The 141911-nt window shown below is 49.2% G+C and overlaps 3 protein-coding genes and 2 non-coding genes across 8 annotated transcripts; 3 read left to right on the top strand and 2 right to left on the bottom strand.

The window, feature by feature from the left end:
• Positions 1 to 37809: 37809 nt before the first annotated feature.
• Rps3 (ribosomal protein S3) lies at positions 37810 to 42455 on the top strand. Its single transcript, XM_034517658.2, has 7 exons — positions 37810 to 37910; positions 38768 to 38898; positions 39084 to 39177; positions 39669 to 39763; positions 41206 to 41393; positions 41845 to 42041; positions 42381 to 42455. The coding sequence occupies exons 1-6, from the start codon at positions 37881 to 37883 to the stop codon at positions 42036 to 42038; spliced, it is 732 nt and encodes a 243-aa protein (XP_034373549.1). The 5' UTR covers positions 37810 to 37880; the 3' UTR covers positions 42039 to 42041; positions 42381 to 42455.
• Positions 38553 to 38699, top strand: LOC117699628 (small nucleolar RNA SNORD15). Its single transcript, XR_004605257.1, has one exon. It is a non-coding gene; the product is annotated as a small nucleolar RNA SNORD15 (small nucleolar RNA).
• Positions 41601 to 41745, top strand: LOC117699626 (small nucleolar RNA SNORD15). Its single transcript, XR_004605256.1, has one exon. It is a non-coding gene; the product is annotated as a small nucleolar RNA SNORD15 (small nucleolar RNA).
• Positions 42456 to 47013: 4558 nt separating the features above from the next.
• Positions 47014 to 52857, bottom strand: Klhl35 (kelch like family member 35). The gene is made up of 6 exons (XM_034510364.2): positions 51752 to 52857; positions 50537 to 50721; positions 49830 to 49948; positions 49049 to 49237; positions 48104 to 48292; positions 47014 to 47338 (listed from the first exon to the last, which is right to left on the bottom strand). The coding sequence occupies exons 1-6, from the start codon at positions 52606 to 52608 to the stop codon at positions 47150 to 47152; spliced, it is 1728 nt and encodes a 575-aa protein (XP_034366255.1). The 5' UTR covers positions 52609 to 52857; the 3' UTR covers positions 47014 to 47149.
• Positions 52858 to 60085: 7228 nt separating this feature from the next.
• Gdpd5 (glycerophosphodiester phosphodiesterase domain containing 5) lies at positions 60086 to 139933 on the bottom strand. Of its 4 annotated transcripts, XM_076938663.1 has the most exons (19): positions 139188 to 139931; positions 108924 to 109002; positions 96197 to 96373; positions 82536 to 82639; positions 81364 to 81469; positions 79177 to 79270; positions 78461 to 78520; positions 72648 to 72746; positions 72290 to 72383; positions 71785 to 71930; positions 69032 to 69114; positions 67728 to 67878; positions 66942 to 67160; positions 66300 to 66457; positions 65865 to 66012; positions 64473 to 64555; positions 63992 to 64006; positions 62065 to 62177; positions 60086 to 61091 (listed from the first exon to the last, which is right to left on the bottom strand). In XM_076938663.1, the coding sequence occupies exons 3-19, from the start codon at positions 96244 to 96246 to the stop codon at positions 60943 to 60945; spliced, it is 1872 nt and encodes a 623-aa protein (XP_076794778.1). In that variant the 5' UTR covers positions 96247 to 96373; positions 108924 to 109002; positions 139188 to 139931; the 3' UTR covers positions 60086 to 60942. The 4 variants fall into 4 exon arrangements, with proteins under 4 accessions (XP_076794778.1, XP_034370729.1, XP_076794786.1 ...); XM_034514838.2 differs by lacking the exon at positions 81364 to 81469 and having other exon boundaries at positions 139188 to 139933; XM_076938671.1 differs by lacking the exon at positions 63992 to 64006 and having other exon boundaries at positions 139188 to 139930.
• Positions 139934 to 141911: the final 1978 nt, after the last annotated feature.

Below are 141911 nucleotides of genomic sequence, written 5' to 3'. Positions count from 1 at the left end.
ACAAGCAAAACAAAACAAAACAAAACAAAAACTCTGAAAGCCCCCAGAAGGCAAGTAGTAAATAGATTCAGAGAAATGATCCAGTGGGGTTTGACTTCTCCTCAGAAGCCACAGAGGCCAGGATAATGGAAAACCACCATTACAGTACTCAGAAACCAAAATAAACCCTGTGGACCCGCTAGAGTAAAGGTATCTGCAGAACAAGGAAAGCAGAGGCCATTCCTCACCCTCAGACCTGCAGTGGGTAGAGAGAGTGCTCAATGAAGCTCTTCAGGATGAAGGACAATGACATTAGATAGAAGACTAGAGCTTTGGGGCTGGAGAGATGGCTCAGCAGTTAAGAGCATGTGTTGTTCTTGCCAAGGACCAGAGAGCCCAGTTCTCAGCATCCACATTGGTAGCTCACAAGCATCTGTAATTCCAATTCCAGGAGATCTGATGGCCTCTGAAGTCACCAGGCATACACATCATGCACCTCCAACTATCCAAACAAAACGCTCGCTCATACACAAAAAATATAATAAATAAATCTAAACGATCTTTAAAAAAAACAAAAAAAAAACAATAGAAAGATGGGATAGTGGCTCATGCCTCTGATCTCAGCACCCAGGAAGCAGAGGCAGGTGGATCTCTATGAGTTCAAGGCCAGCCTGATCTACAAAGCAAGTCCAGGACAGCCAGGGCTCTGTTAAACAGAGAAAAAAAAAAGCAAAACCAAAACAAAACAAAAAGGATAGAAGTTTAAAGGTGACCAAAGATCTCTGGAAATGATAAATATATAAACAACCACATGACTTGAAGTTCTGTTTAATTTTTTTGCAACTTTTTAAAATTTGGGATGTGTATGTACATATGCCAGAAAACAAAGCCGAAGGCTAACTTATAGGATCTGGTTTGTAGAACCCTGAGTCCCTAAGATCATTAGTCTTGTCTTCTGTGTATTTTGTTTTGCAGGATGGAGGTTGAACCCAGATTGTCACATGCCAGGCAAGTAGTTGGGGGTTGGTCTGGTGCTGCTATGTATTCAAATGCTAAGTTCTGTACCCCAAGATCTGGTTGTCCCAACCATGCAATGAGGAGATCCTTACATACATCATGTAAACCCTGCTTTCCAATTTCAAGTTAATTAGTTACTAAAAGGCTAGATCCTGTGACTGCGCAGTAGGGAGAGAAAGGCCTGACTTGAGGACCCAGGGAGGAGTCCGAGGGGAGATGAGAGAGAAGAAAAAAAGAGATGAAGGGAGGAGGAGGCTGCCAGGAGAGGAGATGGACCCATAGCAAGGGACATATGGCTGGCATGCTAATTAGAATAGCTCCAAAACCTGCCCAATCTAGGCTTACAGCTTGGAAATAAAACACCAGGATTTTGTGTCTTTTATGTGGGCTAGCTAGAATGTATCTCCTTTTTTACAGTAAGTGTTCAGCCTCTGTCCACCTCTCCAACCCTAGCACACGAGGCTTGTGAGGTAAGCACCTTTACTAGCTAAACTTTACCCACACAACCATCTTGTCAATCCTATAAACTTTAAACTGTTACATGCCAAAATAACATTTTTGTGGGATTAACAGTTTGTTTCTATTTTGGTTGGAGTGGGTCTCTTCTGTAGGAGTTGTTTGTTTTTTAGTTAAGTTTTGTTTTTTGTAACAAGGCCTTTTTTAGCCAAGGCTGGCCTTGAATCCCTGACCCTCTTGAACCATCTCCCAAATCCTGGGATTATAGGCATGGGCACCATGCCTGACTATGAGGTTTTAAAATATACAAGAGTGGCCTGGAGCAGGCCATAGGCAGGTTACTATGTTGCCATTCACATAGCCTGTTCTGAATGTAATACCAAAACCCCAGATACAAAACAATGGGGCTGGGATGTAGTTCAGGGTTAAGTGCCTACCTAACATGTATGAAGTCATGTGTTGAATCCCTGGATGACAAACAAAGCAACAACAACAACACAAGAAGCTGGGGTCCAGGCAAGAAGACTTGTAAGGTAAGGGTACTTGCCAAGTCCAGTGACCTGAGTTTCATCCCCAGAGCCCACAAGGTAGAAGAGGAGAACTGAGTCCCAAAAGTTGTACTCTGACTGCCACATGTGCTGTGGCATGCACAGACACCCCATCCTCCACACACAAACTGAATAAATAAATGCTTATTTAAGAGGCTGCCTCAGCCTCCTAAACAGCTGAGGTCATATCTACAACTTACTACAGCTGGCACTATTAGATTTAAATGATCAGATTTTTTTTAAGATAAAGCCTGGAAAACTTACTTGTAAACACACATGAAAATATAGCTCCTGGCATTTTAAAAGTAAAGCTATGGGGTTGTGACACATACTTTTGACCCTAGTATTCAAAAGGCAGAGGCAAACAATTTTCTGCAAATTTGAGGCTAGCCTGGTCTACATAGCAAGTTCCAGGCTAGCCAAGGCTAAATAGTGAAAACCTGTCTCAAAAACAAAAATAAAAATATTGAACTATTTGCACATTGATGACATTTATGTGTCATTACCATGGCTAAAAGCTGACAAAATTAAAGCTGTGTTTGTGTTGTTGTTGTTTTAAATAGGATTTGAAACAAGACTCAGGCTGGCCTTGAACACAGTACTCCAATTATTATCTTAGAAACTTTGAGATGATATTATCCTAGATCCACAAAACAAAACAAAACAAAAAAATGTGAGTTTAAAAGTTTAGAAGCAATCGCCAGCAAACAGAGACTTAGGATGAGGCATGTCAGCAGAATTCAGGAGCCACACGGAACAAATTCTCAACAGCCAACAGTGGAACAATTTAAGCAATAAAATGAATAATGTCTTGGGCTAGAACCCAAAGTCTAAAGTAAATAAACAGGAACCCGTAGAGAGCTAAAGGAATAAATAAATACAGAGGGGAAGTCAGCACGGAATCCCAGCATTTAGGAGACTAGAGGCCGGAAGATCAGTTCAAGCTCTTCCTCAGCCACAGTTCAGGTTCAATACCACCTGGGCTAATGATACACTGTTTCCAAACCTAGAAAGAATGAAAGAGAGAGAGGGAGGGAGGGAGGCACAGAGGGTGGAAGGGAGGGAGGGAGGGAGAAAGAGAAATATATAATAAATCAAGGTGATGATATCTGACCATGACTTTTGTAATCAAGTGACTCCTGTCACCAGATTAATATCACATAATGAGCTAGACCCTTCACCTAACCAAGGGGAAATCACAAGAAAAATTGAGGGACATTCTACAAAATGCCTGATGGGGGTGGAGAGAGAAGGCTCAGCAGTTAAGAGTACTGTCTGCTCTTCCAAAGGTCTGGAGTTCAGTTCCCAACATCAGTGCTGGACAACTCACAAGCACCTCCACCTCCATCTCCTAAGGATCCAGATCCCTCTTTTGACCTCCTGTGCTCAGTCACAGACATATATGCATTAGAAAGAATTGTTTTAAAAAAGAAGAAAGAGCCGGGCGGTGGTGGCGCACGCCTTTAATCCCAGCACTTGGGAGGCAGAGGCAGGTGGATCTCTGGATCTCTGAGTTCGAGGCCAGCCTGGTCTACAGAGTGAGTTCCAGGACAGCCAGGGCTACACAGAGAAACCCTGTCTCGAAAAACCAAAAAAAAAAAAAAAAAAAAAAAAGAAGGAAGAATTAAAAAAGAAAAAACTAGCTTGATTAGTACTTTGCAAAACTGTTGGGTATTTCATTTACTTAACTCTTAACTTTATTTATTTATTTATTTGTTTGTTTGTTTATTTATTTGAGTTGGAGTCTCAATATGTAAGCCTGGAACTCACTAAATCAGGCTAGCCTCACACTCAGAGCAATCTTCCAAATACTGAGATTGAAGGTGCTTAGTTACACTCTTCCCTTAGGCACTGGATGCAAAAGTTAACTAGAGTTTGTAGTCTAGGAAAACAAAGGGAAAGGGCCAGAGAGATGGCTCTTCAGGTAAAGGTGTTTGTCCCTAAGCCTGATGATCACAGACACCACAGGCGTGACTGTGCATGTGCAAATCACAGACCAAGTAAGTAAACAAACAAGAAAATAATAATTAAAAAACAAACAAAGTGAAGGAATCAGTAGACCCTATTGTTCTCAAAGGATAGTTCTGGGAGCATGTGGGAACATGTTGGAAGTGTGCATTCTCAGGTCCTACCCGCTGAGTCAGAAACCATGAAAGTGTGCCCAGCCACCTGCATTTGAGAAAGCATTCTAAGTGAAGTGTGAGTCAGGTCTGAGCTCTGTGGGTGGGTATGGATGGTGCTGGAGTTGGCACTGGTGGATCATTCAGATCCCCTTTGAGCCTCATTCCCCAAGGCTGCTACTGTTGCTGACCTGCCTCCAGGTGGGACAAACCCTAGAATTTCTCTGGACCATGCTACATTTTCTCCAGGAGAAAAATATTAGCTTTTTCCTCTGCCTCATCTGCCTTCTCTGTGGCCATGTCCTCAACGACCCTCACTGGTGTCCCTTCCTAGTGCTTGCATGTGGTTTGAGGGTGTTCCCCAATGGTTCAAGACAGTCAAGCTGGTTGCCTTGTGTGGCTATGTTGGGAGATGATCGGGCCTAGTGGGAGTATTTAGATTATCACCCTCAGAAAAGATGAAGAATTTCTTATAGGACTTTAAATTACTTAGATTTCCAAAGAGTGAGTTGTTATATGTAAAGCCAGCCCAAGCCCTGAGTTTCACCTTGGCTTTCTGTTTGTGACGCTATATGCTGCAAAGTCCTCAGCAGAACTAAGTCTGCAAACAGTAACATGCCCTTGAAGCTCCTGAATTGTGAACTAAATAAACTTCTTTATAAAGTATCCAGTTTCAGGCATTTTGTTACAGAAACAGAAAACAAACTGATAGGTTGTGGCAGGCACTGCCCCTGTAGATTCTGATCTAAGATACACAATTACCAAAGAACAATGTAACTAATGCAGACACAAGGTGAAAGAAACACTGTAGTAGGAGCTGTATTTGATTTAAATAAGAATAAGGAAACAGAACGCTCCCATAATTACCTCTTTAAGACAAAAAGTGTATTTCAGCTAGAAAATAGTGTAAGAAGCCAGAAGCTCTTCCTCTTAGGGTAAAGAAACACCCACTCCTTCTCTCAAAAAGGAGTGGAAAAGGTGCCAAGAAACTCCAGGAAAAACATAAAAGTTAATGGGGAATGATGGTACATACCTGTAATCCCAGCATTCAGGATGCAAAGGCAGGAAGATCCTGCGTTTGAAGCCAGAGTGAGCTATAGAGTTAAGTCTGAGGCTGTCCAGGGCCACACAAGAACCTTCCTAAAACAAAACAATGAAAAACTAGACTGCAGGCTTGCAATTAAAATATGATCATATAGCTTCTTTGAAAAATTGATGGCATGTGAGGAAATTTGAAGCATTTGATACAAATATTTGAAATTTTTTTCTCTCTTTGACATTATTTTACTTTCATATAGAAAATGTAACTATATGCAGAAGTTAAAAAAGAAGGGGCCAGGGAGCCAAACCAAGCTGACATGTGCCTATCACTCAGCTTCAATAGTTATTATAAATGTCACTGGGTGTGTGTACATGTGAGAATGTTCGTGGTGTGCATTATGTGTGTTCATATGTTTCTTTTCTTTATGGCAACAATTCAGATCTAATGAGATCTTTGGACTGGCCTGAGATCCTGGCTGCATGGACTTCATGTGGACATCTCCAGGTTTGGAACCGAGAGCTACATTTCCTTTTCTACCACTCTAGTTGCCACCAAACTGCAGACGTGGTAGGTTTGCTCCTATTGAAGGCTAGACCCCTGTCTGAGCTGCTGCTGCTTCCTGAATAGCTGGACAGACTTCAAGTTGAGGATGCCATTTGGTTGTTCTCAAATCCTCAGTTTGTTCAGAGTCAACAGCCTCTCTAGTTTACTTAGTTCCTAAAGGCCCATTCCTTGGTGGTCCAGTCGATGCAGTTCAGGATCTCCTACTCAAGCATAAACATGGGGGCAGGTGTCCAATATCCAGAAACCTCCTCGCTACATTGTTTACCTAAGTTTACTCAGAGGCCCCCTGGTTACACACACTATGGATACAAGAAAGCTGGGCCAGATTAAAGGCACTTAAACTGTGCTATAATTTATATCTGGGCCTCTCTAAAGTCCAGGAAGTTTATATTAGGATTGAAAAGCTATTTGGAGCTTTAGCCACAAAAGACCCTCAGAAATAACCTGTAGCCATGGATTCCAGGCTCTGCCATAGAACCTCTTGGCCGTGGAAATGTAGGAGGTAGCTGGCCTTGAGCCCATAGAGGCTTCTGGAGAATCTCTGGCCACTTTGTCAAACCTGAGTCATGGGTTCTGGACTTTATTCTTTTCTCTTTTTTATTAGTGGAGCTGGTTGAAGAGAGGGCAGGCAGGAGCAGAAGATAAAGGAAGTTTTGGTGTGAGTTGCCAAAGACTTCACTGCAACTCAGTTGTTGGGTCAGAATTTGAACCCAGGTCTGCCTAGCTCTCTGTGTTAACCTCCTCTCCTTCCTCCCAACTGCCAAGGAATGTAGAAAGTCAAGGGAAGCCTTAGTGCTGACTGGAGTGTTCCTGGGGAACCAGACAGAAATGCCTGGTATCAGGAGGGTCAGGTTTCCAGCAGTTACACAGATGACTCAGACTAATGTCAACAGCCACACCCAGAAACCTGAAACCAAAAGTTAACCAACCAAGGACAGTATCTTTGATGTGTGAAAAATCAGAGAATTATTTAGGTCACCTCTTGATTGACCTCAATGCCTAGAAGCCTTAAATTCCATCTATTCCACTGGGCAGTGATGGCACACGCCTTTAATCCCAGCATTTGGGAGGCAGAGGCAGGCAGATTTCTGAGTTCAAGGCCAGCCTGGTCTACAGAGTGAGTTCCAGTACAGCCAGGGGTACACAGGGAAACCCTGTCTTGAAAAACAAAAAACAAAAACAAAAAATTCCATCTATTCCCAAATTTTAGGATCACAGGCCTGGACCACTACCAAGTGTGGCTAATCTCCTCAAATATTTATTTTTATTATTATTATTATTATTTCATTTTTCTTTTTCTAAAAAACAATTTATGTGCCTCACATTTTGCTTGTATATATGTATGTCTGTGTGAGGGTGTCAGATCCCCTGGAACTGGAGTTACAGAGAGTTGTGAGCTAACATGTGGGTGCTGGGAATTGAACCCATGTCCTCTGGAAGAGCTACCAATGCTCTTAACCTCTGAGTTATCTCTCTAGCCCTTGTTTTGTTTTTTCAAGACAGGATTTCACTATGTAGCTTAGCTGTCCTGAAATTCACTTTGTAGACAAGGCTGGCCTCGAACTCACAGAGATCCACTTACTTCTGCTTCTCAAGTACTGGGATTAAAGGTGTGAGCTGTTGCACCTGGCTTATTTCAATTTTAAAAGATTTTTTTTAATTTTAAACTGGACATAGTAGCACACATCTTTAATCCCAGCACTTGAGAGGCAGAGGCAGGTGGATCTCTGTGAGTTCCAGGACAACCTGTTTTACAGTGAGTTCTAAGACAGCCAGAGCTACATAGAGAAACCCTGTCTTGAAACCACTGTGTTCCCTGGCCCCCAAAAAAGTTTATTTATTTAATTTTTTGTGTATAAGTGTTCTGCCTGCCTGTATGTATGTATGCATGTACGTATATATGTATATGTGTGTGTATGTGCACTGCATGCATGCCTGGTTCCCTGGGAGGTCAGTAGAGGGCTTTTGAATCCCCTGGAACTGGAGTTACAAATGGTTATGAACCATCATTATAAGATGCTCTTAGCCTCTGAGCCATCTTCCAGCCTTACCTTAAATCTTAACTAACTCATTTTTGAAGATAAGAGTGGGGAGAACAAGTGGATTCTTAAATATGGTTGGTTAAAAACCAAACCCAGGACTCTAAGCTGAGTAGACTGACCCCTCCCCTGACCCTCACCTCCAGTGTCCTTAACAGTCACTTAATACCTTCTGAATATTCACTTCCTGAGAGGTTGGCCTAGCAAGCCTCTACCGAACTGTCCACATGAGGCCTGGCGCGGAGTTACTGGCTGCTCCTTCAGTGTTTCTTGGGGTTTTGTTTTGTTTTCTTGAGACAGGTTCTCACTGTGTAGCCTTGGCTCTTCATGTATACTAAGCTGGCCCTGAACTCAGACACATGCTCACCTCTGCCTCAAAAGAGCTGGGGTTAAAGATATGTGTTACCTATTATGTATTACCAGTGTGGTTGTGTGTATGTGGTGTGGTGTGTGTTGCTGGGGAATAAACCTAGGTCCTCAGGCATCCTCTTGCTGCAGTGTTCTTTGAAGTGACAGCACCTATTTCTCACGTGGCCTTAGCATAGAAAACTGGCATCCCTGAAACTCCTCACTCTGAGCCCATTGCACATGGGTTTATTTTCTCATCATCTTGAAGACGGTCCAGGAAGGACAGGAGAGTGAGATAGAGCCGAGTTTTAATGACAGTGGGAAGCAGCTCCCTACAACTTGCAAGGAGTCTTGCTAGCCAGACTGTGTCTTTCTATGCCTGGCACAGAAGTCTGGTTGCCTGTGGCCTGTATGTAAATTAGGGATTGAGTTGAGAGGCTGCTGATTGGCTGAACTGAACGGGTATGAGGGACTTTGGTTGGGTGGGAGATCAGGTAGGAGAGGCAAGTTCAGGAAAAGATAAACAAGGCAAGAAAATTTTCAGGGGTTAGGGTTGGGCCTAGGAGGTGAGGAAAGGAAAGGTTGCCGGTCAACAGCCTGCAGAGCAAAGCTGGTAATCATCTTGGTGAGTCACAGCCGTTTAAAAATTCACAGTCTCTGGGACTGGAGATAGGGCTCGGAGGCTAACAGCTCATATTATTCTTGCAGAGCACCCAAGTTTGGCGCCCAGAACCCTTGTTGGTTGACTCACAGCTGCTTGTAACTCCAGCTCCAGTGTCAGGGCTGGAGAGGTGGCTCAGTGGTTAGGTTAAGATCACAGATAGACATTCAGGCAAAACACCCACAAGTAAAATTTTTAAAAAATGAGTAAATCTAATTTTTTTGAAAACTTTAATAATAATAAAAATGAAAGATCTTAAATGCACAGTTCTGTGTTATGTGTCCAACTTTGTTTGGGTCCCGCCTCTGTAGTCACTGTCTGTGTAGGGTTCACAGAAGCCTCGTCTGCCACACTGCAGATGTTCCCTTTTTCTAATAGAAGAGAAGCTGCTGACTTCTGCCTGAAGAGAGCTCACTTGGAAGCTGCCTTGCTCCTCAGGTCCAGCACTAGGCAGGTGCTCTGTTACACCCCCAGCCTGACAGACAGACAGACAGACTGACTGACTGACTGACTGACTGACTGACTGAGACACAACGTCACATAGCCCAGGCTGGCCTCCAGCTTGCTATGCAGTTGAGGAGGATCTTGAACTTCTTCCTCCAGCTTCTGAGAACTGAGATTATGGATCTGTGCCACCATGCTTAATTTTGTTGTCTGTGTTTCTGACAGTCAGACCTCCAGCCTTCTGCATGCTGCATATCTTACCAGCTAAGCTATAGACCCCAGCTTTTTTCAGTTTTTTTTTTCCCTTCCCTTCTCCTTCTCGCTCCGGCCCTAATTTTTTATTTTGAAACAGTAAGTCTTCCAGACTGACCTTGAGCTTGCTTGGTAGACTCTGCAGGCCTTGAACTTCTGATCTTCTCCACTGAGCCTCTTGGGTGTCTGGAATGACAGACCTGTGCCTCCAGGTACTGTTAAAATAATTTTTAAAATCCATTTCTTTTTTTTCTTTTCTTTTCTTTTTTTTTTTTTTTTTTTTTTTTGCTCCAGCTCCCAGAATGACGACTCTGAGACTAATTATTTATTATTAAGTGCCTAGGCCATATGCTTCGGCTCATTCCCTGACTAGCTTTTATCTTATTTAACCATTTAAACTATTGTGTGTCTACCACTTGGTTACCTCTCTTCAGATCTGGCCTGCTTCCTTCTTGTGTCTTCTCATCATTTCCCTGAGTTCATCCACCTGCTGCTTTACATCTGTCTTCTTGGTCCATCTCTCTACAACCCTCCCTCCCTCCCTCCCTCCTTCCCTCCCTCCCTCCCTCCCCATCTCTGCATCTCCCTTTATTCTATCCTGAGTTCAACTACTTGGTAGTTTACATTTATCTGTATGTCTCTCTCTTGAGTTCTTTCTCTTGAGCTCTCACCTAGCGTTTCCTTTTAGTTTCTCACTATTACCCAGAATCCTCTCTTCCTGCCAGTGTCCCACCTCCTATTTCCTGCCACAGCTCATTGGCCATTGGCTTTTTTTATTGACAGGTGATGCTTATAAGAGATTCTCTCTACAAGGTACAGGATGAGTTCTTTTCTGAAAATTATCTCACTTTCTCTGTATTTGGTGGTTGTGCAGATTTTTTGAGAGAAAACCGAGGGCTGGAGAGATGGCTCAATAGTTCAAAGCATATACTGCTCTTGCAGAGGGCCTCAAGCTCAGCGCCCAGCATCTGTGCACCCGAAAGTGGCTCACAACCACCTGTAGCTCCAGTTCCTGGAGATCTGATGCCTCTAGCCTCTGCAGGAACCTGTACTCATGTGCACACACCCACACACATATACATAATTAAAAATAATGAAAACCTAAAGAGGAGACTGCAGTCAGGGAAGGGAACAGAGGTGGAATGCGTCAGGTACTTAGTAGACATTTTGTTGAATGTCTTCCGGGGAAATCGAGGGAAGTGGGGAGAGAGGATGAATGGTCAGAAGGACTTCAGAGTAACTCTCCTGATTTTTCTGAAGGTGAGGATGGGACCCAACAGGAACATCTCTCTGTGAATCTGAGCCTTTTAGAAAGGAGACCAAGCTCATGGCACTGTGAGAAGCCCATTTCCAGAATTCACTCATTCCTTATCTATTTTTGAGCACCTACTGTGTCCAAGGCTTAATTGAACACAGCAAGAACAAAAGTTTAAAAGCCCTTTGTCTCGTGGCTAGCGAGATGGCTCACACTTGCCACACTTTCAGAGGACTCAAGTTTAGTTCCCAGTACTCACAAGGGGGCAGCTCTTAACTCCAGATCCAGTGGATCCTGCTAGGTCTCAAATCCAAGACACATGGTTACTGAGGTGTCAAAGCAGATGTTGTCTACAGCCTCTCTCATGCCCCACCCCCAGCCCAGGGGTTAGGCTGCCCTTCCCCCAACTGCTTTTCCTATATAACCTCAGTCTTCTTAGTTATGGGTTCTTTTTGCCTCTTGTTCTCCTAGTCTCCTCTTAGCCCTTGGATCTCCCGCCTCCCCTCTCTTCACATAGCCTGGTTCAAACTGCTGAGTATGTTCAGTCTGCCTCTGTTCTCTCATATCTATAATAAAAACCTCAACCCCTTAGGAGCAGTCATGTCCTCCTTTCATCTGATGCTGAAACCCAGGAATGAACCAGGTACCCAATGTGCTCTTCTGGCCTCCAGGAACACCTGAACACACAGCGACATAGACAAGCCTTTCTCACTAGGTCTGGAAATGTAATATGAGGGCTAAAGTTGTGTTTTACATTTAAATTACTGTGCTTAAGAGATCTATAAAACAAAACCAAAAATGCCTCTAACCTGTAAGCCCCACTTGACTAAGGACAGATAACTTCCTGGAATGCCAGGGGCTATAGTTCATGTATGATAACAAATCACTTGTTTTTGCTTCAGTAAATAAGGTTGGTTGCCCCAACTGCACAGGATGTGCTGGATTACACGTAGGTAAGAGGTACATGGGTAGGAAATGCGTCAGAATGTATGCTTGCCCAAGTGGGCAAAGACAGGAAGTGCATAGCCTTGTGGATTTTGCCTTTGTAAGTATCTGACTAACCTAATTCAGCGACATATTCTGGGAATCCTGGGTATGGACCTGGCCAGTGTCCCTTGTCCTGGCCAGTATTAAATAAAGCTTGCTTTAATTAGTCATGCATTTGGTCTTTCTCATAGAAATTTTCAGGTATAAAAGTATCTCAGTTGTTAGTATATTTGCCTAGCATGCACAAAGCCCCAGACAGTCTGCCCCATAGACATAAACCAGGCAAAGCAGTTCATGCCTATAACCCCAGCATTTGGAAGACAGGAGGATTAGAAGTTCAAAGTCATCCTCAGATGTTTATCCAGTTCTAAGCCAGCACTGGTTATATGAGACCCTACCTTTTAAAAATCATATTCATTTATTTCATGTGTATGATGTCCTGCTGTATATAAGTCTGTGCACCATGAGTGTACCTGTCATCTGCAGAGGCCAGAAAAGGATGTCAGACCCCTAGGGACCGGAGTCACAAATGGTTGTGAGCCACCATGTAAGTGTTGAGATTTGAACCTAGGTCCTCTGGAAGAGCAGCCAGTACTTGTTTGTTTGTTTGTTTGTTTTTGTTTTTCGAGACAGGGTTTCTCTGTATAGCCCTGGCTGTCCTGGAACTCACTTTGTAGACCAGGCTGGCCTCGAACTCAGAAATCCGCCTGCCTCTGCCTCCCAAGTGCTGGGATTAAAGGCGTGCACCACCACCGCCCGGCACAGCCAATACTCTTAACTGCTGAGCCATCTCTTCCATCCAGTGACCCTGCCCTAAAACAAACAAACAACAAACAAATCCCTTTCTCTTTCATGGAATTGATCAGGAAACAGGTATAAAATTAATAAGATAAAATTGAGCATTCTTACTTTTAGATCTACTTATCCCATTTTGTGATACTTCAGCCCAGAGCTTCATCTAGGGGCAATATAATTCTGAGCAAAGTGTCCCCATGGTCAAGGGCTGAGACATTGCCCTGGAGCATAGCTAGAGCCACAGAATCCCCATGACCACCCACCTTCAAACCTTCCCCTCCCTGCCACCCCCACATCATCAGAGGCTGTCAGAAAACTCCTTGTGCATCAGTCAAGGGATGACAATGTCACATTAGGACATTATTGTTTTGTTTGAGACAGGGTCTCATGTAGTCCAGATTATCCTCGATATGTAGCTGAGGCTGACCTTGAACTCCAGACCCTCTATCATTACCTTCTTAACACTGGGATTATGGGACTTGGCCACTACTCCTGGCACAAGTTAGGAAATTAATGGGAAAGAAACATAGGGAGTTTTGTGTACTTTCTCAACAACACCTTGAATCAAAGTGTCTAAATAGAATCTGTCCCTGACAGGGAACCTTCTAGAAGGCTAGATTAGGACTCCAGTGATTGTGGAGAGGTTGAAATGTTGCTGGTGTAGAGAATAATTACACTTTTAAAAATTTTTATTTATTTATTTTGTATATGTGAGTACACCACCATTGTTCTCTTCAGACTCACCAGAAGAGGCACCAGACCCCATTACAGATGGCTGTGAGCCACCATGTGGTTGCTGGGAACTGAACTCAGAATCTTTGGAAGAACAGTCAGTGTTCTTAACCACTGAGCCATCTCTCCAGCCCAATTACACTTTACCTAGGCCTGTCATTAGCCCCTTTAACAGCTGTTCCCCTTGCTCACCTCCATGTATGGCCTAGCACCCTTGTGATTATCCAAGAAACCTTTTGAAATGTATTAAGTCAGCTGGCCATTGGCTTTCTCCAGCCAACCAGCTCAGAAAGTTATTAGAAGGCTGGTGACTCACATCTTTGTTCCAGCATTTGGGAGTCAGAGACAGGCAAATCCCTGTGAGTTCAAGGCCAGCCTGGTCTGTAAAACAGCCAGTCCAATTACACAGAGAAACTCTGTCTCAAAAAAAAACAAACAAAAGAGTATCAACAGATACCATCCTAGGCCTAAGGCAGAGGTCATCCAGTTTTACTGTAACCACTTATCTGATGGCTCCACAGTATATTTGAATCAATGTCTCAATTTAGGACTTTCTTTGTCTGCTACTGTAAAATTTCATGAAACAGTTTCTGTGTTGGAACACCAAATCTGAGGAAACCTGAATCTGTGTTCTCAGGCCATGGTCACTCAGATTCAGCTCCAAAATAAATTGTGTTTTTTCTCTTTGGAGGCGAGAGTTGTGGTTTTGACTCAACACTGCATAGGGGTGCTATATATTTGAACATTATTGAGGCTGGTGAGGAGGGTCAGTAGGTCAAGGCCCTGTTACTAAGTCTACATGACCCACATTGTGTAATGAGAGAACTGACCCCAGAAGATTGTCCTCTGACTTCTACCTGTGTGCATGTACACACACACACACTACAAAAATCAAAGTAATATATTATTGTCAGGCATGGTAATATGTACCTTCAGTCTTAGCATGTGGGAAGCAGAGACAGGTAGATAGTTATGAGTTTGAGGCCAGTGTGGTCTATATAGCATGTTCCAGGGCAACAGAGGCTATATGGTAAGAGTCTATCTTAAAATGAGTGTTTGTGTTGAGCGTGTTTGTGTGTGCATTGTGGGATGGGTGTGTTGTGTGTATAGTGTGTGGTATATATGTGTTATGTTGTGTGTGTGTTGTGGTATATGTTTGTATGGTATGGTGTGTGTATGTTTGTGTATGGGTGTGCTTGTGTGTGGTGTGTAGGTATACTGTTGAGTGGGAGGTGTGTGTGGTGTATAGGTATGTTGTTGAGTGGTGTGTGTGTTCATGTGTGTGTGTGGTGTGTAGGTATAGTTGAGTGGTGTGTGTGTATGTGTGGTGTATAGGTATGTTGTTGAGTGGTGTGTGTGTGTGTATGCATGTGTGTGGTGTATAGGTATGTTGTTGAGTGGTGTGTGTGTGTGTATGCATGTGTGTGGTGTATAGGTATGTTGTTGTTGTTGGTGTGTGTGTGTGTGTGTGTGTGTGTGCACATTACTGGAGATATAGCTTAGTATCAGAGCATTTGCCTAATGTGTGATGCCTTGAGTTGAACCTGTAGAACCAGAAGGAAAAAAAGTAGACTGTAAGAGCCTTGTTTGATAATGTGTGCCTTTAACCCAACACTCTGGAAGTAAAGGCAGAAAGATCAGGGATTCAAGGTCATCCTCAGATACAGAGCTGTTGGGATACATTGTGTGAAGGTGTGTCTCGGTTGTTAATTCTGTAACAACAGAGAGCTAAAGTTGGCAGATCTTAGTGTAGTCATCCTTTCTCACTAGCCTAGAGGCAATCTAGAAGTATTTGATTGTAATAAAGATCTGATGGCCAATGGTTGGTTAGGAAGTGGAGGCCAGAAGTTCCCAGAGAGGGGGAGAGAGGCAGAGACAGAGAGATGCTAAGAATTCAGACACAGGTGATTTCCCAGTGGGCAGGGACATGAATAGACAGACTAACGCAGAGCAAAGAGGTCGAGCTAGCCACAGTGTGGGTTGTAGGCTAGTTAGTCAGGTTAAGCTAGATAGCTCTCTAGGAGATTGCCCTAGCTAAAAGGCCTAAAAGCCTTTGTATCATTACTTATACCATTGGCGGGTCCAAGATAGTCCCTTTTTATTTACCAGTGTGGGGCACACGACTTTCAAGCTTTGATAGGAGAGATTCAGGTTGTGGGCCTGGAAAGAGTAGCCAGGCATGGAAGCAGCAGGCAGGGGACAGTTTCCTAGCAACAGTATGCTGCTCTGTGGCTGCAGTGGGGAGTGCTCTATGAGCGGCTGCAAGGAGTGGGTGGTGGAAGCCGTGGAGAAGCTGAGAGGCGGCTACAGCTGAGCCACTGGCACAGCTGGGCAGCTGCTGGCTGGTGCCCATGGGCCTTAGAGGCTCGGCATTCACAGCATGTGGAAGTGCAGCTCTACAGCTGGCCACGTGGGCTAGCAGACAGCAGCTTTGGCCCAGCAGACAGCAGCTTTGACCCAGAACCGGGCAGAAGGCAGAGCCAGTAGGAGCATTCTCCGTGATCATGAGCACAGCCATCCTCACCTGTTAGCCTGAGCAACCCCTACCACCATGCAGAAAGAGCATCTTCCCAGAGCCACAGCGTGACCAAGAGGACATCATAACCAATGCTTGAAAACAGCAGTCCCCCAAAAAACAGAGTTAGAAAAACATAGATACAGAGATAAATATGTAAGTTGGGAAATAGGAAACGAGAGATAAAGATGTTTTGGCATGTGCTTAGGTGCTGAAGAAAGGAAAGAAATTGAGTATATGAAAAAAAATATTAAGTTTGAAAATAATAAAATGAAGTCTCCAAAGGAAGGAGAAAGAAAAATTAGGTAGAATTGTTTTATAAGTGTGCATAAACACTGAAAAAGGAAAGAAATTAAGTATAAGTAGTCGTAGAAAGAATATTAAGTTTAAATAATAAAGTGAAGCTTCCAAAGGAAGGAGAGAATTAGAGAGATGAAAAAAAATATTTTCTGTGTTAAAATATGGAAAACACTTAGGGCAGAGGGCACTTGGACCCCATATAGTTTTGACTATCAACCTTGAAATAATTATAATTTGTTTGGTAACAATTATAGCTTTCTATGTCCTCTCTAAGAACGATCAGGTGCTGGAGAAATGGCTCAGTGCTTAAGACTGCTCTTCCAAAGGTCCTGAGTTCAATTCCCAACAACCACATGGTGGCTCACAACCATCTGTAATGGGATCCAATGCCCTCTGCTGGTGTATCTGAAGACAGCCACAGTGTGCTCGTCATATATATAAAATCTTTTAAAACAAAACAAAAGATCAGAATAAATCACACTTAGATAAGGAGAGAACCGAGAGGTGGAATGTTAACTGTAAGCAGTAGGAAGAGAGGGAAAAAAAGAGCTAGTCCCAAGAGAAGGCAAAAAAAAAAAAGAAGAAGAGGAAGAGGAAGAGGAAGAGGAAGAGGAAGAGGAAGAAGAAGAAGAAGAAGAAGAAGAAGAAGAAGAAGAAGAAGAAGAAGAAGAAGAAGAAGAAGAAGAAGAAGAAGAAGAAGAAGAATTTGATGGTAGCTGGAACTCAGAGTTCTGGCTGCAAGATGTCTGTCAGCTCTTTCTGCTAAGGACCCACCAGCACAAAGCAGCAACATCTGAATTTCTAAATCCCAAGGATGATGGGCAGGGGTTTGCTGCTGCAGCATGAGATAACACAACTGGCCCAGAACTTAGAATTTCCTTATTTCTTTGTGTTGGGCCTTGCCTCTGAAGGTAGAAGCCTTCCATGTGTGGACAGCTCTCTTGAGCTCAGTGCAAGATGAAGGACTCCCTTTTCTTGGGGGAGGAAGGGAGCTTCCTCTTCTCTGTCTGGTGAAATTACAGGTTCAACTTTCTTTCTCCCAATCAGAACATATCCAGCAAGCATTTGGAATTCCTGGAATGCCTCTCCTTGCAAATGAGGCACTCCACATACCCTAAACTCCAGACAATGGTACATGCCCAGCCTGGAAACCCCTACCCATTTCCCAGAAACTATATAGCCCTTGATTGAGTTGCCTCCCTGAAGCTGATCTTTAAAGTCTTGTATTTCTGTCATACTCACAGGCTGTCTGAACCTGGCTCCCTGCCTCTCCTTCCTTTATCTTCACAGACCAACAGCCCCCAGAGAGAAGGAAGGTCTGCATCTCCGCTTCACTTTTGTTTGGTTTTTGTTTTTTCCTAATAGTGGGAATAACTAAATATTAAAGGTCCCTTCATGGGAGAAAAAAATTAGGATGGGTTAAACTTCTAGAACAAAACCAAGCATAATCAAAGCATAAAGTATTAAGCCAATGTTTAAATTTCCAGAAGTATTAGTCTGTCATAGGGTTTCCATTGCTTGTGAACAGACACCATGACCAAAGCAACTCTTACAAAGGACAACATTTAATGGAGGCTGGCTTACAGGTTCAGAGGTTCGGTCCATTATCATCAAGGCAGGAGCATGATAATCGTCCTATGGGGCTAGAGGAGCCAAAAGTTCTACATCTTGATCCAAAGACAGACAGGAGAAGACTGGCTCCCACATGGCTAAGAGGAGGGTCGAAAAGCCAACCTCCACAGTGACACACTTCCTCCAACAAAGTCACACCTACTCCAACAAGGCCACACCCCCTAAGAGTGCCACTCCCTGGGCCACGCAGATACAAACCACAACATAATCATAAGAGTTGTTTTGAATATAGAAACTGCTAAACTGTAGCAGCCTGCATACTTTAAGGATTTATCTCAGAATGGAGATCAGGAAATGTGTTGCACTGGGAAGAGGATTTGTTCTTGTTTCAACAGGAAGGAAAAAGCTGTGGATTCCTTCAAAGTTAATAAAGATTAGATTTCACCAGGGAAGATCTCCTGAAAATCTTGCCTCTGATGCAGAAGAAGAGACCCAAGAAAACAATGAACAGTTGGCATGAATGCTAATCCCCTTATCTAAGCAGTAGCCAGTGAATATTTTTGGCTACCTAGTCCTTCTGATTTACTATATGTCATCCTTTCATAATGCATGGATGAAGAGTTATATTTACAGCTCGGTTATGCAGTCCAAACAGACTTATAAAACATTGACAAATGCCTTTCCCCTGCTCAAGCATAAAGCGAAGAATCATCATTAGCTGATTTGTGTGCACCACACATTCCATACATGTGTCAATGCAGAAATGTCCCTATGATTTTACTTTTAAAGGTTTGTACGCTTTCAGAGCAAAAGGACCAGATGCCAATGAAGACAAAGCAAGTAGCCTAGGTGACCCAGCCTCACACACTGCCTCAATTACTGTTTCTGAAGTGAAAGTTTCTGGTTGGGTCATGTAAGGCAGACTCATGTGGTGTTTTCCGGAGGCAAGACCCATGGGAAGACACACGATGTCTGGAGAGAGTATGAACAAGACTCAACACAGAATGATGGGGTGCTTGCATAGCTAGTCTTGCAATGCTTCCTTGGTCTCAGGTCTTTGCTGATCTTCACTTCACTGGGAGAGGCACGACAGAGAACTTCTCCTGGCATCCTGGCTGGTTCTGATCCCTCCCACTGACTTGTGTGAATTTGGTGGAGGCCTGGTGGTTTCTTCTGGATTGTGCCGCTGCTGCTTTGTGTCTGGTGACACTTTTGAACTGGTGTCCTGACAAACGGAGATTGGAATTGCCCCCAAAGAACTACTTCTAAACCGGCCCACATCCCCTTGTCCTGTTTACCATCTTCTCTCCCCTACCATTGGACAGTGGGCTAGAAGCAGGGGTCAAAGCATTTGATAACCCTTATTAAAGTAGGTTTTAAAAAACATCTAAGCCTACGTGTTTCCTCAAAAATTGCATTCAGGACAGCTTTAAAGCAGCCAACTCAGATGATCCAGCCTCATGGACTGCTTCAGTCAGCCCTACACCTCACTATTCCACAGAGCCTGGACAGTGAGTGAAACAGCTAGCTCTCCCAGGATGTGGCCATTATCCCTATATGTTCCCAAAAGATGCCTTCACCTCCAGACAGCAGGAAAGAGTCTGAAGAACACAACACCCTCATTCCGGAGAGGTGGAGTAGGTGGGTTTTGGTCATTTGGTGGATTATGGGTGTTTGTCATTGTTTAGGGGGATTGGTTACAAGTTGTTGTTGGTCATGGTCAGGGGGAAACAAACTATAAAGGAGGTTAGATTCAGGGATCTCTTTCTCTCTTTCTCCCCTCTATCCTTCTTTCTCTCCTATTTACTGTTAGGAGGAAAAGGGGAAAGGGGGGATAAAAGGACAAAAGAGGGGATAACGGGATGATAACAAAGAGAAATGTAATAATTGTGTATCTTTTTAGACTAGAAAAAAAAAGCAACAAGTCTCAAATACCTTATATTGGTATGGATTTTTATATACTGATAGAATTTTTGCTAAGAACCAGCTTCAGCTTGGAGAGGGTTTCTGAGAGAAGGGGTGTCTGGGATTAGTAAAAACAAATAACTCCAAGTCAAATTATGGGTCCAAGGTGTCCACTCATGCTGTACTTGAGACAGCTTTACAGGCTGGTTTCTCCTTGACCTGCTTTCTCTGGAGATCTCCGGACAGCTTTCTCTCTCTGTTCTGCTCTAGACAGTTCTCCAAGCAGTTCTCTCTTGCTATTCTAAAAAATTCTCCGAATGGCTCATCTCCTGCAGATCATAAGCCCAGTCTTTAATTTTACAGATCAATCCAGTCATTTACTCCAGGTTCCCTTTGTATTATGGTATGAATCAGCATCCTATGACCCAGCCCTTTGACTCTTAGAAGACAGCAAGCACAATTTTTTTTAAACATTGCAAAAGAATTCAGAGATCTGCCTGCCTCTGCTAAGCACTGCAGTGGCTTGTGTTCTTATGCTAATTGTGTTACCCATAAAACCTGTTTACAATGTCCAACACATAGGCTAAAGGAAGCCTGCCCCAAGTTGGCTCTGATTGGGAAATAAAGTTGCCAATGGCCAATGGTTGGGCAGGGTGATTGTTGTAGGACTTTTAGGATGCCTGGGCAAGAAACACAGGGGGAGAGGAAGAAGGAATTCCACCATGAGAGGGGCATAGGATGGATCACTCCATGATGGTGAAGCAGAGAGATCAGAATTAAAGGCCCCCTGACATGTAAGAATCCAGGAAAACAGCCCCAGGGGCCACTCCTCCTCTTGGGTCTGGAGAACCAAAGATAAAATATAGATTTAGAAAATGTTAACTCAGGAATACTGGAGGGGAGTGTGTGCTACCTATGAGGAGGTTTAGAACTAGAGCTCTGGCAGGTGGCTAGAAGCTCAATCACCCAACAGGAGCTCTAAGCAGATTAACCATTCACTGCTACAAAGCACAGAGGATAAACTAGCTGGATAGGACCTCACCCTAAAATTAACATTTCTACCATGACTGGGCCTAACCTTGCTCTGTCTCAGGCTGACCCTAAACTCAGGAATCTGCCTGCCCTTGGAAGCATAAACAAAAAGTTTAGCTGGGTGGGATCTTCTGCAATCCCCACTTCCTAAACCTCTTTATCTCCTTTCTTGGTATCTTTCTGACAAATTGACTCATAGTACACCTACTTGTGTTTCTTTAGATCTGTGAAGTTCCTTACATAATTCATGTTGCATCCTTATATTTTGCATAGTTGAGAAATTACATATTTTTGAACTCGGGTTTTCAGAGTTCTTTTCAACAGCCTTAATTAAGGGTTGTACTGAAGGTCCGAGCATTTACCATTTTTCTGAGACATTAGCCATACCTACGCCTCCCCAACTCTTGCTATCTCTGATTATCATGAAGTCATTAACATTAACCAGGAGGACTTTCCATGAAGGAAGAATATGGAAATATGTACATTACTATACAAACAAGCCTTCCGCTCACAGCAGCCATTGTGGAGGCCCATGCTCTGTTTGCCTCATCCCAGGGGTGGGAGTCATGTCATCCTACCCCTGCCAGGGCCATGCTGGACTCCAAAATTTAAGGTCATATGTATGTATAATGTATATGTGTTTCAACTCTTGTATAAGGTATTGTACATATGCAACTCATTTAAAGTCTTAATGCAAAGTTCTAGTCCTATAAAAGCTACTATTGTAAACTGTTTAGGTTAATTAAAAAATGCAAGTTAGTAGTCAGTCACCTATAAATAATTATACTCGTAGAACTGTTAGGTACTCTTTTAGTTAATTACAGAAATAAGCTTTATTTAGCCTCTTGTATATGTTTTCAAAGTTAAGCAGAAGATAAATAGCTGCAAACAAGCAACATTTGTCTATTTAGATATACTTTAGACAGACAGATGGTCCTCAAACACTTTAGAGATCTGAAGAATATGGCATTTAAGATGTTTTAATAATAAAAGCCTTTTCTGACAGAGAGACATATCAGCTCCTGACAGCACCCTCAATCTACTCTGAAAAAGATTGTGGGCACTGAAGAACCTCCACCTAGAGTTTGCTTCAATTGTGGCAAAGCAGGACACTGAGAAAAAAAAAATAGCCTTAACTTAACTGCTGACAGCAGGCTGTCCAAACTGTGGACTAGCAGGACACTGGGAAGTTGATTGACCCGATTTGCAGAGACAAGGTAGAACAGTCCTTCAGTATTACTGCTTTGCAGATAAGTCTGTCAGATCTTCTGAGCCTGATGGCCAAAGATGGATGTCCCACAAACACACAGGAATCTTGATTGTCCAGATAGCCAGTGGTCTGTCATTTCTTAGTTTAGGAAGCTCTTGTTCTGCACTTCCTGTTTACTCAGGTAGTTTTTATCCTTCTCGGGTCTCTGATGGGGTTGAAGACTAGACAGTTAAAGTCTTCCAGTTTTCTTTGTTATCAGATGCAAAAAAGAAAACTCACAAAAGTGTAAGTTTATGAAGACACAAAAGTTTAAGTTGTGAAGGATCTGGGAGAGTGTTTTAGGGGTTAAGAAGATGTTTTAAAGGTGGTAGATGCAAGTTACGAAGGTGGAAGGACATGAAGGTTTAAGTTATGAGAAGATGTTCCAAGGTTAATGAAGGCCGGAAGGCCTAAGGCATTTGACGACGGCCAGTGCCAGCTGTGAAAGTTAAAGCTTAAGGAAGCTTGAATGAGGCAGAAAGTGATTCAGGGACAGAGCTTTGTACTCACCAAGTTAGGATAGAGAGTAGAGTGCGTCTCCAAGGTTGCCAAATACACATGGGCTGGACTCTGAATGCAATTCTTACCTGATAGTTCTCATAACTACTCTTATTGTATATAGCTTATCGGTGTTGGAGGTAAAGCCACTTCTTGGACTAAAAAGGGGAGATGTTGGGGTACATTGTGTGAAGGTGTGTTCCTACATAAGTTATTAATTCTGTAACAACAAAGAGTTAAAGCTCCCAGAACCTTGGTATAGCCAAGAGGCAATCTAGAATTGTATCTGATTGTCTGTGATATAGATCTGACAGGCCATAGCTGGGCAGGAAGTGGAGGGTGGAATGTGATTCCCACCAGCAGACACGGAGGTAAACAGATGGACCAGGGCAGAGCAGAGAGGCAGAGCTAGCAAGGTGGGCTGTAGGCTAGTTAGTCAGAAAGGTAGAAGCTTGAAAAAATGAAAAAGCCTCCGTGACATCATTTATACTGATGGCAGATCTGAGATAGTCCCACTATCCTTAGTAAGCTCAAGACCTTCTTGGGTTGTAGGACCCCTGTTCCAAGCAAACAAACAAACCCAACAGACCCAGGAATGGTGGCGTATGTCTGGAATCCTGACACACAGGAGACTAAGGCAGGATGCACCTGATCTTGAGGCCTGAGCAACACGCAGTGATGTCACAGTGGACACCTTTTCCTAGTTTCCTTACTTTTCTTTCCCTGTATTTCTTAAGAACCTGTTTTTAAGTACATTTAAATTTGCAAGTCTTTAAGTATACGAGCAATAAATGCATGTGTTTGTGTCCTGTAACTAATAAGTGTGTGTTTAAAAATTAAAGAGTCTGGAAATGAGAGACCAGAGCCAACGTTCCAGCACTGCTATTTCTGTTGAATATAGTTTTGACCCATTACTCAGACTCCCAGAGATCCACCCACCTGTGCCTCCCAAGCACTGTGATAAAAGCCTTGTCCCACTATGCCTAGCTGTTGTATTTACCTCAGTATCTTCTGGGGATGCTCCTGGAATCCTCACAAGACCCCTCTCACAGCAAATGCATCTAATAGATTAAATTAAATATCCACAGACACAGTAAGTGCTATAAATACAAAATACATATTGGATTTCAGGCGTAATACTAAAAAAAGTTAATAATAATGCAAGATGACTAAATGAATTTTATTTTTAATATTTAAATGAATAATATTTTTAAAATATGGGATTAAATTAAAATATTAAAATTCTTTTCTTTTTCTTACCTTTTGTTAAAAGGGAATTTTAAAAAGGGAATAAAAGAAGAATAACATGACTGCTCTTAGGTATGGTGGAGGAGAAGGTTTACTGTAGATAAAAGAGAAAGCAGAAGCAAGGACATCTGGGAGAGTCCAGAATGAACATGACCCTGAGGAAAGAGGAGAAAAGCCACTGACCAAGAGGGTTGGCCTTGTCCAAGAGATTGGCCAAGAGACTGGCATAGCTAAAATGGCTGAGTTATAGGGTCCAGAGGAGCTAGGGGTGGGGGTGGGGCTAGCCCAATACCTGGGCTGGAGAGTTCAGTTGCAGGTGGGGTGTGCCAGCCAAGAGAGCCTTATAACAGGTAGAGATTGAGGGAGGCTGGGAAAATCCGGCAGCCAGCGTCTGCTTTTATATATTAATGGACACCTCATTAGCCATTTATTCAGGGTTTGAAACCTAACAAAAAAAAAGAGAATTAGAGAACTTGAAATTAAAGCAACATTTTATTTAAAAAAAAAAAAATGAAAAAGCAAGAAAGCTTGAAATTACGTTCACGGCTCACGTTATGTTCCTATTGGGTAGTTCTTGTCTACTCTCCACCTCCGGGCTCTTGGCCTTCCTTTCTCTGCACTCACAGCTGCTGCTCCAAAGAGACAGCCTCAGCCTGGCTTTTAAACCTATTTTCTCCTGCTTTCAGAACAGCGCTGAGGCTTCTGCCCTGTGCTCTGCTGCCCCCAAGCGGCTGCTCTTCCACTCACCCCTCCAATGACAGCTAGCCTTGTTAGCAGGGGTTGTACCTAATTCTTGAAACACTTTGAGGTCCCAAACCAACAATCCCAGCTATTTCCAAACCTTTGACTTTGCTTGATTGGGAGCGTGGAGACGGTAGTACCCGTCTGCCATCCCAGCACGTCCAAGGTGGAAGTAAGTAGAAGAGGAGTTCAAGGTCATTCTCACTACACGGAGAGTTTGAAGCCAAAACAAGACAAAATTCAGTCTACAGAAGGAACCTGGGTCATTTCTTGGTCCCTATTTACTGTCCTTTTGCTTGCTGCTGGTATAATTAAGATGCACACACCTTTTAACTGTGGCTTCTGGTTGGTGGAAAGTTATTGTTTACATCTGCGAGAAATGCAACTCACCCCTGAATGTTAAAAAAAAAAAAAAAAAAAAATGCCTGGCCGGGCAGTGGTGGTGCACGCCTTTAATCCCAGCACTTGGGAGGCAGAGTTCGAGGCCAGCCTGGTCTACAGAGTGAGTTCCAGAACAGCCAGGACTACACAGAGAAACCCTGTCTCGAAAAACCAAACAAAACAAAAAAAATGCCCGAATTTATGGAGCTAGAACTTAGGTCCCCGGAGGTAATTTCCTGTTATTGGCAATGTTATGTTATTACCATGTTATGTTCACAGCATGGTAACAGGTTTTCTCTCACCATGAAGACATAATGGATGTTGTGTGTGAGAATTATACAGTGTGTTTCCTTTTTGCCAATACTAGGGATCAACCCTCCATCCTCACAGGACAGTGCTCTACCACTGAGTTACGTCCATGGCTCTTAGGATTATAAAATGTCTACCACATATTTAGCACAGGGCCCAGTACACTGCAAACTCCCAATAACTGTAGCCATTAATGTGTGAAACTGTTACTTGCATAGGCATCCCTTGAGGGCATTCTTTGTTGCTTGCTAGGACTCTATGCCAGAAGCTTCATGTCAGTCAACAAAGGGAGTGGAAATGAACTACATTTCAATCTGTCAGTAGACTGGGAAAATGCCCAGCTAGTTGGGATCTTTCTGGAATTTTGCCAAACTTGGGTGAACTCAACCAACCAGGGCAATGGGAACAGATGGGGGAGGTCATGGATCAACTCTCCAGGGACCTCTGAGTTTCCAAGAATACATGAAGATATCAGCAGGGCTGTATGGAAATGTAGATGAGCTGACATAAAATGGGCAACTCTTTAAGGAAAATGGATCCGTATATTTTAAGTAGATTATGGTCAGTATCAAATTCCAATAGCATTCCTAGTCCCTTGGATACAGGATATTTAAAAGAATGTCTAATTGCTCTCTCTATTTTAATGTGTTATCATTGTGATAATGCTGCAAATTTTAGTCTTTGCAGATATATTTAAACTTATGGTGAACAGTTGTATGTAGCTTGGGTACAAACGTTGAAAGTTCTCTCTGGGCATGGTAGCACACACATCTTTGGTCCCAGCACTTATAAGACAGAGGCAGGTGGATTGCTTGAGAGTTTGAGGCCAGCTTGGTCTACATAGAGAGTTCTAGGCCAGTGAGACTTTCTCTCAAAAAAGGGAAATAGTAGTAATAGTAGTAGTAGTGGTTGTTGTTGTTGTAACAGTAAATTTTCAGGTTTTTGTAGGGAGAATGTGAACAGGACTTTTTGAAGATAGAACTACATGATATCTCTCCACGACAGCAATTGGTGGGCTGCAGGTGCAACCACCATTCCTCCCAAATAACAAGCTTTCCATGGCCAATGAAAGAGCTCTGCAAGTAAAGGTGTCTCCCACTGTAGTTCCAAGGAAGTGTACATGAACCCTGAAAGACCACACCAGGGTCTTTATTTGAGCTAGCTCAGGCTTAACTCACCACCAACCCGCAGGACAGTCCTGGTAGAGGAAAAGCCCTGATCCTTCATTGAGACAAGGTTTTCTAGACGGCTACAAGCAAGGAATGGGTGTCTCTAGCCTGGCAAGCATCTAATTGGGGTGCTACTGTGGCCCTTAGCATAATTGGCTGGTGCTGGGAGCCAAACCATAAACTTAACTTCTGATTTCTTCCTAATTGGTGGCTGTTATACAGGGGCAGGCTTGTAACCTGGAGATGCAGATTTGTTGGGGAAAATAACCTGGAGACTGGTGCTAAACATAGGTTTGTTGGGGGAGATTAACCTGGAAACACAGGTCTTGTTGGGGTTAGCCTAGAAACTGGAGCAACGCTCTGGCTTTGTTGGGGGGTAACTTGGAAACTAATGCTAGGCACTGGCCTTGAGTTCAAACTTAGGTCAGGTTCTCTAAGATGGAGTCTGAACCCAAAACTTGGTCTCTCACCACCAAGCCTCATGATCCGAGTTCAATCAATCCCATGAACCCACATGGTAGAAATGAAGAACAGATTCTCGAAGGTAAGCCTGAGCATGAAGCTGGCGTATGCATGCATGTGTGCACACAATAATAATAGATACGTGAATAGTATTTTAAAATGTGTTCCAAGGCACATGTGTCCCTTTGCAATCCTCCCAGAGTGAGTGGGGATTGCTGCAGTGTATTTGCAAACAAGTATTGATGAAACTTCATTCAAAGCAAAGCAATGGAACATGTCGAGTACAGGGTCAAGAGTGACAGTTTACCCATGAGTAAGAGCAACCAAGGGTCCAGGTTATTATCTGAGGCTTCTTTTAATGAAGTATAAGAAGGTGTGGTGCTGGCAGCCTGCTATTTCACAAGGCAAACATGCCCAACATCCACCGAGTCCAAGGCCAGGTGGATGTTCCTCTGAGCCAGGACTTTCAAGACTGAGGAGTCAGTCTAGAGAATCAATTTCTGTGGTCCTGATGGCATCTAAAAAAGAACCTCTGCCTGCACCAAGCCACCACCTATCTTTTCCAAGACTTGGTTCCCTTTGGAGTCCCAGGTTTCTGATCTACTTATTTTTTTCCATCTTTTTCCTTCCAAGGAATGGTCCCTGCTGTATATATCATGTCCATGGGGTCATTTTGCCTGTAGGGGACACTGAGTGTTCCACGTGTGGGAAATGATGGTAACTGATGTCTTACACTTTTGTGAAGAACAGAGATGAGCCATGTCTTGCTGTTGGGTGACATTACATGTGAGAGAAGCAGGCATAGGGAATGTTAGCCCCTTCCAACAACGTCCTTGGTGATCTCTGTTGACAGCCTAGGATCCCCCACATATATAAACCTGCACCCTCCCATACATATGCACTCCGAACAGTGGTATTATTTCCCTTAATGATCATCAAAAGTCAGATTCTACTTAATCACACTCAAGTTCTGTCTTATAAAGGGTCCAGTCTGCTTTGAGCTGTTTTGGGATCTGTCTGGTTAAGAGTTTCTATTGCTCTGATGAAACACCATGTCCAAAGGTAACTTGAGGAGAGAATTTATTTCTATTACACTTTCAGGTAACAACAGTCCATCACCGAGGGAAGTCAGCAGTCCATCACCGAGGGAAGTCAGGGAAAGAACCTGGAGTCAGGAGCTGATGCAGAGAGCATGGAGGGTCGCTGCTCCTCATGGCTTGCTCAATCTGCTTTCTAATAGCATCTGAAACCAATAGCTCAAAGTTGGGCACCACTCTGGCTGAGCCCACACTCATCAGTCATTAAGTCCTACAGGCTTGTTACAGCCTGACCTTACAGAGGCATGTTCTCAGCTGGGGCTTCCTCTTCTCTGAATACTATACTGTGTCTAGTTGACATGAAATTAACCAGCACAGAATGCATGCCCAATTGTTGGAAGCCGACTTTTAGCAGAAAGCGGCTAGAAAGCAGCTATCAACTTAGCAGCCATCTGGAACCATATACCCTGATAGAGACTTGTTTTTCAAAAGCCTACAACAGCTGAAGCACACTCTGACAGACATCTTGTTTATCCCATATAGCTTGTTTTGCTGTTTAGTGACCCCAGCTGCATGGTGCACATGGTAAAATGTCTTCAGCTGTGTTCTCCTGCTTGTGCTTATAAATACCCAGGATTTCCTTGTAGTAGTGTCAATAGGAGGTGTGAATATAGTCTATGGGAGACAGTAAATGAAACTTGACTACAAACCCTCTGGCTTGTCTCTATTCTTCACGTCTCTTCCCCTTCTTTCCCCACTCTCTCTCTTGCTAGACCCTGACCTGTGGACCGGAGCAGCAGAGCAGTCCAGGACATTTTGACCCCAAAAGTGGGGCAGAGTGGTCCTCAACACCCAATAAGACAATTTGTGTCTCCTAAGAGAACATTTAGGAAGAATTCCCTATTACCATCTTGTGCCTATGCATCATTGGGCATGCATATGATTAAAATCAGCATTATGGGAAGAGACACAAGCACTGTAATCAAAGGTGTCTTAGGGTTTTACTGCTGTGAACAGACACCATGACCAATGCAAGTCTGATGAAGGACAACATTTAATTGAGGCTGGCTTACAGGTTCAGAGGTTCAGCGCATTATCATCAAGGCTATGCAGCATCCCAGCAGGCATAGGGCAGGAGGAGCTGAGAGTTCTACATCTTCATCTGAAGGCTGTTAGCAGAATACTGGCTTCCATGCTCCCCTCAGCAGTTCTTGATGAAAGAGAGAGTCCTTGGTTCCAAAATGTTTACTGATTGTTCATCATGGAAAATGGGTACATATGACCTCCTCATGTCGCTGACATGTTCTCCCAGCCAACCTTTGTTCTAATTCTCTTGGGTATATGGCCAATAATTCCAACTAATGCCCTAAACTAGTACTACATTCCATATGCTAAGCACTTTGCTTGTATTAATTCATGTAATCTCACAATGATGTATGATATCACATCAATACTGTCATCTGATTTTCTGGCTGAGGAAGCTGAGGCAGAGATAACTCATGTCACAGAGCTGGAACCAGAAGTATGTGTAGCTATGACTGAGCACTGTGCCACACCAAATATATGCCTGTTAAGACTTGGATAAACAAAAGAAGCTAGAACTTCTCCAAAGTCCTTCTCAAAATAAATACTCTTATTAACATTTTAATGTCACCAGATTTTGAGTATATCATCCCATTCCCCAACACCCAACTTCCTCTCTCTCTCTCTCTCTCTCTCTCTCTCTCTCTCTCTCTCTCTCTCTCTCTCTCTCCCAGCCAATCTTTGTTGTTCTAATTCTTAGCATCCTCCCTTCATGCTGGTGGGGTTGTTGTGTGACTTGAGCTTATGCAGGTCTTCCACATGTGTGACACCCTGTTCACATGTGTAGCTGCTCTGCTGTGTCTGGAAAACACTGTTTCTGAATGAGAAAGAAAGAAAGAAAGAGGGCAATGGTGGCGCACGCCTTTAATCCCAGCACTTGGGAGGCAAAGGCAGGCGGATTTCTGAGTTTTAGGCCAGCCTGGTCTACACAGTGAGTTCCAGGACAGCCAGGGATACACAGTGAAACCCTGTCTCAAAAAAAAAAAGGAAAAGAAAGAGAGAAAGAAAGAAAGAGAGAGAGAGAAAGAGAGAGAGAGAGAAAGAAAGAAAGAAAGAAAGGAAGGAAGGAAGGAAGGAAGGAAGGAAGGAAGAAAGAAAGAGGAACAGTGGATCATGCCAGGAAAGTTGGTAAGGTTGAGAGGTTCAGAGTCCCTGGCACCCTGGCACCCAGGCACCCACCTGAGATGCCAGGCAGCTCCCCGCTCCCTACCAGATTCCTGGCCTATAACATGTGCCACACTTTCCACATGACCTGTCGTCATGTAGCTCAGAACAGAGTTCTTCATGCTAATGAGGTATCTAGAGGCCCTGAGGGTTAGCCAATAAGTGTCCCTTCCTGGACTTTCCTCCCTGCAAAAGGTTTTTAATCTCTGGTTCACCCTGAGGAGGTGTTATTCACCCATTTTCCATGATGAACAATCAGTAAACAGTTTGGAACCAAGGACTCTCTCTTTCATCAAGAGCTGCTGAGAAGAGCATGGAGAAAGCCTTCAGCTACATAGCCTGGCTATCTAAGGCTCTTGCAGCAGGCCCCTCTGTGCTCCCAGACAACCACCTAAGCTGAGGACTTGCCACTGCCAAGCTACCACCAGAGTTCCTCATCACCCCCGGCTCAGGCTTATCCTTGGCCTGCAGGCCTTCTCTGTTCCCTGATTCTGGGCAACTTATAACAGCCTCTGGACATCCAGGAGTCTGAGAACCCCCAACCCCAGCTCTTCATCACAAGCTCATGGACCCCTGATCCTCTGTGTCCTGACTCCTTCTCAGTTTCCAGCAGCGACTGGATTCCCAGGAGTCAGGGAACCCCAGCTTCAACCTCCCACATCTTTCTTTTATCTTTTTTTTTTTTTTTTTTTTTTTTTTTTTTGGTTTTTCGAGACAGGGTTTCTCTGTGTAGCCTTGGCTGTCCTGGAACTCATTCTGTAGACCAGGCTGGCCTCGAACTCAGAAATCCGCCTGCCTCTGCCTCCCAAGTGCTGGGATTAAAGGCGTGCGCCACCACGCCCGGCTCAACCTCCCACATCTTAGGGTGTGTTTTCCCACCTCCTGAGTGGTGTATTGGAGTGTCCCTCAAGCCCAGCATCTGACAATGGCACAGGTAAATGCAGTCTAGCATCTCTGAGTTCTGTCTGTCCAAGCAGCCGTTCCCACACCCAGAGGCAGGGCAGAATGCAAAACCACAGAAAAAGAAAAGGACATGGCTGCTCCTAGGTATGGTGGAAGACAAAGTTTATTGTAGATAAAAGGGAGAGCATTGGAAGAGGCAAGGACATCTGAGAGAGTTCATAGTGGACATGACCCTGACCTGGGAACCATGTGAGAAGAGGAGGGAGGAAAAAGGAGAGGGGAGAGGAGGACCAGGTACAGTGGCCAAGAATGCAAAAGTACAAGAAAGGAGTAACCAAAATGGCTGGTTTATGTAAGAAAGAGCCTCTGGGGGAGGGGCAGGCCAGCCCCAGGGCCAGAGTTTAGGGTAGGTGTTGAGGTATGCTAGTCAGACACTGTAACCGGTAGGGACTGAAGGACGCTGGGAAACCCTGGTCTGCTTTGATTTGTTAAATAGGCACCTCAGCCATTTGTCCCAGGATTTATTTGAGACCTGGTAGTTATCCATCACCTTCTGTCGTACACCTCACCCCCACGCCCCCACCTCTTCTGATATGTGTGTGTGTGTGTGTGTGTGTGTGTGTGTGCAAGCACACGTGCACGAGTATAAATATAGTCTCACTGAATTGAGGCTGTTCTTAAGCTCACTGCATAGTCCAGAATGACCTTGAGCTCCTAATTGACCTGTCTCCACCCTGGAGTCCTGGGGTTATAGCCCTGAGCCACCTAGCCCTTTGGAAGGCATTCTAGATGGCCCCAGGCAAGGTTAAATCCATATGCATTAAATCAAATCCATTTAAATCCAAGGATTTAATTTGACTGTGTGCCCTGGCTTCCTGCCAATTTGGTTCTGGAAAACTGAACAAGGCCAAGGGGCTGACATGACTGAATTTACCTTTACTCCTTCACTGGGCTAGCCAAACTTCAATTCATAAAAGAGAAGAAGAGTAGGTATGGGAAAGGGCTCTGGCGGTTTCATCTCCAGGGCTCAGTGAACCGCCCCAGATTCCCCTCAGTCAGCTTCCTTGGTTCTTCTATGGTGGCTTGTCTAGACCAAGGTGAGATCCCAGGAATTCAACCGAGTAAAAAACTCAGTTTCCCATATAACATAAACAAGATTGATATTTTTAACTTTATTGTGGTTGTTCTTGGTGGTGATGGTGGTAGTGTGTGTGTGTGTGAGACAGAGAGAGAGAGAGAGAGAGAGAGAGAGAGAGAGAGGAGAGAGAGGTAGTAGTAGTACTTGCCACACCCATCAGAGGACAATTTTGTTGAGTCAATTCTTTTCTCCCACGTTTATGGAGGTTCCAGGATTTGAACCCAGGTTGTAAGGACTTGGCTGTAAGTGCCTTTACTAGCTGAGCCAGCTTGCCAACTGCAAAGGACTGGTTTTTGTTGTTTGGTTTTGTTTTGATGCTCCTTAGAGCATCCAAGCATCCGGGCTTGGTGGTGCTTGCCAATAATTCCTGCACTGGAGAGATGGAAGCAAAAGCATCAGGAGAGAGAAAACCAGAATGTACTTATTTAGTTGGGCTAAAAGGCATCTAAGGGTTACATTTTTGTGGAAGCTCTCCATTTGCCCTCCAAAAAGGCAATGCCGATTTACACCCCACTGACAGTGTGAGGACGTTCCTCCCCTCACCCTTGCACACACACACTGCAGAGCTTGTTTTTATCGTAAGTAAGGAACTCAGAAGTGTCAGTCTTTTAGCAATGATATGAAACCAGCAAAGCAATCTTTTACGTTTCATTCCATGGTGTTCTTTTATTCATGCGCAGAGACTCAATTTGAGGCTCTGAGTGAGTGATGATCAATTTTAGTGTGTAATCAATCAGAATCTATGATGCCATGGCTTTTGGTCGTGGGTATTAGGTGCCCTCCTGGGGACAAATGATCCCTCCATGATTCAGGGCTCTCTCCAGATTAGGCAAGCACCCTTAGTTCTTTGGATGAACCTCAGATAAAATAGTGTATTAGTCATGTTTCTCTAGAGTCACAGAACTTACGGAATGTCTCTATATATTAAGGGAACTTATAGGAATGACTTATGGTCTGCAGTCCAGCTAACCCAACAATGGGCAGCTGTCAATGGGAAGTCAAAAAAATCTAGTAGTTTCTCAGATCCATGAAGCTAGGTGTTTCAGCTGGTCTCTGTATAAGCTGGAATCCTGAAGAAGTGGGTTCCAGCAGATGTGCTGGCAAGTAAGTGCAAGCAGGTGAAGAAGAAAGCCTTTCTTCTTCCATTGTCCTCCTGTAGGCCTCTAGTAGAAAGTATGGCCCAGATTAAAGGTGTGTACCACCATGCCTAGATTTGGAATTTACTCTGTCCCAGGCTGCCCTTGAACTCAAAGATCTACTTGCCTCAGTCTCCTGGGATTAAAGGTGTACTACCTTGACTTGGCCTAAGCTTTTCATGGCCATTATCCCTCAAGATCTGGATCACAGGTGTGCCCTGCATTTCTGGATTGTAGTTCATTCCAGATGTAGTCAAGTTGACAACCAGGAGTAGCCATTACAAGTAGTTTGCTTATTCAGGAGTCTTGCACAGAGCAATGCAGGAACAAAACACATTTGAACACTGTCCTGGCTGGTCTTATGTCAACTTGGCATACAAAACTAGAATTATCTGAAAGGAAGCTCAATTGAGAAGATGCCTCCATAAGATCCAGGCTGTAAGACATTTTTAAAATTAGTGATGGATGTGGGAGGGCCCAGCTTATTGTTAATGGTGCTATCCCTGGGCTGGTAGTTCTTGGTTCTATAAGAAGGCAGGCTGAGCAACTCATGAGGAGCAAGCATTATGGCCTCTGCATTAGCCCCTGCCTCCAGATTCCTGCCCTGGCTGAGTTCTGGTCCTGAAAGTGTAAGGAAATAAATCTTCCCCCCCCCCAACTTGCTTTTGGTCATGGTGTTTCATCACAGCAATAGAAACCCTAAGACAAATACTTAGCTCTGCTCTGGTCACCCCATGGAAGCTACAGTGGTGTGATGAGGGTACACGGGATGCTGCAGAAACATCTGGAAGAGGTACAGACTCTCTTCACTAGAAGGGAGTGTCATGTTGATCATGGGAGTAATGAGGGAGAATGAGGGAAGATCACCAAAAGGATGGGAGAGAATGAGAGAAGAACAGGAAACTGCACATGAACCAGAACCACATGAACACAGACGGGAGGCTGACTTTGGGCTGGAGGGGAGTTTTCTTATTAAGCTGGTAGGGAGGAATGGAGGTGCAGGGTTGTAGGGTGGGGACAGTTCTTGCCTGGATTATCTATTTGGGAAGGAGACAAGGGACTAACTAGGAAGGAGGTTGGCTGCTAAGAGTAAGGAGTGAGTATTGGGACTCAACTAACTCTCTCTCTCTCTCTCTCTCTCTCTCTCTCTCTCTCTCTCTCTCAGACAGGGTCTTACTATCTAACTTTAGCTGTCCTGGAATTCACTATGTAGTCCAAGATGGCCTTGAACTCACCAGATCCCCTGCTTCTGCCTCTCAAGTGCTGGGATTAAAGGCATTTGCCACATGCATCTGGCTGTCTGTCTGTCTTTCTCAAGATTTATTTATTTAATGTATGTGAGTACACTGTATCTGTCTTCAGAAGAGGACATTGGATCTCATTACAGATGGTTGTGAGCCACCATGTGGTTGCTGGGAATTGAACTCAGGACCTCTGGAAGAGCAGCCAGTGCTCTTAATCTCCAAGTCATCTCTCCAGCCCCAACCCCTATTGTTTTATTTTATTTTATTTTTGAGACAATGTCTCATGCAGCCCTGCCTAGCCTTGAATTCCACGTGTAGCCAAGGATGATCCTGAACTCCTGATCCTCCTAGCTCCACCTTCCAAATGTTAGATTGTTGTGGAAATTTTTCTGGAATAAGCCCTTTGATACCAGTGAGAGTGGGAGAGGGATGCCACTAGACAGACAGAAGCCAGGAGAGCTCCTGAAAGGCTTTGATTCCCAGGGCCACTTTGCATTCTCATTTTATACCCTAAAGGTGGGCGGAAATTCAAGCCAGATTTCACAGACGCCTACTTGACAGTTAGCAGGTTAAGCACAGTGACTCACTGGTCCAGTATTTCTTCACATCATTTTGTTCCAGGTAGCAAATGATGCATGCTTGGTAAACAGGCAATACAAGCAGTGCTTTAAGTAAGTCACTGAGAAAATCTCTAAACAAATATCTAATAACTGGTCTTTTCTACCCTATTCTATTTCAAGATCACAGGTGTGAACCACCTTGCCCAGTTCAGAGGTTCAAGCTCCACATTGCCTCCCGTCAGTCAGAAGATGGGGAAGCCCCTCCCACGTTCTCCTGCCACTCTAGTGTCCCGTTCAAATGGACCCTGAACCTGGGTCCTCTGGTAGACAAGCCAGTGTTCCTAACCACTGAGCTATCTCTCTAGCCCTGAGTCATGGTTTTAGTGTGAGAGGCATCATTGAATTTTCTGAACTGGAAGAATAGGCGATTGAAGAACATAGGGAAATGGCAAACAGGAAGAAGAAAATCTCTTCAAGGTTGTTCACAGGCACCCACCACTGACATCAGCAGTCTTAGCAGTCTTCAATTCCACTCAACCTCAATTTAGTTGTCAAAATTAGGCCCCTGAGTATCTGTCTCTTTGGTTCTTCCACTTTTCCTCCTCCTCTCTGGTCCCTTTGCTCAGCTCTCACAGAACTTTTTTTTTTAGATTTATTTATGTCTACAGTGTTCTACCTGCTTGTACACCTGCAGGCCAGAAGAGGGCACCAGACCTCATTACAGATGGTTGTGAGCCACCATGTGGTTGCTGGGAATTGAACTCAGGACCTGAGGAAGAGCAGTCAGTTCTCTTAACCTCTGAGCCATCTCTCCACCCACCTCCCAGAACATTCTTTTTTTTTTTTTTTTTTTTTTTTTTTTTTTGGTTTTTCGAGACAGGGTTTCTCTGTGTAGTCCTGGCTGTCCTGGAACTCACTCTGTAGACCAGGCTGGCCTCGAACTCAGAAATCCGCCTGCCTCTGCCTCCCAAGTGCTGGGATTAAAGGTGTGCGCCACCACCGCCCGGCAGAACATTCTTTTTTTTAAGTTTTTTTTTTTTTTTTTTTTTTCCTGGTGGCAGCACCATGATGTGAGGAGCTCATGTTCATGCCTAGAGCACAGCCATCAGGGCCTTCACACACAAGGAGATAGTTATAAGAAGGCAACCATAGCTGTGGTGCACTACAAATGGAGAACTGGCTTCATCAGGTGATAGACCAGCCTGACTCCATCCCATGATTAGAAGCTCTCTTGTTACAAGGTCAAAATAAGTTCATTCCTATTTTCTGTAAAACTTGGGTTGGACCCTGTCATCAATCCATTTTCTGGAATTTGACATGTTCCATATTCTATTATACCCTGACTTCGATCCTGATAAGATGTTCTGCCAAGTTCCTGCATAGCCAACATTCCCCTGGAAATCCCTCAACCCTTGCAAACCACCTAGTCTTACAAATTTTGAGTTATATAAATTCCACTTCTGTGTTCGATGCTATTTTTTAAGACCCTGCTTTAGGGAGACAGCCTTGTCTGGTAGAAAATAAAACTTGCTTAATTTGTCTAAAAGAGTTTAAGTAATGGTTTTTATTTTTGTTCAGTGGGTTAATACAGGGTGAAACAGAATCCCTTGGAGATGGTTGAGCTACAAACACTGCAGTACAAGTTACATCAGCAGGTTTTGCTTCTGGGTAATGAACAATTTGCTGGTGTGGACATCAGGATCGCTGTGAAGGGGAGGTCCTGTGGCCTACGTCTATACTATTCAACAGTCTGTCCCCAACGCCCTGGTGATTTAGTACTTTGACAAGCCCCTGCTGGTATCCCACTCTGAAGTTCACAGGTTTTAGTGAGGTGCTTACTACCAGAAACCCTACAAATAAGCCCATCTCATGGATCAGGGTTTACCTTTGTAATAAAGATTGTAGGATTTTTAATATTTTTAAAAAGACATGTGTGTGTTTTATGCTTGCATGTATGTTGAGAACCACACTGCCCCATGCTTTGGGGCTACTATGTTGCTGTCCACACTGCCCCATGCTTTGGGGCTAAGTGCTCTGGTCAAGAGAGAGAGTGGGGATGGAGGGGCAAGAGACTCAAAGAATGGAGACAAGACAGGGTGTGTGGTCAAGTCTCCTTTACTGTCTCCAATTCACTCATATTGACCTCTCCTATTCACTCTATTACGAGGAAATCCTGGGTATTTATAAGCACAAGCAGGAGAACACAGGTGAAAACATTTTACCACGTGCACCATGCAGCTGGGGTCACTAAACAGCAAAACAAGCTATGTGGGATAAACAAGATATTTATCAGAGTGTGCTTCAGCTGTTGTAGGCTATTGAAAAACAAGTCTCTATCAGGGTATATAGTTCGAGATGGCTGCAAAGATGATAGCTGCTTTCTAGCTGCTTTCTAGCCGCTTTCTGCTAAAAGTTGGCTCCCAACACATGTATGTATATGTATCCATTTTTTTTTTTACAGTCTCCCTCACTCTGTAACTTATGGAGCCATCCAGTTGGTCCCCTAAATACATTTCAATGAAAGTTTTCATGAGACTGTACGAGAAGGTGGGTAAAATCTGTTATTGTGTGCTTATGCCTGTGGTTTGCATCTCTAGTCTCAAAGTTGCTCTGTTCTAATTTTTATTGACATATTTACTTTTGAGTCGGAGGCTCAAACAGCCTAAGCTGGCCTCGAATTTGCTATGTAGTCAATGATGACCTTAAACTTGTGATCCTCTACTTTAGTGCTGGAATCACAGGCGTGCTCCACCATGCTGGGTACATAGATCATTTCAGACTAGAATTAGATGTGCACTTCCTAGTCCGCCTACATTACAGGTTGCTAGGTTACATCCCCCCCCCCACACACACACCTTTGTAGACGCAAAACCTCATTTCCCATGAACACTTGCAAGTGTCGCCGTCGCATAGCGTCGCGTCATTGCTCCCGCCCTATATACCTACTTCCGCCCGCGAGCCACTTCCTTTCCTTTCAGCGGCGCGCGGCAGCAAGATGGCGGTACAGATTTCCAAGAAGAGGAAGGTAAGCATCTGGGCCCTGTCGGGGAGTCCGCCGCAGATTCTAAAGGTGTCAGGGAGAACCATGGCTCCGTGGTCGGTCCTGAGGAGCAGCTGGGGCCGCCTGGTGTCTCCTTGAGCCGCGGATGGCCGTAGATTGTGTACTGGGCCGGAGCCGGGCGAGTGCAGTGTGTCTGGGGAAGGGAGGGACAAACTCGAGTTCTGGACCGACACGAACACCGGGCGCCTCCAGTTCCCGACTAGGCACCTTTGAGCGTTTCTTGGTTTCCGTAATAGTAATCCCGTTGCACGGAGGGCGTGTGCCATCAAGTCTAACCCAGTTTCTTTAGTAAGTGAAGTTTCGCAGTTTTATCCGTGTCACCCTGCAAGTGGCCATAGTTGAAAGCCTGCTTTTGGCATGTCCACTCGGGACCTGGAGCAACAGCGTCTTTGGCTGGTTTTTTTTTTCTTTAATCATTCCATGGGGAAAAGGTGCGCAAATTGTCAAGTTTAGAAGTAGATGGCCTGTCGTTTGTGCTTATGTTTATGGTAAAGCTGTTGTCCACATTGCTGTTTTGAGTTAGGATTCCTCTCGTTTCCCAGGTACAACTTACACAGTCCCAGCTTTGCAAAGTGAACTTTTGTGTGCAGATTGTGTCGTAGAGCCCTTCGATGAAGAGGTGATGACGAGTCTGACTAGGAGGCTTTGTCTTTGTCCAAGATGCCTCACTGTGCTGCGTTCTGTGGCACAGCTGAAAGCACTATGGTCAAAGAGACTTCCTAAAGATGACCTAGAGGCATTTGTCTGAGAAGGGTTGCTCTGACTAAGTAGGCCTCCCAGCCCTGTCTTAACTTAAGAGTTAACCTGTTTCTTTGGTTTAGTTTGTAGCTGATGGCATCTTCAAAGCTGAACTGAATGAGTTTCTCACTCGGGAGCTGGCTGAAGATGGCTACTCTGGGGTTGAAGTCCGAGTTACGCCAACCAGAACAGAAATCATTATTTTAGCTACCAGGTAAAAATACCATTGACTGGTTATCACCTGTAAATACTGTGTGTACCAAGATGCTATGTAAACTTGGTGGTTGTAACTTCTTTTTTTAAATGGCATTTGGAAAGAATTTACATTTAATGTGTATATTGACTTTGTGGTAGATGGCAGATGAGATTTTCAGTAAATTATGACTTTCCCCTCTACAGAACACAGAATGTTCTTGGGGAGAAGGGTCGTCGGATCAGAGAGTTGACTGCGGTTGTCCAGAAGCGGTTTGGCTTCCCTGAAGGCAGTGTAGAGGTGAGTTCCCCAGCTTTACCTACCAAGGGTTTTAGACTGAATTTAGATGTGGCTTCTGCTATATAGAATATAGATTAATGAAAAACTGATGTGCCCAATGAATCACAGGTGGATTAAAAGTTGTGTAATTGTGTGATTGCCATCCTGGGGTTGGGGGTGTGTGGCCAATCTTTTATCCTGGCACCCAGAAGGCAGGATGATGGCAGTGCAGAGCTAGTCAGGGCTGCCATGGTGAGACCCTTCCTTAAATCACAAACGGTATGATTAAGTTTATAGGGGTACTCTGGTGGTTGCAGTCTTTCTACATTCCATTTGTATGTAGAAGTGATGCATGCGTGGATTGGCTGTCCTTGTGGGGGTCCAGAGTAGAAGGCGATTTAGCCTTCATTGCTGCCGTGTGGGTAGTGGAAATACTTTAGTATCTAAGGAATATTACAATGGCTTAATTGAAGACTGGTGACTGATAGGAATGTACTCTGCTTTCTTTAAAGCTTTATGCAGAGAAAGTGGCCACAAGAGGCCTGTGTGCCATTGCCCAGGCAGAGTCTCTGCGATACAAACTCCTGGGAGGGCTTGCAGTTCGAAGGTGAGTGTCCTGAGACTTGGTGGTCATGCCCTTCTGTGGACCAGTGTGTCTCTGACTTGCATGTTAGCAAATAACCTCATTGACAGAATCATCTAGTCTCTGATGATGTAGCAGTAAGGTAGTCCATGCCCCCACTGAACCCTTAGGCTAACCAGACCAGTAGTAGGCTGGTGAACAAAGGGCCTGTTGTTGGTAACACATGCCATATATAAAAATATGGCAACACTTGGAAGATTTGATTTGGGAGGACCAGTCTGGGCTATGGGATGAGCCCCTAAATAATGGTCGGTGCTATGGTGGAGAGTGGATAGAATCATGCGTGGAAGGGGCATCTGCTTTGTGCCATTTAGGAAGGACCCTTGATAGGTGAGCAGTAAAGCATCCTTCCTGTCACTGCACCTGTGAGGGGTGTCCGGTTGGGAGGTGCTGTTTAGTGCTTCTGGGAGAGCACACCTTTCACAGCAAGCTAGAAGTTTTGCAGCTTTACTAATTCACTCTGTGGGGACTATAGAGAACAGTTCTGATGGGAAAGCTCACAATCGGTAATTACATCAGTAATTGGCCAGGTGTCTTGGGAGGCCCTGTCTTAAAAGACAGCCAACTTTTCCTGTAAGCTGCATGGCACTGTGAAGTAATGCAAAGATCATGTAAGGGTTGGGACCCCTGCCTCACCTGTTGACTTTGTCTTAAAAATTGCACAACCTTGCCTTGGTTATAAAGATTGGGTGTTGAAAGGGCCAATTTGTTCTTTGAGAGTCAGGTTCTCACTGTAGCCCCAGCTGACCTCCAAATCGGAGATTGCCTGCTGAAATTAAAGGCGTGTGCCACCACACCTGGCTCTAACAGGCTGCCCTCAAACTCAGATCCTCCTTCCTCTGCCTCCCTGTGCTGGGATAAAAGGTGTGGGCCACCACATCTGGCTTTCTGATGTTTGATAGGCTCAGGTTCTTTTGGTGCTGTTACTGCTTAGGTGTGCTGGTGGGATGGGTTCCGGAGAGGAGCATTTCCTTGGCCTGTACTTAGGGGCTTTTCATGTGCTGCTTAAGTCAGGTGGCACCTGGGAGCCACTCAGTAAGTGCTTTTCAGAAATGCCTATTCCTGCCAGGTGTGGCATGCCATTATTGCACACCTTTAATCCAGGACTCCAAGGCAGGCTGGTGGATCTCTCTGCAAGTTCCAGACCAACCAGGACTATGTAGTGAGATCTTGTCTCCCAAAAAAAAAAATCTATCCTGACAGCCTGAGTTTAGTGTCTGTAAAGGAAGAAGGAAACATGACAACGTAGTCTTCTGGCTGGCGTGAGCTCACTCATCAGTACACATACACGCACGGTAATAGATTAACTAATAGATGTTAGGGAGTTATTAATGTCAAAACCAAACTTGGTGGGGTGGACAGGCAGCCTGTCTCTGGTTATATCAGGTGAATCTCTTCTTCCTAAGGGCCTGCTATGGTGTGCTTCGGTTCATTATGGAGAGTGGGGCCAAGGGCTGCGAGGTTGTGGTGTCTGGCAAGCTCCGAGGGCAGAGGGCCAAGTCCATGAAGTTTGTGGATGGTCTGATGATTCACAGTGGAGACCCTGTTAACTACTATGTTGACACTGCTGTGCGCCATGTGCTCCTCAGACAGGGTAAGTAGCTGTGCTGGGAAGGGATCCCAGGGTCCATTTAAGCACTGGGTAGCTAGGCATGCCTAGGCAGAGATTAGCATTTTTCTATAGACATGGGTTCAGTTAAAGCTACTATGGAAGGAGTTGTGGATTCCCTTCAGGGGCTGGGAAAAGTAGCATTGCTGAAATGGTCAGATCAGTTAAATCTTAGCTATAGCCTTCTGTGCCCTTCAGTGATGACACGATGACGAGTCAGAAAGGCCACATCTTGCTCTTGGTCCCTGTCAGTGCCATGTTCTGTGGTGCTGTACATGGTTCCCTTGGCAAAAGTGTCCTGTGCACTGATTGATTTAGAGGCATTTGTCTGAGAAGGGAACAGAGCTCAGTGCTTTTGAATAGGTGCGGCTCTCCCCACTGTCCTCTTGTGTGGTGGGAGAAAGCCTCGTTCAGTCCTACCCCTGGTGTCTTTTAGGTGTGCTGGGCATCAAAGTGAAGATCATGCTGCCCTGGGACCCCAGTGGTAAGATTGGTCCCAAGAAGCCTCTGCCTGATCATGTGAGCATTGTGGAACCTAAAGATGAAATCTTGCCCACGACCCCCATCTCAGAACAGAAGGGTGGGAAGCCAGAGCCACCTGCCATGCCCCAGCCAGTGCCTACAGCGTAACAGGTACGTCTGCAGTGACCTTCCTGGGCCAAAAGTATTTTTACTGTTTCCTCGTGTGAATAGGGTTCTTTTAGCTTAGTGTGGGAGAATACAAGTTGGGATGTGGTGTCCAATTGACCCACAACTCTCTTCTGTGGGTAAACACCCATTTATTTCATTGCCTTTGCTCAAGGGTTCCAGCTCTTCTGAGCACTCTGCCCTTCAGCCTTGTGAAGGTAGTATCTATCAAGCCTTCATGCTGGGCTGTGTTAAAGGCAAACTGAGTGGGAATGTGCATGCCTGTGTAGTAAATGAAGGCACTTGGATGTGGTTTTCTTACCATGTTATTTTATTTGGTTTCAGGGTCTTGGCAGCTGCATCTGGAGGCTGGATGTTATCTTGTAAAAACATTAAATAAAATCTTGAACAAAGACACGAGGCCTGACTGGATTGTGTCCAGTGTTCAACTGACTGAGTTATGTTGGCCTATGGAGCGGTGCTTATTCTTCTGTTGGTTTAAGCTGGAGGGCTTGAGTAGAGCTGACCAGAGAAGTCATGGGTCCGTGAAGTTGGTGGCTACAGGGCAGCATCTTGACCCTGTGTTGAACAATTGAGGGTTAGAAGAACAGTTTGGTTTTGGTGCTCATGATGGAACCCAGGTCCTTAGACATAGTAAGCATACATAAGACATAGTATGTATGTCTCTGGCCTAGAGGACTATGAGTGGTCTTTCTTTCCTAGAAGGAAAGACGATGGCTCAGGGGGTAAAGGTGCTTTCCCTGTGTGTAAATTGGCTGTGTTTTGCTGTGCTATTCTGTCTCAGCATCCCAAAATAAAAAGGGTATTTCTGATGCTATTTGTGCTTGGAAATTTGAAATGTAAAACTTGTCGTTAGGGTCCATATATTTCTAAGTCCTGTACTTAGACGTTGTTTTGGAAAATACAGGAGATTTAGAAATCTGTAGCTTACTTGCTATATTTTGGAGGCATTTATTATTGATGTGTGTTGGGGGGAATTAAAGTTAGCTTGAGAATTCTGTGCTTTTGGTGAGCAGACTAATGAAGCTGTCAGGGGCTCAGGTGTAGCCTGGCTGGTGCCCAAAGGCTAGCCTTCATAAGCCACCGGTGCACTTTATTTCACTGTCTTTACCTGTGTAGCTGTGCGTGGGCTAAGGGATTAAGTTATGTTGGGTGTGCACTGACCGTGTCCACAGCCCATTAACCAACTCTACATGTTGAGTACAGGTGTACTTTTTTTTTTTTTTTTTTTTTTTAAAAGAGTCTTATGTAGCCCTGGCTGACCTCTGCCTTGGTATTGTGAATATGGTGTGCAACCTTCATCTGGTTGATGAAAACTCGTGAATATACAGCCAATTATTGACATGAGGTCTCTAGACACCGGCACAGCTATTTATTTATTTACTGGGCTCTGGCTGAGTGTGTTTTGTGAGACATGAAAACAATTGGTTGCTCTTCCAGAGGACCTGAATTGGATCCCCATGTAATGATGTTCACACACATCTGTAACTCCAGGGACTGAAACTCCAGTTCCAGGACATCTGACAGCTTTTTTTGGCCTTAGCAGGCACACACACAATTGGACAAAACAATCAGAAAAGTCTGGGCCAGAGGGAGGTTGCAAGTAAGTATACTGAGGACCTATCTAGGAAACTGGTAAAACTGCTAGTGTCCATGTGGCATCAGTAGCTTTCTGAAGATGTTATCTCCACCCTTCCCTTTTGGGGCAACAAAAAAGCAAGGCCTTTGAGCATGCTCAGTTGAGTTTGGTCTGGTACATCAGTCATCTATATTTAGATCTTTAATAAAAGTTCAGCCTGTGAGACAGTTTGCTTCTTTGCCAGTAGGTGGCACTATATTAACAGCATTGCTGTAGAGCACCAAATGAGGATGGTCTTAGTGGAGCTTTGCCCCTCTGTAGCCAGCAGGAACCTCAGGCCTGGGAAGGAAAAACCAAAAACTGGAGTTGAACTTGGAAATAAGGTTGCTGGTGCATGAGATAATACTGAAGTCTTAGGCACTTTGTTGACTGGGAGTGAGACTGGCCCAGAACTCAGGTCCATCTGCCTGTGGTTCTCAATACTATTTTCTTCCTTGGGGCTATTGGGTTTTGATGCTAAAATCAACTTAAGTGTTTTTCATCAAAGCTGTAGCATGTATGAGATACTGTAACCTCTAGGCCACTAATAACATTGAGTATCTCTATAATGGACAATTCCATTCTCCTGATTGACAGCCTAACCTTCACTGTCTAAGGGAATGTGTTTATTTCTCTGAGGCTTTACCTGAAAATCATTTCCAGGCAGAGAATATCAGACCCAAAGCTAGTCATGTCTTTAACTGCTCTCAAGCCCTCCTTCATAAAACTGCAGCTCAGGGTAGCTATGAAATGTGAAAGTCTCAGCCGCTTAGACTGGGTAATGTCCACTTGGGGGTGGAGGGGTGCGTGTGTCACTGCTATGATGGGTATAACCTTGAACCCCGAGTTCTGCCCCTTCTGAATACTGAGATTTTTTTTCAGGTGGGGACCATCTTTCCCACCCACCTATCAGGAAAAAATAATACTCGGCAATGAAAACCCCCTATCCCATCACTGTTTCGTTAGGTCTCTTGGGACAGGCTCTCCAGCCTGGGACTCATTACATAGCCTAGAACTGATGTCCTAAGTGAGCACTCCCTTGAATACAATTAAATGCTCATGAGCTGGAGCTGAACAAACTGAATAGATTTCCAGATTTCAAGTCTGCAATAGGCTCTTAGCCCCAGGGCTCTCAGACTGGGTCATGACCTCCTTGGGAATGAAGGGCCCTTTAATGGTTGCATATCAGATGTCAATATTAGGGTTCCTAAGGGTAGAAACAATTGTTACAAAGTTGCAATGAAGTGATTGTATGGATGGGATCACCACAACATGAGGTGGTGCTGTTAGGAAGATTGAGAACCCCTCTACCACCTGCTCTGCTTTGGTGCTCTCAGTTGTGGAAAACATCGGTAGCTCCTAGTTTTGTCAAAGACTTGTTCCACAATTGAAACATTCCTAAGTTTATAAACATCAGTTACAATGACTAATGTGTGGCTTTAGAAGTTTTGCACTTCTGTGATAAAGCACTTTCCTGGCATCCTTGAGGTCCTGGCTTCTATCTCTAGTAAAAATAATGCTAGCAGCTTAATTCCCTCCAGTCACCACTTTGCAGAAGACCACTGGGTCTCAGGTTGAGCTCAGGTTGTTAGAGGTGGCAGTACACCTTTACCCACTAAGCCATTTTGGCTTTTTTTGCATTAAATTGTTCTTATCTCCTGAAGACCTTGCCACTGTGATTAGAGTCACTAGCATCTCTTGGGGCTGAAGTCTGGCCCTACATTCATCTGACCTCAGATGAGATTTCCTGTCAGCTTTCCTGCTATGATGGGTAAAAAGAGAAATTGTGAGTCCCACCTGGTATTTCCAGATCTGTGAAGGATGGCCTAACAGATGCACCGAGGAAGTGGAAGGGTGCTGTAATGGCTTCTTACGCCATTGTTTATATTTCTTCTAGGCTGTCCCAATCTTGCATGTTCTTAATTCTCACTTGCCTGTGACCAGGTAGACACAGTGCACAGAGTAGTATCAAGAGTCTGAATGGGAAACTTGTGGGTGACTGCTTGGCCCTCAGGTGCCTAACCAGGGGAAACATCCATATCCTTTAGAAGAGCTTGCCCTGATTAGGCTATTGTTCCTGAGTAGACATGTGATAGGTGCCAGTGCTTTGTCCTGTGCCCTCTTGGGGTGGGGACAGGCAGGATCCGTGGGTCTGGCCTGTAGTCCCGCCCCCGCCTGCCTGCCATCATTCATTATCAGCTGTGTCCAGATGGCCACAGTTCCCTAATCTGTTGGAGCTCAGCTGGGCAGCCTTTGTGCCTGGCTGTGATGGGGCAGCCCCAGCTGGAGAGACCCTGCAGACATGACCCTCGGGCCCTGAGGATGGGAGAGATTGGAAAACAGGCTCCTCTTCAAAAGGCAATCTGAGTGCAAATGAGTGTCTGCAGCTGCGCCTGGCCAGTGCCCAGGACTGCGGCCTCAGCATCTCTGGTGTGTTTGCCCTTTCTCCCATCCAGGAGTTCTCTCAGTGGCCTGGAGCCGAGGGCCATGGAGTGTATTGTGGCATCAGAGCTGTGCCTCACACTGATGTTGGGAATCTAGCCTGTCTGGGTACATCCTGGCCTGTAACTGTGGTACCTTCTGCCCTGAAACAAAACTGCTGAGCCTGGAGAGCCAGCTCAGTCGGTAAAGGCTCTTGCTGCTAACCCTGATGATTTCAGTCCCTGGAAGCCACATGTTAGGAAAGCACTGACTACAGTTTGTTCCCTGACCTCCACACAGGTACCATGACACAAGTTTTAATATCTGCAGTAACAAAAGTAAATGGGGTAATGGGTATGCTAGAGGTCGGATGTAAGTGTTCCTCCAGAACCAGTCTTGGACCTAACATCCAGTCAGCATAGAAAGGGGGCTGGGAGTGTGTGCCATGCCAGCTTGTTCCCCAGATCTCACATGAAGGCAGAAGGAGAAAACACTCCAGAAGTTGTCCTCTGACCTCTATGCACTTCATAGCACATGTGTACACACATCATGCACTCTCACTACAGTAAATAAAAGTAAGAAATGAGGGGTTTTAGGGAGATGAGTAAGTCACCTGGGATTAGTGTCCTTTTGGGAGGTTGAATGTCTTGTTCTCTTCTGCCAAGTGAGAATAAAGGAAAATGCTATTTATAAAGCAGAGCCTGCACCAGATGGAATCTGATGGCACCTTGCTCCTGGCCTCTCCAATGTCTAGAACCGAGTAATTTATCTGTTCATATACTCATATAGTGGTCTATGGTGAGTATGGCTGCTGGAGAGGCCTGCAGTGCACAGGAGTCCTGGCCAGCTGCAAAGCAGGGAGAGGGGGCTAGGGATACCTTCTCTAGCTACGCAGGCATGAGCTGAGACACACCCAACTCTTGAAAAAAGTTTTATTTCTATAAGAAGAAGGGAAATAAGTTAAAGGACTGTTCCTATGGGGGGTTCCAGGAGGGGAGTCGCATGCCATGCCCGAATGTTCTCTGCCTCCTGGCTGAGGCAGTCCCGGTCCGGGTCATCTGCTCAGGCTCTGGACGATAGTGACACAGCCATGAGAGCTGGTGCAGCGTTGCAGGGACGGCTGGGCCTCCACCTGCCCGCTGCTGGGGTCAAAGGTGAAGACACTGTTGGTGCTTTCCCCGTGTTCATCCCGCCCACCAAGGATGTGGACCTTCCCATCACACACCGTCACGCCACAGCTCTCCTGAGAGGACAAACAGATGAACAGTTAGCTGGGCTGCCCCTGGGGACTTACGCTATGTGGCCAAGCCTTGCCCTACAGACTGACCGTGCAGTCTGGATAGCAGGGAGACAAGTGGCCTGCTTTATGTCTTAGGTCTCATCTGCACAGTTCAAAGAGTAACCACCCTCTGTTGTATATGGCATAGCCTTCATTTGGTCTTAGCCAGAAAGCTAAAGCTATGCTTAGAAGATTGTAGCCAGCCTGGAAGGCTGCACAATGGGAACAGTAACACCATCCTACAGTCTTATTCAGAGACGTTGGAAACATCAGCCTTGAATCATCCAGGGACCAAACTGACAGGAACCACCAGTTATACCTAATACATAGAGTCTTGGGGCAACAGGTGGGTGCAGGGGGAGCAAGAGGTTGTGGGAGTCAGAACTTGCACCCCTGGTCACTGATGTCACTGGAGTAGGGAAATTAGCAAGTCCCTTGCCCACTGCACTCTTTGCTAGTTGGTACCTTTGGGACAGACCAACCCCCCCTACTCAGTGGCAGCACTTGAATTCTATGTACTGCCCTACTAAAGCCCAATTGATGGCCCTAGGCCAACCTCTCTAATGAAATGAGAGGTGACTTGTCACTGAGAGGACAAGCAAGAGGACTAAGTGAAACCATTTACAATGGGATCATGCAAGACCCCTAACCTGGGAGCTCCATAGCCTTGGGAGTGGGTCCGTACCCTGAATGGGCCAGTGCAGGAGCTTGCCAGGGAGCCCCACTTACCACAGGGCTGGGCAGGTCAGCTGCCTCTCTCCAGACATCTGAGCCAGGGTCATAGGTGAAAATTTTGCTCATGAGGCCTCCCACCACATAAATGGTGTCTTCCAGGGAGACAGCCTCAAGGCACCGCTGCAAGAAGGGTGCTGGTGACCGAAGACTCCACTGGTCCTCCTTGGGGTCAAAGCACTGCACCTGCAGGAGGGAAGACTGGTGAAGGAGCCTCACCCCGAACTGCCCTGCTACTTGGCACAGCACCCTAATTTTTATCCTGCTACAATCGGCTTATACAGTGCAAGAGATCAAACCCAGTGCTCCCTGCCTTGTACAACCCCAGCTTTTAGTAGATCATCATCATCTTTCGAATAGAGGAAAGACATTCAAACCAGTTCTACCTCTCCTAATTTTTAAAAAGATTGTTTTTTATGTGTTTCTGTGTGTCTGTGGGTGCCTGCGGAGGCCAGAAGAACTTGGAGCTAGAGTGAGAGGCAGTTGTGAGCCACTTTGACAGGAGTGCTGGGAACCAAACTTTGGTCCTTTGCAAGAGCAGCCAGTGCTCTTAAATGCTGAGCCACCCCTCCATCCCCAATCTTTATTTTTAAAATCTATGAAACACACATGGGCGGTATCAATCGGAAGAGTTCAGGCATTCTGCTGACTCACTGAGTAACCCTCTGAGGGGTGCCCCCTCCCTTTCCCGGTTTTTGGAAACAGGGTTTCTCTTTGTGGTGGCTGCCCTGAAACTTGCTCTGTAACAAGACTGGCCTGGAACTCCCAGAGATTCACCTGCCTCTGTCTCTCCTCCCCAGTGCTAGGATTAAAGGCCCTGAGTGCTAACAGGATTTAGAAAATAGACTGGCTCACACCAGTGCCCAGATCTAGCCTGCACACAGTAGGCCACACTGTTCCCTGTAGTCTCTACTGTCCTCTAACCACAAAGCCTGAGCCTACCTTGTCAGTGTTGACACCGTCCTGCCCTGCGCCCCCAATCACATAGAGCTGGCCAGCACAGGGCGCTACGGCTGCAGAGCTCACGGCCTCCGGCAGGGGCGCTGTGGCCGCCCAGGTGTTGGAGAACGGGTCATAGCGCTCCACGCTGCGCAGGCGTTTCAAGCCATCGAAGCCACCGACTGCAAAGAGCTGAGGACAAAGGCCAGGGCCCCTGGATTCAGAGCTAAAGGCGACTCCAACGCCCCACTGCTTCAGTCTGCGAGCTTATCAGGGGCGTCCCAACACAGCTATTGCCTGGTTAACTTCCTCTCTCCCTATTTCAGAAACCCTCCCCTGTTGATTGAAGGTGACGGGCTGGTGTCTGAGTGAAGAGGATTTCAGCTGCAAATGATGCTTAGTAATAACCCAAGTGGTTACTAAGGGTTTACCACCCACCTACCACTTCCTGTTTTTGAATGCAGAATGATCTTTACAAAGATAACTGGCAGTATTTTGTTTATATGTGGGAGAGTCAAGACTCACTTTCGCCACTGTATTCCTCAGTGTTGGCTATTTATCTGGTAGGGGTGGTGATACTGAGACAAAGTCTTGCTATGTAGCCCTGGCTGGCCTCAAACTCATGACCCTCTTGCTTCAGCTTCCCAAGTGCCCAGCTGCAGTGATGACTGTTAATATTATTATGGGATCTTGAGCAAGTCCTTATCTTTTGGGGGCCCCAGATCCACCTCCCCCAACCAGCTCTGCCTTAGATCCTAGGGCAGTAGCCATAGCATGTGCCTACCTGTCCCTGCAGGGCTACCATCTTGTGCCTCCACCTGCCCTTGTGCATTGAGGCAACCTTGATCCAGGTGTTCAGATGGGAGCTAAACATCCAGACATCACGGCTGTTGATGTGACCTCCTACAGAGAAAGCAGTAGCTAACCTTCTCTAGCCCTTTTACTAACCCCCAATCCCCCCAAAGAGCCAGAAACACTCCCTAAATCCAAAGGGACCATAGAGATAGGCCTAGGAGACCCAGGGAGGGTAAGGTAACACCCAACAGGTGCCTGTGGTGTGATACAGCTTGTGCTCAGAGAAGCAAAGGAGGAGTGTTCCCAAGACAGCCATTGAGAATGTGTGTGGGGCCAAGGGAAAGCAGAATGTCTGCACAGTGACAGAGTGGAAGCTTTACTAAAGCTTCACCTTCATCTCCATCCTCATCTCTCTGAGGTCTTGGGATTATTAGAGTGTCTCCATACAGGAAATGAGGGTGGAGTTTAGGGGCTGGGAATGGCCTACTGAATACCAGGGGGCCTTTTGTCAGAACAAAGACTAATGCCAAGGCTTAAGGCCTCTGGCCCAAACCCCAGCATCAACACTCCCATCGTGACTAGGCTTTCCTGGACCACACAGTTTTAGCCACTAACTGGCCTCCCATCTCCCCCCTGGAGGAAAATATAAGGAGGCAGGAGGGAAACTAGAGGCTCCTATTTTACTTGTACCCTCACCAGAAACGTAAATGTCATTTCGAAGTGCACAGGAGGCAAATTCAGAGCGTGTGTAACCAGGCAGGCTGGGCAGTGGGGTCCAGCGCTGGCTTTCTGGGTGGTAAGCATCCGCGAAAGGCAGTTTCAGGAGGCCCTTTCGGTCACACCCGCCAATGACCACGATCACTTCAGCTAAGTCCATGAACCTGGGGTGGGGATAAACCTACTGGCAGTTCTTCTCATGCTGTGCACCCCCACCCCACCAACGGTGCTGGGGAATCACTGAACCAGAACGCTAGGGTGCTCTGCCTCTACGCTATATCCCTGGCACATTGGGCTTGTTTTTTCTGTAGCCTCTGTTCTCAAACTCCCAACCCTGTTTCTGCTTACTCCGCACTGGATTTACAGGCCTCCAGCACCAAGCCCAGTTTCTGATGTTCTGATCACACCAGACAGTGCTGCTGCCTTTCTGCCCACCCTGGCAGCTGCTTCTGGAAGCCACCACTTCCATCCTGACCCCTGGTACAGATAGGAAGAAGTCACTAACTCTTACCCCAGTCTGCTCGCCTCTAAATTACAGGCGGGGAAAAGCCTTCCGTTGCTTAGTCCTTCAGACGATTGTTAAGATTATTGCTCCTTTTACAGAGGAGAAAACTGAGGCTTATGAATTATCGGCTCTCAAAGTCATGCTTAGTTTTGAATGATATGAACCCTCGGTCCCCAACAGCTAATGTCCTTCCCCTAGCTACCTCCTAATAGGGATTTGCAATGAGTAAGAAGATAACTCTGGCTTTCGGCAAAGCTCTCCACCACTGACCCTTTGGGCTCCCGGCCACATCTGGTTATCCAAACTCTCTGGCTAGTGCTTTCCTAATCCATCTTGTGTCCCCGACCTCATACTCCGCATCAGAGACAGCAATAATCCCTGTCTGCAGACCCTTGGGTATGAAGGGCCATTGTAGTCTCTGGGTCTGGCATCGCACCGGTGGAGTAGGTGTTTCGCATGCCTTTGTATGTTTGGTTTACTAGTCTGTGGGTCCCCAGAGTGCAGATCCCTACAGGACCTGTTTGTGAGAATGGCAGATGGGGCATGGAATGGAATGCACGCCTTCTTCACAGACGCCGGGTACCACGCTTATGAAGGGGTGACATTTTAAGATAGGTAGTGAAGGAACCAGAGCTGGGGAAGACACGAGGCCTCTCTGGGGCTCAAGACAAGCAAGCGGGAGGCCATACCTCCGTGGCCTGGCCCGGAGCGTGCCTGCCTCCCGGCCCAGGATGAAGCAGGCGCGGGCCTCAAGCAGCAGAGGGCGGCAGTCGCCGCAGGCCTGCAGCAGCTCGTCCGCCTCCACCTTCTCCAGGAAGTAGGCGGGCGCCAGCAGCGGCAGGCGCACGTGCTCCAGGAGGCGGCGAAGTTGCCCGCGGCGGGCCGGCGCGTCGTGGCGCACCCAGCGCATGGCGGCCTCGAACACGGCCTCCTCGCGCGCCACGCGCAGCGCGGGGTCGGCCAGCAGCGCCGCCACCTCGTCGGGCGCGAGCTCCAGGAAGTCGGCGTGGCGAGTCACCTCCACGAAGGCCTGGCGCAGCACGCGGCCGCAGCGCTCGGCCAGAGAGGCGAGCGAGAAGGCGGCGGCGACGCGGCGCAGCGCCAGGCTGTTGGCGGCGCGCAGGCGGCCCTCCAGGAAGCGCGCGCACTCCTCCCGCAGCCCGGCCACGCCCAGCCGCTCGGCGAGCGCCAGCACGGCGGCCGCCTCGTCCTCTGCGCGCAGCCGCACGCCCGCGCCGTACACGTAGTCGAGCACCACAGCCAGTGCCGCCGCCGTCCCCGGCGTCTCGGGCTCTACCGGGACCACGGCCGCCGCGCGCTCGGGACGGCCGGCCGCGAACAAGCCGCGGAAGTGGGCGCTGGCCGCGCTGAGCGCCGCGCGGTGGCACGGGAAGTCGCGGCCTCCGGCGCGCAGCACCACGTCGGTCAGGGTGCCGCTCCGGCGGTACGCGTTGAGCGTCTGCAGGATGCGCTGCGCGTGGCAGGACGCGGCGCACGGGGCCTCCGTGCCGGGCTCCGACTCCTCGCGCCCCAGGGTTTCCCGCATCCTGCGGGGAGAGAACAGGGACCTCGTCGGAGATGGGCATGCTGGTGGACATCCCGGACATTTAGGCTTCCCTTCACTAGTTCATTCACCACTCACTTCCAGTGCATTCACACCATGCACCTACTGACCCCACCACCCCATCTGGACTCCTGATGTAAACTGTCGTTTATTAGAATGTGTGTGTGTGCGCGCACCTACTGACCCCATCACCCCATCTAGACTCCTGATTTAAACTGGCGTTTATGAGAGAGAGAGAGAGAGAGAGAGAGAGAGAGAGAGAGAGAGAGAGAGAGAGAGAGAGAGAGAGAGGGAGGGAGGGAGGGAGGGAGGGACAGAGACAGAGACAGAGACAGAGAGATCGTGTCTCCTATAGAGCTCATATACTTCCCCGCCCCCACCGAACTGTTCTATTTAGCATCTGCCCCATCTTCCACAGCACAATAGCATACTAAGAGCTCAATACTCAAAGTCAAGTGCATGTATTATTTAAACTGGTGTTTATTAGAGTGTGTGTGTGTGTGTCAGCCCTACCTTCTGTGTCCAGTCTTCCTTTCCAGTGGAAACCATATTGCCTTTTTCTGTTAAGATTTGGTAAGCATTTTCCTGCCAGGCTTTGCAGGAAACAGATGGCAGACCCAAATAACATAATTTGAGGAGAGTTAAAAGAGAGAGGGGGGATGGAATGATTTATACAAGTCTAGACTCTGCAGTGTTTAGGGATTCCAACCAGGATTGAGTCGTGTCAAATGGCTACCACTGACAGGAAGAGTACTCCCAAGTTCTGAAGGGGGACCTTCAGGGAGTTTGCAGAAGCCTGGACAAAATGTCTGTATAAGGATGGTCTCTTTGTGTGAGCTGTAGTCTCTGGTAAAGGGATTCAGACTATCCTAGACACCTGTGTGTGTCTGTGTTCGTGTCTCCTGTAGATCTGTAGGTACTTCCCCTTGACCAAACTGTTTTATTTAGCATCTGCCCCACCTTCCACAGCACAGTAGCATATTAGGAGCTCAATACTTATTCAAAGTCAAGTGCATGTATTATTTAAACTTGCATTTATTATATCTCTGTGTGTGTTGAACAGTCATAATCCTGCCTTTCTGGCGCTCAGAGCTTGGGCAGAGGTCCTTTGAGAGAACTCAGGAGAATTGAGGGAGCTCAGAAAGGATAGTAAACAAACACGGTTGGAGCAGAGTTAGAAAGAAGATTCCTGGGATTGGCAGAATTCGCTGTATAATAGCAAGGGAGATGTTTCTAGTTTCCAGTGGGAAGATCCAGGCTCTAGGGACCACATGGGGCTATACGCCTCCATAAGTCTAGAGTGATCTGAAACGGAGTAATACCTCACCACAGAACTGCAACTATTGGATGAGGTATAGAAAAGCGCTGGGTTTGTAGTATGCCTCGATCATTGGCTTACCTTTTTACAGCATGGGGTGTGGGTGAGTTGATCCTCATAGGAGTTTGTTGTGAGGAGGCAGTCATAGAGAGGGAGCCTGCCCTTCAGAGGTTTGCTGTGAGGTCAGTGAAGGGGTGTGCATGAAAACACACCACAGATTGCAGGCTATTCACCTTGGTTAGGAGTTGGTCCTTAAGAACGCACAACCAGGGCTGGAGAGATGGCTCAGCGGTTAAGAGCACTGACTGCTCTCTCAGAAGTCATGAGTTCAGATCCCACCAACCACATGGTGGCTCATAACCATCCACAATGAGATCTGATGCCCTCTTATGGGGTGTTTGAAGACAGCTACAGTGTACTTACATGTAATAAATAAATTAAAACCTTAAAAAAAAAAAAAAAGAGCACACAGCCAATACCTGGCATGTGGCATCTTACTCCGAGGCTTGTCTCTGCTTTTGCTCTGTCCTTCTTCCTACATTGTCCCCTCTGCAGGGGGGAGGGAAATGAGATAAGTCATCAAGAGTGCAGCAGAGTTGTCCTCAGCTACTCTCTGGGATCCGCCTGCTACTGTGATGGTCTTTAAGCTCATCTCCTAGCAACCATGCCATTAATACTCATTCTACTGCCACCTCTGCCCTAGGCTGAGGGAACTGTGGGTACACGGTAATGGGAGACTCAGTTTCCACCACATAGAATCCTATAGTCTGAGAGCCCAAGGACACATGGGAAGTTAGGAATTCTCCGTCAGCATTCTCCTCTCTCACAGAGTCACGGGCTGAGTCTCAGCCCGTAAAACTGACTCAGTGAGCTACTATCCTTTCTTCCCCCAGACACACACACACACACACACTCACATCTCCTCCCTCACATACACCCTGACACACAGCACAGGGTCACACTTTAGGTGGACGTTCCCCAGAGCAAGACACCCCTTTAACCAAACCCAAACCCAGGTACTCGACTCTTACCTGGCCACGCCCTCTTCCTGGGGAAACTGCTGCTCTGCAGAGCCCGCTCCTGTCTGTGCCTGCTGCTTGCCGGCTTTGCCTGCTTGCCTAGCAGCCTGAGCTGATTTTATTCTCGCTTTGCCTAGACTCCCACTTGGGCTCAGCTGCGGGAGGACAAAGGGTCTGTCTGGACGCCGGGGGGGGGGGGGGGGGGGGGGAGGGGGGCCGGGGGGGAGGGAAGGAGAGGGAGCCAGTAGGGATGGGCACTGGGCTTTTGTTCTACTCTTGGGCCAGTCTTGGAAGGGAGGAGTGTGGATAAGCATGGAGTTGGTTGTGTGTTGTGGTGGGCTGTGGTGTTTTGAAGATTGGGGGTGTTGTATGGTGTGTATGGGGTGTCTGCCTCAGGTAGATGGGGTGGTTGTCAGTGTGTAGGTGTTTCTAGAACTTGTACGTGTGTGAGTGCATGGAACACAGTGACTGTAGTACTGGGGTGCCTGGGCTCTGGGGACATGTGACTACATGGCTTTGGTTGTAACCAAGAATGTGCCTGCCATTGCCGTGGATCCAGGATTCCCTCCTGCCTCTTTATGACCAACTCATACATAGTGCTGGTTCACAGCATTCCTGTCATTGTATTTGTGACTGGTCATGTCCACGTTGGGCTTGTATATGTGAGGAATGAGTATAAGGTGTCTGTGTGGACAGATGCTCCCGCAGATGTGACCAGGACCTTCTGTGTTGTGTACATTGAGTGGTCCTGTAACTGCGGTGTCCGCGTGGAGGAGTGTGAGCCTCATGGGAGGACACAGTGGAAGGACATGTTGGCACTGAGCAGATTGAGTTGGATGGAGAGAGAATGGGTCGTCTCTGAGTCCACCTGACCTTCTGGAGCCGGACAGCGTGAATCTGGAGGTTGGCACTCGACCACTTGCTGCCTCTGTGAAGGGCTGCAGGGCTTGTCACAGGAGCACAGCAATCCAGGGAGGAGGTGGCCTCCAATAGAGCCTGTCCTGTTGTGTCAGGGCACTGTCACAGTCACTGGACAACACTGATTACATCCTCTCATCAGCAGGACGGTAATGGTAACTTTACCCTTGGAATGGAATTACCTCTCTGTGTGTTAGAGCCCAATACTGCCAGGCTCAGGTAGGCTGATGGAGGATGGGAGGTATCATGGTTTGGCATGAGTATAGAGTGTCCCCTGAAAGGCTTCACATGACGCTAGTGGGATGGCTAAAGGCACCTGCTTCTATGCCTGAGGCTATCTGAGATCCACATGGTAGAAGGAGAGAACTCGCTCACACACATGTTTGTAACACACAGGTGCCTACAGGTGAATGTGTGCACATTCACACATCCGTACATAACAAAGTAAGTAAAAATTTAAAAACATTTAGATCATTGTAGTGGTACATGCCTTTATCTGAATACTCCGGAGGCAGAGGCAGGTGGGTCTCTGCAAGTTCAGGGGCAGCCTGGTCTACATAGTGAATTCTGGGATAACCAGGGCTACATAGTGAGTCTCTGTCTATTAATTTTTTTTTTAAAGCTCTACAAGTTGGTCCCTTGGTCCCTAGGCTTTTGGCGCTCTGGAGAAGTCATTGAGCACCTTCCTAATGGATTCATCCATTGGTGGATTAATAATTTGATGGTATTACTGTGACGTGGCAGAGAATATGAGTTGGGTCTAGTTGGTTGGCTCTGTATTCTCTTGCTCTCTGCCTCCTGCCCATAATGGAGTATGGGCATTTTGTCCAGCCACATGCTCCCTGCCACCATGGTGTTCTTCCTAGAAGCAATAGTTAAGTTACCAAGAACTGAAAAATAAATCTTCCTCCTTATTACATTGTTTTACTCTGGTATTTTATTCCAGTGCTAAACATCTAATTAATGCAAAGCCTGTATTCTGAAGCCTGGCTGAGGTTTGTCTATTGACCCTGTTTGTGCAACTAGTTTTATGTCAAGTCGACACAAGCAAAAGTCACTTGGGAAGAGAGACACTCAGTTGAGAAAATATCCCCACCTAATTGGCCTGTGATTGATGTGGGATGTCCCATCCCACAGGGGTGGGGGAAGGGCAGCTGGTCCTGAGTTGTATAGCGAGCGAGACAGTGAGTATTGTTCTGCCATGGTCTCTGCTTCAGTTCCTGCCTCCTGGTTCCTGCCTTGAGTTTCTGCCCTGACTTCCCTCAGTGACCTGAGAGCTGTGAGATGGGATAAGCCCATTCCTCTCCAGGTTGCTCTTGGTCCAGGTGTTTTATCACAGGAATAAAAAAGTAAGCAAGACACTGCTCCAGGAGATGGTAAACTGCCCTTATACTGGGGGAGGAAAGAGCTTTTCCGTATAGCCATGAAAGGGCATCCCTGGGGCCAGGGAGATGGCTTAGCAGGGCAAAGCACTTGCTGCCAAATCTGATCGCTTAAGGCCAGTCTCTGGGACCCAGCCATAGAGAGTTCCAGTTATTAACGTGACACAAACCCAGAGTCACCGGGGAAGATGGAGCCTCAACTGAAGGATTGTTGCCTTGTGACTGGTTTGTGGCCATGTCTGTTTTTTGTGTTTTTTGTTTGTTTTGTTTTTTAATTGGTAATTGATATAAGATAATTCACCTTATGATAGGCAGTGCTGTACTAGGCATGTGGGCGAGCCGGAGGTAAGTCCGTAAGGAGTGTTCCTCCATGGTCTCTGCTTTGGTCTCTGCCTTGAGCTCCTGCCCTGGAAGAACTAACTCTCACGAGTTGCCCTCTGACCTCCACATCTGTACTGTCTCACACACACACACACACACACACACACGTAAAATGTAAAAAGATGTGGGTGGCTTGGGGACTTTTATACTTGGGAAGGGGCTGAGGGTTCACAGAGGGCTTGCAGGAGATAGGGGGTCATCTGAACAGAGAAGGAAGGCACTAGAGAGGAAGGAGTGAGGCACAGGAGTGTCCAGAAGGTGAAAAGGTTCTTTTGTTTCTCTGTAAGGTGGGCAGTGAGGTATCCTCTGTAGTCAAGGGGATCTACTGGGGGCTTTAGCAGAGTTTTCAGTAACTCCTAAGTTAGGGAAGAGAAGGTGCAGCATGAGCTAAAGGCCCATAGGAGGATGGAGATAGGACTGCCAGTCATTGTTTGGTGACAGGGAAGTGGCCTGACCATCCTTGGGCAGGAGAGGACTGCAGAATCAGGTTCTGATGATGGTGGGATGCAGCTAGTGATTCTGAGTGGGACCCTAGGTTCTGCACCCTTCTTTATCCCCTCCTCCCTAAGATGGCAAGGTGTCTTAGGTGCACCAGCATGGCCAGGAGCCGTGGGTACCCTGTCCAGTTGGCCCAGAAGAGTTGACTGGACAGGGAGAAGATTCCATGAAAATGTGTCATATTTTCTGAATGGCTTTCCACAGGCTAAAAAGTAGTTGTGAAATCATATGGGTAGGACTGTACACCCTTCCCAACCTTACAGATCAGGTTTGATTCTACCTGTGTCCAGGGACGGGCACAGGTAGAATCTCTGTGCCTGGTCACTGTGTGTCTCTGTGTCAGGTAAGATCTCTGACACAGAAGGAGATCTTGCTAGATGTTCAGTAGTCAGGGAAATGGTGGGTAAATCCCCCAAGACTCCCAATGAGGGAGGTTCATGGGGGAAAACCGAAGGGTCTGAATTTGGAAGGGGCTCATCTTCCTCCCAAGAAAGTGGCATAGAATCTTTCCTATATCAATAATTCAATCTAGAACATCCACATTTGGAGATGAGACAGTACATTGTCTCCTCAGTGGCATGGCATTTACCTCGTGCAAGCTGGGGCAGGGGTTCAGCCTTGTTCTTCCCTTCAGAATGCTCTCAAGACCATGCGGACGTGGGCAGAGCCTCAAGACTTAAAGACTTTCTCTGTTTTCCACTGCTGACCCTTCCCACAGAGGGCAGCAGGCAGAGCTGGGAACATTGAGTTGGAGGGGACACGGACACCTGTGTTCTCTGGGCTGTGTTTGACTTCCAGCCCAGGTACGCTCTCTCATGCCAATCAGAGGGTATGAGCCTGCCTCAGCTAGACCTCACCAAAGTGAAGAGGCATTGAGGCACTCAGGACTTGTCCTCCACTTCACCACGAAAGACCCCCAACCCAGGCTCTGCAGCCTGTCTCAGATCAGAGCCTTCACTCTGCTGTGCCATTCCTAGATGGTTACAAAAGGTGCATGCAGGCTGGATGTGAGGCCTGTCCTCCTCCTCTCTCAGTAGAATTGAAGGTTTTTGTTTTGTTTTGTTGTTTTGCTTTTTATTAAGAGCCACATATGATGGAGCACACTTTTAATCCCAGCACTAGGGAGTCAGAGGAAGGCAGATCTCTCTTCAAGGCTAGTCTGGTCTACATAATGAATTCCAGGACAGTCTGGGCTACATAGAGAGACCCTGACTCAAAAAATAAATTATTTTATGTAGATGGGTGTTTTACCTGTTGTACCATGTCTGTACTGCGTGTGTGCAATGAAGGCCAGATACAGACAGCTATGAGTGTTCTGGCATTGGGTACTGAACCCTGGTTCTTAACTGCTGAGTCATCTCCCCAACCCGCTGGAGTTTATTTTTTTAGAAAGACATTTTGGGGGCTGGAGGGATGGCTCAGTGGTTAAGAGTACTGGCTGCTATTCTAGAGGACCCAAGTGCAGTTCCCAGCACCTCTATCATGAGGCTCACCACTGCTTGCAACTCCAGCTCCAGGAGATCCAACATACTCTTCTAGACTCTGAGGGTGCCCCCCCACACAAGTGGCATGTATGCATACACACAAATACATACAAAATTAAAGAAAATAATTTTTAAAAAGCATGTGCCACACTCCCCAAAGATATTTTTAAGAATGGGAGTTAAGAGTGTGGATGTAGGCTTCTCAAAGACTAGCCCTGGCTTTGCCTATGTGACTTTCGATGATCATTTTAGCATCCTGCCCCACCTAATGCAAGGGCATTCATTTGTTTTGCAGTACTGGGGCTGCTCAAGTCCTGGCATCGTGGCTGATCAAGGACTCATATCCAGTCATGTTTAACTGTGAAATGGCTCTTCCTCAAAACCCAGGGCCAGCACCTAACACCAACCCACGCATGCTGGGTCCCCAAACTGCCATTGACAATTCAGAGACAACACACATCAAGGTGGCAGCTTTAATTATCTTTGCCCTTAGGTTCCTTCTACTCTAGGCAACTTTGGCCAGAGGCCCATGCTTGACTGAGCCCAGAGCGCTTTGCCCAGGTGGCCCCTTGCCCTGTGGCCACGGCTGTGGGAACCTGAGGTCATATCAGTCTGTCGTTCACCTGGCCCTCAAGGCTTCTTTTGCCCCAGAGGCCTGCTGGACAGTTGGGTGCGAGGCAGAACAGCCCTGAGCCTGTGATTCTGGTCATCTCTAGCTGCTTCTCAGGGACAGGGAGGCCAGTGGTGGAGGGAAGCTGGTTGGGAGGGACATGTCTCCACCACAGCCACTGGTTTCTCCTGAGATGAACTTCCTTGTGCTTTGAGATGGATGCAGAGTAGAGCCCTGAGGCAGGGGTGAGGCCCAGCCAACGTCCTCAAGGCAGGGGTGAGAACAGTTAGTCACCTCACAGCACAGACAGATAAATAGACAGGTGTGGGCACAGGGGGACATCCATGTCCTCCACTTGCATGGGGCGCATGGCACAGCCCGGTGACTCACCAAACCTTCCAGGCTGGGAAGCCAAGGCTGATTATGAGAGTGGTCCAGGAGACCAGGCCTTCACTTCCTGGATGAAAAGCCCCAGGCCTGCAGGGGCATCTGAGAGGCTGGAGTCCTAGTCCGGCTGAGCCTCAGTGGAGAGGACCCCCCTGGTACCTCCCACTCATGCAAGAGAGGCTGGAACAGACAAAGGAGCTCAGAGCACACACTAGGCTGAGGAGCCGGCTCCCAGGCACTCCAGGTGCAGTTTCTTTTGTCAGTCCTTCCTCTCTTCTAGGTTCTAGCTTGGGTACAAGTTGGGCAGACAGATCTTCAGCTAATGCCCACCTTGCTCTGTGAAGGTCTTGGCACGGCTGCCAGCACTTCGAGGGCCCATGGGGGTGGCTGTGCTGTTGGCATAGGTGTCATAACTGCTGTCTGAACATACGGAGAGCTCATCAGAAACTTCCACGCCATCACTGATCTCTGATGGACCAGAGGAGACAGAATGTGAGTGAGGAAGATTGGCTCTGAGGACCGGGGGACAGGCAGAGGGGAAGGAAGGCATTCAGAGACAGATGTAACCACTGGTTCCAGTTAGCACTGAGCCTGGCATTCAGGGGCCTCCTTGGTCCCTCCTAGGCCCTTAGTCCCCTGCCCCCCTGAACTTCTGTGGAAGAACACTAATGCACCCTCGGGTGCACACATCGGCTCCTCCCTGTTGAGTGTCTTCTCTCCCCAGCAACAGCTCTTTTCCTAAAATCTGGCTCAAGCCTCCACATCCCCGTATGCCAGCCTACTAGGTATCTATCTCCTCGATTCCCCATGCTAGGCTGGGATCTCCTAGTTCAAGCCAGCCTGGTTCATCCTGCCTTCTCATAGTCTGCAAGGGTGGGGGCCTGGGCAGAGCCCCTCAAGGACCCTTGCGTTCTAGTGTTGGAGATGAACAGAGCCGAGGTTCCGGAAGGTGGTTCTGTGGAGTGCTGCTTGGCTCCGTGTGCCTGGACAAGCGGCACAGCCCTGGGGCACACCAGTTTCCACAGGAGCACTCTTCCTTGTGTCTGATCAAGCTCTTACCCAGGCACCTGCAGGCATCCTTCAAACCCCAACTACATCACCACCCAAACCTTCCTTGCTGCCCCAGGGAGCTCTGAGCACACTTTCTGACTCAGTTTTTTGAGGAGCTGCAGTGACACCCAGTTTTGCACACGTCTTTACAGCTGCCTTCATGTGTGAACCAAGGAAAGGCGTTGGGCCTTCAAACAGATGTCCTTCCCCACACTCCAGCTTGTCACGTTTGTTCACCAACCCAGATCTGGGGTTGTGTGATGTGGACACACATGTGTTCCTGTCCCCCAGTATATGTGTGGGTGTGAACCTGGAGAGAGGATATGTCGTCCACCTATCCTGGTTTGTTACATGTGTGCCACCTAATCCCAGGGCATGTGCAGGCTGTCACCTGAGAAGATGAGTTTCTCTTTCATGATGCTGACATCCCGGCTGGTCCGGCGTACAGCGGCACTTAGCATGATCTGCTCTGGGTTGTAGCTTCGTATACCACCCAGGCGCCACCTGCAGAGATAGCCCAGTGGGCATCAGGTCCTCCCCAGCCTCCCAGGAGCAGAGACCCTGCCCATTTCCAGAGCCTCTGCTGATGTGGCCTGAGAGACCCATGATACAAATGAGGAAACTGAGACCCAGAGAGGGTTAATCTACTGATTTCCAGCCAGGGCTCTCCTGTCTCTCTCCCCCCTCCTTTATCAGCCACCCGCCCCTGGAAAGGCAGTTTTAGGTTATGCCCTGGCTCTCTTTGGAGGGACAGTCTCAGGAGGAAGGAGCTTAGCAGATATGACTCTGATGACCTCCTGTAAACCAACGAACACAACAGGCTGAGCAAAACCAGAAGGGGCCAAAGAGGTCGGTGATGGTGAGGTTTTGCTTAGGACTGGTCCTCACAGGTCCCCAGACCAAGATGTTAGAGGAACGTGGTCTGGAGTTATTTGCTTAGAAATAAGCACCCTTGATTCCTCAGGAGATGGAAACCTGCTGGGTGGTCAGAGGCAGCTAAGACTCCATATAAAACTCACTGTGGGGTTGTAGATGGGGCTGACACAGCAGAAATGGACAGACAGGGTAGTAGGACAGGCAGACAGTAGGGAAGCAGGAGGCTGGAAGGGAAGGCACTGCACCTCGGCTGGGCCAGTGCTTTGCCAGTTCTTGAGGGCAGTGCTTATTCCTCTGGTGCCTTGGCCAGCTCCTAGCACCAGCCTCAATGCCGGGCATATTGTGAGGTTAGGCAAGTGTTTGTTGAATCAATGAATGAAAGGATGGGGCACACAGAGAAAGTATCTCTCTCCTGATTCACCTCCCATGGCCCCTCTCCTCTCTGGCTATTCTTGACTTGCAGGAGACAGTGACTCTGCTGGGGCTGTTTGATGGCTCAGTACCACACAGGCAGTGCCTGTGGACTCTGCAAGTGGAAGGAGGCTGCACAAGACAAACATGCTGTCAAGGGCTCAGCCCCAGAGCCCAGGTTCTCTTAGACTCAGACTGAGAAGTTGGTCAACAAAGTTGCCTGACCCAGCAGGTCTTAAGATCCCTGACAATCCCCACTACTAAGATCTCCTCTTAGAAATTAATGTTAGAACCCACGGGGGTTGGGGGAAGTATCAGGCCAGGGTCTCTACAACTAGGCACATCCTGGTCAGGAAAGCCACTGGGGATTGAGGAGTGGGGTCAGTCTCCCCCTGGGGCGGGGGTGGGGGGGTGGGGGGGAGGAGAAAGGAATGAGGGTGTGGATCACAGAGAGCAAAAAGAAAAGGTTGTGGGAGAGATACAGAAAAACAGCATGAACCACTGGAAAGGAAGTCCCAAGAGGCAGAAGCCAATGGAGCAGGCGAGAAACAGAAACTTGGGTTTTGCACTGGGCGCGTGGCAAAGGCCCCCCTGAGTGCTGGACATAAGGATGTGAGACCCCTTTCCCTAGGGGAGACACTTTCGTGGAGGGAAGCTGGGTCAACACCTACCAAGAACACTGGTCTACACTTGCAGACACTGCAGTTAGAGACCAAAAAGTACAGCACACATAGCCAGACAGGAAGAAGACATCCCAGCACTCAGGAGGCTGAGGCAGGAGGATCAAAGGTTGGAGGACAGCCTGGGCTACACGTGAGACTTTGTCTCAAAGGAAAAAAAGGAAAGGAAAAGAAAGAGTGGAAAGGAAGGTGGCGGTGGGTGGGAAGGTGGAGAAGGGCCCGTGCTTCAGGCAGAGACGGGCAAGGGTGACCCAGGTTCAGGGCTCGGTGCACAGCAGCTTTTCAGACAGACCTGGAAAGGGAGTGGCCAGAAGGGGAGAGAGGAGCAGGAGGGGAGCACACCAGAATTACCTGATCAAGTGATAGCTGTGAGATGCCAGAGTGCAGCAGAGAGGGGGAGGGGAGAGAGGAGGGACATGCGCCATCAGAGCAGGATGGGACAGAGAGAGAACGTCAGTCAAGAGCCAACCCCAACCCCTTGGTTCCTGGTTGCCTAGGGGCCCAGGCTGGCCCAACAGCTTCCCCTCCCTGGACCACCCATTCCACCCTTGGCAGCCTCATGCCAGCTGTCCTAAGGGGTACAGGGTACGAGGGGTCTCAGCTGTCAGAGTAGCACTCCGTCCTACTAGGAGTGAACCCATGTGCTGGCTCACAGTGGGCAGAATGGCCACAGAGGGGGCAACATCCACCAGATGCCACACAGCAGATCAGAGCAAGGTTTGGCTCTGAGCCCTGAGCTGGGAGCTCATTCTAGAGGCCATCCAGCTTCTGCTGAGGGTGGAGCTGTGCCTGCTGGGATAGGCAGGTTATGGAGGTGTTGGCATCTACTCACTTCTGGAGCACGAAGATGCCAATGATGAGGCTGAAGGAGATCAGGTCGGCAGTGACCCACATGAGGCAGTACTCGTCTGGGGGCTGTGGAGAGATGACCCAAGGTTAGCTTACAGTCACATTATCTATAATATAGGGCCACAGACTGGGGACCTCTTACAAGGGTGGGCAAGGGAGGAGCTTGAAGCTCCTCACTGTTTTATTTCGCAGGAGTGGACTTTGGGCATAGTGGGCTGGGTCTCTCTCTCTCTCTTTCCCTCTCTCTCTCTCTCTCCCTCTCCCCCCTCTCTCTCTGTATGTATGTAGGTATGTATGTATGTATGTATGTATGTATGTATATGCACATATGTATGCATGCATGTATGCATGCATGCATGTATGTGAGAGTATGAATGTGTGTATGTGTGTGTGTTCGTGTATGTATGTGTGTGTATATTCAAGGTAGAGGTGGTATGTTGAAATTCAAGTGTGTATAGCTTCCAGGAGCTCAAGGCAAGTGCCAGTTGATGATGTATGTCATGTAAGATACCATGTGCCAAGCAGACATAGGACTCTACAAATAGGTATGGGGCACCTGTGTGTGGCAGCAGGACATTGAGCACAAGGTCTGGGTGAAGACAAAGCCTTAGTACCCTTAGACTAATGTGGGGGACACTTTTTTTTCTGTCCATCAGCTCCCAGGCCTGAACAATATGCACACTTCTGCTGCCCGCCTATTACTTGTTTCATGTCACCTTTGAGGAGGACTGGAGGTATTTAAGGACTGTGTTTTTCAGATGGAAAATGAAAAGCAGGGTCTTTCGGTACTGACAAGGGTCATGATAAGTTGTATGAGTCTAAAGCTCACAGCCCAGGCCTCCATAGCCTCCTGTTCATGACTGAGGCCTTCTTCTGGCCTTGCCCACACCTCTCTCCATGAAACCATCGGTAACCTAGCTCTGACTTGCCAACACTGCAACCCTGTTAGCTACGGAGCCTTCTACCTGCCTCTGCCTCATTCCCAGGGTTATCTCGGGGGCCGGAGGGGGAGTTCAGATGATCTCAGGTGCTCCAAGACTGATCCCCACACACTCCTCACAGTCCTCTGAGTAGACCTGCCCTGTCCTCCCAAATCTAAGGAGTAGCCCATGACCCAGGAAACTTAGCTTCTTGAGACTCCTAGGCAATGTGACCTTTCTGTGGTTCAGGCCCAGGGTCCCCAGCACTTCAGTGAAGACCCCAGAAGCTGTGACAATTCCGTTGTGCCTTAGTCTACCTCTACCCCTCCACACACACTGTGGATGCCACCATCCCCTGATGCCCTGTATCCTCTGCAGGGAAAGCCCTTACAGGTAACTGATGGCCCTCTTTACCATCTCTTAGATGTCCTCAGGCCTCACAGTCTCCAACTCACCATGATCCAGAGTGGAGAAGGCACCCGAGAAAGGGTATGGGAGTTGTCGGAAGTGACGGAGGGGACCCCGGCACACCACAGCAGGGAGAAGAGCCACGGTGCATTGACAGTGTAGAGGTTTACACTTAGGTTCCAGGATGCATAGTCCCTGGGGAGGGACAGAGGTCTTTAGCTGCTTTGCTGTGGGAAGCTGGAGGAGCATGCCAGACACTTTCTCAGCCAGCCCAGGAGGAAAGTGTGTTTGTGTCCAGGGAGTCTACACTCACAGGCAAGCCTAGCTCTGCTCAGTGTTTCTCATCCCACTTCCAAACCCTGTGTGCCCCAGCTCCCTGCGTATTCTGCCCTGTGCCCACATGTGCTAAGTGGAGGGTTGAACTGGGGGATACACAGTCCCTCCCTCCTCCAGGACCACCTTGAACGGCACAGGGCAGGCACCTGAGCTCCTGGTGGGACACCTGAGTGTAGCGGAGGTTTAGCTTCTGGATGTGACCTTTCCGTAGGGTGTCGATGGCTTCTTTAGACCCAGATGTTTGCTGGAAGCCAGGAGCCATCTTCCGTACCAAAGGCCTCTGCCTGTTAGGTAGCCACATGACCTGCCAGCAGGAGACAGGGTGGTCAGGCTGGTCAGAGTTCTCATCTCCAGATTTGGGGAGAGGATCCTAGACCTCCCAGACCCTTCAAGGGTCAAAGTGGGGCCTGACTGTAGCAGTAGAGCCCATAGTGAACAACTCGGGCAGCTTGCCTGGTCAAGACAAGATGGGCAAGCCCACCCTCCCCTCCTCTGACCACAGTCAATAGCATCTAGAGAAGTGTGTGTCACACAGTGGTATCAGGTTCCCAAACTGTCACACCACAGTGATTTGGGCCAGGTTCTACTCAAGTAACCAGAGAACGTGGGCCATTACTCTCCTCTGAGAGAGTCAAAGAATCTATTGTCCCCACAATGGGCCAGTCAGGAAAATAAGGTGCACACAGCCCTGCTTCACCAACAGGGAAACTGAAGTCTGAAGAAGGGAACAGGTGCGTCTATCTCGATGCAGGGGGCTAAGCCAAGGTAGTCAGTCCACTGGGCTTCACCTGGTGCTGTGGGAAGCCTGAACGCAGCACGGCCTCCAGTGTGATGTTGAGGAAGCTGCCTCGGTATGGGTGATCATGGGGCGGGTCCCGAAGGTTGAGCAGCAGTGTGGCATTGCCCTTGGCTAGCTCCAGGAGCTCTGCCAGGCTGCAGATGGACTGGTTCTGAACCTCCCTGTGGTCAGAGGGTGACAGGGAGCTGGCCGTCCAGAAGGGGTCAGTCTGGCAGAAACAGAAACGTGCATGCTATCATTAGGTCTACAGAGCTTTCAAATGTCTTCCTGGCAATGGGGCATGGAGACCCAGGACCACCAGTGACTGCAGATATGTTGAGCAATTGATCACTGTGGCCCAGTAGGGTCTTAGGAGTGCCTAACATTTGCCTCCAGCCTGCCCCCCCTTTCCAAGTGAATCCTTTGTTTAGAGCCTGTCCATCATGGCCTTGAGTCCACTATGTGGTCAAAGATGGCCTTGAGCTCCCGTTCCTCTTTACCTCCATCTCTGTTGCTGGGATTACACTACCCCGTCAGGCTTATGCGGTACTAGGGAATGACCCAGTCCTGTATCCACAGCTTCAACAAGCCCATTGAGGATCAGCATCCTTGAGAAGGAAAGCCAATCACCAGAGACCCCAAACAAGCAGTGGCAGCTACGGGGTCCAGATACAAGAGCCCAGAGGGGGTCACTGGCTAGCCTGGTTAGGGTCATCTGAGCTGAAGGCCACCTGCCTCCTTCTTTAGGAGCCTTCCATGTCTCCCATGCCTAGGGCAGGCCCAGGTACAGGCAAACCTTGAGGAACCACTGGCCGGCGTTGAGCCTCTGTAGGACAGTCCAGTTGAGCATGGCAGCAGGCCTGCGGGCAAGCTCCGGGAATACCTGCTCCACATTGGTGGTCCGCCTCAGGGTAGTGTCATGCATGAGAAAGGGCACACCATCAAGGCTGCAGGAGAGGACCATTGTCACCACCTACTCAGAGATATCACCTGTCCCCATCACCACCCTCCCTGCTCCCCACCCTCAAAGGACACAGCTTTTCTGTTCCCATCTCAGCTACTACAGACCCCCCCCCCGCCCTGGGCCAGTGGGGACCTCAAAGGGTTCAAGGAACAAGTCCTTGGCTTCTATATGGAGAAGACAGCTGGGGAGGGGAGGTCTGGGGAAAGTGGGCGTGTGCACTTAGCACCGATAGAAGGTAGGTACTACCCGGATTGATAATGGGGGAACAGAGGCTAAGCAGGAAGCATTTAGCTCAAGGTCCACTAAATGGTGGAACCTGGCCTCAAACCAAGTCCTTGAAATGTCACATTGATAGCAGTGCCAGCACAGGCCTCTTAGACAAAGTCCACATACTTCTCTCGTCCTTATCAACCCACCAGGGCTGGCCACAGCTCACAGAGCTTCTTTGTGGACTAATAAAGGGCTCCTCGCTCCCTGTTCTCAAGGCATTTTATAGGTTCCTATGGAGAGAGGTGTGAGGTGTATAATCTCTGCGGTCTACACCAGGAGTGGTAACCTCACATATGTGGTGTAGCTGTGTATTGTACATCCTGTGGAGTAGTATTTGGTGGCCCTGCCTTCTCTCCTCCTCAGGGGTAACCTCTGATAGATTGGGATGGGTTTCCCCACTGACATTCATACTAACACATGTGCTATATCTGTAGATGGAAATGTGTGCATCACTTCCATATGATTTGTTTGTTTGTTTGTTGAAATAGGGTTTCTCTGTGCAGCCTTGGCTGTCCTGGAACTTGGTTTGTAGACAAGGCTGGCCTCGAACTCACAGAGACCTGCCTGCCTCTGTCTCCAGAGTGCTGGGATGAAAGGCATGAGACTCACAGATGTAATTTGTTTCCCAATGTGTCTGTGGCAGGGCTCTAGGTCCCCACACCTAAACCCCGCCTGAACAAGAGCCCGTTCTTTCTATTCTGAAGTCTGGCACAAACCTCATTGGCACTAGAAGGCTGCCTGGCCTGCTGTGGACCAGCCAAGCCTTCATTCCCCTTCCATTACCAAGGCAGGGGCAGGAGGTTTTATAAGGAGACCCTCATGCAGAGGTGGGGTGGGGGTGGGGTGGGGAATGGCCACCACCAAACCTGATGGTGATGTCAGCTTGCAGCCCATACAGCTTCTGCTCCAGGGCCTTCCGGAAGGACATCAGTGTGTGCTCTGGAGCCAACTGGAGAGGAAGGACTGGTGAGGGCAGAGTTAGGGTCCAGCTGATGACCCTTCCCCAGCCAGTGGGCGGTCCCCTCTGCTGGGAGGTCTGCCTCTCATTCTGGCTCCTTTGTGGAGTTGCTATGGGAACCTGGGCACCCACACAGCTGCTTCAAGGTTCCATTTTTTTCATTTGCTATGATATGTATACCTCGTGGAGTTTGGGGGAAGGGGCAGGCAGTGCTGAGTATGGACTCATATAAGTGCCGGACACAGCTAAGACTCAGCAAATGATAACTCTGACCATATTGCCCTTGCTATATTACAGGCACTGAGCGAGACTCTGGAAGCAAATGGCCTTTTCCACAGGCCTGTGGCCCTGCGGTAGCCTTGGGCAGAGACTGAGTGCTTGGTCCCTTCTGGCTTAATCTCAGAGCCCAGGCCAGGTGGAGATTCTGGAGGGGAGGAGAGAGGATGGGGTTGCTGTGGTGTGATGAGTTTCATCTATACAGCAATGATAATATTCTCTACATCACTACACTATTACAGGAACTAAAATTCATGCTCGGCACCCAACTTATTAAGTTTGCAACCCTATAGCAGATTATCGCCTGGAAGGTCAGTCCCAGCCATTGCGCCGCATGACTCTGCCTTGCAACCCTGGGTGAATCCTCCCTCCTAAGGACCCACCTTCTCTTTTGACCTTTGGGAATATGGGATCACTGTTCTGGGGGCGGGGGCGGGGGCGGGGGGGGGGAGACGCGGGTCTCCTTTGGTGCCATGAAGTCAGAGTAAATTGCCATACCTCTTCCTACCACTAGAGGTCATCACCAAACCAGAGATTGGATTTAGACCCGGCAACTCAAAAGGAACGGTAATCATTCGAGAAGCCCTCAGGAACACACACTTGGTGACCCTGGACACAGTCATTCACAGTGACATGGAGAGAGCACTGGCCGCCGCCCCCCCAAAAAAACAGCACTAAAACGTCTGCAAGATGGCTTAGTAGGGATAGGTTCTTGCTGCCAAACCTGACGATCTGAGTTTAATTCCCATGGTAGGAGGGAACTGACCCCTGCAAATTGTCCGCCGAATCTCCACATGTGTCCTGAGGTATAAGATGTGCAATGCCACATTTTTTAAAAAAGGGTTTGGGGATTGTTTGTTTGTTTGTTTGTTGTTTTTAAAGTAGAAGTGAAGAGCGGAATAGTGGTCAAAGAGGCTAGGAGTGGGAGGGGAAGGCTGTTACAGGTAGAAATGATGGGCATCGTGAACGGGTTCTAGCATTCTACAGCAATAGGGTGGCTGTAGTAAATGCTAACTTCCTGTGTATTTTGAAACAGGCAGAGGAGAGGATTCTGGATGTTCCTAACACAATGAAACAGTGTGTAAGGTGATGGGCAAATCGCTCTGGTGTGAGGATAATGCATTGTGTACACATTTGAGAACAACACTTTAACCTGCAAATATGCACCATTATCCCGTGTCAGGGTAGAAACCAAACAAGCATAAAATGAACACCACAACCAGGCACGGTGGCACACACCTGTAACCTTAACGCTCAGGAGGCTGGGACAGATGGTTTGCGAGTTCCAGGCTATTCTGGGCTGCACACTGAGACCCTGTCTCAAAAACAGGACAACGTATATAATAAGCAAGCCACCACAGGATGGAGCAGCCATATGCACAGCTTGACAGGCTGTCTAGAGATAGCTTCATCAACAGATAAATAGCACACAGGAGACGTGGCGGTGGCGGCAGGCGGGGAGGGGGGTGTCTGTCACAGATGAAAAGGCACTCAGGAGACATGTGTCAAGCAGACGGGCTGTATGATGTCATTCGGACCATGATTTTAAAAGTCTGCACTACAAAAAGATATTTTTGAAGACAAAGAAAAAATAACTATGATATTAGGTCATATTAAATAATTGTTAAATTGGGGGCTGGAGAGATGGCTCTGGCTGCTCTTCCAGAAGACCTTGGTTTGATTCCTAGCACCTGCATGGCAGCTCACAACCGTCTATAATTCCATCTAGTCTCAGGGGATCTGATGCCCTTTTCTGGCCTCCATGGTGTCAGGCAAAGCAATCATTCACACAAAAGTGAAAGTAAGTACTTTTAAATACTGTCAATTTGGTACTTACAATTATCATTATGTACGTGTGTGTGTGTGTGTGTGTGCATGTGTGTGTATATGTGTGTGCGCATGTGTGTGCATGTGTGTATATGTGTGTGTGCACGTGTGTGTGCCTGTGTGCATATGTGTGTATGCGCATGTGTGTGTGCCTGTGTGTATATGTGTGAGCATGCACACACATGCTTCAGTGCACATGCAGAATTCACAGACATCTTCTCTTTTATCTTTACGTAGGTTGCAGGGATTAAACACAGAGTGCCAGGCTTTCACGGCAAGTGCTTCTCCCTGTAGAACCATCTCCCCCAGCCTGTTGTTTGCTTTTAAGTCGTTATGTTCTGGGCATGGTGGCATATGCCTGTGACCCCAGCACTCAGGAGACAGAGGCAGGAAGGCTGGTGGTAGTTTAAATTCCAGTTTGTCTCAAGCAGATCAAACCAAACCAGGATGTCCTTTTGTGGTGACAATACATCTGCTGACACAGACATGACATTCATTTCCCACAGGCTCCTCTCCTGCAATGGCTGTTACCCCATTCCACCCTCTGGGGTTACTTACCATAGGAGCCCCTCGGTGGCCGATGAGAGCAGGTTTGGGGCCCAGGTCTTTTTTCTCCATGATGCAGGGAGAGGAGATGATGAGAGGGATCAGGTAGAAGGTGAAGACCACGGCGAAGAAGGTACAAAGAATGGTGAGCTGGGAGGCTGCAGACATAGGCAGTAGGAACATCCCATGAGCCACTGTGTGTCTCTTACTGGGCCCAATCATGCCTAGCCAGCCAGACTGGAATCAGAACTTGGTGTTCTGGGGAGTGCCCTTTGCTCTGACAGGAAGTGAACCCACCTACAACTTATGCACACACGTACATGAAGACATAGGCACCCAAATCAAAACTCCAGAGCATCCTTTGGTATAAACGGCCTGAAGCCAGCCCCTGATGTTAAGCACAAGGGCCCCACCTCATACCCAGACCACCCAGGTAGAGTTCTAGTGGGGACAGTCTAAGCTGGCCTTGGTATTCATGGAGGTCAGGATGGGTGGGCCCTCTCTAGGGGATACTCACAGGACCGCTCTGCACGGGCGAACTGTCCAGCGACGATCCAGGAGAGTGCGGTGATGGCCACCAGGGCCCCTATATGCAGGAATGGTGCTGTGCCCTGGGTGTGAAGAGAGGCAGGAGGGACCAGGGACTCAAAGGCAGATCCAGACCCTCCGGTCACCAGCATGCTGCTGACCGTCTCTGCCTACAAGATAGGCAATCCTCTCTCCATTTGTCAGCTGAGGACACTGTGAAGCCTGCTCTGCAGACCCCTCCCTGTTCCTCTGTGTGCTTTGGTGTGGAGAAACAGAAGTGATAAAAGCTCGCCTGTTGCAAAGGTCCTGGGGAGGCAGTGTCCCTGTCCCTAGCCCACCCTACTCACCTGCAGGGAGAGCAGCAGCACCTCCCACTCATCTTCCCATAGCTGGGCCACTGCAGACATGGCCACCACCGTGGAAGCCAGGATGACCACCAGCCCCATCTGGAGAGGAAAGTTCCAGACAGAGGGTCAGGGCAAGAATGAGGGGACCTCTGTTTGGGAGAAGAGAAAGAAAACAGAAGTGCACACAGGGCAGGGGCAGTGCAGTGCCTTTAATCCCAGCACTTGGGAGGCAGAGGCAGATGGATCTCTGTGAGTTTGAGGCCAGCCTGATCTACAGAGTGAGTTCTAGGACAGCCAGGGCTATACAGAGAAACCCTGTCTCAAAACAAAAGCAAAAACAAAAAAAGATGAGGAGGAGGAGCACACAGAGCAGGAGGGGGAGGGAAGGAGACAGCCTGGGATGAGCTGAAGGCAGCGTGGACAGTGAGAGGCCAGCCAGAGGCAGAGGCAGGAAAGGCGGGCAGATCCCAGGGGAAAGAGACATGGAGAAAGAGAAGGGAAGATGAGCCTGCCCACACTGAGGCAGGCTCAGCTCACAGTGTTGTCTGCTGAACTGGCTGCCTAGGTCTCCTGCATTTGGCTGTTTTTCTCCCGACATCAGGTCTCCTGTAACCTTGAACTCCTTATCCCTCTGCTGCCTCCCTAGTGCTAGGACTACAGACGGGCACCAGCATGCTTAATGCTATGCTGGAGACTGTACCCGGGGTCCTGTCCATGCTAGGCAGACACTACCAACTGAGCCACATCCCCAGCCCAGTTTCTAGTATGCTCCACAGGAAGTGTGGGGCACAGCTGTAATGAGCATCGAGGTGCCTTCAGGGACAGAGATCTGTGGCGACTGGCACCCAAAACCCCAAACTAAGTAAGACTAATCTGGGGTTCCCTGTTTCTGTCCTCTCTGGAGCCCTAGAATTTCTTATGGTCCAGGCTCCTACCTCATTCACAAAGGCTGTATGAGACAGCGGGGTGGGGGTGGGGACTCTGAGGAGCCCTTTATGAAGACATCTTATTACAAGAGGAGGCCAACAGCGGAAGTCCTTGCAATAAAACTGATTCCCCACAATCCTAATACAATTAAAATTTCATCACAGTTTTACAGTTGCTGCCGTGGTACCCATCATGCTCAGGAGCATTATTGAAATGTTCAGGAAGGGACTCTTCCCCACAGTGCCATTCAGACACAGGAATAGCACAGGCTTGCAACATCGTGAGCCCTCCCACACCTAACCTGGGAGGATCCACCCGGAGGCCTGGGGTAGACCTGAACTTAGCGGTGGCATTTCTGTCCTTCTGGGCAGACTCATGATAGCAAAGGAGGAATCCACTCCTTTACTCACTTATTCATTCATTCATTCATTCATTCATGCATTCATTCATTTTTGCCTTTATGCTGAGACACAAGGAGAGTTGGAATTCAGGATTGTAGATTGGTTAGCCTCTTGGCAGATGCCTGGGGTCTCTACACCTGAGTCACATCCCTGGGTCAAACCCTGTTGCACTGGAGGAGGGTAACACCTTCAGGGAACAGCTCTGAGCAGGAATATAGGGATAATGATGAATACCTTCCAGGGAGGGGCTTGAGACATAAATGAGAACATGCATGTAAGATGCTTTGCACAGTAGCTGCCACCAAAAGGAAATGATTATTAGATGTGAGTACTGCCATTTTGAATAATTATAACTGAAGCGGGTAACAGAGATGAGCAGACAAGTCATATACAGCAAGTACTCAATAAATGCTGCTTGATGCTATTATGACAAACATGGTGTTTGGCATACTGGAAGTTCTCAAATCTCTCTCTCTCTCTCTCTCTCTCTCTCTCTCTCTCTCTCTCTCTCTCTCTCTCTCTGCAGGATTTCTCTGCCTCCCAAGTGCTGGGATCAAAGGTGTGTGCCACCGCCACAGGTCAAATGTGCTTTTTTAGAGTGTAGCTGGAAAGACAGAAGCTAGCACCAGAAAGAACCGTCATGTGCACCAGCAGCTGGAGAACAGGCTGAATTCACAGTCAGTGCTGCTGAAGTGTCCATGGGGCCCAGCAGGCCCCAGTCCAGCTCAGCCACACCTCCTATGACCAGGCAGAGTCAGGCTTCTTTCTGGGCTTCAGCCTGGGTGGTTGGTACAGCCCTCCTGGGTATAAGCCTTGAAGCCCAGCTGCTGCCCCCTGGGGTGGGGGAATTAGAGGCACAGCAGCAGGGGCAGGGCAGAGAGCTCAGAGCACAGCATCCCTCCCCAGAGGTATTTGGATGGCTCTGGGTGGTAGCTAGGCACAAAAGTCATCTCACACAGGGGCCTTATGTTTGCCTCAACTTTCCCGCCTCCCAGGCCCCTCATAGGCCTGAGCCCTGGGCCACAGTGCTCACCTCCTGCCCATTCCCAAGTCTCTCTGCTCTCCCCTTCTTGGGACTCAGGGGAACCAGGGACTCTAAACACAGATCAAGATTAAAATGTCCCATAAAACTGACATCTTCAAAGCAATATGACCCTGGCATAAGACCAGAGGGATAAATGAAAGCTACATTCAGAAAGAGATCTAAAGGCATTGAAGGAGCATAAAGGCATCTCCGATGCAAAGGGGAGGGGAGACAGCTGGGGACACTGGGAAGCACCTTCAGTGAGCTTGGGAAGATCCAAAATCTTGGATCCAGGCTCCAAAATAACTTCTAAAAGATTAAGGAACATTTAAGTCTGATCCAAACCCAAGGGCCACAAAAAGAGATGATAGATTTGAGGGTTGTTTGTTTATGTCTTTTTTCCCCACCCAAGACAGGGTTTCTCTGTGTATCCTTGGCTATCCTGAAACTTGTTTTGTAGACTAGGCTGGCCTCCAACACATAGAGATCCACCTCCCTCTGCCTCCTGAGTGCTGGCGTTAAAGGTATGCATAACAATGCCCAGCCAGATCAAAGGGTTTGTTGTTGTTGTTGTTTTGTTTTTTGTTTTTTTGTTTTTTTTTTAGAAATAAAAAAAAACCTGTATGGCACAAATACAATAAGCAAAGTCAAAAAGACAAAAGATGAAGGACAAACTGGGCAAAATTATCTGCAGTTCATCAACCAAAGGGTCAACTTCCAAAATCTACAAAGCAAATTAATAAGCAGATCCCACAACAAAAGGACAGAAGACACAAAGATAAAACTCAGGTCTGGGAAAACTGAGCAGAGGGGAAATGCAGGCTGGGAGTACTTAGGAGAACCTCTGACCTCTCAGGAAGGTCTTTCCCAAGGGAACAGCTCCCACCTGAAATCCTGTGGCAAGGAGATCCTGCTGGCACAACCACACACTGCCTAGGGAGCACAGGTTGGCACCATGTGCCCAAGGGCATTGTATACCTTCTTGTTGGACATGGTGGCACAGGTCGGTAATGTGTGCTCTCAGGAGGCTGAGGCAGGAAGATGATGAGTTTAGAAAAAGCTGAGAGTAGTGTTACACCTTTGATCCCAGTACTCAGGAGGCAGAGGGAGATGGATCTCTGTGAGTTCAAGGCCAGCGTGTTCTGTAGAGTGAGTTCTAAGGGGCTACATATTGAGAACATGCCTCAAAACAACAGTAAAAGAAGAGAACAAGGAAAATACACAATGTTTTTTTTTTTTCTCCTAGATCACAGCCACACTGCCCTGCAAAAGGACTGAAAATTAGTAGATTCTAACGAGCTGGGCTGATGACTCAGGAATGAGGGGGTGACCAGAGCAAGCAGCAGGCACTGATTGATGGCCATGGCCTTACTGTGTCCAAGGAGGCGCTCCTGGCACTTTTTTAAAAGGAGGGCACAGATGAGGTAACTGTGTATGTACAGAGAAAGGGAGAGGGCTGGAGAGATCGCTCAGCAGTTATGAACACTGCTACCCTTGCAGGGGACCTCACAACTGCCTATAATGCCAGTTCCAGACAACCTTACACTCTCTTCTGGCCTCTGGAGGCACTGCATACATGTATTATGCTCAAATGCAGGCGAAACACCTGTGCTCATAGAATAAATTTAAAGAAAAGAGGGGACCAGTGAGATGGCTCAGAAGGTAAAAGTGTTTGTTGCCAAGCCTGATGATCTGAGTTTGATCCCCAGGACTCACATGGAGAAAAAAAAATGGACTCCCAAAAGGTGTGTTTTGACCTCCATATACATGCTGTTGTGTACACACACACACACACACACACACACACACACACACACACACAATTCAAATAAAAAGGGAGTGTATGCAGGAAAAAGTTCAGCAAGTATTTTTCATGTCTGAATTTTTGTTCACATAAAAAATGAATTAAGATAAAGCAAGCAGACAGAAATAACCAGAATTCCATCAGTAGGATTTCCAGGTCCTGTTCTAAAACCCAGAGCCTGGGAACCCAGGCCAGCCTGGAAACAGATCCAGCTTGGCTCAACTCTGCCTGGCAGGCCCTTCTGCCTCTGAGACCTCACAGAGTGTGGATGGGAGGGAAAGGGCCTGGAGCAGGAAGCAGGTTAGCTGAGGGACCCTGATCTGGCTGGCTCTGTAGAACTGCAGGCTTCTCCCTTAGGATCAAGCATGTGTGACCTGACCTGCTGAGAGCCAGGCACAGCCCCAGGAGGTGACCACAGCATGTGTGCCCTATCCCCAGATGCCAGCTGATATCCTCTTTCAAATGTCAACAATGCAGCTGAGAGAAGAAAGCACCTCCCAGAGGGGGCTGAGGAAGCCTCAGAGCAGTTCTCAGTATGGAGTCATCAGCAGGGACTGTTCTTTCCATCCCTGCAAGACTTCAGTCAACTAGGCCTGGTTCCCAAGGTGACCCCCATCCTGCTCCACACACCTAACCTGTGCCCTCTTTCCCTCTTTCTGTCTCCCTGCTAGCTAGGTCAGTCTCGTGGGTCCTGTTTGTTTCCAGACATTTCTGCCTCTTCTTAGATGGTGTTAGCCATGCTGTGGGGAAAGAGATGACTCCTCCCCCACCCCCTGCCTCCCCCACCGAACTCCTTAAAGAGGATGGCTCTATCTTGGCCAGGACTGGCCTAGTCCTGTGGCCCTGATCAAGCATAGCATCAACAACCTACACTCAGCATAGGGGTGTGCGTGTGTGTGTGAGACAGACAGACAGACACAGACAGAGAGAGACACAGAGAGACAGAGACACAGAGAGACACAAACAGACAGAGATGAGGTGTTGGACCAGTCTGGATTGAACACTGGGACAGAGGGAGAAGCTGTCAGTGCCAGGTTAATCTTCATGTGTCATTAAATTAGAGTGGAGTAGAAATTAATACCACACATATTGTAAAATGTATCTGAGAGGGGAGGCTGCCAGGGCTGAGGAGAAACCCCTGCCTTGGGACACAGGCTGTAGAGAGAGGGTTCAAATCCAGGAAAGGAGCTCAAAGAGAAAGAGCAAATGAGGGCCAGAGCGAGGGGGTAAAAGCCACGGAAAGGTGGGCACGCCGAGGGTGGGGATGACATCTTCTGCAGCAGAAGCCGAGGTGACTGTCCCGTGGTAGTGGCAGAAAGTGATCAGGACCAGACCAGGACAGTCTGGGCCATCCCAGGAAACAGCACCAGAGCTCACTAACGACAGTGGAGAAGGCAGAGCTAAGGCAGAGCTGTGCTGTGGCTGTGAGACCATAGGCGTGTTGACAAACCTCTCTGGTTTTTTGACCCTGCACAGGATGGTGGCAGTGCCTACACTGCAGGGCTGTGAGGGTTAAGGGAGTGAATGCTGCTTGGCCCAGCAAGAGTTCAGTGGAATAGCAGAACCGTTACAAAGGTGACCCAGGGGAGGGACCAGCCAGGCTACTCTCTGCTTCCAGGCCTCTGTTCTCCTCCCGCTTGGAGCAGCCTTCCATTACCTTGTGTATCCAATGCAGGTTCATCTGCTGCCCCACGGCGATGTGACATAGTGCCAGGACCTGAAGAGAGGCCCAGGGGGCCAGTCAAGCCACACGTGTCTGGAGAGCTGGCAAGCTCTCCAGACACCCTGCTCCACACTTCTGCCCTTGGGCTAACCCTAGGCAGGACACACCCTCCCCACAGGCACCAGGAATGCCCAGCCCAGCCCAGCCCAGCCCCGTCCAGGCCTGGCTTCCTTCCAGATTACTCCAGGCCTCAAGCCTCCTCCTCTGGGAATTCCCCTGTGAAAGGTCCCTGGGTTCGGCTGCATGAAAACTACCCAACTCAATGCTTCTGCTTGTTGGGAGATTTCCAGGCCCAAGATTCGGAAGCAGATCTGAGCCCTGTCCCCAAGGAGCTCCCAGGGCCAAGTGTGCTCAACCCGAGTCTCTCAGTGTGGAGGACACTCTGGGTAGGCAGCCCAAGCAGTTTCTGGAAGATGTCTGTAGTAGATGCTGAAAAGCCAGAATGTCTCCTCTGGCCTGGGGGGATGGAGAGGGGCTGCCAGAGGGACAGCCGAAAGAGACTAGGAAAATGAGACCTCCTCCTCCCAGGCAACATTCAGGGAGTCCGGGCATATCCCTATCCCCCATAGACCATCAGAGGCCAAGCCTGCCCCTCCTGGGGACAGACCCACATAAGGCACATGAGCCCAAGGGAGCCCCTTCACCCATACCAGGAGGCCTGCGATGTACGTGAACACAGCAGCCGTGGTCACCAGGATGGGCACGGACCAGTCACTCCAGTAGCCCATGCGGTTGTAGAGGTACCTGGTGGGAGAAGGGCAGAAGTCAGACCTCCACTGAGCCAAGGATCTAGGGCAGTCTCAGCTGTCAGGAAGCTGCAGGTAGAGAACCACAAGCAGCCCTTTCTCGCCCTGTATCGGCAATCAGTGTTTCCTTTATCGACAGTCAAGCCTACTTCTAGTGGGCACTCAGAAAACGAGAAGCAGAAGAGCCCAGAGTCACCATGCTGAAGGCCATTACACTTCCTCCCCATTGGCCTCTGCACTGCACTTTTATACGTGTGTGAACAGCAGATCTGGGATAACCACCCCAGGGCTGTTCCACATGCCTGCCACCCTCAGGAGCATGACCAGCACAGCTCAGAGGGATGAACACACTCTGGGATCTAATCCCCACACTGCCTCTTGCTGGCTCATAGGACCTTGCCGAGGTGACAGATGTTACAGATCCCAAGATGCCTTGACTGTGCCATTTGCCTCAAGTTTAAGGGCAAAATGTGAAAATGTGGAACCTTAGAAGTGGTGAGCTGGACCACTCCAGTCCGCTCACCTGTAGGATGGAGATGGTAGAATGCCCTTCATAGGGCTTCAGGGAGTGAAGGGAGGGAGGCTTGTGACAAGGACATAACAAACTCTTCCTAACACAAGCATTCACTGAAACTAGTAAAAATGCTGAGAAAATGTGATTTTTTTTTAAAGCAGCATGTGGTCTTCTTGCATTCATGTCCCATATATAGCCAGCTTCCCATTAATGAGACTTCCTATATAAGCTAACACAAAGATCAGAAAATGGCCACATTTCTTTTTTCTTGGTTGTGTTGCTATAAACAGAATGACAGGGCAGAGGGAACACACTTCTTACTGGTCCTGGAGGCTGCAGCCAGAAAGACGGCTCACTCTCACACACCTCCTTGTGTTATGGGGAGAGAGAGGCTCAGATGGTGAATTCACTCATGTGATGTGTTATGAGTGTGAGCCAGTACCAGGACACTTAGTGGCAGCCTGCTTGGAGCTGAGAGGTGACATCAGGAAGACTGCATGGGGCAGCTGCCTCCCTGTCTCTTCCCAGGGCCTTGCTCTGAGCCTGTGGGGAGGCCTGCTACTCAGAAGGTTGCAGGGGAGGCTCACCTTAAATTGTACAACTTGGGAAACTGAGGCCCAAAGAAGGCAGGGGATTGGCTCTGGAGCTACACCAAAAAGATCTTCTGGTCCCACTGGCCACATTGGGCAGGGACACCTCCAGGACAAACACACAGTAGCCTACCAGGTGTGTCCAACCTGCAGCCCATAGGCCACATCTGTCAACTGTCATAAAACATCATCTGAGTTTTGTTTGGGTGTTTTTATGATTTTGTCTGCAATCCCCGTGTATTCTCCAGTGTGAACTCTGCAGATGCTAATGTTGTCTCAATGGCAAATGGCTGGACACTCCAGGCCCCAAGTGGCTCTCTCTGTCTATCCCCACTCAGTGCCAACTCCTGAATCTTGCTTACGTCCTTTTTGTGTGTATGCAGTAAATAATCCCAGAGATTTGAGAGAAGCTTCAGATTCCAAACAGGTAGCAGGCCTCTGTGGCTGCCTCCAAGGCTGGGTGAACACCCATCTGCTGAGCTTCCCCTGTGACAGGGAGCAATCAAGGTTCAGGTGTCTGTCTCCATCACTGATCCATCATCAACTTACTGTGAGACCTCACAAAGGTTCTTTTATCCTCTCTGAGACCTTATTTGCCCAGACTTCCCTGGACACATGTTCTTGACACTGACTGGCTATATGACCATGGGTGCGCGCCCCTCCTTGAACCTAGTTTGTCCATATGTTACAGGGTGTGTGCAGCTGTCTAGGAGTTTCCATTGAGGGCCAGCAACCAATGTTCTCATGAATCCATAATACTACCTGTGCTTTAGACACTCACAAAGACGCAGGGTTGAATCTGTGATATTTAATAGAGACCAGGGCCCAGCTCTGGCATGTGAGTGGGCCTGGCTCATCTTGCTGGGCTCCAGGGCAGACAGAGGCAGCAGTGTGTCCTTTACTGCATTCACTAATGTCAGTGGTCCAGTCTGGTGCTATGCAGAGTGTGACAGTTCATATCGTCAACTTGACAGAATCTAGAATCACCTGGGAGATGAGTCCATGAGGAAGCTTCTAGATCCGGTTAAATGGGGTGGGGAGACCCACCCTGAATGTGGGTGGTGCCATCCCATGGGCTGGGGTCCTGGATTGACTACAAAAGAGGAGTCAGGATGAGCCCCAGTGTTTATCTCCCTGACATAAGCACCTGCCTCAAGTTCCTCTCTCCATGGCGGGGACAGGTTGTACTCTGGAACAGGAGCCAAAATAAGCCCTTCCTTTCTGGAGTTGCTCACGTCAAATATTTTGTCACAGCAATGGGAAAAACTAACACGCGGTAGGTTACCTGGTCCCTTTAAAAGAGTCTGGAGATCCTAGCAGAATCCTTGAACCACAATCCACCAGAAGCTGTGAGTCAGAGGCGCCCCCTGATGGAGACTTAGCCTCCCAGGAAGCAGCTCTGTGTCCCACCCCCACCCAGCCCCCTGTTTTGTCCTGGTAAGGATCTGATGAGGCTGGAGTTATCCTACCTCACAGAGGGAGAAAGAAATCCAGAGCATACCAGAGGCTTGCACCCTATCCCCGACTCCCCACGCTGGATAGTTTCCAAAATCTATCAGTGAAGGACTTCTCCAGAGCACACAGGGTCTTCCTCCCTGCCCATGCCTTTTGCTGGTCACTAAAAGCTGACAATGAAGGATATGAGGAAGGGCCCTGCCCTTGGACCTGAAGTGCCCAGGAAAGAGGCACAGCTGAACTAGACAGTGACAGCTGCTTGCTGTGCCAGTCCAGCCACAGTGAGCCAGGGAGCCTAGGCTAGGGACCGCCTATTCTGCCCAGGCCTTGGCCTTTCTGGACTTTGGAGCTCTTATCTACAAAGGGGGCTAGTGGCCCTCCACCTCAGGCTGATGCTGCCCTGCCTTCTGCTCCTACTCCTCACAGCCTGGACCTACAGAGAATTACTGTGGCTCCTTGTAAACTTCAGGCATCTGAGAGGCAGTTCAGGCTAGCTCCCATGTCTCCTCTGGAAAGCCTTCCTGAAATTTCAGAGGCACAGAGCTCTCCCTATCTTACCAGACTGTGACAGGACCTTCACTGGAGGCCTGCAGATGGGCAAGAGCAGGCCTCCCAGTATGGGCCTTGTTCAAGGCTATAGGGTAGAACTCTCAGAGCCGGGGATAGCAGGCTCCATCCTGAGCCCCGCGTCTCCCTCCACTCACCAGTTGAACTCATCGTAGTCGTTGTGGACTCCCCACCAGAAGTAGAGCCAGGTGAGCGTGAGGCTGAAGGTGCAGACAAGGAGCAGGAACCACAGGCGTTCCCACTGCAAGAGCAGAGCAGAGGGTGGTGTCACCGGACAGCTTTCCTAGGGCAAGGGACTCCCCTGCCCTCCCTTCCTGAAGCCTCAACTGCCAGGAGCTGAGGCTCAAAGAGGGCCAAATCTGTCCAGTGTCACAGAGCCAGGTTACAAAAGAGTGGACACCCAGCAGCAGGGCTAGGGGTCCATGAGGGAGCTGCAGCTTAAGGCCTTTCTGCTACATCTGGAGGCCTTCCCACTGTGTCTTAGCCCCTTCTCTGGGGGCTGCTCCCTAAAAACCTCTCACAGAGTCGCCTGCAGCCCAGGCCAGCTTAGAACTCCTGATGTAGCTGAAAATGGCTTCAAACTTCTGGTCCTCTTGACCTTCACTTTCTACGTGCTGAGATTATAGGCATGTACTCCTAGGCCGGGTTGTTTTTAAGGTTTATTTTATGACTGTATGCTGCGTGTGTGCGTGTGCAGAAGCCAGAGGCATTGGATCCATCTGGAGCTGGAGTTATAGGCATCTGTGAGATGCCCAACGAGAATACTGGGAATCGAACTCAAATCCTCTGCAAGTCTTCAAGACAATGCTGAGTTTTGAACCCAGGGCTTTGTGCATGCTAGGCAAGCACTATCAGCCAAACAACACCCCAGCCCTTTCCTGTCCACCCTCCATCCCCATAGGCCTACACGGCAGGCTCAGCTTACCGCTTCTAACCCATACTGACAGAAACACTGAAGTCCATAAGACCAGCCAGTCTGGCAGAGCCACACAGCTAGTTAGGTTAGGACCAGAGAGTTCCCTGACTGCAAGAGATGTAGCAACTGCCTTCTCCCCATGGTGCAGGGGCTTTGGGGCCTGAGCTGGGGAGGATCAAACTTTTCTGACTCCTGCTGAGGTGGGTGAACAGAGACCTCTGCAGCCTCTGGGAGCCTGGCTCAGAAGCCTGCAAACGCATCCGCTGGACAAGTCCTAGCTTTCCCCAGCTTCCATCTCTGTTGATCCAGCAGCACAAACTGGGGCAGATCATCTTGCTATGCCCTGAGAGAAGCTGCTGAGGTCAGCAGAGATGATCTGCAAATGAGAAGAGAGAACTCAAATTAGTCAGCCCTGGAGCGCTGAGTCCCTCAACACAGCGTGGCCATCCTGGCAAAAGGATAACGAATTCCAATTAACCTCTTCCTGGTTCTTCACTGTTCAGCCCTCCCTTCTGTGTGTGACCCCTGACTCCCAAGCTTCATCTCTTCAACCGTGAAGGGCCACAGGCTTGGGCTTGTTATCCCAGGTTCCTATGGAGGACCTATGGAGTCCACCCGCTCTGGAAGCCTTCCTGGATTCAGTTCCACTCCCTCAAGCCTACTGTGAACCCCAGCATCAATGCTTGTCTTTAAATCCACTCTGTGCCCCTAGATCATGTGGGATCTGTTAGTGCTGAGGACTAGGAAAGAGGGGAGAACAACATTCCTTAGCCTCCCAGAATCGTTCCATCCCGTATCAATAACTAAATGCTGTGTTTGCAGCTAGACTGCATGGGAATCTCAAATCCCCATCTACCACTGATAGGCTGTGCTTCCCTGGAAAGTTTACTTAACCTCTCTGTGTTCTCTCTGTGCATGTGAATGACATGCAACAATAGCACTCGCAGCACAGGGTTGAAATGAATGGTCCCTTGCCACCATGCAGAAGAGGTTCTCAACCCAGAAGAACCATGGCTCGGCGCACACTGACACGCTCCTGCCAGGGTGACTCACTTACGTTGGTGACCCATGTTTGAGTGAGCAGTCGCCACCACTCACAGTCATGTGCAGAGCCAGGCTGCTTGGCCTAACCCCGTTCTGCCTGTAAACAAGGATGTGACAAAAACAGTTCTCAAAAGCCTGGTCTGCTGCAGGTTCAGGGGTGGGACAGACTAGTCCACTGCAGGTTCAGGAGTAAAATAGCCTGGTCTACTGCAGGTTCATGGATGGGATAGCCTGGTCCACTGCAGGTTCAGGGGTAAAATAGCCTGGTCTACTGCAGGTTCATGGGTGGGATAGCCTGATCCACTGCAGATTCAAGAGTGGGATAGCCTGGTTTGCTGTAGGTTCAGGGGTGGGATAGCCTGGTTTGCTGCAGGTTCAGGGGTGGGATAGCTTGGTCTGTTGCAGATTCATGGGTGGGATAGCCTGGTCCACTGCAGGTTCAGGAGTGGGACAGCCTGGTCCTTTGGAGGTTCAGGAGTGGGATAGTTTGGTCCACTGCAGGTTCAGGGGTGGGATAGCTTGGTCTGTTGCAGGTTCAGGGATAGGATAGCCTTGTCCACTGCAGGTTCTGGGGTGGGATAGCCTGGTCTGTTGCAGGTTCAGGGATGGGATAGCATCTCAGAGGAAAGTCTGCCTGTGTCTGCCCCACCTGTACATGGGCCAGCATAGCCCCAGACTAGGAGAGAGAGAGCCCTGGCTAGGCCCAAGGCGGGACACTTGTCTAACTGTGGGGACTTGCTCTCGGGGCCTCTGTCCAGATGGCTGTCATAGTAAAGGAGCAGAGTGAGAGGTACTCAGCCCTCCTCCCCACATCCTGGCCCACACTGCTGTATGAGAGCCTGCACCTCCTCCATCCCCCCACCAGACCCAGGTCTAGTCCTTCTGAGGGTTTTGCCTACTCGCTAATGGAAGACTTGTTTCTTGCAGTCTCACTGGCAGGTCCCAGGTCAGCTTTAACATCTGGCTCCCACTCAGTATGGCACACCCCAACTCCCCACCATGCTGTTAGCACAGACTCCCACTGGCCTCAGCTCCACAGCCTCCAGTGCATACCCACAGCTGAGCCACTGGGGCAGAGGAGGTGTGGGGGAGGGGGAGCCTAACCCTACTGGGGCCTGTCCTAGGCAAACAGCCTGAGTGTGGAGAGGGCAGGGGATCTGCCACAGGTGTGACATAAGCCCCAGGACATTACTGATAAGAGCCTAGGAGGCCAAGGCTGCAGGTGCACAGGCTAGGGCAGGAGAGCAGGCAGCAGGGTCCTGGGCTCACGTGGCCACATCCCTACAGAGTGGTGAGCAGGCAAGGCACCTGGGCATGGAGGGACGGGCAGGACCTCGGAAACCAGGAACTAGGAACCTCATTTTCAGAAGCTAGGGCTGGGAAACCTAGTGATTAAGGTCCTTTAGAAGCTGAAGGTCATTAGGCCATAGGCAGCCAATGGCTGGGGAGGGAGACAGGAACATGGTTGTACCAAAAACAATCAGAGGAAGAAACTGAAAATCAGGGATTGGAAGAGAGAGGACAGGGAAGGAAGGCAAGGATCGGGAGAGGAAGTGGCCTTCCACTGATAAAGAGGTTCCCAGGGACACTAATGGGCTTTGTCAGGGAGAATTACCAAGGAGAAATGCCTGGCCATGCTCTGCCCATCAGCAAGTGGGCCTGGCTAGGCTCCCGCCATGTGCAGAGAGCTTGCTGCCTCGCCAACCTCGGAGGCCACACCAGTGGACCTTGCGGCCCTGGCCCTCTCCTCTGTCTCTCCACATTTATAGAATGTGCCGCAGCATGTGATGTTCAGAAAGGGAAGGACCATCGCGCCACCTATGGGTGAACCCTACCATTTGAGGCAGTTACCACACAGTGTAGTTTATCATGACGATCATCTGGCAGAGAGCAGTCAACACGGGCAAGTGGCAGTCAGAGAGGTCACCAAGTAGGAGAGGAATGTGGAGCCCAGGAGATCTGAGCTGCTCCCCCTGAACCAATCCTACCACTCTGGGACTCTGTATGACCCCCGCCGAGGGTCTGTTCACCCTTCCCTTTCTGTAGGCTGTACCTCCAGGTCTAGCCTCTGGCTCCTCAGGGACACCTTTGTGTTGTGGGGAGTACCCAACAGCCTCCCACCTCTGAACTGCCTATACTGGCTCTTGGTACCCAGCAACCTGCCCTCCAACTGTGCACAGCTGCAGAGATAGGAAGGGTGTCTCCAGCTCTGCAGTTTAGGCTTGGGGGGAGGGGTTGTCCTCAGAGCCTGGAGTCCTCACCTACAGGAGGGGAAGACTAAGCTTTACCTGGGAAGGGTGCTGTTGAGTGAGCTGAGCTGCTTCCAGTGACTCATAGTAGGTGTAAGATAAAGAAAGGCTCTCTGACTAGATTGTGTATTTCTTGGAGAGTGGTGGAGAGAAGTGTGGCCTGGGTCTCCAAGGGCCTACCTGCATGTGGGGACACAAGGTAGCACTCAGATACGGTGTGAGGAGCCAGGAAAGTATGGATTCCAGACTGAGAATGGAGGAGGCTGGGTTCTGACTAGCAGACTATTCTGGGGGTAGCAGACTAGCCTCAGGCCCAGGGGGCCCACTGAAGGAAAGAAGCCATGTTTCCTTCTGAGCCTAGGCAGCTGGGGGCTGCACAGAAGGACTGCCCCTTTATTGAGTGGTAGTTCTAATGATCACACAGGTGGCAGGTAGCAGGAGGCCTGCGCTGGAGTCTGCCACATGGAGGGAAGGAGGCATCTGGGTTGGGAGAGAGCCCTGGCCTGGTCAGGCAGTATCTTGTATTCCTGCTCCGTGGAATGGAGGCTTGCGGCTGACAACTGACAGAGAACCCCTAGGGCTCCAGCCCCATAGCCCTGTCTCATCTCCTCCCAATCTTGCCCTGGCCTTCCAGGAGCTGAGACCCTTTGTGGTAGTCAGGGCCACTAAGGTCATGGTTCGTCTTCCCTGCCTCCTGTTCATGAACACGTCCACCTCCCACTCCCATACCAGAACATTCTGCACTCCAAGACCTTGCTCACAGAAAAGGCTCATTAGCAGAGGAGCTCTGATCGTCCCCAAGACACAGGAAGATGGGGTGGAACATGGGCACCGGATGGGGAGGCAGCAACTCTGCCACTTTGGCTTCCACTCACTGCCAGCCCCTGTGTACCCCCAACTGCCACCAGGATGCATACGGCTGCCCATCATTGCTGGTATGCCCACCTCTTTTGGGTAGCCAGACAGAATGGAGCCCACCCAGCTTCTGAACTCTATGATCTCATGGTACTTGACAGGAGCTGCCAGCCCCACACCAGCAACACGGAAGACTCAGACTCATAGGCACTAGAGTCTGAGATGTCTCACTCAGCTCATGCTTCCTGTATACTGCCCTCCAGACCGGGGCAGGGTAGGAGGTTAACCTACTTCAGCTCAGGCAGCCCCAGGAAGAGCCCCCGAAGCTCTTCTGTCTTAGACGCTCAGCCCGACCAGCAGTTGGACTCAAACACTCAGCCATGCTAGGTTTGAATCCTGAGATGGTCATAGCTGAGTAGCTTTGGAGATTTCCAACTTCTTAGAACGCCAGCTTCCTGCTCTTCAATTGAGGGCAGGTATGGAGTGTCACACAGGACACTGAGAGCTCTCCTGCAGTGTGGCACTGGTCAGGCAGGGAAGCTGTTCCCTCCTGCCTCCCAACCTCCACTTAGATGAAAACTGTGGGACCAATCCAGCCAAAGGGGTCAAAAAATACTGGGGTCAAATGGCGAGAGAGAGAGAGAGAGAGAGAGAGAGAGAGAGAGAGAGAGAGAGAGAGAGAGACAGCTGGGCTTTAATTCCAGCCCTTCTACCCACCAGCCATGTGGCTGTGGGCCCAGGCATTCAGCACCTCAACCCTCAGCTTCCTCCCTTTTCATAGAGATGACATCAGCAGCAGCTCACAGGAAAGCTGCCAGGCCCCAGTGATTACACATGTAAGCTGTAAGTCGCCAGATCCACCATGCTTCCTATAATTACCATTCGCGTCTGACAGCCCTTTAATTATGTGAAGACAGCGATGAAGTCTTCACCCTCCCGTGTTCTACACCGAGCCTTCCTCTAGCTGCTGAGGACAGCAGGCCCATGGCCTGCACCTGGCCCAGGGTGGGCACCCATAGGCAGCCAAAGAGATGAGGCCTGGCTTGGCAGGCTTTAAACTGTGAGCCCCAGGAGCAGGCAGAAGGGTTGGAGGCTGCTGGTGAAAGGACCCTGGCATGCGCCGCTGCTCAGCCCCTGCCTCACACAGAGGCTACAGCCTTCATGTTGGGAGACAGAGGCCTGGGCAGAGACTCTTCATAGCACTGGAGAATACAGCTCTCTACAACCACAGTTCTGCAGAGCAGGTGAGATCATCTCAGGAAACTGAGGCTCAGACAGGGAGTGGCAGGCCTAAGGTCACAAAGAACAAACAGCACTGGTCAGTCAGAACTGGCCACCAGGCCTGGGTCCTCTGTGGTCCTCAACTGTCTCAAGGAGACAAGGGGCAGGATGTATAATTATCCTTGTCTGGCCACAGAAGATACAGGTGAAAAGAATTTCAGATTTCACTATTTCAACCCATCCACTTATTAAGAAATGGAGAAACTAAGAACCAAGGTAAAGGGTGGCCTAGAAGCAGGGCCATGGGGCTAGGACACCAGCAAGGGACTGCAGAACACAGAGAAGATGGCACATGGGGTTGGGACACACAGACACCCACTCTGAAAAGCTCCCTACCTCACACGGCACACCAAGCCCCACCCTCACCATGGCTCTCTTCCTGTCACTCCTCTCAGGGCTGCTGAGCCCTTTCCTGTGGAGACCCAGCAGTCGGCAGCAGTGACCAGGCAGCAGATGGGACACTCCGGTCCTGGGCATGCCTGAGATCGAGAACTGCCTAAAAGCACAGAGGACAGTGGGTTTTACTATCTGCTATGGGGAAGGACACAGAGGCCTTCCTGGAGGAGGAAGGAGGGCTGGAAGGAAAGGGCTTGCTGTGAGGGCTGGGGAGCCTCCATCTTGGCAGGAAGGAGCAGAGGGTGCAGACATGGAGCAGTCAGGTCTTGTTTGGGTAAATGGCGTCTCCTCCTATGGCCATTTTTTTTTATCAAAAAAAAAATGTATTGCTGGGCAGTGGTGGTGAACGCCTTTAATCGAAGCACTTGGGAGGCAGAGGCAGGTGGATCTCTGAGATCTAGGACAGCCAAGGCTATACAGAGAAATCCCATCTCAAAGAATCCCACACACACACACGTGCATGCACACATGCATGCACACATGCATGCACGTGCGCACACTTGCCATGGTACATACGTGGAAGTCAGAGGATAATTTTGACAGTCGTCTCTCTCCTTCCACTACAGGTTGCAGACTTGGACTCAAGATTGCCAGGCCTGGATGACAAGTGCCTGTACCTATTGGGCAGCTCATCCACCTCCTCTTATTTTTTAAGCTACGGATGATTCTGAACTTCTGATCCTCCTGACTCTACCTCCCCACATGCTGGGATTACCTGGTGTTAGAAGTGTGAACATCAAATTCATCAAGGCTGGCACATGCCAGGCAAGCACTCTTCCTATGGAGCTACATCTCAGACCCCCAATTTAAATTTTCATGTAGTCAGGTCTACCTACCCCTTTTACTTTCTTCAGTGCCGCCTCTGTGCTTGAGGAAAGCAGCTAAGCGCAGACACTACACTTAAGTCATAGTTACAGCAGGGAACACACAGCCTTACCTTCAGCTCTGAGTCCCGCCCATCCTTCTGGACCCCAAGAGTCCAAGGTCTAGCCTGCCTAGAGTACAAAGCCTCCAGCGTCTTTCCATTTACATCTTTCCAGACTGTCTGACTTCCTCAACAATTTTCTCCATGCTTTCTAAATAGAAGAAACGTTTAAGAATAGGGAAAATACATTTCAATCTATCTGGACTCTATTGTGGTGTGTGACTCTGCCTTGAGTAGACTTTCCTTCGGCTTAGCTGCCCCCAGTACCTCCTGTGCTTCAGCCCTGCTTGGGAGTCGCAGAGTAAAGCACATCTCAGCATCCAGTAACACTCCTGTCCCATGCTCAACTCCTGTCCCATGCTCAACTCCAAATGAGGGATGGAGGGAGTGTGGGCTGGGAAGACGGCAGGAGTTCCTGGGAGGCAGAGATGGGCATGCCCTGGCAGGATTATGCTGGCTCTGGCCCAGGAGATTTGGGGGAGGGGCGGCCGGGCAGGGCTGAGATAGATGGCAGCATTAGGCTGAGTTGGGAGGGGATTATTAGAATCTCACTGCCAACCGGTTCCTGGCAGCCTAAGCGGCTGGATTTCTTTCTCCAGGCTACAGAAGGCTGGGCAATTAGGCCTCTGTCTGTCCTCCCTTCTGCCAGGGCACCCTTATAGCAGCTCATTAGGTGGAGGAAAGGGATCAGGGCCAGCTTGCAACTCTTCTTTTCTCAGGCTACCCCTCAGGCACAGGAGAGCTGGAGGACCCCTCAGGCCCACCCGTTTACAGGCCCATGCTGGATTACTTCCCATACTCTCCCTAAGGGATGGTTCAGCCTCTACGCACTCAGGCCCAGGTTCTGCCAGTCCCCTTCCCAGAGGTGATGAAAGATGCCAGGAGGTCCTCTCCTGGTCTCTTTCTCACTCCACTCCACTGTAGAAGTAAAGAATGAGGCCTAGAGGACCATTCTCAATCCTTCAGTGTCTGTCTCTGTAGCCACTTGGAGGTGAATGTCATCATGGGACATCTGTAGGAAGGTCACACTTTTTTCAAGGTTAGAGCAGGGTCTCTTCTTACATGGACAGGAGGCTCATGGGTACCTGCCACCTAATACCCCATATAACTGGCAAGCAAGCTGAGGCTGAGAGGCATGGGGCTTGCCTGAGGGTCTGGGCAGTATCAAAAGGAAGGGCAGAGTTAGAGATACAGATGCCTGGCCAGGGGCTGCCCATTTGTGTGTAGCTGAATCTAACCATATCCTGGAATCTTCTTTAAGGGGCTTCATCACCAAGCCAACCCTGCGGTCTTTCTTCCGCTACAAAAACCCATCCAAGACTCAAACCACAGGCTGCCAGGACAGGAAGCTGGGAAATTCCCCTTCTTGTCCACCTGCAGAACAAACCAATCTCAGCTTCAAGGGTAGCCTGGGAAGACCCAAAGGGTGAGTCAGCATCCTCCCCTGCCAACCACAGCCAGAACCCTGAGAGGCAGGACCGGAATACAGGGGGCCCTTTATCACATAGATGCATCTTCCTTCTCCAGACCCCAACACTCAAGTTTAGAGGTCCCACCCCAACAGTGGTCAGCAAGATGCCAGGCACACCCCTAGGCAACTTCCTCAGTCACTGTCCACTATCCAAGCCATTGTCCATCCTGCATTCTTCCTCTTAGTATACCTTGCCAAGCCTGAGCCAGGCCTTAAGTCCACTGGGAGGCCCAGAAAATCCCGGTCCTTATGGCTAGCACTGGACCAAAGGGTTGTGATTGTGAGAGCCACAGGACGAGGAAGGAGAGTGACAGCTTGGTTTGGTGGAAAGGTCTGAGTTAGGTGAAGGGAGAGAGGTGGGGGGTTGGACAGCGGGGAGCCACACCTCTGTGGTGAGAAGGATACAGAGAAGCACTTGGCATGGCCAGCATGGCTTGTATGGAAGGACAAGGGAGGGAGAGAAGCAGCAGACACTCATGGCAAGAGAAGCGGCCATCCACCCCAGAAGGGAGGCCCCTGGGACTGAGGACACTGACTTGCCTGTCCATTTCCAAAGCCTCTCTCACGACCTTACAGCAAGAGTGGCCTCCAGCTTCCCAGACTATTGCATGAAAGGGACTCTTTCCAAGGCTCTGCCTGGGTCAGGCTGTGACTGGACCTAGTTGTCTGTCATATCCCTCCCCTGGCCTGCACCTCTGCACATGTGCATGTGTGTACAAGCACACATGTGTGCACACACGTCACCTTCCCAAACTCTTCTGGCTCCCTGGCTCTCCTCTCAAGGGCTGTTGGGGTATTCTGCACAAGTTAACACCTGGGGCCTTTGCATAGCTCGGCCCAAGGTTAAGGCCTGGGCTGCTCAGTACAGCTGCAGGCTCAGGCCTCCCAGGTAACCTGTTTTCCCTTCCCCAGATAAAGTGCAATGGTTTTCAGCTCCCAAATAGAGTCAGTAGCAATAGACACCCTACCCCATACACTTAACACCCACTCCCAGCATTCCCTGGGCCGGGCTTTGATTTCCCTGGGTGTCTATTCATGTCTGTCCCCTGACCCTTACCAGCCAGAGCTCTCTTTCAAGGGAGGAGAGGAACCAGGTCAGACACAACTGTGATTTGTGAGCATGAACCAGAATAGGTTTGTTGATTGACTATGTAAATGCCTAGCACACTGGAGGTGGAAGGGGAGAAGACACAAGCTTGGGAAGTGATTGGGGGAGGGCATGCTGTGCCAATGGCCCCTCAGGATGAATCAATCGCTCTTCTTGGAGCCCCATTTACAAGCTAGGAAAGATCAACTAGGGTCATAACAAGCTTTTAAAAAGCAAGTGTAGCACAGACCGTGCAAGACAGCTGATTACCATACTCTGCTTGTTGGTGTCTAGCTGGGAAGTTCCTCCGGGCCTCTGACCTAAATCCCTCCCAGTATGGAAGTTGGTTTTGACACTGCTGCCTTCAGGGGACCCAGGGACTTGAAGGGGAGGTTGCCAGAGGTGGGAGGGCCAGGGACAACCAGAACGGTGCTGTGTCACTGAGTCCTTAATTGGCAGTATTAAAATAATGACTCACAAACAACAGCCAATTAATTATCCCCAGTTATAAAAAGCTCTGCTTCCCTTCCTTGCTGTTGGGTGAGACTCCCTCAGCCTTGCTGCTCCACACCCTCAGCCAGGGGCAGGAGAGGCCAGTCCATCTCCCAGCTTCCTGCTTTCATATGGTGTGCCCTGGGAACAAAGGCTTTGGGGGTGGTACAGAGGCAGACGTGGGTGGGCGGAGAGCAACCTTCATGAGGAGTTCTTTTCCAAGCTCTGTGATCTTGCTCATCCTCAGGGCCTGCTTGGAAGCCAGTCTGGCCTGCCAAGACTGCCACTGGGGATCCCGGCCTGGCATCAGAGCACAACCCTGCCTCGCCCCAGACTCCACTCCTCAGTCACAACTTCCTGACTGCTCCCGGCCCCATTCTCCGGAGTGCTCATTATTATCCATGCACCAATGCAAACCATCTTTCTGCAGCCTCCAGCCCCCAGCAACTGGGGCTGCAGACCTGTCGTGACCTCCCGCACAGCTGCTCTGGGTCTGAATTTCTCCATCTGTGAAATGGGTGCACAATTAAATGTGGCCAGCAGGGGTTGTTGGAACAATTAAGCAGACATTGTTTGTAAATAATTTGCTCCCTGCATGCCAGGGATGCTCAACAATGTTGACTCTTACCCTGACTATCTGCCTATTTCCTAGCTCCATGATGAGAGGGGCAGGATTCATCTACCCACTGCCTCCCATTGCACAGGTGAGATATGGAGTGGGGGGGACCCCTGCAGAGGCCTCTCCTCCCTGCTCCCGAGTTAGCAGCAGCCTCTACTCGCCCAGCAACTGTACGACTGTACGTATAGCCCCTGCTCCACACCAGCTGCTTTTGGTTTGTTTGAGACCAGGCCTCAGGTAACTCAGGCTAGCCTGGAACTCTCGAAGTGGCTGAGGAAGACCTTGAACTTCTGATCCTCCTGCTTCTACTCCTGAGTAGTGGGATCACACAGACAAACTGTGTGTGCCCAGGCCTGGTTTACCAGTGCTGGGAAGCAAACCCAGGGCAAGCACCCTGCCAACTGAACTCGAGGCCTAGCCTGCAGCAGCTGTCTGAGTCCACAGACCTCTGTGCCCTTTACTGCGCCTGGCAAGAGCGCTCAGCATAGCCTCATCACCATGGCTGCCATCTGCGGCGAGAGAGGATGGGGAGAGAGGAGCGAGGAGAGAAAGAACATTCGCTCGAATAAGAGAGGAAGCAGGCTATGAGCCTCAGAGGCTCAACATCAGCTGACTTTGGGGTCCCCTGAGGTGAGCTCAGCCATCTGCAGAGACAGAACAGACTGAAATCTCTGCTACTCCTTCAGTCTCAGTTCCATACCCAGCACCCCAGACTATGGTGTCCCACAGCCTGAACCACTGAGGCACGGAGTCACTGCCTGGGCATACCTTCTCCACCCCCCAGCTCGCCAGTCAAGCCCTTCCTGACTCATGGCGGAGGAAGGCTGCCTGGCTGGTGGCCTTTCTATTAGGAGCTTGGTCATCCTTCAACTGCTCTGCTTGTTACCATTGGGTGATCTTGCTCTAGCCCCTGGCTTCTGCTTCTGCATCACCCATGTGTCACTACGTGCAGTGGGAGTGGAGCCTGTCAGTACAACACTGACCCGCACAGCAGACAGGGTACCAGCCACAGGGAGGCCAGGTCAAAGAGGCCTGCTGCCTGCCCCAGGCCTGAGGGCTCAGGGCAGACTGCTATGGAACAAAGCGGATTACCCACAATGCAGAAGTCACTGATCCGCCGTTTCCTACTCTGTGATGTAGCAGCTGAGGCTCAGCACCTGGAACGACCTGTCCTAATGTCTTCTCATAGGTGGCACCATGCTGATCACTCAACAATCCTGTCTCACATGTTGGCCCATGAGAGGATATGTTACCACCTCTCCCTCCCAGGTGCACAGCTTACAGCCACTGGCTACTAGTGGAAGAGGCACCCATGACCCTTCATCTGTCAGCTCTGGTCTGTGTCTCTCCCTGGCAGACAAATCCTGTCTACCCAAGAGAGACTGGTCAAATCATGTAATGCTCAGGATGCCAGACCATGCTGACCATACAGTGGGAGGTGGGCTCCATCCCGGCACTGCCAGGCTATGGTGGCCTTGGCCATGTCCCTTCCTCTTCTTCACCCTTGCTCTGTTTAGCCAGGTTTCCTCTTCTGTGCTGGGAATGGGGACACCATAAGGAATCTGCTCTGGGTTCACACTGATAGTCCATGCTTCTCATGGGGGTCACAGCCTAGGCTCCTGACAGAGTCTTGCACTCACTCTGTCTCTCTCCAGCACAGAGGAGAGCAGGCAGGTAGGCAATTACCCTGCCCTCCCCATTCCTGACTGAACCTCCCACCTCAGCTCAGCTGCTGTATCCTTGACCCTACAGCCTACTTGGAGCTGGTGAATTCAGAGGCTAGCTTCTTTGTTCAGACAAGCAGGAGGGAGGAGAAAAGCTGTTCTCCAGGCAGCAAAGCTTTTAGATAAACACCACAGAGGAATTGGGTTCCTTCAGAGAAGAAACCAGATCCACCAGCTGATAGTGCCCGGGGACAGGAGTGCAGTTCGGTCTGGCGGAGCAGCCAGTAACTAAGGCCTCTTTATCCAGCTTAGCACCTGCTGCTGGCCCTGGCAAGCCAGCAGCTCAGGTGACTGGGCCCTGGTCCCAGGCAATGGCCCCATCAGCTCCCAGGCTCCAGGATGGCCAGATCCCACCCCCTCTCCCTCCTGACATCCCTACCTAGGCTCTCAGGCCTCCAGAAACTGTGATCTGTTTTTCTTGAGGTGACCCCTCTTAGATCACCACCCCCTGACACACACACACAAACACACATTCCTTCCTGCTCAGGTCCCTGGAGTGGCTGTCCCCACCACTACTGGAAGACAGTTAATAACTATCTATATACACACAGACAAACCCCTTTCTATCCATTCCTCCTGGCCAGGTATGGCCTAATTTTTCTGAGGAAGAAACTGAACCCTGGAAGGGTAATGGGCCTGTCCAGAACAACATAGAGACAGCTGAGCCCTGATTTCCCTCGGATCCTGCGTCCATCACTGGGCTTTTGGATGCCTCTGCCTCCATCCCAGAGAAGCTCACCGGCGTGGTGTCATCATGCGATCGTTGGTAGCGCTTCCAGCGGCAGCCATAGATGCCGGTGAGGCAGGAGAGGCACAGTTGGGGCTCGTAGTACTGCAGGGGCTGGTGTCTCACCATGCTCGTGCCCGCGGCCCTGGTGCCTGGCCCTCAAGCGCCCATGGAGGCTCTTGGCTGATGCTGAAGGAGAAAGCACAGGTTGTGAGTTAGGGCAAGTGCGAGGAGTTAGTCCTGCAGAAGCACCCCCAACCTAGGTCAGGGAGGTTATCTTCTCCGGAAGCCCTTCTGGACATCCTAGGTCCCTGGGACGTATCCCTGACAACTCATCCTCCAACTTCTTCCCCTCTGGTCATGCTGATGTCTTCAGCGTTTGTTACTCTTACCTAGTATGGTTCTGTTGTCACTTCCATTGGAAACCTGCATAGCCCCTCTTTCTCTTTACTCCTCTCTCAGCTTGTCTAACCTTGGCTAGCCCTGAACTTTTGATATTCCTATCCCAGCCTCGAGAGCGCTGGAGTTGATGGCATGCAGCATCATACCGGGGTTTGTTAGACTTTTCCAGATGGCCTTCTACATACCTGGATCCCCTCCCCCTGCTCCCCAAGCTTCCTTCCCTGTTCTCAGCTTTATCCTCTCAGCCACATTGTTAAATATAATGTATCCGCTTGTTTTGTTTGTCTGCCCACCCCACTGTAAGTTCCACGAAGGTGAGGAGTTTTGTCTTTTTAATTCTCTGCTGTCTCCCCCGTAACTGGAACACAGCCTGGCAATAGCAGACTTTCAAAATAAACATTCTACAAAATCCATTATCATAAACACTGACAGGCACGGGAGGGATTGAGATATGGCCAGCACTGGGAAGTGCCACACATGTTCACGATTCCCTAAAGTGTCATCAAAACCCCCTAAAGTGGCAGACACCCTGTCCTAAAGCTGTCTGACAATTGAACAAACCAAGGCTCAGAGAGAGAATAGGCAGTGCTTGGCCTGTAAGCACAGCACGTGAGGGCAGCCGAGGAGGGTCTGCTCTAGCATCCCCAAGCAATCCAGGCCCAGGCGGCACTCAGCATAGTGGGTACTGTAGAGACCGAGGACAGTGGAAGGCACCTTGAGGATTTGAATTGCTTCTTCCAAATGCTGCTTGTCAGTTTGGACCCTGCTCTGCTCCCCAGGGTTTGGCTGGTTCTGGTCAGATGTGACCAGGGGACCCTAACATCATTCAGTCATCATTCAGTCTTCAGCCCTGCTCTATGGATGTCACCAGTATGGTGAATCTGGTGTGTGGATGAGGAGCCTGCTCTGCTCTGTTGCCTCTAAGACTCAAAGCCATAAGCCTCCCAACAGAACCTGAGACAGGCCCCCAACTCATGCTTCCCTTTCACTGTGCTACCAGCGTCTGTGGGAAGGAAGCGGTGTCCCACTTTTTATCAAAGAACAGTTTGCATCTGTAAAATTCTCGGCATGCGCTGTGGTGTTCAGTGTGCCTATCTTTAGTGTATCTGAGAAGCTATGCTTAGCCCCTGACTACTACTACCCAATACCACAGCAATTCTGCCATGCCAATGACTACCCCAAAGCCTACCAGCAATGGCACCCTCATCCTCCCTCACCTGCCCCTCAGGTTTGGCAGCTACTGTGCCGCTTTCTGTGATATTGATTTAGCAGTTCTAGAGCTTCCCCATCTTGGAATCCATGGCCTTTTGAACGATGCTGCTTTTATTTAGCAAAATGTCTCCAAGGCTTATCCATGTCATAGCATGCATCAAAGGTCATTTCCTTCTTTTCTGAGACAAGGCCTCATGTAGCCCAGGTTGCCCTTGAAGTTAATAACTATCCTAGGCTAGCCTTGGACTCTTGACCAGTCTTTCAAGTGCTGGAATTACAGGCATGAACCACCACTCCCAGCTCCTTTTTAAAATATAAAGGTAAATAATATTCAATTCTATGACTGTTTTCTAGCCTATCCACCACACATCGGTTATAGGACACTCAGGTTATTACCAGTTTTTGCTTGTTTTAGTGTGAATATGTATTTCCATTTCCTTTGGATACAAACTTTGAGGATAGAAAATTACAATTTATTCTCACAGTTTGTAGATACAGTAACTCTTGTGATTGACATTTGGCACTTCCTTGAAATAAATACTAAACTTATTTTTCCAAAGTGGCATTCCCAATGCATTGTCTTCACCCTCCCATTTTATACATTATAAATCTGAAGTTCAGAAAGACTCAGCTCCTCATAAAGGTCACTAAGCAAAGCTAAAAATCACACCCGGGCAGTCTGGCTCCAGGGGACCTTATTCTAACCCACGGCTTGGCAACAGTAGCCACTGGTTTGCCAAATCTGACCTGTTTCCAACTTTTTTTTTTTTTTGTACAGCTTGAAATCTAAGAATGTTTTTTTTTTTTTTTTTTACATTTTTAAACCACTGGGGGAATGAACTTAAAACAAGAATATCTTGTGACACATAAAAATTCTATGAAAGTCAAAATCAGCATCCATAAATAAAGCTTTGCTGAACACAGTCACGCTGGCCTCTCTGCACGAACAGCTCGCGGCTACTTCAACTAGAACCGTAGGCCAAGTGTGCTGCTACGGGGGCCACTGTCTGGCTCCTAGAGGGAGGGCATGTGTACAGACTCCCTCTGCCACCCGGCTGCCTCTGCTGCCCCAAGCTGGGGGTATAAGGAGGGAGATGAGGGTGGCAGGGGTGTTTAGCCAGGGACAGGAGGACTCAGGGCTGCTTCCTGGAGACAGTCTGTGATTGACTTCTCAGAGGCCAGTGTCTAAGTGCAGGAGTCTTGGGGTTCCTGTTGCTCTGATAAGACACTGTAACCAAAAGCAGCTTGGGGAGGAAAGGGCTTATTCCAGCTTACAGTTCCTGGGTCACACTCCATCATCGAAGGAAGTCAGGGCAGGAATAATTAATCCAAGAGGGAATGATCAGAGCAGTCACAGTCAAACCAAAGCAAAAGCAAACTCAAACAGTGTAAGTAACCCAGTACCCAATGTCTGAGCACCACTCACTCTCTAAAGGGCCTTGGCAGCGGCACTTCTCCAAGTCTGACATCCACAGTGCACATGATTTGTCTCCCAGCCTCAGCCTAGTTCTATTCCACAACTGCGGTTGCCCTTGGTGGTAATCCCATGACCCCAGCTTCTCCAAAATTCTGGGGCTGCCAATGTAACTAGGCTGCATTTTCACCAATAACCTCTCCTGGACTCTGTTTCTGGACTCTAATCCTGCTAAATGGTACCAGACCTCAACTTTTCTCCATGGTCCCTTCTCTCTTGGCCCCAAATCTTGGGGCTTTGACTGCAACTGAGGCTGTGCCTTCACTAATAGCCTCCCTCCAGGGACTCCAGGCCTGCCACACCGTGCCAAGCCCCAGCCGCTCTCCATGACTCCCTCATGCCTTCAAAACCTGTATCACCAGGCCGGGCAGTGGTGGCACACGCCTTTAATTCCAGCACTTGGGAGGCAGAGGCAGGTGGATTTCTGAGTTCGAGGCCAGCCTGGTCTACAGAGTGAGTTCCAGGACAGCCAGGGCTACACAAAGAAACCCTGTCTCAAAAAACAAAACAAAACAAAAACCAAACCAAAACAAAACAAACCCCAAAAAACAAACAAACAAACAAACAAAAAACTAAAACAATACCTGTATCACCTGAAGACTTTTACCCAAGTTCACCTCTCAACACAAAGCACAGGCTGAACCCCACAGAGGCACTCCCATGTGCTCAGTTTTCCAGAGATGGTAGAAATAAAAGCCACAGCCAGGAAGGCAGAGCTCATCCATGCAGTCCCCAGCATTACAGTCTCCACTATCCCATCAGCTACCACATCTGCCCCTACCTCTCAGCAGGGAGGAGGCAACCATAGTGTGGCCATTGACTTACTCTGGGGCAGGGCCACTCTAGGCTCTTCCCTGGGCTTCAGTCTCTGGATATGCAAAAGTGGGCAGAGGCTTTGCTTTGGAGATTATGGGGCAGGCTCCATGGACTGCTAGGCTGGGGTGGAGGAGGGGCACCTCTTTGCAAAGCCCAGCAGGTAGATCCAAGAGCATAGCCAGGACTCCCTGACCCTTGCCTGCTGGCCTCAGAGTCACCTCACTCAGATCCACACAAGAATGGAAACAAAAGCTCTATCTGAAAAGGCAGCAGGGAAATCAATGTCCCACCTGGGCCTGGGACTCAGTGATTCTATGTTTGGGCTTCTTCCTAGCTTCAGGTAAATGTTTATCCTGTCCATGGCTGGAAGATTTCTTCTATTCCCTCTGTGTGTCCCTAACAGGGGTCCATCTCATCCCCTCCTAGTTTCAGTAGCCAGGTGACCTAAGCCTGTGACCAAGGCCACCTTGTCTCTGCCTCTGATAACAGCCAGTGGCTCCTGCTTTTCTGCAGGGAGAATCTCTCAGGCCCTGCAAACCCAACTCTATCACACTGTCTGCTTCTCAGGACTTCTAGCCACGCTTCCCGCACCCCTAGCCAGGTCTCCTCTCCCTAACCTCCCTGCTGTCAGTTGGCCTGGGCTTAAAACCCCACTAAAGCTAGGGTGCACTTTCACCAGTGCCCTGACCAGGCCCTGCCCTGACAATCCAGCCTGCCCTCTGTCCCATCTGGTTTATTCCTCCTAACCCTGGTAGTCTCCAGAGAGCCTCCCCTGAACCCTGTCTCAGTTAGAGGCCTCTTGGGCCTACTCTAGCCTACAGGTCTTGCCAGTCTCTCTTGGACAGTTCTGTTACGTGTGTCCTGCTGATGTGTGCCTCCCCCATGTGGCAACTGACTATCCCCATATTCCTCCATCTCCCTAGAGACCAGCACAGAGCAGTGAGAAGAGAAGGTTCCAGAAGCTTGCTGGGCAGAGGAGAATACACACAACTCTGCACACAGAGTTGTGGCTCCGAAACTGGGCAGCTGATACTTGGGTTAGCTCTTACAGACAAGGTTCTTCCTTCCCACCTGTCCCTCTTTTTCAAGCTATCTCCTAACACTGTTCACACCAGACAAGTGCCTGAGAAATGTTCTGCCAAGAGCCTCTGTCAATTCAGGAACAAAAGAGACTTTTCCCCACCCCAAAGTCCTGTGTTGTCTCAATACCTGAATCAGCTTCTATAGCCTCTTGGTCTCATAGGGAATAGCCATACCTCCATGGAGAAAGTACCTGCTATGGAGCCCCAGCAGGATGGTGGGCATGTGGGTATGCATGCCTACCTCCAAGGTCATCTGTTACCCTAACCTCCCAGAGGGTGCCTGACATATGTTCCCATTCCTCCTTCTATCTATGATGACTAGCTGTCAAGCCAACCAGGCCTCAGACCATGATGTCCAATCTCTTTCTGAGATGTGAGGGCCTGGGTCTCTGTATGATCTCCCTCACTTGCTATGTGACTTTGCAAGTCATTCATCCTCTCTTTCTCTCTCTCTCTCTCTCTCTCTCTCTCTCTCTCTCTCTCTCTCTCTCTCTGCCTTGCTTTAATGTCACAGAACTGGGGATAGCCAAACAACAGAGGAAAGTGCTCGTTGCAATAAAAAGCAAGGGGGTTGGTGTGTGACAGCTCACTATGTACTTACAACCCCAGCTCTGGTGGGGTGGAGACATGCAGAACCCTGTGGCTCCATGGCCAGTCAGTTTAACCTAATTGGTGATTTTCTGGCCAAGAGAGAGACCTTGTCTCAAAACCAGGATGTTGGTACTAAAAAAAGGACACCCACCCACCCACAAGGGAGTAAAACATAGGTGCTTGATACACAAATGAATCTTGAGAATCAACCCTAAATATAGGAAGCCAGTTAAAAAAGACTACTTGTTATGTGACTCTATTGATAAGGCTGGCTGAGGCAAACAGACAAACAGATTAATGAACACCAGGGTTAGGGGGATTAGAGAGGGACAGAGCGTCTGACTGTGGGTCTGGAACTGTTTCTGGAAGTGATGAAAATGTTCTAGAATTAGTTAGTGGTAATATTTGTGTGATTATGAATACACAACACTGAATTTTGCTCTTTAAATAGGCAAGTTGTAGCCAGGCATAGTGGTGCATACCTTTAATTCCAGTGTTTGGGAAGCAGAGGCAGGAGGATCTCTGAGTTTGAGGCCAGCCTGGTCTACAGAGTAAGTTCCAGGACAGCCAGAGCTACATAGTGAGACCTTGGCTCAAAATATACAAGCAAGCAAGCAACCAAGCAAGCAAGCAAGCAAGCAAAAAGCAAGTTGTGCTTTTTGTTGTTGTGTAATTACATGCCTATAATTACATCATTTAGGAGACTTCGGCAAGAAGATCACCCGAGTTCAAGGTCGCCCTGGTCTACAAATTTCCAGGCAAAAAAAAAACAAGGCTGGACATTCTTAATGCATTTTTTTTTAACCCCAGCACTTGGGAGCCCAAGGCAAATAGCCTGGTCTACATATCAAATTCCAGGCCAGCCAAAGATTCATGGTGAGACCTGGTCTCAAACAAACAAACAAACAAACAACACAAAACAATACAACAACAATAATGAAATAAGACAATTTGTACCTTATATCATAAACTGTTTCCTTTTTGTTTGTCCAGGTTTGAAAATCACAGTAACAGAAGGGACAGTGGCCTTGGGTTCTTGCTGTACCTGGTCCCCTCCATTTCTGCCCAGGTTGGGATCTCTGGGACACTCCAGTTTTGAGCGCTGTCCTATCTCCTCCAGGAAGCTCTTCTGCTCAAATTGACTGAATTATTTCTATGGTTTGCAACCCAAACTCTTTACTAGGACACAGGTGTTCACTGTGACCCCAACTCTTAGCAGGTTTTAAGCACTGTGCCATGGGAACAGCAAGACAGCCCAGGAACAATTTAATTGCTACTAGTCACAACTGTCCATCATGCTGTGACTTGCCTGATGTATGGTATGGCAGGCTCGTGGGGATGAGGATTAGTGGATGTGGTGGACATCCTGGACACACAGAGGTGGTCCCTGTCGGGTGATGAGGCTGAGAACTTGCTGGGTGCTGTAGTGCTGCCTATCTTCCAGATAACAGCCCTACCGAGAGAGACCATGTCTACAAGCTGTGCCTGAGAGAAGTGGGTTAACAATGGTGCACCACACAATGGAATATTACTTAACAATAAAAAGAAAAGAGCAACCTGGGTATGCTGGCAGAAGCCTGTAATCCCAGCCCTGGAGACTGACACAGTGAGACTTTGTCTCCAAGAAAGAACTAGCAAGCCACAGAAGGACAAGAGGAAACTTGGAAGCATAGTGGTGGGTGACAGAAGGCTTCTCTCTGAGACATTCTAGAACAGGCCAAAAAAAAAAAAAAAAAAAAAAAAAAAAAAAAAAAAAAAAAAAAATAGAGACAACAGAAAGATCAGTACTCACCCCGGGGCTCAGCGGAAGGAAGAACCAGGTGGAACACAAGGATATTAGAGCAGCCACCCTATTCTGTATGACCCAGGAATACCCCACCTGTCAAACACTGGAGGCCCGACCAAGCAAATCCTTACTGGTCAGTAACAATGTAGCAACACTCATTTATCAGCTGTCCCAAATTACCACAGTAACATAAAATACACAAAATAGAGAGGGTGAGGAGAGGAGAGCAGAAGAAAGGCATCTGGGAACTAAACTCTGCAACCAACTTCTCTAAAGGCTAGAATGAATATTTAAAAGTCTATTAATCACACACACACACACACAGTCGAGGAAGCTCACACAGATAATCTCAGAAGAGTCCATTTGAAATCAAGGTACTAAATACAATCCAGGCTACATTTGCAATAGCCCCCAGATCCAGGTTATCTCTGCAGTAGCCCCAGTAGCCCCAGGGTGGGCCAGTCCTCAGTCTAGTCCTGTCTACATCCTTGTCACCACAGAAGACAGCAGCCTGTGCCTCCCAGTGCAGAGAGCTGTGTTTTGGTTGGCATCAGGGACGCCCAGGCCAGGATCTGGAAGAGGAAACCTTCAAGGGTGCCAGGACTGGGGGTAGGGCCTGGCCTTGTCCATGGGCTGTCTGGCCCCAGGGAAGGAAGGACACACTGGGAAACAACTCCTCCTTGGTCTTGGCTGCATCTACTGCAGCTCAACCCCAGCCAGGCCCAGCACTGGTGGTCTGTGGTTAAGCTTGGCCACCTCCATTTTCTGTGTGACCTCTATCCTTGCATTCTTACTGAGATAGTGGGGCAGAGACCCTCAGTCTCCAGAGACTGCTTCAGCACTCAATTCCTAACCCTTTTTAGTTACCAGCTTTCTTTTCATCCTGGGGAAAACCAGAGCTGTGGCAGCCCAGGGAGAACAGGACATCCCACAATCCTTCCTGTGAATGGAGGAAGAGCCTCTCTGTTCCCTGGGCTAGCCTTGAACATGAAGAACCTGTAAGCTCTTCACACCTGGAAGCTTCAAAAAGCCCAACCACAGCAATGTGAACCAATGCCTACCAGCTTTGCCCTTCACCTGAGGTGGCCCTAGGTTTCCATGGCCTGGCTTCATCAGATGGCCTCCGTGGAGAGCTGTCACCATCTTCCTGTGTGATCTTGGGTGAGATGCTCTGCCTCTCTGGATCTCAGAGACAGCCCTAAATTGTGGTGAATGAATAGTGACGTAACTAGACCTAGGGCAGGAAAGAAATCTAAGTCCCCAGGCAGTGGCAGTGGGAGAACCTGGCAGGCAGACAGAAGCACATGGGAGGCCTTCCAGGTTAAAAAATAAAAGGAGGGGGGGGCAGGTAGTCTCCACCCCATCACATCTGCTCTCTGTTTGGGGAGAAGTTTCTGAGTAGGAGAGGGCTGCAAGCCAGAGCCCTCAAAGAACTAATCATGCCATAATTAGGGTCATTAAGAATCTTCTGCATGATAATGCCAGGGCCTCTTGTTTACCCAACTCTTCTGTCACAGGAGACTGCTGGCTCTTCTGGGAAAGAACTGGAGGCCAAGGAAGGCCAGGGCTTCCCATGCGTGTGCATCTCCAGGCAGAGGAAGGCCAGGCCTTCCTATATGTGTGTGCCTCCAGGCAGAGGAAGGCCAGGCCTTCCTATATGTGTGTGACTCCAGGCCAAGGAAGGCCGGGGCTTCCGATATGATACGTGTGTGCCTCCAGGTGATCCAGTTTTCCCAGCTCCCGAGGCATTCTTCTCTCCTGCCCCTTTTGTCACAGATAAGGGTGGCTTTCTCTGGAGGCCTCAGCCTGTCCTGCCCTCAGGTTCTGAGCTCTGTCACTAGAATTTTAGAGGCTTCCATTGGGGTCAGGAGTGACTTCTAGACAGCCAAAGATTCATCACTATGGTCCTCCTTCCCTCAAGATGACCTCAATGTAGCAAATGCAGGCACAATGCTTTACAGTTTACAAAGAGCTTCCATGTGCGTCATCCCGGTGAGGTGTCTCACCTACTTCCCAGGTCTTACCACGATCTTAATTTCACAAACATCATCAGTGAGAGGAACAGGAAGCTATCTGAGACCTCAGATGCTTGGAATCACAGATTCTGAGCTTTGGCAGTGGGCAGAGGACCATGTATCTTCAGAGCCTTCTGTCTCAGGAAAGGGCTTGAGAGACATTCAAGGCCATGGGTTTGACAGGCTCAAGTACTTGCCTGGAAGGAAGCCTTGTATTCTCTTGGGACCCAAAGACTGTAGGGACCTGTCCTTCTAGGTTATCAGTTCTTAACCTGTGGGTCACAACGCCTTTGACAAATCCTTATCTCAAAAAAAAAAAAAAAAAAGTTACATCATGATGTGTAACAGTAACAAAATGACAGTTATGAAGTATCAACAAAAATAATTTTTTTAGTTGAGGGTCACCACAATATGAGGAACTATAATACAGGGTTTCAGCATTAGGAAGATTGAGAACCACTGCTACAAGCCACAAGCATAGGACTGAAGAGTCACCAGGAGTGGCCAGTCCTGCCAGGCAGAGTGTGACACATGTCTAATCCTAGCACTTGGGAAGCAGAGGCAGAGACCAGTAGATCTATGTGAGTTCATAGCTATCCTGGTTTGCATAGTGAGTTCCAAGTCAGCCAGCTACCCAGTGAGGTGCTATCTCAATAAAAGAATGACTAGCCCCACCCAGAGAGCAGAGCTTTTCTTCACAAAACCATAGACTTCAGGCCTTATATGCCCCAAACTAATCTCAACATCAGCTCACTCAGCCAAGCATATCCCGAGCATGTGCATTCAGTAGGCCAAGATAGGAAGAACATGAGTTTAAGGCCAGCCTTAACCACATAACAAGCCCCTGTCTTAAAATAAATGAATGAATGAATAAATAAATGTTTTTAAAAATCACTTCTCCAAAGATGCCCACACCATAGAATTCTAGAGCAAGCTGACTAGGATTTCAAGACCAGGAAGTCACAAAATATCAGGACCAATGAAGTAGTAGTGTTACTCTCTCCAGTCTCTCCTCCATGCAAATGGTCTCATACAGCAACTAGTGCCTATGCCGGCGCCTTAGACAGACTCCTATGATGGTCCTAACTCTCTGGAAACTTGGCAGCCTCTCCAATCCATCAAGATTGCAAGAAGGTTGTCCCGGGAGGAGATCCTGCCCTTGCCATGGCTCTCCTTTCTCAGGAGCACTGCCAGGTTCTCCCTGAACAGTCAGAACCTGTAAGTATCCTGAAGACCTTTGGCTGAATCTTGAGGGCCATCATGTTTTTTTTTTTTTGTTGGTGTGTGTGTGTGTGTGTGTGTGTGTGTGTGTGTGTGTGTGTGTGTCCAGGGCTTTGCTCAACAGCCCAGAGATTCAGCCACAGGGCTTGGCTGGCTTTCTCTCATGCCTCCCTCTGAGAAAGGGGACCACTGACATGAAGTGGGGTAGGGAGAGAAGCTAGTTCTGGCAGAGATTTGGGCCCTGTAAACTCTCTCTACCCAGTTTTTGTCCCTTAAAGGAATAGGGAGCGATGATTTATGTACTTATGGAAACTAGCAGAGTTCTTACACGCACACACACACACACACACACACACACACACACACACAACTTACACGACTTCTCTAGTCTAGCCCAGGATGGAGAGAGAAGCAAGTCCTCCCATTTAAGGGCACCTCTCCTGTCTCCTTCCCTTCCTTACCAACTGGGAAGTCTCCATCCCCTCCTCCTCCTGCACCAGGCAGGAGGCAAGTCACTGACCACTTTATCACCTCTGTGCCCTGCCCCTCTCCCCAGCTCCCGTCCACACTAACACACGGGCCTGTGCAAGTCCTGGGCTCCCTGTCCCCAAGCCTCTGCCTCTGCCTCAGCCTTTAGGCTCATATGGACTGGCCAAGTCCTTGAGAGCCATTACTGACCTCAGTACTTGGTCATCAGCTACTTCTGTCCAGACCTCAGCCTCTTGTGGCCACTTATCTGAAGCCCCAAGCATCTGCCACCCTGAACCCCATGATAGGGACACAAGACACCACAGACCTCTTCCTGCCAAGGAGTCACTATATCAGGGGACCTGGGTATCACACACTAGATTAGGCATCAAACAGATGCCTATGAATTTCCCAATGGGAAAAACTGGTTAAATGTGCAACATGAGAGGAGAAATTAAAAAAAAAAAAATCAGAGTTTTTAAAATCACACAACTAGCAGGTGTAGTGGCCTACATGCATAATCTCAGCTCAGGCAGGTTCGAGTTCAAGGCCAGCCTGGGCTACACAACAAGATTCTGTCTCTAAATAAATAAACCACACAGCTACAGAGCTATTCCTGAGTCTAAGCTGAATTCTGCCTTTGAGTAATAATAATTAGTTGTTTCCCAACTTATAGGAAAATAATTACGTTGCAAAAAAACCCCAAAAAACAAAAGCAAACAAAAACAAACAAACAAAAAAATCTCAAATTAGGCACTTTTCTCCTGCAATTTTTTCTTAAGCTTCTGATGCAGGTTTGCATGCTTCTTCTACACCAGGTCTGGTGAGGGTGACCTCAGGCTGTGCACAGGACCTCATTCCCTGACATCCCCTCCCCCATCACCTCCTCCCAGCTCCTCCCCCCTCCCACCCTCCTCCCATTGTTACTGTCTCATTCCCACAGCATTCGGCAAAGAGAAGCAGTCTCTCTCCGCCTAGGCATGTCTCAGAACATGAGGCCTAAACCTGTCTTCACCTTGTTCAAAGGTCCAACGGTCTTTCTGGTGATTAGTGAGAGCCTTGATTGGCTGTTGAGGAAGAAATTCCCAGGAGTCAGCAGGCCCACCTCAGGGCTCAGGGCAGTTCTATGGTTCAAGCCTCCAGTCCCACCATTTGACATCCATTCCCTTGACAGAAACACAGCCTTCTCTGGCCTCTCTGTCCAGATAAATCCTCTCTGAAGCTGTGAGCCCATTAAAAGCCTCAAAGTGGAGTTCAAAGTAACAGCGAATATGAGCCCTAGAGAGTCTGTGCACAGCGGCTGGAGACAAGCCTGCACTGCTTAGTTCAGATTTCCTACTTAGTTAACTGGGCAAGCGACCTAATGTTTCAGTTTCCTAATTTATAACATGGGGATAATGGCATCGACCACATGGGATGTTACAAGGATTAAATGAGCTACTACATCAGACAAGACCTAGATTGCAGACCCCATACACGGCAAGAAGTCCCTTTTCTTGGCACTGTACTTACCTTCTATCTATAAAGGGGACAACCATCCTGTTTCTCCTGATCCTCTTCTTCCCCAAGGGAGAAGCAGACATTGTTTCAGAAGCAGACAGGAGGCTGTTCTCTGTAGCCTGCTTCTACTTCCTTTCCCTCACCAAACTTCCTCCCATTCTCCTTTCTTTACCTGGTAGAAGGTCCAAGCGGCTATGGGCTGCACTCCAGGGGTGTCCTGTCCACAGAGTGATGTCACTTCAGTCGAAGAGCTGAGGAGACAAGGCAACAGACTCACTGAGAGCCTTCAGCTCTCACCCAGCATCTTCCCTCCACACCTAGCTTTAATGAGCCTGCCCTGGTACTGCCCCCCACTAATGCTGCTCACTCCGTGTTGGAGGTAGACCCACTGAATTAGGGAATTAGTCCCAGGTGAATTAGGGAAGCGATAAAGTTGGTAGCCGACCAAATCCTGGGCCCTGAGACAAGGACACATGATCCCACTTCCATCCCTGCAGGCCAAACCCAGAGAACCTGCTCCTTGAACACCCATGCCCCTTGCCAGGCCCCCAAGAGAAGAGGCCGCAGGTGCAGCTATGCTGGGACACCGATCTCCGTGCTTCCTCAGGAGCTGTGAGGCCAGATGTTCTTCCAAGGAAGCTGCCAGGGGAGGGCTGGTGGGATCTGGGGCACCACAATTATGTGCCTGGTTCTGACTCATGCACTACCTCCCCAGCAGCTCCCACAGTCAGCGAGACAGCCCCCCCCCCCAACACCCAGGAGCTATGAGGAGGGTACAGGAAGGGGCCTCAGGCCAGCATTTCAGGCTTTAGAGGGCATTGATTGCCACCTTGTCCATTCAGGGACACCAAGCCTGGCAGGGCCAGGGCCTTCCTGTGTCACAAAGAGCAGCAATGGCTCAGGCCTGGGCCCTGTCAGTTTGACAGCTCTCCCCAACCCACTTAGATCTTGGAGCCAGCATGAAGTACACAGTCAGCCAGGTTCAGAGTGGGCAGGCGGGGTTGGGTCCCGAGACTGCATCTAGATTCAGAAACAAACACCCCCCCGCCCCCCACCTCAATCCTTGGGATGTGACGCACTTTATAGTTTACAAAGCACTCTTATTGACACAGGCCTGTTAATGCAAGCCTGTAAACATAGCTAGTCAGGAAACCAAGGCAGGAGGATTAAAAAATTCAAGGCCTTGGGCTTACAGAATGACTCAAGGCCAGTCGGGACAACTTAGTGAGATATCTCAAGTATTTTACAGGTTAAAAGAAGATTAGGGTTACAGCACTCACCAAGGCTCTGGGTCCAAGTGCCCCCTACTCCAGAAAAAAATGGACTAAATAAAACCACATATTTCCTTTATCTACGCCAGGGATGGATCCTCAGGCTTGAGGCAGAGGGATGTAAACAGAACAGGGTGGTGCGAACTTGAGAGTGCCAGGGTCTACCATGGGGTCCTGCTATAAGCTGCAGTTGGCCTCAGTATGTCTGGTTTGGGCCTGGGGTTCTACATGTCCATGACACTAATGAAGCCTACCTGCTAGCCTGTGTGTGCCAGCAACTAGCTGCCATGTGTAAAGCACCCAAGTGAGACTTAAAACAGAGACTCTTGGGGCTGGAAAGCTCAGTGGGTAAAGGCACCTACTGCCGAGCCTGCTAACCTGAGTTTGATCCTGGGGACATTCAGAGTAGGAGAGAACTGACTCCACAAGTTGTCTTCCTTCCTTCGCTCTCTCTCTCTCTCTCTCTCTCTCTCTCTCTCTCTCTCTCTCTCTCTCTCTCACACACACACACACACACACACACACACACACACCCCATATCTCACACACACATCACACACATACACATCATTCACATACTACACACACACCACATATACACATATGCCACATTACACACCACATGCACACACACCACATCACACACAAAAAACATATGGACACATGCATTAAAATGCAACAAAATTTTCTAAAAAATAAAGTATAGGCCCTAGAAAGTGGGCACACCCAGCAAGGTGGCCAAGTTCAAATTAACCCCAAAATACCTGCCCCACCTTCTCTTTCAAGCTACTGAGACAGAGTCTTATGCAATGGCCCAAAACTTGAAGCAATCCTTCTGCCTCAGCCTCTTGAGGGTTATGATTATAGCATAAAGTCAACCAGATGTCTCTTTTCATTTCTCTTTTAATAGTTTTTCCACTGTGTAGTTTTGCTGTGTGGAGTTTTAAAATTTTTTCTCATGAATATATGTGTGTGTGTGTAACATATGTGTGTATGGGTCTTCATGTACATAGGCCAGTTTAGCTAAGCTAGCTTGTTCCAGGGTTTCTTCACCTCTGCCTCCTGAGCCCTAGAATTATAGACAGGCCTCCATGCATGGAGGCCAGGTTCACATGGGTCCTGGGGATTCAAACTCCAGGCCTGTTTTTACTCCACACTTTACTGTTTAGAGACTGGGTCTCACACAGCCCAGCTGACCTTAAGCTCCCTATGGAGATCCAGAAGATCTTGCACTTCTGGTCCTTCTGCCTCCATCTGCCAAGTGCTCGGATGGCTGGTGTGTGCCACCACTCACAGTGATGCAGTGCTAGGATTTGAACCCAGGACTTGGTGTATGCTAGGAAAGCACTCTACCAACTGAGCCCCACAATCTATGATCTCTTAGGATAAACCCTTCAATACTGAGTTGTATAAAACATCACTGTCAGCAGAAGGCATTGGACACACTTGGGTATGGAGGCACAGAGAGGGGCCAGGGCACCCATGTGGTCACCAGAAAGTTGTTGTTAGAGATCCAAGCATAGAAGAGAAAGTTTGATGGACCCACACAGAGGTGTCTCAGCTGTCTTATAACCTCCATCTGGGCTTGTGGCTACCATCGAAAGCAGATGAGAGATGACTGGATTCAGAGGCTGCCCCCATGTCTACTCTGGTCTCATTGGAGCCTGTGCCCACCAGGCAGACCAAGATAGAACAGTATTGCACCTGAAATAAACACATAGTCCATTTCCCACCTCTGACTGAGCCATTGGCTTAGTCTCTGGTCACCCGGTGTGGGGCCAGGCTAAGGGTGACATGCCCAGGCCTGGCCTCAGCCCCACCTTCACTTCCCAGCACAGGGACAGTGAGAGCCAGTGAGTCACTTGAAGGAAGTTCTGAGCCCCAAACAGGAAGTGGCTCTTCAGTCCAAAACCCCTCCAGGACCAAAGCAGAGGGGGAGGCTGATGGCTGAAGGGGGAACAGGTGGGACCCAGCAACACCTGCTAAGACTTCACTCAAGTTTCTCTTCCTTCACCAATACCACTCAGGTCCCTGACTAACTTGAAGAACCAAAGGTGTGTCTCTGCCCAAATGCCTGTCCTTCGTCTGCTACTGCTGGTGTGTGTGTGTGTACGTGTGTGTGCCTGTGTGTGTGTGTGTGTGTGTGTGTGCTCACATGTGCGTGTGTCTGTGTGTGTACTCATGTGTGCTCATGTGTGCATGTGTCTGTGTGTGTGCGAGTGTGTGTTTGTGTGTGTTTTCTTCTGGTTGCATTTTACTCACATGGTGGAGAAGTACATGGTACCGGAAGAACATCTTACAATATTTAACAATTTTCATTGTGCTCATACAACAGGAAATGAGATTCTCACTCTTTAAAAAAAATATAATATATATATATATATATATATATATATATATATATATAATATATTTATTTTTTTGTGTGCAACAGTGTAAATGCAGAAGTCAGAGGACAATTTGTAGGTATCAATTCTTATCCCCGACCTTGTGGGTCCCAGGGATTATAACTAGGCACCACCACACTTATCTATTTAGTTAGTTTTAGGAGTGCTAGATATTAACCTAGGGTCTTGTGCTTGCTAGGCAAGCAATCTCCCACTGAGATATATCCCCAACCTGTATCCTTTTTTTGAGTCAGGGGCTTGCTCTGAACAGTTGGCTTAGTCACACGCAGACACATGCACATGCGAGCACACACTCACACACATACAGGCACACACACTCACATGCACACACACACCAGTAGTAGCAGCATGTATTTACCCAGGCGTTCATTGGCCATGTGATCTTGGTCTTCAGCCTCTCATAGAGTTGAGCTTGCAGGAACTAGCCAGGCTAGGGAATCTAATTTTATAATCTTGTACTAATTAGGATGTAGGTGGTTTAATTATAATAAATGTATAACGACAACTTCTGCACAGATAAAATAAAATCTCCTATATTCGCATTCATCCTAGTTTACATTTTTGACAGAAATATCAAAAATTATCAAACTTGACATACTGTGTATGTGAATGTGGCGCTGGTGGTCGAGACCAAAGCTGTGTGCATGACAGGCAAGTGCTCTGCCACAGTGCCACACGCCAAGGGCTCAGACTCTGTTGCCTTTGCAAGACACCTGCACCTTGTTTTTAACCCTTTAAATCACTGCTGCCAATAGAACATAAATACTGTGAAACCTGTGCTGAAGTGAAGAGTAATACGTTTTATGAAACAAAGAGAAGTGAACTGTAAATCTCAGTCCTCACCTTAACCTCAGCAGGCCGTCAGCGAAACAACGAAATTAAACACTCTCGTTGATGGAGGACTGGCTCAGTAGGTAAAGCACTTGCCTTGCAAATGTGAGGATCTGAGTTAGATTCCCAGGACCTACATAAAGCCAAGCGTGGTAACAGGCATCTGTAATCATGGCTCTCTTGCAGTGAGGGGGGTGGGGTCCAGAGAATCCCCAGAGGCTCCTAGGCCAGCTGTGCTGGCTGGAGAACAGTGAACTACAAAAAGAGACAAAAGACATTGTCTCAAGCAAGACACTGCTTGAAGTTGAGGACCAATATCCACGGGGTCCCCAGACTGCTGTGCATGCACGCACTCTCACATGTCCTTGTGGTGCATGCATACACACACACACACACACACACACAAATGCACACATGCACACACACATTGAAAATAAGCGAATACAGACACTCAATATTGTGACACTATAAGTCATGAAACTGTCACTTTACACGTGTAGTTCTGTTCCTACAAGGAAGACATGCTTGCCACGGTGGGAAGGCTGACTGCTTAACACCCCTAATGGGCCAGGCCGAGACACCCACACATACCACTTCACCCCACTGCAGAAGGGATCCTGCTGGCAGTAGGTGACTCTGCCACAGGCAAGCCTCAACGGTTCACTACGAATCGAGTGGCTGACACACACTACCAGAGATTTCCTGAGTGTCCCGAGAACTTACAGCAGACTGGAGGAGCCTGTGCTAATAAAGGAGAAGCCTTTTGTGTGAAGCAGGAGGTGCGCTGAGGGGAGGGAGCGAGAGGTCTTCTTGTGGGGGAGTGGGACGAAGATCTCCCCCATTCTCAGCTCCTGCCTAGCAGAGGGAGTAATCTTCAGGCTTACTCCCCTGGGTACCCCAGCACAGTTCCTCCCACTGGCCTCTGGGGCCTCTAGACATTTTAGATTGTTTCCTCTTTGAGGCCACACACACATACACACACACACACACACACACACGGGTGGGATGGGAGATGGGCTGAAGATTTCCCAAGCTCCAGGGTAGGTCCCAGCTTTGCCTCGAACTGGACATGAATCCTGGTGAAGGTGATAGCAGGGCCAGACCCATGTGGTCACAGATTCTCTCACACAAAGGAGAGTAGGTCCTCTACAGCAGCTGTGAGCCGAACTAACAAGCATGGAGCAGTCGGGGCACAGGGTTCAGTCTATCCTCACTTTCCAGGCAGAGAGGGCCCATGGCTGCGGCCAGAACAGAGCTGAGAAGGTACATGCCAGGCGCCCGGTGAACTGGCTCTAGAGCTGAAGCAGGTCTTGGTGCTCTCACCTCTATCCTTCTGCTGTGTGACCCCAGACCAGTCACCTCATGTCTCTGGGCAACAGGAATAATTAGTACCATACTAAAATCATCTGACTTTAGATAAACATCTGTCCAAGTTTGACTAGGAACCAGAGGCAGACTCAGAGAAGGAAGGAAACTTAGCCAAGATCACACGGCAGATGATAGAGTCTGGCTGGACTAGAACCCAAGCCCATGCTCTTCAGGGTCAGACTCTCAGTGGCCTGAGTCAGGAGACAAAATTGTGGGTGACATCACCTGTGATGTCACGGAGGATAGGAGTGGAGTTAGGGTGGGGACCATCGAGACCAACCCAGGCTGACCTCAGGAGTCTAAAGTCAGATTCTGGGGTTTAGTCAGAACAGGACGGAAAGACTACTTTCTGTTTGTTCCTTCCTGAGACATGCTGACCAGCGTGAGTTTCCCAAGAAGGAAAAGCCAAGTGTAACTGAGGAGAGACCAACCAAGGTTCTCCATGGCCCTGACATGGGCCAGCGCCCATGTCCTCACTGATGTCCTCTGGCTGGAAGGGAGTGCCACAGCCAGACTGGCAGGCTCCAAAGTAGCTGGGTTGCAAACATGCTGTTGCTAGTCCTCTGGGAGCATGGGGACACCTCAAGGCTGAGTTCAAGGAGAGCCAGGCTGGAGGAGCAGCAGGTATGGCAATGGTCCTGCTGACTGTGTGATCCTATAGCTTCCTTCCTGCACCCAGCTTAGGAGCTGTCACTCACCAGGCTGAGTCCTGGGCAGTCAGCACCCCACAGACCTTATCTCCTAGTCCTGTCTGGTCTTAGAAGTCAATGTCCACCCTCCCCCTTGAAACCCTTTTACTCTTGTGGGACACACTGGACCATGTCAACCTCCTGATAGCAGGCACCTGGCTTTGGGAGCGCAAGTTACCCAGAACTGATGGAATCCCTGTACCCCAGGACACTGCCATCCCCCAAGGCAGCCCTTTACCAACACCGTCTTCAGTCCTGGAAGGTTACCACTGCGTCCATCATTGTCTCCCAGTCACCTGTTGGACTGAGCCAGAGTCCCTGCATGGGGCTGGCTGAGAGTACCTCTCTTCCTCCCCTTCCCTTAGCAGTTTCTGTCTCACTAAAATTCCTGAAAACCATTCTCACGTGGCTCCTGCATCTGGGCCATGTGACCTGAGAGACCTAGGAGTCTGAGCCACTGCAGAGCTGAGGGAATTGAGGCACAGAGGTCACCATCAGCCAGGCAATAGATGTGAATTCTATCTGAGGTCTTCCCAAATGACAGCCCAGGCCTTGGCTCTCCGCTCCTCTCTGCCCGCGGCTGGCATCATCTGGATGAGTAGGTGTCCTCACATGTTGCTGCTGTCCCTCCTGGCCCTCTGAGCTCACTTTCTTACATTTCTCTCATTGCTAGAAGGAAAGGGGAAGAATCTATGGAAGGTCCACGGAGAATGATTCAGTCCTCAGACTCCTTGCTGGCTCTGACCCTGTTTTTTTGGTCAATCCTTGTGAATCAGGGCGGGCCTGACATTCTGGGAATGCAAGGAGACTTCAAACCAACTCCATGAAAACAAGTTGTAAAAACACTGGCCGCGGCTCAAAGCGCTCGGTCGGATGATAGGTTTGGCTCCGAGGCCAGGGTTGAACAAGTTCATCAGGAGGGAACACACAGCAGGAGAGACATAGGCTAGACTCAAAGGAAGAACTTCCTAGTAATTGAGACCTAGGACCAGGGTTGGGTCTGGGTGTGGTCTCTTTGCAAACAGGCAAATCAGCATTCTGACCCTTCCAGGACCTTCTTGTCTGAAACATCCAAGAAACAGTCTCAAGCACTGAAGAGGCCAGCCGCACACATTCCCAGGCCCCTCTCCTTCCTGTGCCTGGTTCAGGAAGATTGTGGGCTTCTCTCAGCCTGCTGGATGCTGCTGCTTTATAGACCTGAAGGCAGAAGGGGGCCTGGAGGTGGCCAGTGCTTCTGGCAGGATAAAGAAAGGCTCCCACCACAGTCCTTCCTGAACTTCTGTACACCACACTGTCTCTATAGAAAGGGCAACCCCTCCAAGCACCCTGCCACTGAAGACCACAACAGGTCCTTAGGGTACCTGGACCCCCCCACCCCTAACCAGCATACAGGTTCCTTCTAGCTGGGAATATGCAGGCCTGAGTCTGTTGCAGACACTAGGTTTTGCTCCTGTCCCCACCAACCCCTTCCCAGTTGTGCCTCTGGAGTCATGGCTCAACTCTTCTTTGTAGGAAGCTCTGATTGCCCGCACAGACTTCAGTATGCCTTCAGCTGTTTGCAGACAGCTTCTCCTCGCCCCACTCCCTCCAAGTCCAGAAACACCCAAATGAAGCAGCATGTCAGAGACTCGGGCTGGCTCCTGAAGGCAGCCATCTATCTGTCTGTGTCTGCTCTGACCCTCGGCCCCCAAGGACGGATGCCTCCCTTGTTTCTTCAGGAGCCCTTTATGAGTCACACCACTTTACTGCTACTTCCTAGAGCTTTCCCAGAGAGCACAGAAAGTGCCCCTTACACACACATGCACAGCCACACACAAATACATACATACAGATAAAAATGCACAAGGCATGCATGCAGGCGAATGTTCCTACTCAGGAGACACACTGGCACCAGCACATAGACTTATGGAGCAGAGATGGGCCTATGGGGCACAAACATCCTGGAGACAGAAGAGACCTGGATCATGGCTGCTCTGAAGCCACCAGTTATGGGAAACTGACCAGCTAGCTCGTCAGCTACCGCCTATTCTGTCCGGACCCTGAAGCTGCAGAAGGGTGAAGGAGAATCTATGAAGAGGAGAAATCAAGGGGCACGGGGTAAGTAGGGACAACGGAGGCTACCCGGTGACTTCTGGCCTCACTGGCCCCTATGCCGAAGCAGGTCTCATCGCCTACAGTGGAGCCAACCTGAACAGAAAAGGTAACGAATGGGGTCTGATCTGAATAGGGGAAGGCGAGAGCCAGCATACACACATCATACTCAAAAATGACAGGAACAAACATGCCGTGAGCCCCAGCTACCCTGGCACCTCCCAAATCCTCCTGAGTTTACTTTACAAGGCGCCCCCCCCCCCCCCACACACACACTGCCGAACTTTACATCTTCTTCTGGTACCTACAGATCAAGACTGAACACCATATGCAAAGCTTTTCTCAGCCTGGCCTTAATTCACCTTTCTAGTCCGCTATCTGCACCTGAGGGAGCCCCCACCTGGAGCTGTGTCCTCCAGCGACTCCACTTAGCTCTGAATTTCCTTCCTGTGGAGCATGTGTCTGTGGTCTCCACTTGATAAACTCCTATAGATCCCTCAGTACCCACACAGGAAGTGCTGCTGCTGTTCCCAGGACTGGCTTCAGTAGTGGCAGCCAGATTCCATGGTCAGCACGGCACGAGTAAATTGCATATGGTCAAAATCACGCCCGGCTATATATAGCTCCAGCTTATATGTGATGCCTAGGCATTGTTCTAGGCATTTCCTGTTTTGACTCATGTAGCCCTTATGACAGGGGCAGATTGGATTTCCAGAGACATCTGCAGCAGCACAGCCCATCCCCCACAACCCCCTAAGTGTCACTCTGACATTTTCCCTCAGACAACTGAGGTCTGTGTACTCATGCTCAAGGGTGGGAGAGCCTGAAAGTGGTGGCTGAGGGGACACTTGGACCCTCTCAAGGCCATGTCTCCTAAGGGAACACAGCTGTTTTTTCCCTCACTCCTGAGCATGCTCCTGCCATAACCCTGAGCCCCTTTGTAGGTGCTTTGTCTACATAGGAACCAGCCTGCTATGGGAGGGCTCAACCAGGTATTTTAGTCTGTTTGTTTGGAGACAGAGTCTAATTATATGGCCCTGACTGGCCCAGAGCTCATTAGGTAGACCAGGCTGGCCTCAAACTCACAATGATCCACCTGCCTCTGCCTCCTGAGTGCTGGAATTAAAGGTGTACATCACCATGCTCCGCTCTCAACTAGGCTTTTGGACAAAGGAGGCCCTGAAACTATACAAAGGCCAAGAGAAGCCCCAGTCCCAATGGTCCAGCTCCTTGTTGTTCAAGCTTCATGCACCAAGCCAGGAGCTGCTTGCCTGAGCCCATCTTAAACCTCTGATTTATAAAATGAAAGCAATTTGTTTTATTTTATTTGCTTCGTCTTTTGGACAGAGTCTCATGTATCCCAAGTTGGAAGTCACTATGTAGTTGAGGATGACTTTGAACCTCTGGTTCTCTTGTTTCCACCTCCTGGGTACTAGGAATACAAATCTGTACCACCATGGTTGGTTTTTAGCATAGAAGGATCAAACAAAGGGCTCTAGGTAGACTAGGCAAACACTCTCCAATTAAACTATATTCCCCTAAAATGAATGGTGGCTTTTGTGTGACGTCACGAAGTTTGGAGGTGATCAATGCATAAAGTAGAAAAGTCTCTCTGCTTTAAAAGAAGAAAGACATAGGGCACAGAGAGTTTAAGTGATTTGCCAGAGGTCACACAGGCAGTAAGCGGCAGAGGCAGGATTTGAACCCAGGCAGTTTCAGCCCAGAGTCCACACTCTTTCTGCCATGACTATACTAATTTCCTCCAGGTTTGATTGGTCTCCCACCCCTACTTGGGGCTCAAGGGAGTAGTTACTGAGTGAAGAAGTCATGGAAGGGAAGGATGGGCAAACAGATGGCAGGGTAAGAGGGAGCAGAAGCAGGGTGTGAGCTCCCAGGTTCAAGATGGGGACTTGGACTAGCTTGTGTGGTACAAGTGAGTCCGCCCAAGCCCTTGTTGCTGGGCCAACTTCACTCTCCACAGTCCCAAGTGGCCATGGGGTCAGAGGTGCCTCTGCCCACCATGGGGATTCTCCTCACAAGCTCACCCTGCTTCTTCCCTCCTCCCAAAGCTCTGACACTTGCAGAATTATGCATGGGTCACAGGTTGCTGATACACTAAGGCAGAAGTTTTCAACCTGTGGGTTAGGATACCTGCAGGGAGTAGGGGGTGTCTGAATGACCCTTGTACAGGTTTTCCAAGACACAGATATTTAACATATGATTCATAACAGTAGCAAAATTACAGTTATGAAGCAGCAACCAAAATAATTTTAGAGTTGGGAGCCACCACAATATGAGGAACTGCATTAAAGGTCACAGCATTAGGAATGGTGACAACCACTGCTCTAAGGCCTGTGGACTCTAGGCACTGCTAGAGACCTGGATTGGATCATGGCATGGCCATTGACCAGCTGTGTGAATTGAACAAGCCCCAACTTTTTCTGAGCTCAACTGACAGACACACAACCACTACTCTGGTTTCATGGGGGTACAGGTGAAATGGATATGTGGGTCCTATAACCCACAGACAAAAAAAGGGCATATACCCCAAAGGAAATTGGGTACTAGGGATGACTTCTGCCCACCACTCAGTGAGAGCTTGCTGTGTGCCAGGCCTTTCCATATGCAAGTTTCTGCTCTACCACTGAGCAGAGCAGTCCATGGGGAAGGACTCAGACTCATAGCAAAGGTGACTGAATATGGGGTCCAACCCTGGCCTGTTCAGAAGTCCCAGTCCTGTCATAAGAATCACAATCTAGAGGCAACCCAACTACCCATGAATGGGTAAGTGGGAAAAAATGTGGTATGTCCACGCAATGGAATATTACTTTGCCTTTAAAAGGAAAACTTGACACTTGCTATACAACATGGATGAGCCAAGAGGGCATTGCCCTAAATGAAATAAGCTACTCACAAAGTGAGTTACCAGAAGATTCCATTTAATAAAGCATCTTAAGGAGTCAAGTTCATAGAAACAGAAGCAGAGAGGTGGTTACTAGGAACTGGCGTCGGGGGAGGGTAGGGGGAGAGTGGGGGCTGGGAAAGGGTGAAGGAAGGTTATCTAATGGTATACAGTACCAGTTTTACCTGATAAAAATATGAATTCTGGAGATGAAGCTCAGGGGCAAAACACTTTCCTCTGTGTATTAATACAAGGCTCTGGGTTCTGAAACAACCACTCTAGGGTCTCATTGTACAACAATGTAAATGTAGTTACTACCATGCAGTTGTGAGTCAAAATAGCACAGACGGTATGGTATGCAATGTGTTTCTCTTGTTTTTTTAGACAGGGTCTCAACTCTCTACGTAGCCGAGGATGACCTTGTCTGATCCTCCTGCTTCCACATCCCCAGAGCTGGAATTACTGGCTATGTCCACCATGCCTGGTTTGATAATATTGTGCCAGGAATTAAAACCATGGCTTCACCCATGTGTTGGGGGCCGACTTTAGCAGAAAGCGGCTATCAGCTTTGCAGCCATCTTGAGCCATATACCCTGACATGAGACTTGGATTACAATAGCCTACAACAGCTGAGCACACTCTGATAATCTTGGTTTAGATACCTTGGGTGCGTGAGATTAAAGGTGTGTGAGATTAAAGGTGTGTGACTTAAGAGTGACCTAGAGATCAGATTTAGAGACAAGACCTAAGGGCATGATTATAGGTGTGACCAAAAAGCATGTCTTAGAAGTGAGACATATAAAAGGCAGAGGCAGATAGAGATCAGAGAATCAGACAGAGGAGACAGAGAAGAAGACACTTCAGAGAGTACAACTTGGAGTAGGAATTAGGCATTAGGTAGCAGGCACTTGGAAGAGAACTTGGAAGAAGTAACTTGGAACTTGGAGGCACTAGGAACTAGGAACTAGGGACTAGGAACTTAGGACTTGGGACTTGGAGAGAAGAGAGACTGAAGAATAAACGGGATTGAAACACATTCTGTCTGGTCTCCATTCTTCGAGTCCGGCCTCACTCTCTCTCTCTTGCTGAACCCCGGCCCGTGGACCAGAGCGGCAGCTTGGACCGGGATACAGTGGCCGCCAAACTCGGGGCAGCCCAGACCTCAACATTTTGCTCGGGCCGCGACATTTTTTGTCACCTGAATGTGGGACTAGTGCGGCTCGCAACACCCATGCATGGCAAACATTCTACTAAATGAGCTACACGCTCTGTTCTGTGTTATGAGTTTTAAATAAAATAAAATTTAATAAAATGCTCCCAGTTTGGGGGCAGACAGGATCTGAGGAAGGGACTAGGAAGGAACACTCAGCAAGGCCTCAAATTTGGCACAGGAACACTTCAGTGGGCAGGATTTGAGCAAACACATATGGGCTTGGGGCCCTCAGGCTAAGGCTGGACCTCTAGCTGACTCTAAGCTCTGACTTTCCAAGTCCCCAAGGTCTGTCCCCAAAGTGATACTCTTGAGGAGAGAAGACCCTGGTCTTCAAGAAAGAAGGAATTCCTTGAGTACCTACTATGTGCTCCTAAGTCCACTTACCCTATGTCCTGGGCCCCCTTCTATCTTACAGCCTCTGTCTTCCCGAGTGACTCATGATCCCAGGGTACCCCTACAGTTCTCACACTGGAACTCAGTGGGTTAGAGTGGTCACTAGAGGCCCACAGTCTAGGACACAGCCTGGAGAGGACAGCAGGGACCTGGTGCTTTGGTCTCATGGCCCTTCCCAAGCAGCCTCTGCCCACTTTTCGGAAGGGACACTGACTCAAGAGGGTCTGATTTAATTCGGACTAAACGGGCCTATGCCTGGATCTGGTGTGTGTATGACAAGGCCTCAATCCCCAGCCCCAAGGCAGTAGTTCTGCACAGGATGATGAAAGTAGAAAATAGCAAACCATGCTTTCTTATTATCATAAGGACAAAATCTTCCCATCCTGGAGCTCCCTCAAAGAGATCTGACTCTGGTCCCTTCCTCCAGCTCTCAGCAACACCCTCCCGCAAAAGCACAGGGTAGGTAAGACCTAGGTTCCCAGCCCCAACTCTGCTGGTCACATCAGGGCACTTACACCAAGGATCCTCTCTGTAGTCGTTGGGTAGGTTAGACAAAGCCAGGGCACCACATTCTGAGGCCAGGTTTGGTATACAGAAGGTGCTCAATAATAGCCACTACCCTCAGTTCTCTCCTTTCAGACAAAGACATTTTTATTGATTGGTTTGTTCCACTCAAAGACTGGTTTGTTTGTCTGAATCTTCCCAGAAGACATACCCCCAGGACACTGGGAGTCTGGAGGCCCAGGGAGAGGGAGGTGGGAGGAGCAGCCATACTTCACAGAAAAAGGAAAAAACGTCATTCATCCCCTGGGACCAGACTGTGAAACTCTTGTCAGCTGCCCTTCCACCCAGGAGAGCCCAGGGTGGCCCCAGATCCTCCTTAATAAGCTCCCTGGTGCCTGGCGGGAGCTGATGTACTTGGCTGTGCTTAGATCACCCATAACCTTCTATTCTTAGCCAAACAGAACCTGCCTGGTGTCTGGTGTCTGTCCCACTGCCCAGAAGAACCTGCTAATCCCAGGTGGCCACTCACAACAGTGGGGCTTACGTGGCAGCTCTGTGGCCTGAATTAAGCCAGGTCTCAGAAGGGCCTCAAGGTGGCCCAGGAACCCATGGAGGGCCTCCCTGGACTGGGTCCAGGTTTGGATTCTATGACTTCTAAGGTGGCTTCCACAGTACAACTTCAAATGGCCAAAGCGCTAAGGTCCCATGAGCTGGTGATCTTAAGATCTGAGGATAAAGGATATACGATTCTAGAAGTGCACGGGTCTCAGAGGGCCAGGAAGACATCTTGCTACACATATCTGCCCTTTCCCAGCCAGCTATGGAGGCAGAGGCTGTCATCAGTCTCCTGATCCTGGGTCCCCTCGAGCAGTACAGCACAGCTGGTAGATTCCTCTCCCTCCAATCACCCCAACCTGCCAGTGAACTTCCCCATGACCCTCCAGCACTAGACACTGCTGGCAGGGTAACAGTGTCCGTCCTGTGCCTGTAGAGCCAGCGCATCCTGTCATAAGCAGCAGTGAATGACCTGTCGCAGTCCCAAAGCGGAGAAGTGGGTTGGGTGGCCCACAGCCTTTAGAGACCATAGTTCCCCCGACACTATCTTTTGCCGACAGCTTCCTGGTACCATCTCTTCAAACACCCTGTTTAAGATGGGAAAACAGGGGCAGAGACAGGAAGATGGAGGGGGTGCTCAAGTCACATAGAGAGCTGGAGGCAGAACTCAGCAGAATCCTCCCTGCATGTCCAAGGGGTTGCCAGTGGACACACCCTTGGGCTAGTACCTACCATTGATCCTTCTCTGGGCCCTTCCTTTCCATCTGCCCCAAACTGGGGGCCCTGAGGCATGGCTGTCTTCTGTCATCTGAGTCCCCAACGCAGTAACTATACCATAAAGTCATCTATAGGACAAACTGAGAACAGGGGATGGTTCAGGGAGTGGGTCATGGCCTCATGCCCAAGGATGGCTGCTGAGCGCACATGTGGTCTGTGGAGGACTAATCCTGACATGTGTAGGGGACACTTGTCAAGCACACCAGCAGCTAATTAACCAGCTGCTCCCAAAGGAAGCAAATGAGGCTTACACAGCCCATCCTCACAGCCTGGCTGTCACCAGGACCAGGATGCCAGTCACAGTTGCTGGAGCCCCTAGGCTGTACCCTGGGGCTGTGCCCCCAGGGCCCCAGTAGTTTCTGCTTTTCCTTCAGTACAGTGTATGGAGAAGGTAGCATGTGGTTCCCTGTGACACAGGAACTGGACGAAAGGGACTCCTTAGATCACCTGGTTAGCCTGTGGGGCTGCCTGGCGCCCCTGAAAGTGACAGATGCTGGGGTGATTTGAAGTGACAGGTGCTAGCATACCTTTGCTGTTGCTCCGTCCCGGGGCTTGTAGAAGTGGCCTATTTCTTGCTGAAGGAGATCACAGATCGAGTCTCTAAAGCTCTCTGTTTCTTTGCTGCAGCCTGGAATTGACTCTTCTCTCCTAATAGGGGGCCTACTATGCACCCTGCTTGCTTTGACAGCTCAGCCTGTGAGATCAAGCCACTTCAGCGCCCTTTTCAATCAAGGTCAGAAAGGCAAGCTGCAGGCACAAGTATGGAACCCAGGACAGAACCCACTGTTTGGCTTTTCTAAGCCAGACAGGAGGTGGACTAGAGACATGACTCAGTGGTAGCATGCTGACCTAGTAGGCCCAAAGCCTTGAATGCACAAGGCCCTGATTCCATGCACAGGACTGGGGAGGGATGTGTCTTTTCTCTGTAACCAGCTTAAGTTACATTGCTATGCTATTACATCCTTTCAACTGCTGCCACCCCTAGGCCCCTCCTACCCACCAACCCAAGCGTAGGGAACATCTGGACTGTCTCTGGGGGCCAGCCTCGCCAGCTGTCTGCTCTCCATTCAGCTCTGATGGGGCCAGGGCACCATCTGGGAGCTGTAGGCACAAAGGCATTAGGAGGGACCCTCTGGATTCAAAAGGATGGGGTGCTGGATAGACCCAGCTCTATCTCTTGAGACCCCATCCTGGCCAGGGTGCTCTGACCAAGCACACTGTGTTGCCAGGCTGCTGGTGCCTGGAGTAGGTGCTCTGGGCTTTAGTGAAATAAAACAGCAATAGTCACCCAGGAGAGCCACAGTTGTCCTACTGACACCTTCTTGAAACCAGTAGAAAAAGGGAGGGGCATGTTAGAGTGGCTGTCTCGTTCTGTTCTTCAGGTCCTATGACTACCAGCCCCATTCCTTCATCACTACCAGCTGCCCAGGGCCAGATCACCCCTTATATGCAGGCAGGTCCTGTTGGGCCCAGCCTACAGCAGTGCTGTCAGGTTGAGGAGAGTTCCTAAAGTGTGCCTTCCACCTGTTCCAGAGGCCACGCCCTCATACTCCTGGGATGTAGCAGGGGAGGGTGGTATCTGGTCCTTGAATCCAAGAGTCAGGAGGGATAGACAGAAAGGCGTCTGTCCCTGCTCCATGCACACTGACACACAGTCCTGGCTTGTGTGAGCAACTTGTACATAGTTCACAGAGTCTCATTACTGTAGCCTGAGTAAAACCTGCGCAGTAGCACAAGTCTGTCAGGAACCAGTGAGCCACTTCCAGGGATCACTTGCAGAAATTATGACAGGTGAGCCAGAAGCCGGGGTGGTACCAACTGAGCAAAAACACACTGTCGATGATCACAGCTGGTTGGGTGGGGGGTGTCAGTCTGTCTATCATCTATCTATCTATCTATCTATCTATCTATCTATCTATCTATCTATCCCCCCCTTTTTTAAAACAGGGACTCATCTATCCCAGCCTTAATTTGAACTTAATACAGAACCAAGGATGCCTTCTGATTTCCCCGTCTTTATGTCTTGAATGCCTGATTCATCACTGTTGGGGATTGAGTCCAGGGCTTTCTAGGTGAGCACTCTACCAACCGAGCTACGCCCCAGCCTCTAAGTCAATTTATAATATGTCTCTATGTTATCTCCCTAGATCAGCACAAATGGCTGGTGTGGGTTATTACTATCCTCATTCAATCCCCATTCAACCGAGGAAGAAACTGAACATGGCAGACTGGGGAATCTTCCACAGTTCCTACCCCAGACCAATCAGCATGCACCAACCCTCTTTCCAGCTGGCTCACTTGCCTTTCCAGCTCCTCCCTGCTTTATCATGAGATCTGGGACCTTAGGGGAGCAATTATAGAGGTGACCAGGTATACCAACTATGGAAGCAAGGCAAAAGGAGGGGTGCAGTTCACTGGTAAAGGTGAGGCCTCTGATCCCTCCCAGCTGGGGCAACCAGGAGGACCTCAAGACTGGAGGGAAAGTGAGCATGCTTAGAACTCCTGAGAGCCTTTAGCCATTGGAAGGATTTGCCAGTGGCCTTGCCTAACCGCATTAAGAGGACCTGAGGCCCACAGAGGAGAAGGGCCTGCTTACAAGTGAGCCAGAAGCTGGGGATGGGGGTAGGGTACCAACTGAGCAAAAACACACTGTCGATGATCACAGCTGGTTGGAGGGTGTCAGTCTATTCTCCCTTTTCTGAAACAGGGACTCATCTGCCCCAGTCTTAATTTGAACTTAATACAGAATCAAGGATGCCTTTGAATTTCTGGTCTTCCTGTCTTTACCTCTTGAGAGGAGAAGATCCAGTCAGTCCACACAGACCACCAGGGCACTGGCCAAGAGCTGGAGACACCGGGATGAATTTACTTGGCCCCGACCCTCAGGACCCTCCTGGTCAGCTAAGTACCCACTCAGCTGGTCCTTAGACATCCTTATCTATCCATCAGTTGCTCCAGATGTTGCTTCGCTGAGAACACTGGGCCCTACTCATCCCACCCCACATCTCCCCTCTGTGGCACCTCACTACATATCCTCGATGCCAAATCCAGGCTGATGGGCCTCAGGAGGCAGCATCCTGCGCTCTCTGTCCTCCTCCTTCTTCTGCCTCCCTTATCCCACTTGACTCCTCAGACTTCCTGCAGCAGCTGTGAACTCTGCCCAGGGTAACTGGTCCTCAATAGCTCCTAGGAGATCTGACACTAAACAGGGCCTGGGTACAGATCCATGGCACAGAATAAATTTGTCACCCGCCCACCCACCACCACGACCTGGAACAATTAAAAACTTGCTTCTTCCTTTTAAGGCTTGTATTTGTCTTTCTTTAAAAACCCTTAGTGGGCTGGGAAATGAAATGGAAGATTCTTAGTCAGACATGTCTTGGCATTTCTTAGGGCTGGCTGTGTGCCTGGCCCATAGTCAGCCTGAGACAGGTCCGTTTGGTAGATGAAGAATCCAAACACCTCTACCTTCCATGTGTCCTGCAGCCTGAAGCTCTACCATTGTAGCCAAGCCTTGTCTTGCACCAGTGTTCCCAAGATAGTCTCTGGAACACACACAGTCCTAAGCCAAGAAATGAGCCTCCCTCTGTGGCTTCTTGTGCCAGGTACCCTGATGACAACTTGCCAAGCATCTTGTAGCAGGTTCCAGGCCTCCAAACAAACTTGGGAGCCTGACATGATAATGCACACCTGAAATCACACTTAGGAGGTAGACACAGGTCCACCTGGAGTTCAAGGCCAGCTTTGATTATATGAGACTCAAGAACAAAGCACACCATGGAAGCTCACAAGTTTGGGAAGGGTTAACTGTATACTGTAACACAGGAAAATCTCTAGGAAGGTTCTGAGTTACATGGTATAGGTGGCACTATGGCTCTGCAGAGCACCGTGGGGATTAATCCCTGGCAGGATAGAGTGTGTGTGTGTGTGTGTGTGTGTGTGTGTGTGTGTGTGTGTGTGTGTGTGTGTGTGTTTTCTTTGTATCTGTGTGTTTCTGTATGTGTATATGTGTGTGTGGTCTCTTTGTATGTGTGTGGGATTAATCCCTGGCAGGATAGAGTGTGTGTGTGTGTGTTTTCTTTGTGTCTGTGTGTTTCTGTATGTGTATATGTGTGTGTGGTCTCTTTGTATGTGTGTCTGTGTGTCTCTCCGTGTCTCTCTGTGTGTCTGTGTATGTGTGTGTCTGTATGTGGCCTGTGTGTGTCTGTGTATGTCTCTGTATGTGTGTTTATCTCTTTGTGGTCTCTGTGTCTGTATGTCTCTCTGTGTGTCTCTTTTTCTCTGTGTGTCTCTGTGTATGAGTCTGTGTGTGGTCTGTATGTCTGTGTTTGTCTGTACGTGTCTGTGCCTGTGTGTGTGTGTATATATGTGTGTGTGTGCTCAACCTCAGCCTCTACCACCAGTCCTTAGTGGCAGAAAGAAAAGAAGGTGACACTGTACAGTTCTGCAAATATAGGACAGAGGAAGGAGATGGTCAAAGATGGGCAGAGATGTGAGCTAGCTGTGGGACAGGGACTTTGCCTGCTGGGCTAGGCATCCTATGTTAGCAAAGTGGGGCCGAGATTTGTCCCTAGAGTGTTGTGGAGATTCAGGGTGGAAAGACAAACAGAGGCAAAAGTTGGGTGCCAGTATATGCTCTGTGCATCATGATTTCCCTGTCTTCTGCCAGAAGGGTGTGGCCATGTCCTGACCAAGCATAGCCACTGCAGAAGTCCTCCATCAGGATGGATGGAATCTCTAGCAAGGCCCAAGGCACCAGAGGCTGACTGGGTAGGAATGAGTGAAGGAAAGCTAATAACAACAGCCACTTAGAAAAGACATCCAGTCAAGCACACGGGGGAAGAAAGGGATGCTGGGATGCAGGAGGTAGGTTTGTGGACATCGGGATGAAGGGATGGAGAGGCTACAGCCAGAACAGAGCTGAGCAGGTACAGCCATAGAAGGAGGCACCTGGCAAAGCAGGCGAGTTCTGTAAGGCCCATCCTTACAAGATGACCCCCTGTATCTTGAACAGGAAAAGGACCATTTCTCTATCCCAGGTTCTATGCTCTTTCTTGAAGGTTCCATACAAACTACGCAAATGTTTTTACAGGTATAACAAGCAGAGAAGCCTTTGAGCATGCCTCAGCCTTCACTCTCTGGAAGACATCTTCAAGTACGTGCACCACTTGCCATACTCATGCACATGGCATTTTGAAAGTACCTACTATGTTCCAGGCAAGTGTTTGGCACTGTAGATAAGAGGCCACAGCAAGCAACAGCATCACGCAGAGAAGGTTCTGAGTAGAGGAGGCAGCGGTTCACTTGAGGGTAAAAGCAAGGTTTTGTAGGAAAAATAAACAAATCCCCACAGACTGGAAGCCTGGAGGATGAAACCATACCACTGAGTGGCCTCAGGCGGTCGCTCACCTTTCTTTGACTCTCTGCCCTTTTGTCTGTAAAGTGAGGCCGACAGTAAAAACCACAAAACCTGCACTAGGCAAAGGACAAGCATCTTCTCGCTCAGCTCTCACTGCCTGCACAGGGTCTCTAGCTGGGTGAGTAAAGATTGCTCCTTCCCCAGACGAAGAATCTGAGGTCCACCAGGAGGTGGAAGTCAAGGTGGAGTCCTGGGCAGGTCGGCTTCCAGAACTTTCCCTTGTTGCCTCCCTCACAAATGTTCCTCACAGACTGTAGGGAAATCAGAGACATCGAGATTCTAGTGCTTTGCAAGGCTACACTGGTGTGTCCAAGGCAACAGGAAGGGATCTTGAGTTCCCTGTGACAGCAAAATGCTTAAGTTCCCAAGGCTTGCAGAACTGGCCTGGTCTAGAATGCCTGTATTTCTTGGCTAGGTGCCTCCCAGCGAGAGTAAGCCATACTCCTGGGGTCCTGAAGACCCTCCCCCATTGCCCACACAGCAGGGTTCAGCCTAATGTCCAGATCCCCTAGATGGAGCCACTTGGCCTACAACCACCTGCCTATCCTGTGTTCTACCCCTGTCAATCACCTAGAGGGTCCTGCTTGGTCTGAGTGGTGGGGAGACTCTCTAGGGTCCCTTCCCACCCTCCCTGACAGATTGTGGGATCTCTAGCCAATCCTTTTACTTGCTTCTCTGAGCCTCTCTCTGGCTTCCCACTTGCAGGGACTGAAGAGACTATAGATAGTGCGGTACTCTCTAAGGGAAAATGCACATGCACTCCAGAGCCTCTGTGAGAAATTAGCTTGGGCAGGCCCAAGAGCACCATGCTAGCCATTGCCTAGTCTGTGGAGGGAAACACCACCCCACCCGGAATCCCATCAGGAACCCCCACCTGACCTTAAGGACATGCCTTGGAGCCTCAGCCTTAATAATGATTTATTCAGATCCTACCACCCACAGCCACCGGGGAATCCTTAACTACTCTACACTCAGGTTGTCTGGGGCCCAACAATAAGAAAATAGCCATGAAGCTAAATCGTATGTCTTCACTAGGAAGACCTAATACAGATACCCTGTAGGCCCTCTGTGGGTGAAAGAGGTTGCTAAGTAGCCTCAAGCTGCCCTCAGGGTAAGACAGGCAGCCACCAGCATGCAGGTTTCTAGCTTAGCCCAAGGCTGTCTCCTTTGCCCCAGAACCACACCTTTTTAAGACGATTCACACACAAACCCTCCATCCTGGCTCTGCTATCGACTGCTGGGACCCCAGGCTCCAGGGTGGAAACTGGCAGGCCCTGTTCCTTGCCTGCCTGCTCAGTTCCCTGCCTCACCGTAGTGTTGGGCACATTAGGATGGAGGATGGGCTGACTTTGCCCTTGCACAGTCTCCAAACAAGATGAGAAGGAGTCCAGCTGCAGAACAATGGACTTCAGTTAGATGCAAGAAAGAACTTCCTGGAGAGGCATTAAGGATGACATAGAGAAGGAGCTGGGTGGCTGTAAAACTTCCTGTGAAATATAAGACACTGTCTTATCCATTACGTCATTGCCTTCGGACAGCCTGGACAGTAAAGGTTGCTGCACCAGACTCATGGGTATGCGGCTAAGGCTCAACCTGGCTTCCTGATGAGCTCAGGGTCTTTCGGTTCTGCTCAGAGAGTCAGAGGTGGGACTAGAAGTGAGGACAGGCTCTGCAGCCCACATACCTCCCTCCACAAGACCCACACCCAGACATCACTCTTGTCACCTATGCTCAAGTGTGAACTGTGAATGAAGCAGGGGCGGGGCAGGGGCAGGGGCAGGATGTGGGTGCTCCCTGGTGACTGGCTACAAGAGCTCCGCGTTCTAGGCCTGTCAGGCTACACTCCATTGACACCATCATCATCTCATGGGGGCGTCCCAGCATTTCCATGCCAGGTGCCCAGCCACGTCTCCTGTAGCTAGGCTCCTCCCAAACCAGAGTCAGCCTTCTACACCATGACATCCAATCCCTTCTCAGAAGCAGTCTCACATGCTTCCTACAGCCTCCATCACCAACTACTCTACCATAGTCTGTAGTGCCATATTCCCTCACTTGCCTTCAGGAGACTGGGGGCTCCTGAGCCCAGGGGAGCAAGGACTGAATAAGGGTCAGAGACTAGCAGTGGCAGTTATCAGCTCTAGGAAATATTGACCAAAGCCAACCACAGGACTGGCTTTAAGCTGGTGTCAGAGGCCTCTAAGCACCTGCCACCTGAGTCTTCATAAACTTCACTCACTGAGAGATAAGGCAAGGTCTCTCTGAAATCCACATCCATCCCAACTTGCTGGGAGAGGCAAAGATGGAGAGGAGGTGGCCCCAGAACCCTGTCTCTGAGAGGAATGTAGCAGTTGAGGTGCTTTGACATGGGGACCCCCAGCTTACTATGCTATCTGAGCTTGACTCCCCAACAGTCTCATTCACATAGAAAAACCCTACTCAAAGACAAAATTACTTGCCCATTGTCACCTCACAGTAAGTGATAAAACAGAGACTAAAAGGGCAGGTTTTGGTGTCTCTAAACCCACTGGCTTCTCTGCACTACAGTCTTTGGATTGATTCTGCCACCAACACAGGGGGTTGACTTCAGTGAGGTTACCTGCTGGTGAGGGCTTGCACAGAGGTCTCTGATGTCCCCTACACACCCTCCTCTCACTGGAAAACAAAACACCCCTCTGACATTCTCCAGTTCTCCCAGGTGGGACCAGGGCCTGGTGGGCGGGGCAGTGGGGTGTCCAGCTTGGAAAACAAGCAGCCTCAGACAAGGCACCATTGTTACAGGAAGCCTAACACTTTGACCACTAAAACAAAACCAAGCAAATGGAGTGCTGATTATCTCTTACGGAAAATGGGGGACAGTGGGGTGCCAGAGAGATGGCTCAGTGGTTAAGAACACTGCCTGCTCTTCCAGAGGACACGGGCTCGATTCCTTGCCCTCCTCATGGCAGCTCACAGCCATCTACAACTCCAGTCCCAGGGGACCTGACATCCTCTTATGACCTCTGAAGGGACTAGGCATGCATAGACATACAAGCAAACAAAACACCCCCACACATAAAATAAATATAATTAAAAAAAAAAAAAAACAATGGGAAGAACCACAAACCTAGGGACTCACCCTTCTCAACCCAGCCCCCACACCAAGAAACCTGGTACAAGCAGGTGACTGGGCCAGGGACTCCTGGGATTGAGTCCAGCCAGGCTCTGCTGCTGCTGCTGCTGTATGACCTTTCACTGCACACTGGTGACGTGACGTGTCAGGCACGCACATTCCATTCATGGCCTCATCTTAGACATAGATTATTTCTATCCCCATTCTTCAGATGAGAAAACCAAGGCTGGAAAAAGACACCAGGGGAGCAAAGTCTGTCAGACTGAGAGTCTTTCCACCTATCACTTCTGTGCTCAGGGAAGTCCCAGGCCAGACAGTGTGGTCAGGAGCTGCTCCTCAAATGCACAGCCTGTGGGATGCTCCAGGCAGCATGAGAAGGCCTCAGGCAGGTCTCAGCTGCCACAGGCAGGCCTCAGATGCCCCATACTGAAACATCTTGAAGCTCTGATTACTAAGTCCAGCCCTTGCCTCAAGACAATGAGCCGAGGCTTTCCCAAGCTGCAGAGAGTTTCCCAGAAGGTCAGGAGCTACTACAGCCAAACCCATCTCTGGAACCTCTTTAGGGAACGAAGGAACTTAATACTCTAATCCCATGTTCAAGGGGACAGAGTGTCCTTAAACTTCACAGCCAATCCTAATGAAGATGAACACAAGGGTGCCCTGACCTCAGGGTGCCTCTGGGTGAGTTTCTTTAAGATTCTTGGAGGCAGGGAGGACCTTTCAGGTAAAAAAGAACTCTTTCTCTTTGAGCCTCTTGGGGAAGGTGAGATATTTTGGGGGAGGGACATTTTTTTTTTCTTCTACCTTTTTCTTCTTCTCTTGTTTTTGATGTTTTGTTTTCGTTTTTTTGAGACAGAGTCTCTCCACAGAGCACTGGTTGTCCTGGAACTCAACTATGCAGATCAGACTGGTCTTGAGCTCACAGGGATCTGCCTGACTCTGCCTCCTGAGTGCTGGGATTAGTGTCATGTGCCCCAGGCCTAGCTAGGGCATTTTTTCAGAGTCTACTCATTCACAAGCTGGACAGCTACAGGGGGAAAGCCAGGGACCCTCACTGCGACTGGCTTCTCTGTGAGCCAGAAGATAAAATAGCTCCAAGCAGATCTGCCCCCAGCTTGGGAAAGGCTAGGCCTCTTGCGTGAGTGGCCTATACTTCCTCCTCACGTGCCTTTTGGCACTCCTGTTGTGGAGGGAGGAGGGATAGCCTACAGAGGTTACATGTCTTGGCTACCCTTAGGAAGGAAGACAGATGCCCAGCTCAGAAGCTCTGCCTCTCAGAAGCCTTCCCTAATCTCTGGACAGCTCAGCCCTGGCCTACCTAGTGGCATTCTGCACTGTCATTGCTTTTGTGTCCTCCTCTCCCTACCAAGCTGTTCATTCATACTGCAGAGCAACTGCCCTTTGTCTGGGACCTACTCCAACACACCGTCCTTGAGCACCTGTTCCCTCTCAGCCACCTGCTTCGGTGCTGGTGACACGGACAACAGTGGTTTACCACACAGAGTGCTCACTAAGTGCCTGGGCTTTGTGTGTGCATGTATGGTGCCAGTGACTGAGCCCAGGGCCTCTTATATATTCAGTAGGTTCTCCACCTCTGAGCCAAGCCCTCAGGCTGCGCTGGGCCTTTTGAGCACCTTATGTGTAGGATCTATGTCATCCTCACAAGAGCCCTGGGAAGGAGCTGATGTAACGAGCCCATTTTACAGATGAGGAGACTTTCCCTAGCCACATGGGTGGGATCAGCCCAGCCTCAGGAAATCACTCTCAGCTTGGAACTTCAGCACCCACATGTTTTAGCTGTGGTCCGTATGTTTCCTCCACAGCGCACGGTCTCCAGTGGTGTCACCTGTCGATGGATGAAGAGTATGGTAATGCTACCTCCCTATAAAGACAAACAAAAAAACCAATCTGTGCTTGTTCTGCATCTATTGGTCAGATCCCAACAGCTTGTCCCAATCGGGTCACTGCTGCTGCGGTGTTTGAGAGGAGACACCTAGGTCACAGACTTCTCAGACCTACTGCCTTCCCCAATCCTAGCTCAAGATTCCTCCCAAGCCAAAAACTCTGCTCATACATACACACGGCTGCTCCCTGGGAAGGGGCTGGGGGCAGCATCTCCCATCTAAATTCACTTAAGAGCTTCCTCCAGGAAGTCCTCCCTGCTATGCCCTAGCTCCAGTCACTGGGCTCTTCAGTTAGCTTCTCACAGAGCCATTCGTTCATAAGGCCAAAGAGGGAAAGGCAAGCGGGTTCACTGAGAGAGTGCCAGCCTGTGTGCCAGACCTCAGCAGGTACCCACTCTACATCTCACTAAGCCTCATACATTGCTATTATCAGCTCATCTTATAGATAAGAAAATAGGCGCCAGAGTGGAAAGACTTGTGCCAGGGGCCACTTGCCTCCTCTGTCCTAGGAGAGCTTCCTTCTGCCAAGCACAATGATAGGCATTCAGGGGAGGGGTTCTTCAGGTTGGCCAGCAAGCAGAGAGATCTATTCTCTCCCTAGATTAGTCAGTAAACAGGGGCCATGAGCTAGCAACAGAAGGTGGGGCTCTACCTGCTTGAGAGGAGTCCCAAGGGCTTCTGGGAAGAAGTATCTCCAGGCTTAGAAGGATTCTACCAATCCTCCCCTAACCACAACAGAACAGTAGGCAAGCCATGGCCCACAAAGCCCTGGCGCCCTGCAAGCAGCAAAGCAAGGAGAAGCCAGCTGCCCTGCCAATGACCCCATAGTGGCCGGGCCAGCTGGCCTCTAGTCCTGCCAACCTGGCCTAGCCCCGCCAGCTCTCAATCACAGCTAATGACCATGCTGCCTGCACTCTAGGCCACCATCCTCCTTCAAGTGACCACAGTGCTCCTGGCCCAGATATCAGCTAGGCCAAAATCACAGCTGTTGTTCCACCACATCCTTCAGCCCTGTGCTGTGGCCTCTTCTTCTTGCCAGGGTCATGAAGGACACTGCAGAAGACCTGAGACATGGGAAGTTGGAACACTAACAAGACACAGAGGGGCTGACTCACTGCAAGCAATATACCTGCCAGCCAGCACAGAGCCCAGGGCCAGGGTTCCTTCCTGGGCTCTTCACTCGGTCCAGCACAGCCAGACCGTGGCCTAGGGAAGAAGGCTTGAGGCTAGGTTTGTCACATGCAAAGAATGCTTTCGAAGTACAGGGTGGAGTTGAGGGATAAAACATCTCCTAAAAGCTGGCTAAGTGTCCATTCAGTGACAGAGAGGAGCACAGATTCACAATTCAAACAGATGCAGGTCTGACTCTCTGTTCCCTGATGTTTAGCTGTAAGAATCTGGGCAAGACAGAGCACCTCCATGCGCTCCAGTTTCCCAGCAAAACCAGCTGTTTTGTGGAGTTACTATGACCGACAGTGACTAAGTACTTGGCACACCGTGCAGCCTATCCTAAGTAGTAAGGGCCACAGCTATTACTAACATCTCCATGACCATAGAGGTAAATGTACGGGCATTTCCCAAACTGTAAAATATTATGACTTTTATCAGTAGATGTTTACCGTGAAGGGTTCAACATTCACAGATGCCACCCCAGAGGAGTGGGCAATCCAGGGACACTTGAGGGTGGGATTGGTGACCCAACTGGGCCAAGGCAGATAAAGTGAGAAGAAAGGGGGCAGGGATGTGACCCAGGCTGTCCCACAAGCAAAAGGGTTGACAGGTGTCCACATGTGGTATGTTAAGTAGACAGTGATGAACATGGAGCCTGAAGCCCCATTAGTGGCTGGCTATGGCTGCCAAGGCCACACCCAAGACATGGTCTGGTCTCACCATCACAGAGGGGCTCTACACAGAGCCTCCATTTCTCTCCCACCGGATTGCTCTGCCCTCTCTGAATATCAATTACTACCCCAGTATTACTGTTCCAGAATTCTCCTCACTGCTCCACCTACCATACCATTTCATTCCCCAACAGACACTGACTCCCCAGTGTGTTCACACTAAAGCAGTCCTTTACTGACTACCATGGCTGCCCGACATTTTGCTTATGTGACCCTATGGTCACCCATAATGAACTTGAGAAGTGAGCCTCACTATGCTAATTTAACAGAATTTGACATAATAGTGGCCAGGTATGGTCACTTGTCTTGGCCTCCAGTCTTACTGTGAGCAAGTGGTACAAGCAAAATTCCCTGAAGACCTCCCTGGCTGCCCCCACCCTCGGTGCCCATCTCCAACACTTCTGGAATCAGAGACTTGCAGCTTGATCCTAGCTGAGCTACTCTGGCTACTTTGGTTGTCTGTGGGTATCCCTGCCCCCTCCCCCAACAGTAGAGAGCTAGGGGGATAATAGGTCCTGTTCTACACACACACACACACAGAGAGAGAGAGAGAGAGAGAGAGAGAGAGAGACAGAGACAGAGACAGAGACAGAGACAGAGACAGAGAGACACAGAGAAACAGAGAGACACAGAGAGAGAGCGACAGAGACAGAGAGAGACAGAGAGACAGAGAGACAGAGAGACAGAGAGACAGAGAGACAGAGACAGAGAGAGCCTGAGGCACAAACAGGAGCCCCTGGCCTCCTCTGGTGGGGCGGAAGCACAGTGGAGTTGCAGCAATTTCCCTAGCCTGCCTCCCAGTGAGGGGAATGATAAATTATTCACTGTACCCTGTGCTTAGGGAGGCCAGACAATGGGCCAAAGGGAATGGACACCAGCTCCTGCCCCACAGGAAGCCACAGTGGGTGTGAGGACTGTTAGAATCCAGGGCCCCTTCCCAGTATCTCCAAGTAGATTATAGAAGGCTTTGTAACTACGGGAGGAAGCTCAGGAAGTCGGACCAGGAACATGGACATGTTGTTGAAGTTTCTCAGCCTGTGACTGCCACCTGTGTGTGTTCTAACCTCAAACAAATTTGAGGAGTTCCCAGACTTCCTCGTCAAAACTTCAGTTTCCTTTCTCCACAGGGAAGGAAATGGAGGGTGCTCAGGCCCTGTGTATCTGTAGCTCAGTTAATCTTGGTGGGAGAGCCATTCCACTCTCTTAGAAAAGCGAAGGGCTCTGAGGGTAACATGGCTGCCCGTGATCAGGAGGCAGAGTAGCCTCTTCATCACGACACTAGCCACTGGCCACTTAGGCTACAGTGTGCCGCTTAGCCCGTCTGCACAACTTCTATGACACTTCACAGTTGACACTCAAATAGTCCCTGAAGCAAACTCAGCAGGCCTGAGTCAAAGATTTCACCTCTCTGAGCCTCAGCTTCCCACACAAGATAGCCTTAAATAGCAAGCCCATATTGGGTGAGCTCCACAACTCTTTAGCACTCAACAGTTTGCCTGTGGGACCCTCTCTTTCTGAGCAGGCAGCAGGATGCTCTGACCCCATCTTGCAGGTGAGACTTCAGAAGGAGCTTTCCTCGGTCTCCTGTTGTGCCTCACCAGAGGTTCCCAGCAATTTCCAGCACATGGTGAAATGAGATCACAGGTGTGAAATTAGTTCATCAAAAGGGAGCTTTGTTTAGATGCAGGATTATTATAAGTATTTGAATCCTCAGGCAGAGGTGGGGGAGGGGGAATCCCAAGCCCCTCAGACACCTTCTAGGCTGCCAGAACCCCTCCAACCCAAGAACAGGCTTCTAGTCTTTAAGACCCTGTTCCATTTCCCAGGGGCTTTCCAAGGTAATTCCCCCAGACTCCAGGGAGTCCGGCCAACAAAGGTTAACTAGTCCCAGCCAAGGCCATAGTGCCCAGACCAAGGCCATATGCCTCCCCATCCTCACCCAGAACAAGAGCCCACAGAGTCGGTGCCAAATGCTCTTTCACAACACACCTCTCCCACAAAGCTCCAGAGGCAGCGGGAGGAATTTCTGCCTGGGAATCAAGACACCTGGACTGTGTCCCCAGACCTGGCAGCCCTAACCTTAAGGAGAGAAGTTCTCCCCTGAGCCATTTTGCACAGAGAGACTGAAGTCAGGCTTTTCTGAGCCCCAACTCCAACCACAAATGCTTGCTGCAGCCTCATACATGCTCACCTCAACCGCACACTGGGAGTGGGGAAACCCTAGCCACAGACCCAAAAAGGTGAGAGCTGGGAGAAGACCCCTTGATGGATATTTGGAAATCTTTGTCAGGTCTACTTCTCTCTCAACCACTCACTGGCTTTAGGACCTGGGGCCACTGTGCTCCCCACAAGTTTTCGGTATGTCTCCATTAATAATGTCACAGGAAGGTGGCTGAGTTCTGAGAGACCGCGGCTCCAGCTTCCACATGGCTGTGGCTTGAGGACCAATATGGTGAGTCCCTTAACAGATAAAGAGTACTTCAGTAACTATAGTTCCCGCTAACTATGGGAAGCAGGTTGTCCCTCCAGACCGGACCCCAGGAAGAGATTTTTTGGAACAGGGTAGCTCTGCCCTCAAGGCAGGTTCACTTTCAGGGAGGTGGCATGTCCATGATCCAAGAGTGGCTGGTAAGAAGGACCTCTTCAGATTCAGGACCAGGGCTTGAATGTCGATGCCCCAGAGGCCCCCCACCGGGTCCATCTCTCACTTGCAGGCTATCCACTTCTTTTCTTCTCCCCTTCCTCTTTGCTCTTTCGCTCTTTATCTTCTCCCTTCTCCTCGGACTAATCCTCAACCGGGAAGGCAGAGGACCTCAACCCTGCCACACCTCAGTTTCCCCAACTGCCGGATCCCACAACAATACACAATAGCTTTTATCTCAGGGGTAGCTCTGAGCTTAGGATAAGGAACGACTTGTGCAAGGGCGGGGCTCGGACCTGCACACAATGGGCACTCAATAAGTGCAGGCTCCTTTCCACTATCTTTCGCGCGCCCTCTCCTAAACAGTTGACTCTCCCGTGTCCCCTCCACGCCCTCCGCTGACCCGGGCCCTGTCTCTAGGCTCCCGGGACTGCTCCCGCCGCGCATCCGGGGCTCTCACCTGCAACCTCGGCTCGCTGGAGACTGTGGCAGGAAAAGTCCCTGTGTTCCCCTTGGGACAAGCACCCACAAATCCTTAGCCTGGGGCAGAGAAAGGTGGCAGCTTTGATTCGCAGCACCAGCCCAGGGGTTCAGTCCAACTGTCCTGCCAGCTTGGTACCCCTCACGGTGCGCTGGACCCGGGCGGTGCCAGTACAGTTTCAAGTCCAGAGCAGTTCGGTCCAAGGCAGCTGAAGCTTTGGTTCTCCGGGAGCTGGAGGCCGGTGGGTGTCCCGGCTCCTCTACACTCAAGTCCCAGAGCCAGGGCCACCTTGCGCCGACCCGGGGGTGGAGGACACTCCAGCAGAGATGGGTCAGTGTGATGGGGCCGAGAATGTCCCGTCTCGAAGCTCCGGATCAAGGCCGGGGCTCGAACGTCCCAGCAACTCCGGACCACCGGGCTGGGAAAGTCCAGGCGCGGAATGCGGGGCTCGGACCAGCAGGGCAGGGCAGGGCAGGGCAGGCGGAGCGCCAGCGGCCGGAGCAAGGCGAAGAAGTCTGCCCAGGTCCCGACGCGGCTCACTCTGCAAATCTGGGTGGACCTGCCCCGGCAGAGGACTCCGGAGCTCCGGGCCGCCGCTCCACTTCCTCCTCTTACCGGCTCCGCGCTCGCCGCTTGCTCAGCCCCGCGCCGCAGCCTCTGCTACCGCCGCTGTCACCCTAGCCGCCCACCCCCACCCGAGCTGCAAACCGAGCCGAGCCGAGCCGAGCCCTGCCGAGTCAACTCCCGAGCGCTTGCGAGCCTGGCCCCGCCCCAAAAGGGTGGGGCCAACAGAACCCCCGCCCCTGGCCGGGCGGTGAGCAAAGGCGGGGCGTGCAGGACACTGATAGGCGGCTCCCCGCGCGGTTGAGCAGAAAGAGCCAATGGGATAGTGGAAAGGGGGCGGAACTCTGCCGAGCGTGGTCTGGTGCGACTGGAGGACAATGAAAGCTGCGCTTAGCCGGGGAGCCAGCCTCCTGGGGACCGGGATGGTGGGAAAGGCACGGGGGCTTGGGGTAATTGTGACCGAGCACGAGGCCAGCAGTGGGCGAAGGCGAAGCATGGAGGAGGCGAGGATGGTGCTGGGGTGTCCCTGGATGGCGGAACCTGAGGCGTAGCGTCATACTGCCAGCCTTTTGCTCCTCCCCAGCTACTAGGGTTCCTTGCACAGTGCAGCATTTTAGAGCCATGAAAGGTTCAGATTTTAGGAAGCGGTGCAAAAGAAGTTTGTGAAAATAAAAAGCAGATCTGTTTCCCACACTTCCCCTTTCCCAGCGTTCGGCGGCTCAGGGAGGAACGTCGTCACCAGTTTCAAAAATAAGAGCGGAGGTGTGTGAGGTCAACGCACCTAGAATCGTGACTTCTGTCGGCTGTGCACTTTCTTCCCCACCCCGCCCTGTCTTTGAGGTCCCAGCGTCCTGTGCGGGACACTGAACCGGCGTGAACATATATTCATTGATATATATGAATGAATGTTGTGAGTGCGCGTGGGCGGGGCTTATGTCAATAATTGGCTTGGGGAGCCTTAAGATGAGGCAGCCCATTTGTAGGCCTCAAATCAATCTTCTGCGTGGAACCCCCTTGTCACTGCTGTGGACCAAGATTGTAGGAGCCACGTGGTGTTCCCCAGATTGCCGTTGCTGGTAGAGGATTCTACCAACCAGCTCTGACGTTTCTGGGCTAGACTGGTCTTGGAAGACTTTATAGCCTCCTATGGTGATGCTCAGTCAATCCAAGGTCATCCTAGACTACACAGTGAATCAAAACCAGCCTGAGCCTGTCTCACAAGACATAATAGAACGACTTTAAAGAAACTCAAGACGCTGCAGGCCAATGACTGAGGAACCACGTGGGCAGTGGGCTTAGAAGATTCCTGACAGAAAGGACAGCCCATGCAAAGGACACCTCCAGAGATCTCTGGCCTCGTGTTGAGTGTTGAGCCTAGGAGATGAGTGGCAAGGGCCTGCCTGAGGACTGAAGATACCCGTATCGAACTTAGTAATGGTGCTAAGATCTCTTATACCTTCCCCTTTGCCAAGAACCTTCTTCAGCTTTGAGTTGTCAGCACCATGGAGCTCTGAACTCTTAGCCTGTTATTGTAGCCCCTCCTCTTTCCACCTCTTCTCTCCGCCTCTCCACCACACCTCTACGCCCAGTTCCTCTGAGTGTCTACCCTTGTGGTCCTCCTGGGCTGTCCTGTATCTCACCTGGAGTTTATTCCAGCTTCCCTGCAGGATTGAGGTGAGAGTTTGAGACCCAATGCTCACTAACTTTCTTTTTTTTTTGTTTGTATTTATATAATTTTTTTTTTTTTTTTTTTTTTTTTTTTTTTTTTTTGGTTTTTCAAGACAGGGTTTCTCTGTGTAGCCCTGGCTGTCCTGGAACTCACTCTGTAGACCAGGCTGGCCTCGAACTCAGAAATCCGCCTGCCTCTGCCTCCCGAGTGCTGGGATTAAAGGCGTGTGCCACCTCTGCCCGGCTGGATATTTTTTAATGTATTATTTTTTATTGATTATTTGAGAATCTCACATTATGCACCCCAATAATGCTCATTTCTTAGTCCTCCCAAATATGCCCCCCACTCCTATGTGACTGCCCTTCTAATGAAAGAAGAAAGGAGGAAAATGGGGGGAAGTCCATTTTGTGTGGTCCATATACTCACTAGCACACATGGTCAAACTCCCAATGACCCTGCCCTCGGGAAAC

Source organism: Arvicanthis niloticus, chromosome 1 (assembly GCF_011762505.2).
Source record: "Arvicanthis niloticus isolate mArvNil1 chromosome 1, mArvNil1.pat.X, whole genome shotgun sequence".
NCBI lineage: Eukaryota > Metazoa > Chordata > Mammalia > Rodentia > Muridae > Arvicanthis > Arvicanthis niloticus.
Note: the sequence above shows the minus strand (reverse complement) of the source record. Positions and strands in the feature narration are given on the sequence as shown.

Coding starts and splice junctions, on each gene's coding strand:
- Rps3 (XM_034517658.2), top strand. CDS start 37,881: ATGGCGGTACAGATTTCCAAGAAGAGGAAG. Junction 37,911..38,767: donor AGATTTCCAAGAAGAGGAAG/GTAAGCATCTGG, acceptor TCTTTGGTTTAG/TTTGTAGCTGATGGCATCTT. Junction 41,394..41,844: donor CCATGTGCTCCTCAGACAGG/GTAAGTAGCTGT, acceptor GGTGTCTTTTAG/GTGTGCTGGGCATCAAAGTG.
- Klhl35 (XM_034510364.2), bottom strand. CDS start 52,608: ATGCGGGAAACCCTGGGGCGCGAGGAGTCGGAGCCCGGCACGGAGGCC. Junction 50,722..51,751: donor CTCCGGGCCAGGCCACGGAG/GTATGGCCTCCC, acceptor TCCCCACCCCAG/GTTCATGGACTTAGCTGAAG. Junction 49,949..50,536: donor AAATGACATTTACGTTTCTG/GTGAGGGTACAA, acceptor CTTTCTCTGTAG/GAGGTCACATCAACAGCCGT.
- Gdpd5 (XM_076938663.1), bottom strand. CDS start 96,246: ATGGCTGCCGCTGGAAGCGCTACCAACGATCGCATGATGACACCACGC. Junction 64,556..65,864: donor CTTCTCCACTCTGGATCATG/GTGAGTTGGAGA, acceptor ATCTCTCCACAG/CCCCCAGACGAGTACTGCCT. Junction 61,092..62,064: donor AGAGAAACTCATCTTCTCAG/GTGACAGCCTGC, acceptor CTGGTCCATCAG/AGATCAGTGATGGCGTGGAA.